General features: G+C 43.5%; 1 protein-coding gene and 1 pseudogene across 6 annotated transcripts; both read right to left on the reverse strand.

Moving 5' to 3' along the window:
* Positions 1-39,349: 39,349 nt before the first annotated feature.
* APG5 (autophagy protein Apg5 family) lies at positions 39,350-109,540 on the reverse strand. 6 transcript variants are annotated; one of them, XM_086486896.1, is made up of 10 exons: positions 109,386-109,476; positions 82,528-82,674; positions 74,087-74,225; positions 73,881-74,005; positions 72,305-72,371; positions 67,928-68,014; positions 40,283-40,370; positions 40,061-40,177; positions 39,799-39,976; positions 39,350-39,726 (listed from the first exon to the last, which is right to left on the reverse strand). In XM_086486896.1, exons 3-10 carry the CDS (start codon positions 74,189-74,191, stop codon positions 39,396-39,398), a joined length of 1,098 nt encoding a protein of 365 aa, XP_086343022.1. In that variant the 5' UTR covers positions 74,192-74,225; positions 82,528-82,674; positions 109,386-109,476; the 3' UTR covers positions 39,350-39,395. The 6 variants fall into 6 exon arrangements, with proteins under 6 accessions (XP_086343022.1, XP_086343024.1, XP_086343020.1 ...); XM_086486898.1 differs by lacking the exon at positions 82,528-82,674 and having other exon boundaries at positions 39,827-39,976; positions 109,386-109,540; XM_086486894.1 differs by lacking the exon at positions 82,528-82,674 and having other exon boundaries at positions 109,386-109,540.
* A 31,183-nt stretch (positions 109,541-140,723) lies between these two features.
* Positions 140,724-142,686, reverse strand: LOC147437352 (uncharacterized; annotated as a pseudogene).
* Between the last annotated feature and the right edge of the window lie 1,493 nt (positions 142,687-144,179).

A 144,179-nucleotide genomic window follows, 5' to 3' on the forward strand; every position in this document is an offset into this window, starting at 1 on the left:
ATAATCTTTCAACCTGAACTGGATAAGAGGCATTGTTGGCACAAGTAACTTAATTCCCGTGAGGACAGACTCAAGAGAGGTGAAAAAATCACGATGTGAGGTAATGTGCTTTGTAGCACCACTGTCAAAATACCATACATGTGAATCTGCAGCAATTGACATGCATGCATCATGGACAGCAGAATTGCAGATACACTCTGCACTAAAAGCCCATTCTGCATCAACATCAGCATCATAGTCTCCTTTCACAGAAAACTCAACAATAGCTGCATTGTAGTGGATCCAACATTTGCAATGGAACCACCCTCTTTCTTCTTAGCCTCTTTGGCCTTCAACTTAGGACACTGTTTGATCAAGTGATCATTAGCTTTACAATAATGGCAATGCATCTTCTTTTTGCCCTTATCACCATAATTTCTAGATGAATTGTTGCAAGCAGAAGCATTAGGAACATGTGATTTTCCACTCGCAGAAGAACAATAAGAAGTGGCTGCATTGCTGTTACCACCCTTTCCTTGAGCAACAATAAAAGCCTACTCAACTGCACGTAGTCTAGTCCTATTTTTTTTTGGAAAGTGACTCTTGCAACAACAATGTGCACAATGCACCAAACTTGAAAACTTCAGGATTTCCTTGGGTCATAAGCCTCCACTTCAAAATTTCCTTGGGTCATAAGTCATAAGTCTCCAAGTACTAGCAAAAGTATGGTAAGAGTCTGGCAAGGCATCAAGAACAGTCCGCACAAGGGAACTGTCTAAAATGACTTCACCTGCAAAAATAAGTTGCTCATTGATATCCTTGACACCAAAAAGGAAAGTGTCCATGTCATCTTCCTCATACATAATCTTTGATTCCAGCTCTTTATGCAGCGATGCAATTTTGGCGTCATTGCAACTTGCATAAAGACCAACCAGAATATCCCAAGCCTGTTTTGCAGAATTTTTTTGAATGAATGTGAGGAGTAATAGTGCGCTTCACAATCAATGCATGAGCCTGCACATCTTTTGTATCCCAACGAGCTTGTTCTGTCGTAGGCAAAACAACTCTAACAGTAGCAATCCTTGTAGCAAGACCTGCAACATCCTCAACATTGCCTGCATCCTCAGAACCAAGATGTACAGCAATGCCCTCCACAATATTCTAGACACCCTTTGACACAAGAACATGTTGCATCATGTAAGCCCACATAGGGTAATTATCCCCATCGAATCTGTCCTCAGTAGCAAACATCTTGAACACATCTGTGTTGTTGTCGGCCATGAAGACTGCATGCACCTGATGTGAAAACTGTGCGAAAAGAGCAAAAACTAAGTGGGAACAACATGTGCTATATAGCACAAACCGTAGAAGACTGTAATGGACCTGTTATGCAAAAAACGACTAACATAATTTCTACACAAAATGACAAAATAGCTTGTGCAGTACTGCGTGTAGTGGAAACGGAGGCCAAAAGGTGCCCGAATAAGAAATTTTTATCGACTTACAAACGCTCACCAAATCTCACAGAAATCAAAGAAACTGAGCAGGCGTGTGCTGGATCTGCTGGCGACTAAGCTCGGGAGGACATAAATTGCTCTAATACCGATTGTTGGAGTTAGGGTTGCAAGAAAACACACACATCTTGGAGAAGACAAAGGAAGCTCAAGGAACATAATAGAGAGCGTGTTACTTAGTGTGCAATGGAAAGATAGATAGCCCTAGAATGATGGGTGTATATACAATGCACGGGGAGAACCTCCTAAAGAGGGAAAAAATGCCATGGCGATCCTAATTGTGTTCACACACATCACTACCACATGTATATGGTAACACTCAACATGCTAGTGAGCATACTAGGTATGCTTACTAGCATAAAGGGTGTTAATTAGTATACATATTGTGTTAACCAGCACAATCTATAAGATTATTAGGGTGTTAATTACTTTACTATCGTGTTAACTATTATACTTTGTATGCTTGGAGGTTACTAGGCATTCAAACTAGCATACTCATTATGCTAAACAACATACCCAGACAACCGGGAATGCTAACTAGCATAAACCTTGTGTTAAACAACTTACTCAGAATGCTAGTGAGCATACTAGGTATGTTAACTAGCATAAAGGGTGTTGATTAACATACATATTGTGTTAAAAAGCATACTTTGTAATATTACTAGGCATGCTAACTAGCATACTCATTATGCTAAACAGCACACTCAGCATACTAGAAATGCTAACTAGCATAGACCTTGTGTTAAACAACATACTCAGAATGCTAGTGAGTTAACTAGCATAAAGTGTTAACCAGCATGCTTTGTATGCTAGGTAGACTACTAGGCATGCTAACAAGCATACTCATTTTGTCGAACAACATAGCCATCATACTAGGATTGCTAATTAGAATAAACATTGTGTTAAACAGCCTCGGGGGGTGCACTAAGTAATCATGTTAATGTGTAGCGTGAGTCTGATAGGAGGGGTTTTAAAATGCAAAAAATTTAGGCAATTTAACAGAGATACATTAAAATAAGGGGTTTTTATATTCAATTTTGGAAAAAATCCTAAAGTAAAGGGTCATTTTATTCATTCAGACATGTTAAAAGAGGGTTTTTCTAAATACCCTACGAATGCACGTTATATACGGGGGTACTTAACGGTGAACTCCTCGAGTAAACATCATATTCAACATGCTTAACAACATACTAGGTATGTAACATATTGTGTTAACCATCATACTATGTATGCTAGGTAGATTACTAGGCATGCTACCTATCTTACCTAGCATGCTAACAAGAATTTTGAGTAGTATGTATAGTGTGGTTACTAGTATTAGTCTACAGATGAGTACGCTATTGATAAACATATACAAGTTATTATGCACTAACATGCAATACATAGAATGCATAAGGTACGACATAAGTATTTGATCGATCACCCGAGGTTTGTCTAGGAGGTGCACAAGGTGTTTTATGTAGATTTTCCTCCCCACTCTCTTTCAACAAACATCCTTCTTGTTGGGTGAAACACAAGTCTCCTCTCTCCAAAATGTGTGGACCAATTCCATAATTTCATTTGTGATAGGGTTATGATGGTGTTTCTTGTGACATGCAGCCAATGAAAACAATCGACCATCAACACTAGGCTTCATCCACCGTGATTTCGCCCTTTAACAAGGTGCATCGACCGACTTCTAGGACCCTGGAGAATTTTGCAATAAGCATGTTTTCCTTTGAATTCAACATCATATGCAATACTGCATTCTTCAAAAACAACTCCTCGTTAGAACTTGGTTGCTTGACGATAGCCTATGTGTTGCGAACATTGGAGACAATTGCACTCTACACAACAGTCTCCTCCACTAAAGTCTGATCATGGATTGCTTGAACAAGTGGATGTTTAGCAACAAGATTCCAAATTTCCCACTTTGCTTCTGTACTAAAACCTTCAGTCCTACCCTTAAAATCTCTCACAATCCCGGAGGAGATTTTCATTTCCTCCTCATGGTTGACAGCATGATTTCCTCGCTCAACTTTCATCTATTTGCGCTCCCGCTATTTACTCTTTCTTTTTCTCTCATTTTCCCCAATAATAGAAAGAGTTGGATCTTAGGAGTTGTTATTCATTGCCTCTAATGGATCCCTTTTTCTTTCTCTTGAGGACTATAAACATGCATAATACATTACTTACTTGAAATCACTTAAATGGATAGCTGTCAACAGTTGATGCTATAATTCCAAATATGCAAGCTCCAAACATGCAATGATGTAACCAACTAAACGAGTGGGCTACCCACAATATTGTCTTACCATCATATTACAACACACCTCCATTTCCACCATTGGAGTTAGTGACAATAATATTGTATGCTAGTTCTCCATATCTGTAGGTCTTTGCCGGAGCGAGGGAGAGAGCTCAGCTTTGACAAAACTCCGAGGCAGGATGCCCGGCACAAGGAACAAATGCGTGCACGCACGAGAGAGAGAGAGAGAGAGAGAGAGAGAGAGAGAGAGAGAGAGAGAGAGAGAGAGAGAGAGAGAGAGAGAGAGAGAGAGAGAAGTGACTCAGCAAACCGCTAGCTAGTCTGAGAGAGAGAGTGTGATTCTCTAGGAGGGGAGAGAGGGAGTCTGCTAGACACACACACACACACACACAGGGAGTCTTTGATGCTTTGAGAGAGTGAGAAGGAGTTTGCACTACACACACACACACACACACACACACACACACACACACACACAGACAGAGAGAGAGAGAGAGAGAGAGAGAGAGAGAGAGAGAGAGAGAGAGAGAGAGAGAGAGAGAGAGAGAGAGAGAGAGAGAGAGAGAGAGAGAGAGAGAGAGAGAGAGAGACTCCAGTACCCCACATCGTCTTCAATAACTGAAAAACCAGGCCACATGCCAAAAGGGAGGGAATGAATAATATTTTTATGAACATTTTAAATTCAAATTTCACTTCCTCTTTGGTTTTCAAATTTCACTTCCTCTTTGGTTTGCAATATATGCTAACAAGCACATGTAACTAGCATTGTTCAAGACAACATTTTCAGTGACATGTTAACATGCTTATACCCATCCCAACTATCTTCATATTCCATCGCAAGGTCTTGGATTCTCTCAATAGGCTTTGGAATAACTAGTTGTTGGAAGAACATCATCAATCCCTTACATAGCAATCAAGATATCCTCTTGGATCATAACCTTCAAAGGTATTATACAATGCTTGTAATGTGATTTCTATCACTTCTTCCATTTGCTCAGCTTTAGTTACCTGCATATTGTATTGTGACCATGCACTTGATAAGACTTGCTTAAATTGCATCATTAGCCTTTGATTTTGCAAACTCACAAACCCTCACCCTAGCCTTTTCACTCGGGGTTCACCAAAAAATGTGTCAAGAAGTATGCAGTGTGGCTAGGAAAGCGTCGCGTCTCTGACTGTGAAGCTTCATAGAAAAATCAAGGAATCATTGAACCTCTGAAGCAAAAGAAACACTCAAGAAGGACAAAACTTCAGCCATGAAATCATCACTCTAGAAAACCACCAATATTAACTCAAAACTCTTGTGTGTGTGATGATTTGGTGTAGCCTCGATATAGTGTTCTTTCGCCCTGAAGAAAACCCTAAATTTAAATTTCAATTCTTCATTGTGATGATTTCATGGAGCTTGAAAATTCATTAGAAAAACCCAAGTGATTATTTAAAGAGGGGAAACCTTACTAATTGGTGGCCTCACAGCCTCGAACATTCAATGGAAACAGCACGGGACTACACCAACACCTTGACGTGGGATTGCAGTATCTCCTTTCTTAGATTTCCAAAAGATCTCTTTTTTGGTTCTATAAACACACCCTCAGTTTGAACAAGGATGGAACCAGTGTTGATGTGGCATTTGGAGTTATTTTATGCTAATTTTGGGCTATTTTATGGCCATTTTTAACCCAAAAATGCTTTTTAAGGTCCATAAAATGCCCAAACGAGTTGGGAGAAATCTCTGAACTTGTGGAAGAATCCCATTGGGCTAAAATTTCATGTTGAAAACCATTTTACCACTTAAAAAGCACTTTGGACACATCTTTTACGGCCATGCATGAAACTTGCTATTTTTGGTTGAGGTCATCCGCATTGAGCTTTCTAGGAAAAACGAGCGTGCCACTTCAAAACACTCAACATTTGCAAATTTCCAAAGAAAGTTAGGCACATTTGATGTGATAAAACATGCATTTTTTATGTCCAGGGCCTTGTTCCCCGGTAAGGTATGTACACGCCTGCAACCGTGGCAGCCATTTTCACAGGTATGTATGACACTATGTACATGGTAGCATTTTCTCCCATGTATAGAAAATCATAAAATGGAGTTAAATTTTTAGATTTTATGTTGCAAGTGTGCCATGACATGACCCCGCTCTGAGGCTAAGATCTTTGTAAGAACATCTACGAAGTTGTCAACCGTATGGACTTTGACAAGCTTGATGCATTTGCTAGCCAATATATCTTGTATCACATGGTACTTGACCTTTGTGTGTTTTGACTTTGAATGAAACATGGGATACTTAGCTAGGGGTATAGCACTTTTATCATCACAATGCAACACTGGAATTTGATGAATGCTAAGATCTCCCATTAGATGAGCTAACCATACAACTTCAATGATAGCACTAGAAATGCAACATACTCTGCCTCTGGGTGGTGCCAAAAGAATTGCAATCCTGGAGATATGACCTTCATGAAATGGTTGCTCTAGCAAACAAAAATACAAATCTAAATGCAGATCTTTGACTATCCACCCATTCCACATAATCTACATCTAGGTAACGTACTATGGACTCATCGATATTTCCAAAGTGTAAGCACTTTCTCATTGTACCCTTAACGTATCTTCAAATGTGCTTCACTAAATCCAATGCTTTTGGCTAGGATTTTTTATCAATTTGCTAGCCACCCCACTACAAACACAACGTCTAGTTTGGTGGCTACCATAGAATACATAAGACTACCCACTTCTACACCTTTGCCATTTCCACTTTCTCAACATCAGATTTGGGACCATCATCCTTGTTAAGATTTTCATAATGAAGCCTTCCCGACTTGCATTTTAGAATGTTGCAAGGCTTTGTTGATATACATCTCCTGAGATAACTCAAGTATTCCACTCTTTGTATTTCTCTCTTGATATGCATACCAAGAAAGTGATCTGCATGTCCTAAATCCCTCATAGAAAACTTTGTGCTAAGTGACTTCTTTTTACCTGGCGACATCTTTCCAAAATGGATGACTAGTCCATTTAGTGCTTGGGAGACTTAGGTGACGCAAGCATGTCTACTCTATAGTCCATATCAATACTCCGAAGTATATTGACAAGTTCTACTTGGCGCTTGAGAGAAGTAGGCACCACAAACATGATCATAAGCATGCATACTTTAAAATTTGTGCACAATAAAAGAGATGGAGTCAAATAAGACAAAAAATTTGTACATTACATACATTTACATGTGCTTACTCAAGTGCGTCATTGTAAGCCTTGACAAGCTACATATTATCCTTAAGTTGGATTCCTCGCATCCATCTAGCATTTTCAAAAGGATAATTTTTTAGTTTAATAAGATATCAGCGGATAATCTTACCATTCGGCAAGACCTTATCTTCAATGTGGATAGACTCTGTTTGGAGTACGTTTTCTTGACCTTACAGTTCTAGAGGAACTTCAATGACGGCTTCTTGAGGTGGCTCTCCTTTGTAAGGCTTAAGTAAGTCCACATGGAAGGTGTTGTGTATGAGCCAATTATTGAGATAATTCAATCGATAAGCCATCTCATTGATTGTCTTAAGAATTTGAAAGGGAGCATAGTATCATTTTGCTAGTTTAGCGTAATACTTTTGGTGTCCCATAGGATTCTTGCCCGAGGTATGCCTTGGACGAGGTTTGGGAAACTTGAGCAAGACCTAATCATCTTGCTTGAAGGTCAATGTCTTCTATGCTTATTAGCAACAACCTTTTTGTGCGCTCCTTGCTGCACTGTCGAAGCAAGGGACTTGCCGTTACACCGTGTGCGAGCCATAGACGGCTCCAAGCACACAACTAGCTTAACTAGTAAGCTCAAAAGAGGGCAATGGTGTGTCACTCACCGCTCTATGCTCCTGTCGTGGAGGATTCCTCGCCGCAAAGAAGAAGGAGACGCCGCTACGTAGCGCTCAATCGCTTCACCGCCATCGTGCCACCGCAATGCTCGATCGCTCTCTCTCTCTCTCTCTCACACACACACACACACATACACACACACACAAGGAGGTGAAGAAGAAGAAGATGGAGATGGAGCAAGAGCACTCTTCTATTGCACAAATGAGAGAATGAGTGAATTTTAGGTTTAGTTGGCTTTTATATGAGCTCACCCCATTCACACTTGGGTGCCCATGCTTGGCCAACTAATCCCTTGAATGTCCCAGTTAGAGTGCGCCTCTCATCGGCGATCACTCTTACCCTTTTCCTATTGGTCCGACAAGCCCGGTACCTGACTCTACCAAATACATAATACACGTCCGTCGTAGGTGATGGGGTGTCCGTGAGCCGTGAGGGTTAACATGCCCCCCTTCCTGATGTAGATTCCGTCCTCGGAAGCTATTGAGTTGAAGCTCGTTCGTCGAGGTGGAAGAGCATTTGAGATGAATGTCCTTAGCCTTCTTCAGTCACTGCAAAATCAAACAACATTGGCACAGTAATTGCATTCTCATAAGTGATTAAAAAGCATATGCAGTTTTAGGTAGACAAATTGATTGGTAAAAGAATTTCAAACAATTTGGCAGCAATGAACATTAAATTGCAATGTAATCAAATGCATAAACAGATGTAAAGGTAAAAAATTAAACAAGTATGGGGTCGCTAATTTGACGGTCGAAAGGCACTAGAGATCGAATATTAATACCATGGGTAAGCTTCTTAATTTTCTGTGGTCAATTAAGTTGTTTAATCGCGAGAGCCAAGTATTTATGTTCGAGGGCTGACTAGAGGCTATATCTAGAAGACCTTGTAGTTAAGCTACCATAAAAGGAATTTCTCATGAAATCATCGCCTGACTGATTACTTTTTCTTTGACCCCCCAAAGTCTTTTCACAATGATTCAATTTTGATGTGTGTGCTTATTTTGTATGCCTTGGGTTTTTTGCTTTTCAAGTAAAAGCGCCCATACTGGGAACCTCTAGGGCTCTAGTACCATAGGCAATACATGTGAGTGAAGTACCAAATCAAGCTGAGATTTCTCTTCCAGCTTAAGATTTTACAGTATGGCACTTTGATTTTTTGTTTATTCATTTTCAGCCTTTTAATTTTGTAACTTTGGGGGGTCATATAACACTGATACACCTCCCCAGGCTCATCACACTAGTAAACTCCCTTTATAATACTTAAGCTAAAGGTCAATAGGGTCAAGCCCACTAGAAAGCCCTAGTACATTTCACACAATGCTGCCTAAATCGGATTAAGAATCTAAGTAACCATTAATTATTAGGAAGGCATTCCCCATGGTATTAAGAGAAGATTTCTAACACCTAACTTGGTCAAACTAGTTTGTCGGACTGCTTGATTTTTAAACCTAGACAAGTGATTATGACAAAAAATTACATTGAATTAAATGTTTGATACTAAGCAAATGCGGTGAATATTAGGCTACCAATCACAATTAAAGCTGACAATCATAGATGCAAAAAAGATAAGGGGCAATGCTAATGGACAAGAAACACCTGTTTGTGTCGATGGTCGCGCTTGATTTGAAGAGTGAGTTGAGATAAAGATTCCATGAAGGTCCAAATCCTACCAATAGCAACACGCTCCTGTACACTTTAGGAAACAAAAGGAATACCTCCAGGAGGCACATTAGTGGAAAAAGGTACCAACACTTATTGATCACAACAAAAAACATAGGGAACCCTAACCTAATTATTTGCACTCCCCCTAGAGAGTCAAGGGAATAGGATATTGTAGAGGTTGGGGGGAAACCCTAAGGCTAAACCCCTATCCTCGTCGTCGAGATAAACAAAGTCATCATCCATGAGACCATATGTGCCATCCGTGTAGTCATGTAAATTTTCTTCTTCATCATAGGTGCCCATGTTTACTAAGAACGTCACTAGACGCCTATAGTCATCTTGGTCAAAAGGGTAGGCTTGTACAATGGGAGAAACGCTCTCTACTAAGTATGGATCAGACGTGGTCAAGAGACGTATCAGCCATTCTAACTCCTCAAAATTCCTCTCACATGCTAACGTACCTATCAAATCCCATTCACATGCAAGCACTGGAAAGACCATGTGAAATATTTGTGAAAAGTAACGAGGGTACCTCTCACCCAAGGCAGGAGTGGATGACTCTAGCGTACTAGCCATATCTGTACACGCAAATAGATGATGGTTAGAGTGCAAATATTACAAGGGTCGTATCTTGTGCATAATTTGGTTTTATGATTTTGTGTTATGGCTCTTGCTCTTTTACTTTTTTATCTTGTTTTTGTGAGTATAAGGCTTTATATATACATTCCCTAAGATTGGAGATTAAGGGGTCAGGGGGAAAGGTTGAGAGGGAAGCAAGTGAATAATGGATGTCCACAAACACTCCCCCCTTCCTTGGGTAGATCATACCGTTTGAAATGATGTCGTCACCCTTTGAAACCAATTGTTCCAGTTGGTACTAGGTGAGGATTTTTGCCAGTAGTTTTCTATTACCCTAGGTGCCTCGTCAAGTTGCAAGGGTGGTAAGGTACTCTCCCAGGATCGAACTTGAAGTGGTTCATCAGCTGATTCTTGAACACTGGGAGGTGTGGATTCTTTTGTAGCTTCATGGAGGTCCACTACTATAGATGGAGGCTGTGTAGAAGCTTTTACCTCTATGGATGTATTACATGAGGAGCTAGAAGCTTCATGGAACTCCCCCCTTCCTCAGCTAGGTGGAATAAATTGGTTTTGCCTTGGAGCCCAAACTAGCTCTGGACTAGGTGTGTAGCATTCTGTGATCTTTCCCTTCCCACGGTCTGCCATTGGCTTTAGCGTTACACTGTTTGACTCATATGGGTTTGTTGTCGATAGGGAAGGACACATTTTACGTTTAGGTACCCAAATTTTCTCATTTCCATCATAGTAGCCTTGGGCTTCTAATAGTTGTTTTGGAATCCATCGTGATTTGGTCTTGACTCTCCTAGGGCGCGCTCTTGGTTTTCCAGGAAATTTTTTCTTGGAATGGATGGGAGGGTTGAGGTAGTTGGAAGTAAGGCCTTGGGGACCCATTGATATGTACTCTTAGGTCGTGGATGAGTACTTGCAATATTACTGCTTGCTGCAACTACAAGTGTTGAAGTGCCAGGTTCATGGGTAGCTGGCAAAGACGAGTTAACCACCTTGGCTTGTGAATGTTGGCTATCCTTCAACTTTGCTAGAGTTTGCAACGTAGGTGACTTTGCTTGAATGATAGGGGTAAGAGTTGGTAGTCGCGTCGTGACACTAACAATATCCCAATCAATAGTGCATTTGGTTGCCAACATCCACGTGCGTCCCAGGTTTACGTTGCCTTCCATAGCTCCCGAAGGCATGACTAGAAACCTCTGCACTATGCTTCCATTGTCATAGACAACAGGGGTCTGAAGGACTCCAAGAACAGCAGTTTTCGTTTTATTAATGCCCTTGACTTGCATCGTACTCGGGGATAGGGTCGGTTTCCCTAATTGACACCAAACTCCATAGGATAACAAATTGTGTTTAGCTCCTGTATCTAATAAGGCATTGTATAGTACTTTCCCATAGGGGCTATTTAGCTCAATTGGGTATCATAAGGGTGGCTCAGATTCTAATGAGTCGTCATTTGTGTCCTCGAAAAATGCTTGCGTGATTCCCAGATTAGCCTCTCGTTGGCGTCTAAGACGTTGTTGTCGTTCTCGAGCCTCAACTCTTGCTTGGATTTTTTTAAGCTCTGCTTGTTCCTTGGCAGCCTTCTTTTGATGGATGGCTTGCAACTCTTCCTGGCTTAGAGGATCATAATATCTTTTGAATTTACTCCCATTAAGGAATCCAATGGTTTCAACTCCATCTAGAGTCTCCACACGAATGGTACTTTGCGGGGTAATTTCACACACTCGATATGGTCCCTTACCAGCGTATTTCAATTTCTTCTTTTCATTACGTACCCCGTACATAAGAACTTTATCACCAACCTTGATGTCTTTATCCTTTAAATGGCTATCAAACCACTTCTTTCTCCTATCCTTCTCCACTAGAGCATTTCGCACAGCTAATTGCCTCTCTTCATCTAGCCTTTCCAGGATATATAATCGCTCCACTAAGGGGTTACCATCCCAACCTTCTTGAGAAGCTACTCGAAGACTAGGAATGACAAACTCCCATGGCATAACTGCTTCTTGACCATACACCATCTTAAACGGTGTGCAATTAATAGCAACTTTATACGCAGTACGATAAGCCCATAAAGCTGATGTAAGCTTTAGGTCCCAATCAGTGCGATGAGCCTCGACTGTCTTTGTCAAAATGGAGATGAGAGTTTTGTTGGTACTCTCAGCTTGGCCATTTGCTTGGGGATAATAGGGTGTAGACTTGTGGTGAGATATCATGAAGTTTGATGTGAGTTCTTTTATTACTTCATTTATAAAATGAGTTCCATTGTCACTCACAAGTTCAAAGGGGCATCCAAAACGTGTGATAATGTTCTCAAAGAGGAACTTAGCTGTTGTTTTTGCATCCGCCTTTCGTGTTGCTTTTGCTTCAGCCCATTTGGTTACATAGTCGGTAGCCACAATGATATATCGTGATTGCGTGTTACGTGCAGCCGGACTAATCGGTCCTACAAAGTCTAAGCCCCACTTTTCAAATGGTTGGGTTACCTTGATGGGATGTAGAGGCATCCTATCCCTTCTTTGTGGCTTGTTGAAGCGTTGGCATTCATCACATCCCTTTGCAAAAAGTGATGCATCCTTAAACAGAGTGGGCCACCAATAGCCTGACTGTAAGATCTTTCGGGCAGTCAAGTTTCCTGAAAAGTGACCACCAGCTACACCCATGTGTGCCTCTTGTAGAATATATAAATACTCATCCTCGCAGGCACAACGTCTAAGAACATCATCTTTTCCTCTCTTATAGAGAGTTCCAGCCAGTAAGCAATAGGGTTCGCATTCCTTGATTAATTTTTGAGCTATATCTTTTCGCAGTTCTTTGGGTGGAAAACCATTAACTAAGAAGTTAACAATCTTTTCACTCCATTCAGGCATTGTCTCAACAATGAACAAAGGAGTATCAGGCAATTCATCATCAACCCCCGTAGGAGCTTCGCCATTAGGGATACGAGATAAATGATCCGCCATGACATGTTTCCTCCCAGGCCTCACAACGTGCACTCGCCACATTGGGAGCATATATGTTGAGGAATCCCACAAGGCAACCCTGAACCTGCATAGTGATCCACTGAGCCCTGCTTGGCACAATAATCCATCTGCCCACAATAGCCTGTTGCAAAGAATCTGCAATCGTCATACATACCCCATCTTGGATGCCTCCAGGTCCAAAATCAGCTGACCAAAAAGTACTCAAGAAGACTTAACAACCATCGTGTAATTCGACATGTGGAACACGGCTTGTTTACCAAATATAGCAATGCTTGATGATCAACATAAAACACAAACTTGGTAGCAAGAAGGTAATAGCGAAATTTCTTTACTGCGTAAATCATAGCTAGACCTTTGTGCTCTGTAGTAGTGTAGTTCATCTCGGCATCATCTAATTGGAGACTTGCAAAGCTAATAGGGTAGTCCAATTTATCAGGTGTTCGCAGGATTGGAGCACTTGTTAGGGCCTTCTTTAATAACTCATAAGATTGATGACATTCTTCCGTCCAATGAAACTCGATAAGAAGCTTGTACAATGGACGCGCTATCTCGACAAAGTTTAAAATAAATCTTCGATAATAACCAACATGGCCCATAAATCTTTGAACTCCTTTATAGTTCGTAGGTGGTGGCAAATCAGCAATGGCTTTAATCTTACTCTCATCTGTGGATATCCCGTTCTTGGACACTATATGCCCTAGAATGACTCCATGCTTAACCCAAAATTGGCATTTGAAAGGGTTCAATGAGATGCGATAAAATCTGCACCTTTCAAATGTTTTTCATAGATATAACAAATGCTTCTCCCAAGAAGAATAAACACAAAGGTCGTCTAGGAAAGCTTCACAAAACTCCCTTAGAAATTCTTTAAATGCAGTGTTTATTAATCGTTGGAATGTAGCAGGGGCATTCGTTAAGCCAAAAGCCATAACACGAAATGCAAACACTCCAAACTCTGTGATAAAAGCAGTTTTAGCTTGGTCCTCTAATGCAATTGTGATTTGATTGTAACCAGAGTACCCATCTAAAAAGCTGTAAGCTTCCTTGCCCGCAACTCTTTCAAGCACATGTTCTGAATATGGCAAGGGATAATGATCTCTCCTAGTGGCTGCATTAACTTTCTTGAGGTCCACGCACACTCTTAGTTTCCCATTCTTTTTTGGCACAATGAATATTGGAGAAACCCATTCTGAGTGCTCAATAGGGTATATGAATCCACATTGGATAAGTTTTTCAATCTCCTCTTGTACAATTTTGGCGTACTTAGGATTCATTGGATAGGGTCGTTGCTGGACGGGTTTAGCAGTGTTGATCATGGGAATTGTATGTTGCACCACAGAAGGTGGAACGCCCTTCATGTCATGATATGTCCAAGCAAAGATATCCTTGTATTCCTTGAGGAGCTCCTTAAGTACAGCCTCTTCAGTTTTGGTAAGGTCTTGAGCAATAAAGACTGGTTTAGACTCCTCACCTGGTTCTGCTAATTCTATCTCTTTAACTACCGCTGGACCATCATAGACTCCACTGCTTCCATTGGTAGGTATTCGTTGGGCTTTGGCATACACAACCTTTCGCTCCCCCGTGGTATAAGATTTAAAATGTTCAGGAGCCGTATGTAAGTCAGCAGGCTCTTGTCCTGACGGAGACCTTTCTTTTAGTTCTGCCTCCTTTTGTTGTTGTGCTAACTCTCGGTTTTGACGTCTTCTTATAGTTCGACTCAATTTCGGCTCTGTAACCTCCAATTGAGCGAGGTCAATGGGTCGCGGGCTGCACCACATGACACTCTGGAGATGTTCACCCCAATTGTCTACTAGCTTTCGATGAGCATCACATGCCCCTAGATAGCTAAGCCATTCTGCAGTAGATCTTTCCTTGTTTATCCTAGCTCTCACATTTGCTCGATATCGTCGTCTCTTATATGACCTTTGTTTCTTGTTAAGGTTTTGATTTTGGTAAATGTTTGAACTCGACTCGCTTGATAGGTCTTCGCTTGTATCTTCTTCACTCTCATATAAATTACCATAGATGGTCGTACTAGACCTTGAGTGTTCAGTTTCTATACTTGGCTCACTCGATGTTTCCTCAGGTTCTGAATCCATTTCTCCCTGAGATTCCGTTTCTGATGTGTATTGGCCTGAAGCCTTTGAGGAATCATCGGTTTCACTCTCAGGTAGGTGTGCCTCTTTCTTATCATCGGATGTTACATGCGCTACACCTAACATGTTTACTGGTGCAATGTGTGGTATCTCTTCCCCATCTGGTGTTACCCAGGTTGTTCCTCTAGCTCCCCATGTATCTATAGTTGCCGCTAGGTGTACCCAATCGACATTGTCTGACTCAGCCATTCCGGGTAGGATATCCATATAAGGAGAGTTCTCCCCAATATCCGTGTCTTCGTTACACGTGTAACAATACTGTAATGGAGCTGAGTGAATTGTTGTGTCTGATCGATTATCAATGATGAATTTATTTCCTAGAGGATGCGTTCGACCACTTAAAAGATCAACTCGAATGACAGAGTCTTGGAACTGTAAGTAGACGTGGTTTTTGGACCAGTCATGCACCATTTTTGCTTCCCTCATGAATGGACGCCCTAAGATCATCTCAAATGACATAGGATGCTTGGAAAAATCCATAACAATGAAAGTTTGCCTTACCTTGTGTCCCAAGACCTTGATTCTGAGATCCTTTAGCATTCCAATAGGCGTAACAATAGATCCATTAGCCATTTTTACCACTACGCTTGTGGCTTCAAGGTGAGGTCGCCCCATAGACTCCCAACAACTCTTTGTCACCATGCTGACTCCCGCACCACCGTCAAGGACCCCCTTTACAGTTAATCCTTTAGTAGTGATTGGTAGAGTAGCATTAGATTCATCACCTTCAAAGTATTGCCCCAACTTGTTAACGGGTACTTCAATTACAGATTCATGTCCCGCTAGGTCAGATGGTGGTGCTAAATGTTCCTCATCATTCATTACCGAGTCAGGTTTGTTCATATGTGCAAACTGTGGTAATCCGGCCTGTAATTCTCCATTGAGGAAGGCTCGAAGAGCTGAGACTAGCTCGGGGTCTTTATATAGTTTGGACATGATGGTGGTTCTAACTTCTGAAGACATGAAATCCATCAATTTGGCAACATTTAATGGCATCTTGTGGGACGTAGGACCCTGACAAGAGAATGGTGAAGATGGAATCTCCACTTCCTCAAGGGGGTCGGGCATTCCCTCACCAAACATTCTCTCTAGTAGGAAAGGTGTGTGTCCACTTTCAGATGTCCTACCCTCACTCTCTTCCCGAATGATACTGGGTATAGCTAACGGCCTGTAGTTCTTGTGAGGTTGAACTTGTGTGGGAAACACTGTGTCCGACATCTGGATGTTTGGGTTCAGGTTCTAATGTTCGTTGAGTTTCTTCCACCAAACCCCTCAGTTGTTGGACTCGTTCAATTTCCACTGTTGGGTTTGGATAGGTTCCAATCTTTCTCTTGCAATCCTCATTTTTTGTCTCTCGTGGCTTATCTTGGGGGTTCGCAACTGGGTAGTTTAACTTTGAATACTCTTTTGGTGTTCGTCGTAATTCCCTCTCGTGATCCTCCTCACTGGCTTTTTCCTTTGTAGTAACAGTTTTGGTCTCCGTGGTCTCTATCGAATCTGAGTCATCCTCAGGGTCATTCATATACACGGGATCCTCTCCTGTCCCTATGTTAGTCTTTGAACTAGGTTTTGAGCTAGAAGCATTAAGGGATTTCTTTCTTCGTGTTTTCTTCTTTCTCGCTCGGCCAATGGATGCAGCATCTCTCTCTTCGAGGATGTAATTTTGCTTTTGGAGCATCGACCGTGTGAGTGCATTCACTGGTGCTATGTTTATAGTTGGTGGTGTCCCATCAACAATCTCTATTATGTTCAATGGTGTGATTTTCGGTGCGTTTGGATTGTTAGGACACTGTGCGATCAAATGATCTATGCCACAACGATTACAAGTGAGTATTGGCATTGCCAATGCACTCCCTTGACTTGTTTGCATTAGTGCAGCATTCTTTTGCATTCTAATGGGGCACTCAGCTACTCGATGTGGTCCACCACATTCGTAGCACTGAAGAGGTGGTCTCCTGGCAAAACTATTAATGTTTTGGCCTCTTGCTGCTAGCGCAGTAGCTTGATATACCGGTTTGATTTGTCCCCAATGGTCTTCCATATAGTACATGGGACACTCCTCAAGCATGTCGACTCCATAGGTGATACTAGAGTCTATGTCCTCTTCGCAATCTACATAAGTACTAGATGACTCGCAACCTATTTGGTTCATAGGTGTAACTCTTGGATGAGGGGGTTGCGGTCCTAGCACTGGAGGTGGCAACGGTGTGGTTTGGACCACATTTTGGGTTCTAGGGACCATGTGCTGTAATGGCAACTGTTGCTCCATGGGTGGGGTAGGCATCAATGCAGGAACTCGAGGTGAGTCTGCCCAAGCTATAGGCGGTCTATTTTCCATGATGCGTTTAAGCATTAGGCAATCCTTCGCTTGATGGCCATACCTACCACACGCGTTACAAGTCCCGTTAAACTTTACTCTGAAAGTAGGGCATTCACTCGTAGTATGTGGGCCCAAGCAAATTGAGCACCATTGTTGCTCCCTTCTTGGATACATATGAGTGTTTTGTGGAGCACGATTACCCCTAAGGCTTTCTTGGATGGCCTTTGTGAGATCTGCCAAAGTCATCTCAGATATCGTTTGCTCTTTTCACGATTGGCTTTATCTTCATTGGCTCATGCCCTGATGCTTGCGAGCTACTAGACTTCGGCTCGGCAGACACTCTTTCTCCTGCAATCATTAAATTATCCTCCAATTGGATTGCATTCATGGTGACTGCTTCCCAAGTAGTGATACCTCTAATGACTAGGCCATTATAGATACTTTCATGTCGTAGTCCCCTAATGAATCTATCGAGCAATTGGTTGTTGTTGAATCGCTCGTTTGGATTGCATCGAGAATTCAAATTCTTTAGGCGACTAATGAAGTCTCTCACGGATTCACCTTCTTCTCGTTGGGCTTTCTGGAGCTGAGAGGCTACCCCAAAGTACTCCCTCTGTATGTATTCTTTTAAGAACAGTCTCCTAAGAGTAGAGTAGATCGTTTTCTCTTCTACTCTTAAGGTTCTATACCAATCTCCAGCCTTTCCGCTTAGGGTCAAACTCAAAGCCTTACACTTATGTAGCTCATTGTGCTCTTCCAAGGAATCGCACACATGTTCAAAGACTTCCATATGCTTTCTAGCATCTCCGTCTCCACTGAATTTCTGTGTGAGCTTAGCTACTTGAACTGCCTTGCTCCTAGGCTCTCTATCAGGTGCACTACGCATGTTTTCCGCAATAGAGCGACCGATAGTTTGAGCAAATGCTGCCAAATCTCCTATTTGAGCAGGTATAATGGGTGTATGTGCTCCTGGAACCACATGTGAGATGGGAGTTGGCCTTGGCCTTGGCATACGCGCGGCTCTTGGGTCCCATATTTCGTATGGTGGTGTACCAGACGGTGGTCCAAAGTTTACAGGCGTGGCCCTAGGCATAGGGGGTGCCTGATATGGCATGTTATTATTAAATGGCATGGCTCCACTTGTATAAGAGCTTGGATAATTCCATTGTGGATTGTAAGCTCTTGGAATAATCGGAGGTGTAGGAGCTACATGAGGCTGAGGTACGACAGGTGCATATGATTGATACATACATGTAGGTATAGTTGGGGGCACTGTGCTACTAGGCATCGGCGCAGTGTTAACAAATGAACTCCATGGTGTACTTCTTGTCATGCTCACCATTGGGATATGCATGGTAGCCGTAGTGTCATTAAGAGAAAGATGAGCTAGATCTGGGAAGGTAAAGCTGCCGATTGTGGGCTCAGATTGTACTGAGGCTCCTGGCGAAACAACATATGGAGGATCAATGGGGCTCACTGAGGGAGTCTCCATTTGTGACAGGGTTGGTTGGTTGGCCTTTCCCGTATCCAAGAATCTCATTAGGCCTATTGATCCCTGTGTTCTGTCTTTCTAACTCGACAATCCTATGGAGGACATCACAGACTTTCTGTTGTTGCTCATCTATGCTAGTAGCACCCGATGTGGATTGTAGAACATCTAACCAACCCACATGATAGGTGTGTCCTGTGTACCGATCAGTTAAAGCTTCTGCTTGTAGGTCATACTCCCAATTTTCGTTTAGGAATATCCCATCTAGGCCTGGCGTGCTGGAGGTTTCCCTTGAAGTGGAAGCATTATTGCTCCCCATAGCTTGCCCCTCCGTGACTGCTACCTTGGGAGCACTCGGTTGCTCGGCTGGCATGATTGTTGTCATAGGAGCCTTTGCTTTCAGGGCTCGACTTTGTTCTAGCCTTCGTAGGTTCTCAATTTCCCTCTCCCTTGTTGCTTGCATATAGCGTTCGATCTCTTGTACTTCGGCAAGACTCCTACCATCGGGTAGTAGTAAACCTCAGAGGGAGATAGTCCTAAAGGATCAGGAGGTGCAGTGGATGGAACATTCACATGCACACTCTCAAGAAGCATAGGGTCTATTTTAGGCATGAATGACGAATTTACTTCCCCACTCCCTTCATTTATTTCATTAACCGCATGTTCGGAGCGAGTAGCTCTACTAAGGGTCTCTTTTAAGCGGCTAAACACGCTGGACCCGGGCCGTGGGCCCATGGCATGCATGTCTTGACTTGAACTATCAGGGTTTGGTGTAGGATACCCCTCCATGACTTCGTAGTCAGAGGAAGAATCACTAGACGCGATATGAGGATCTTGGGTCGCGCTACCTTGAGTCCCGCCGAAGGTCCAGAACCTAGGGTGGAGGAATAATGGGTGCCCGCGTAAATGGAGGCACTACCAATATGCTCGTGCTCTAACACTCGTCCAGAGCGTAGGTTCATATGACTTGGATCCCCTAGAAGTGTCAGTGAGGGCCCGTGAAGGCTGCTCACCTAGTAATTTTGGGTGTTTTGCAACCCAAGTCTTTTCTTATTTTTTGATTTTTTGGTCCTTTTTTTCTGACCCAGCTATAGAATAGAACGTATGATAGCTCAAAACGAGCGTCTCGGTCAGAGGGACGTGCCGTGCTTTACAGCCCTCCGTTTGGTCACTTTATGCCCTCGGAATCCCTAAAACCGTCAATTTCTAGTAGGGAACTAGGCCCAAATTAGAAAGTCTAAGGGTGCAAGTGGGAAGAGAAGGGAGGAGAGTGGAGGACTTGCCCCACATGCTCTCATTCCCTCTTGAGGGGGTAGGGTATATATATAAGAGTGAGTCTAGTATATATCATAAGACTGAGGACTGGGCTGGGCTTGGGCTTGGGCTTGGGAAATGATCCCGATCCCGATCAAAATTTTAGTGTAGCCCCCAGTCACTCACGCTTAAATATTTTCGGTTTTTATTATTTTTTATTTTTTTTATTTTTAATATTTTATTATTTTATATATTTTTTTTTGAGGCGACGACCCCGCGCGGTTTGGTGACCCTTTCTTGGCCACACACACTGTCACCTACCTAACCTCCCAGTCAATCACAGCTCACAGACATCTCACTACCTTATCTACTTACTAACATGCTGCTAACCACTAATCTACTAACTAATCTGTTAACTGCTTACTGACAGTGAGCTAACTGTCCACCTACTTCCTCTCTCACTACCTTACTGTGCAAAGACTGTGTGCAACCAAACCTTGACAGAAAACTGTGTACAGACTGTGTGCAAACAGAAATTGCTAACTGCCTTCCTACTTATTCATTCACTGCAAACAAGCTAACGACTACTAATTGTGCAAAGACTGTGTGCAAACAGAAAACACAACATTATGCAGAAATCACAGAACTTGCAGACAATACAGAAATTAACAACTTGCAGAAAAACAACTCATTCCTCTTCTCTTCCTTTCCTCTTCTTTCCTACTACAACAACTCATAGGAGAAGCACAAAGTGCCTCTTGGGCTTAGTGCAGGGCGAATCCCCGGCAGTGGCGCCAAAAATTGTGCTCCTTGCCGCACTGTCGAAGCAAGGGACTTGCCGTTACACCGTGTGCGAGCCATAGACGGCTCCAAGCACACAAACTAGCTTAACTAGTAAGCTCAAAAGAGGGCAATGGTGTGTCACTCACCGCTCTATGCTCCTGCCGTGGAGGATTCCTCGCCGCGAAGAAGAAAGAGACGCCGCTACGTCGCGCTCAACCGCTTCACCACCGTCGTGCCGCCGCAATGCTCGATCGCACTCTCTCTCTCTCACATACACACACACACAAGGAGGTGAAGAAGAAGAAGATGGAGATGGAGATGGAGATGGAGATGGAGCAAGAGCACTCTTCTATTGCACAAATGAGAGAATGAGTGAATTTTAGGTTTAGTTGGCTTTTATATGAGCTCACCCATTCACACTTGGGCGCCCATGCTTAGCCAACTAATCCCTTGAATGTCCCAGTTAGAGTGCGCCTCTCATCGGCGATCACTCTTACCCTTTTCCTATTGGTCCGACAACCCGGTACCTGACTCTACCAAATACATAATACACGTCCGTCGTAGGTGATGGGGTGTCTGTGAGCCGTGAGGGTTAACACTTTTGTTTTTGCTGAGAGATAAATATAGCTTCTTTAATATTTTGAAAAGACTCTTTTAAATCTCGGCTACATTCATCAGTAGCAAAGATCTTCCCATGTAATTTGAGTAGCAAGAGGCTTTTGGATCTTCCCTCAATGACCCTCAAAGGGTGCTTTTCTCGTAGAAGTATATAGTGATGATGCTTTTCTCGTAGAAATATATAGTGATGAAACTTTGCAAGGGTAGGGATTAGTGTGCTTCCCCTACCCTTGCAAAGTTTCATGGCCATTCATTCCTATCTCGTCAGCCCAGGACGTCATAATCGTCAATTTTTTGGCTTTGGACTCGCCAAGGGTCCAACAGTCAAAAGTTGGCAATTGTACCACCCTTTACCATCGCGACGGATTGTGATGGCCATGAAATTTTGTAGTGACAAGGATAGTGTGCTTCCCTTTCCCTCACAAAGTTTCATGGCCACCTTCTCCCGTCTTGTCGGTCCAGGGCGGCACAATCGCCAATTTTTTGGCTTTGGGCCCGCCAAGGGCCCAACGACCAAAAGTTAGTGATTGTCCCGCCCTCGACCATTGAGATAGATTGTGATGGCCATAAAAATTTGTAGGGGCTAAGATTAGTGTAATGTTTGTGCCCATGAAAAGTTTCATGGCCAGCCGTTCCAATCTCATCGATCTAGGGTGGCACAATCTGCAATTTTCAGGCTAAGGACCCAACGATCGAAAGTTGGCGATTGTGTCGCCTTGGACCGTCGAGACAGATTGCAATGTCCATGAAACTTTGCAAGGGTAGGGATTAGTATGCTTCTGCCACCCTTGCAAAGTTTCATGGCCATCCATTCCAATCTCTTTGCTCCAGGGTGGCACAATCGCCATTATCTTGGCTTTGGGCTCGCCAAGGGCTCAACGGCCAAAAGTTGGCGATTGTGCCGCCTGGATTGTTGAGACGGATTGTGATGGCCATGAAACTTTGCATGGGCAAGGATTACCGTGCTTCTGTGTGCGTATGTCGCAAGTGTCAATGCAAGGAACTTGCCGATACACTGTGTGCGAGCCACAAATGGCTCCAAGCACACAACAAGCCTAAACTAGTAAGCTCAAAGATGGCGTTGGTGTGTCACTCACCACTCTACGCTTCTTGTCGTGGAGGATTCCTCGCCGCACACTCTCTCTCTCTCTCACGCATACACACACACAAGGAGATGAAGAAGAAGAAGATGGAGATGGAGCAAGAGCACTCTTCAATTGCACAAATGAGAGAATGAGTGAATTTTAGGTTTATTTGACTTTTATATGAGCTCGCCCCATTCACACTTGGGCACCCACACTTAGCCAATCTTACCCAAACGTTATACGTTCCAGTTTTAGAGTGTGCCTCTCATCGGTGATCACTCTTAACCATTCCTATTGGACCGACAAGCCCGGTACCTAACTCTACCAAGTAAATAGTACAACGTATGTCGTAGGTGATAGGGTGTCCGTGAGCCATGAGGTTTAACATGTAGGTGATAGGGTGTCCCTGAGCCGTGAGGGTTAACATGCCCCCCTTCCTGATGTAGATTCCGTCCTCGTAAGCTACTGAGTTGAAGCTCGTTCGTCGAGGTGGAAGAGCCTTTGAGATGAGTGTCCTTAGCCTTCTTCAGTCATTGCAAAATTAAACAACATTGGCACAGTAATTGCATTCTCATAAGCAATTAAAAAGCATATGTAGTTTTAGGCAGACAAATTGATTGGTAGCATAATTCTAAACCATTTGTCAACAATAAACATTAAATTGCAATATAATCAACGCATAAACAGTTGGGAAGGTAAAAAACTAAACAAGTTCAGGGTCGCTAATTTAACGATCGAAAGGCACTAAAGATCGACTATTAATACCATGGGTAAGCTTCTTAATTTTCTCTGGTCAATTAAGTTGTTTAATCATGAGAGCCAAGTATTTCATGTTCGAGGGCTGACTAGAGACTATACCTAGAAGACCTTGTAGTTAAGCTGCGATAAAAGGAATTTCTCATGAAATCATCGCTTGACTGATTACCTTTTCTTTGACCCCCCAAAATCTTTTCATAGTGATTCAATTTTGATGTGTGTGCTTATTTTGTATGCCTTGGGTTTTTTGCTTTTCAAGGAAAAGCGCCCACACTGGGAACCTCTAGGGCTCTAGTACCATAGGCGATACATGTGAGTGAAGTACCAAATCAAGCTGAGATTTCTCTTCTAGCTTAAGATTTTACATTGTGGCACTTTGATTTTTTTGTTTTGTTTGATCGTTTCCAGCATTTTCATTTTGTAACTTTGGGGGGTTATATAACACTGTTACCCTCCCCAGGCTCATCACACTAGTAAACTCCCTTTATAATACTTAAGCTAAAGGTCAATAGGGACTAAGCCCATTAGAAAGCCCTAGTACATTTCACACAATGCTGCCTAAATCGGATTAAGAACCTAAGTAACCATTAATTATTAGGAAGGCATTCCCCATGGTATTAAGAGAAGATCTCTAACACCTAGCTTGGTCAAACTAGCTTAGTCGGACTGCTTGATTTTTAAACCTAGACAAGTGATTATGACAAAAAATTACATTGAATTAAATGTTTGATACTAAGCAAATGTGCTGGATATTATGCTATCAATCTCAATTAAAGCAGACAAACACGGATGAAAAAAGATAAGGGGCAACGTTAATGGACAAGAAATACCTGTTTGTGTTAATGGTCGTGCTTGATTTGAAGTGTGGATGAGAGAAAGATTCTATGAACGTCCAAATCCTAACCATAGCAACACGTTCCTGTACACACTATGAAACACAAGAATACCTCTAGGAGGCACATCAGTGGGAAGAAATAACTTTGCTAATCACTAAACTCTAAAACAGAAACAGTCCTATTTATTAATCCTACCTACCCTCCATCACTCGAGTGATGAGGATCAAAGGTGTTTTATGACATAGGTTTCTATTTCAGTGTACCAGATGTAAATGTGTAGGTCTGGGTCAATGTTTTGACTTTTATTGTGCATACGCGTTTGGTAATTGCTCTTGCTCTTTATTATTTTTGTTTTTTTCTTTATATATACATTCCCTAAGATTGGAGATTGAGAGGTCAGGGAGGAAGGTTGAGAGGGGAGTGAGTGAATGATGACTGTCAGCAAACACTCCCCCCTTCCTTGGGTAGGTCATACCGTTTGAAATGTGCTCCTCACCCTTTGAAACCAATTGTTCCAGTTGGTAATAGGTGAGGATTTTTTCCAATAGTTTTCTATTACCTTAGGTGCCTGATCGAGTTGCAAGGGTGGTAAGGTACTCTCCCAGGATCGAACTTGAAGTGGTTCATCAGGTGATTCTTGAACACTGGGAGGTGTGGATCCCTTTGTAGCTTCATGGAGGTCCACTATTATAGGTGGAGGCTGTGGAGAAGCTTTTACCTCTATGGATGCATTACATGAGGAGCTAGAAGCTTCATGGGACTCCCCCCTTCATGAGCTAGGTGGAACAAATTGTTCTTTCTTTGGTACCCAAACTAGCTCTGGAGCGGGTGTGTAGCATTCTATGATTTTTTTCTTTCTGCGATCGTCAATTCGTTTTTGGAGCCACAGGATTGGGCTCACATGGGCCAGGTGACAAGTAAGAACACAATCTACGTTTTGGCACCCAGATTTGATCATTTCCTTGATAGTAGCCTTGGGCTTCCAATAATTTTTTAGGAATCCAACGCCACGTTTCCTTACATTTTTTGGAGCGAGTGGGACGTTTCTTACAAGGCTTCTATTTTTTAGCACTAGCTATGGTCGCTAAAGAAGCTTTAGGGACCCACTTGTATGTTTTCTTTGTTACATTAGGATGAGTCTTGTAAGAAGCTATATGCTGTGCTTCTAGCATATTTAAGGGTACGCGTGGTGGCATTTCATCCCCCTCAGGTGTTACCCAGGTTGTCCCTCTATTTCCCCAAGTGTCTATGGTTGCTGCTAGGTGGACCCAATCCACATTGTCCAACACAGTCATCCCAGGTAGTACATCCATATAAGGAGAATCTTCCCCAATATCAGTGTCCGCTTTACACATGTAACAATACCGCAATGGGGCCAAGTGAACTGTGGTGTCAGATCTATGATCAATTATAAACCTGTTTCCTAGAGGATGTGCCCGACCAGTCACAAGATCCACTCGAATGACAGAATCTTGGAACTGCAAGTAGACATGGTTTTTAGACCAGTCATGCACCATTTTTGCTTCCCTCATGAAAGGACGTCCTAAGATCATCTCCGATGCCATAGTGTGTTTGGAGAAATCCATAACAATGAAGGTAACTCTTATTTTATGTCCAAAGACCTTGATCTTGAGATCTTCTAGCATCCCAATAGGTTTAACGATAGACCCATTGGCCATCTTCACTACTATGGTTGTGGTCGCAAGATGAGGTTAATCCCTTAGTAGTGATTGTCTCATCTAGGTTGGGTTGTGGATCTAAGTGTTCCTCCTCTATTGGCATCTCCCCAACTCCATCCATCTGTGCAAATTGTGGTAGCCCAAACTTTAGTTCTCCATTGAGGAAGGCTTGAACAGCTGAGACTAGCTCAGGGTCTTTATATAGTTTGGACATGATGGTGGTTCTAACTTCTGAAGACATAAAATCCATCAATTTGGCAATGTTTAACGGCACCTTTTGGGCTTCAGTCCCTTGACGTGGGGAAGATGGGATCTCCATTTCTTCGATAGGATCAAGAAGTCCCTCTGTAAACATTCTTTCCATCAAGAAGTGAGTACGCCCACTTTCCCATGACTTTAAGTCACTTTCTTCTTGAATGTCACTAGGTATGGCTAAGGGTCTATGGACTTGGTGAGGTTGTTGTTGCGTAGGGAACACGGTGTCTGTAATCTGGATCTGCCTAGGTGCTGGTTCTAGATCCCGTTGGGCATCTTCTACCAAACTCCTTAATTGCTTGACTCGCTCAATCTCCTCTGTAGGGTTTGGATAAATTCCTATCTTCTTCTTCTTGGGTCCCTACCATTGTGGCTCATGAAGATCTTTCTTGTTGGTTTCTATCTTAGTGGTCGTTTTGGTCTCCATGGTTTCACCCGAATCAGAATCCTCTTTAGCGTCGTTCATATATACGGGGTTGTCACCAGTCCCTATGTTGGTCTTTGAACTGGGGTCTGACTTCGCTGCTTTTTGCGATCTCTTTCTTCGTGTTTTCTTCTTTTTCTGAGATTGGGCAATTGATGCTGTGTCTCTTTCCTCAAGAATATAGTTTTGTTTTTGGAGCATCGATCGTGTGAGTACGTTTATTGGTACCACAGGTGTACTTTGTGATGGCTCCTCAGTAACTTCAATAAAGTTTAATGGCGTGATCTTCGGTGCATTTGGATTATTTGGACATTGGGCAATCAAATGATCTATGCCACATCGATTACACATGAGTATTGGCATTGTAGATGTGCTCGCTTGATTGGTTTGCATTAGTGTGGCATTCTTTTGTAGCCTAATAGGACACTCGGCTACACGATGTGGACCTCCACACTCATAGCATTGAAGAGGTGGTATCTTAGCAGTGTAATTGATATTTTGGCCTCTTGTCGCAAGAGCAGCTACTTGATATATAGGTTTGACTTGTCCCCAATAGTCCTCCATGTAGTATTGTGGACTTTCTTCAAGCATATCCAGCCCATAGGCAATATTAGGATCTATATCTTCCTCACAGCCTTCCAAACAAGTAATAGATGACTCACAACCCACTTGATTCACAGAAGTGATTCTCGGATGTGGTGGTTGCGGTCCTAGCACTGGAGGTGGTAAGGGTGCTGTTTGAACAACATTTTGGGCCCTAGGGACCATCTGTTGTGCTGTTTGATCAAGAGGTGGGGCCGGCATCAATGTAGGCACTCGAGGTGTGTCTGTCCATGCTAAGGTTGGGGGTCTATTGGCCATTGTGCGTTTAAATACTATGCAATCCTTAGCTTGATGACCATACCTTCCACAGGCATTGCAATTCCAATTGAATTTTACTCTAAATGTAGGGCATTCACTGGTACTATGCGGTCCATAGCATACTGAGCACCATTGTTGCTCCCTTCTTGGATACATATGATTGTTTTGCGGAGCACGATTGTCTCTAAGACTCTCTTGAATAGCCTTGGTGAGATATGCTAAAGTCATCTCAGATATCTTTGGCTCCTTAGCAATAGGCTTTAGGGTCATTGGCTGATGCCCTGATGCTTGCGAGCTAATATATTTAGGCTCAACAGACACTCTTTCTCCTTGAATCATTAAATTACCCTCCAATTGGATGGCATTGGTGGTTTCTGCTTCCCAAGTGGTGATACCTCTAATGACTAGGCCATTGTAGATATCCTCATGTTGTAACCCCCTAACAAATATATCAAGCAATTGGTTATTGTTGAAGTGCTCATTTGGATTACAACAAGAATTCAAATGCTTCAAGCGACTTATAAAGTCTCTCACCGACTCTCCTTCCTCTCGTTGGGCTTTCTGGAGCTGAGAGGCTACACCCCAAAGTACTCCCTCTCGTATGTATTCTTTCAAGAACAGTCTCCTAAGAGTAGGGTAAATCGTTTTTTCTTCCACCCTTAGGGTTCTATACCAATCCCCAACCTTCCAACTTAAGGTTAGGCTTAAAGCATTACTCTTATGCAGGTCATTGTGTTCTCCTATAGAATCACATATTTTTTCAAACACTTCGATATGCTTTGTCACATCCACGTCTCCACTAAATTTTTGTGTGAGCTTGGCTATTTGTATTGCCTTACTTCTAGGCTCTTTAGCAGGTGTGTTACGCATATTCTCAGCAATAGATCAACCAATAGCTTGAGAAAATGTTGCCAAGTCACCTAAGTGAGCAGGCACCGTGGGTGAAGGTGCTCCAGAGACTACATGTGGAGTAGGTATTGGCATCAGGCTTGGCGCATAGGACTCCCTTGGGTTCCACGTTGGGTACGATGTTGTGCCATGTGGTGGCCCAAAGTTCATATGTGTGGCCCTAGGCATAGCAGACGTCGGATGTGACATGCTAATGCTAGCCGGTATAATCCCATGGAAATAAGAACTTGGGTGTTGTGGTTGTGGAGCATAGGTAGTTGAAACAATGGGAGGGGTAGGGACTACATGAGTGCGATGACCCATAGGTGCATACGAGTGGTACACACTTGTAGGTACTATTGCAGGCATTGAGCTACCATGTAGCAGTGCTTTACTAACAAATGAGGTCCATGGCGTGTTTCTTGGCATGCCCATCATTGGGGTAGGCATGGTAGCCGTGGTGTCATCAAGGGAAAGATGAGCTATACTTGGAAAGGTGAAGCTATCACTTGTGGGCTCAGATTGCACTGAGACCCCTGGAGAAACAACATATGGAGGATCCATCAGACTTACCGAGGGAGTCTCCATTTGCGATAAGGTCGGTTGTTTAGCCTTTCTTGTATCCAAGAATCTCATGAGACCCGTTGAAGGCATGTTGATCCCCTTGTTCTGTCTCTCTAACTCAATGACCTTATGGATGACCTCACAAACTCTTTGTTGTTGATCCTCCACACTAGTAGCACCCATTGTGGATTGTAGGACATCTAACCAACCCACGTGATAGGTTTGACCTGTGTATAGGTCGGTCAGAGTTTTTGTTTGTAATTCGTACTCCCAGTTCTCATTTAAGAACACTCCATCTAGGATTGAGGTGGTAGGGGTGTCCTTTGAGCTAGATGCAATGTTGCTTTCTAGGGGTTGGCCCTTAGCGGTTGCTAAGTCAAGAGCACTCAATTGCTCTCTTAGCAAGGATATTGACATAGGGGCTTTCTCTTTTAACTCTCTTCGCTGCTCCGCCTTGTGTAAGCTCTCAATTTCCTTTTCCCTCGCTGCAAGGATATATCGCTCAACCTCTTGCACTTCGGCAAGGCTTCTACCATCGGGTAATATGACCATGGAGACAAATAACTCTGAAGAGTCAAGAAGTGCAGTGAATGAAGTGTTCACGTGCACATTCTCTAAGGGTATAGGGTCTACGTTGGTCATGAATGGAGAATTTATTTCCCCACCCCCCTCATTTACATCATTAGCTCCATGTTCAGAGCAAGTGGCTCTACTAAAGGTTTCCTTCAAGCGGCTAAGCACGCTCGACCCGGACCGCGGGCCCATGGCATGCATGTCTTGGCTTGAGCTCTCGGGATTAGGCATTGGGAAACCCTCCATGACGTCGTAGTCAGAGGAAGAGTCACTAGCCGCTATGTTCGGGTCTTGGTTTGTACTACCTTGGGTCCCCGCCGAGGGCCCAGAACCTAAAGTAGGTGGATATTGAGAACTCACATAAGTCGAAATTCTCTCTAGTTGCTCCGTCTCTAGCACATGACCAAAGCACAGATGCATGTGCCTTTGGCACCCTACAAGCGTCGGCGAATAACCTCGAAGGTTAACAGCTTACTTTTTTAAGCGTCCGTTTTCACTCGTTTTTTTAATGTTTTTTAATATTTTTGAATGATAGATTTTTTTATTATTAAAGTGAGTGATAGCTCAAAATGAGCGCATCACTCAGAGTGTCGCGGTGTGCTTTACAGCACAACGTTCGGTCACCTGAAGCTCCGTTGGTCCTCAAAAAATCGATTTTTAGCTACGTGTGAAACTAAAATTCATAATTTTAAAAGGCGACTGAGGCCTAGGTCTGAGCGTGAGCTTGGACTTGGGTCTGGGAGATATTCCCGATCCCGGTCCTACCTTTTTTTAAAATAAATTTTTTATTTTAAAAAAATAAAAATAATGGATAAGGTCGCCGCGGCCTGCGCGAGAGCACACACACACTCTACCTACCTACTTCCAACTAATACACCTACTGTTACACACTAACACACTCTATTAGCTCTCACAGATCTACTTCCTACTTACTGTACATTACATTACACAGAACTAACAACCTTAATACTAACACCTTACACAGAGAAACAACACAGTACCTTTGAAAACTCTATTAACAAAAAAAAAAAAAACACAGTCGTAACACAAAATCCTTCTTCTCAACACACACACCCTCCTTCCTTACCTTTCCTACAATTGAAATTGCACCACAAAAGAAACATAGAGTGCCATTCAAGTTTAGTGTATGGCATTCTCCGGCAATGGCGCCAAAAATATGTGCGTATGTCGCATGTGTCAATGCAAGCAACTTGCCGATACACTGTATGTCGCACGTGTCAATGCAAGGAACTTGCCGATACACTGTGTGCGAGCCACAAATGGCTCCAAGCACTCAAGAAACCTAAACTAGTAAGCTCAAAGATGGTGTTGGTGTGTCACTCACCGCTCTATGCTTCCTGTCGTGGAGGATTCCTCACCACGAAGAAGAGGGAGACGTTGCTACGCCGCACTCAACCGCCTCGCCGTCGTGCCGCCGCAATGCTCGATTGCACACACTCTCTCTCTCTCTCTCATGCATACACACACACAAGGAGATGAAGAAGAAGAAGATGGAGATGGAGCAAGAGCACTCTCTCTCTCACGCACACACACACACAAGGAGATGAAGAAGAAGAAGATGGAGATGGAGCAAGAGCACTCTTCAATTGCACAAATGAGAGAATGAGTGAATTTTAGGTTTAGTTGACTTTTATATGAGCTCACCCCATTCACACTTGGGTGCCCACACTTAGCCAATCTTACCCAAACGTTATACGTTCCAGTTTTAGAGTGCGCCTCTCATCGGCGATCACTCTTAACCATTCCTATTGGACCGACAATCCCGGTACCTGACTCTACCAAGTAAATAGTACAACGTCTGTCGTAGGTGATAGGGTGTCCGTGAGCCGTGAGGGTTAACATGTAGGTGATAGGGTGTCTGTGAGCCGTGAGGGTTAACAGATTCCCTTATCCTTGCAAATTTTCATGGTGATTTGTTTCCGTCTTGTTGGTCCAGGGTGGCACAATTGCCAATTTTATGGCTTTGGGCTCGCCAAGGACCCAACGACCAAAAGTTGACGATTGTACCGCCCTTGACCATCAAGATGGATTGAGATGGCCATGAAGCTTTGCAAGGGTAGGAAATAGTGTGTTTCCCATCCCCCACAAAGTTTCATGGCCATCTGCATCCATCTCATCGGTCCAGGGTGGCACAATCACCAATTTTTTGGCTTTGGGCTCGCCATGGGCCTAATGGCCAAAAGTTGGCGATTGTGCCACCCTGGACGGTTGAGACGGCCACGAAACTTTGCATGGGTAGGGATTAGTGTGATTTTGCTACCCCTGCAAAAGTTTCATGGCCATCTGTTCCCGTCTCGTCGATCCAAGGTGGCACAATCGCCATTTTTTAAAGCTTTGGGCTCACAAAGGGCTCAACATCCAAGAGTTGGCGATTGTGCCAACCTGGACCATATAGACGGATTGCGATAACCATGAAACTTTGCAAGGGTGAGTATTAATGTGATTTCCATTCCCCTACAAAGTTTCATGGCCATCCGTCTTTGTCTTGTCAGTCCAGGGTGGCACAATCCCTAGGTTTGTGGCTTTGGGCTCACTAAGGGCCCCATCGGCCAAAAGATTGCGATTGTGCCACCATGGACCGTCGAGACAGATTACAATGGCCATTAAACTTGGTAGGGGAAAGGATTAGTGTGCTTCCCTTACCCTTGCAAATTTTCATAGCTATCTATTCTTGTCTCGTCGGTCCACGACGGCATAATCGTCAATTTTTTTACTTTGGGCCTCGGGGGATTCACTTCAAAAGTGTATGACTATCGCGTGAGCGAGATAGAATGGGTTATTGAATTTCTTTTTTTCCTCACATTTTTACATACACAAGGGTAGCATAAAATGCACTTTGGCAAAACAATTTACAGACTTAGTATGAAAACGGTGTATTTTATTTGTCAAAAATTCACAGATAAGGAGTTTTAGAAATAGTGAACGCACACGATACACAAAATTTACACATAGTGACCCCCCCAAGATTTGGACTCGCCAAGGGCTGAACAATCAAAAGTTAATGATTATGCTGCCCTTGACCGTGGAGGCAGATTTCGGTAGTCGTGTGCTTCACTGCTCTTACAAGATTTCATGGCCATCCGTTCCCATCTTATCAATCATCCAGGGCGGCATGAACACGATTTTTTTGGCTTTAGGCTCGCCAAGAGCCCAACGGCCAAAAGTTGGTGATTATGCCACCCTTGATCATTGCTATAGATTGCGATGGACATAAAACTTTGCACGAGTGGTAGTGTGCTTCCCCTACCCTCGCAAAGTTTCAGGCCATCTATTCCCATCTCGCCGGTCTAGGGAAGCACAAAAGTTGGCGATTGTGCCATCTTGACCATCGAGACAAATCGAGATGGCCATGAAACTTTGCAGGGGTGGTAATTAGGGTGCTTCCCCTACCCCAAAAAAGTTTCATGGCTATCCAATCCCATCTCGTATGTCCGGGGCAGCACAATTGCCAATGTTTTGGCTTTGGACAAACGACCAAAAGTTGGCGACCGTGTCATCCTTGACCGTCGACAACAAATTCCGATGGCCATGAAACTGCAAGGGTAGTGATTAGTGTGCTTCCCCTGTCCCTACAAAGTTTCATGGCCATCGCTTCCGTGTCGTTGATCAAGGGTGACAAAATACTGAATTCTTTGGCTTTGGGCTCGTTGTGAAGGGCCCAACGGCCAAAAGTTGGAGATTGTGCCGCCTTTGATCGTCGAAACGGATTGTGATGACCATAAAACTTTGCAAGCATGGGGATTAGTGTGATTTTCTAACCACAAAAACTTTCATGGCCATTTGTTCCCATCTCATCTGTCCAGGGCAGCAAAATTGCTAATTTTTTGGCTTTGGGCTCGCCAAGGGCTCAACAGCCAAATGTTGGCAATAATGTTGCCTTGAACTGTCAAGACAAATTTTGATGGCCATGAAACTTTGTAGGGGCAAGGATAAGTGTGCTTCCCTTGCCCCCATAAGGTTTCAAGGCCATCCATTCCTGTCTCGTATGTCCAGGATGGCATTATCCCCAATTCTTTGGCTTTCGGTTTGTTGCAAAGGACCCAACGGCCAAAACTTATACTGCCGTCCTTGACAATCGAGACGGATTTTGATGGGCATGAAACTTTGTGTGGGTGGGGATTAGTGTGCTTTTCATACCCCTGCAAAGTCTCATGGCCATCTATTCTTGTCGCGTTGGTCCAAAGCGGTACAATCGATAATTTTTTGACTTTGGGCTCACCAAGGACCTAACCGCCAAAAGCTAGTGATTGTGTTGCCTTGGACTGTCAAGACGGATTGTGATGCCCATGAAAATTTGGAAGGGCAAGAATTAGTGTGCTTCCCATGTCCTTGTAAAGTTTCATGGCCATTCATTCCCGTCTCCCCTCGGTCTAGGGCGGCATGGTCGCCAATTTTTTGGCTTTGGGCTCGCCAAGGGACCAACATCAAAATATTGGCGATTGTTCCACCTTGGATGAGTGTCCTTCCCTCGCCCCTACAAAGTTTCATGGCCATACATTCCCATCTCATCGGTCTAGTGTGACACAATTTCTAATTTGTTAGCTTTGGGCTTGCTAAGGACCCAACGGCCAAAAGTTTGCGATTGTGCCTCCCTTGACCGTTGAGACGGATTGTGATGGCCATGAAACTTTGCAGGGGTAGGGATTAGTGTGCTTCCCCTACCCTTACAAAGTTTCATTGCCATCCATTCCCGTCTCATTGGTCCAGGGTGGTACAATCTTCAATTTTTTTGGGTTGGGCTTGCTAAGGACCCAACGACCAAAAGTTGATGATTGTGCCGCCCTTGATCCTCTAGATGCATTGCGATGGCCATGAAACTCTATAGGGGTGGGGATAAGTGTGCTTCCCCTATCCCCGTAAAGTTTCATAGCCATCTGTGCCCCTCTCGCCGATGCAAGGTGGCACAATCTCCAATTTTTTTGCTTTGGGCTCGGTGCCAAGAGTCCACCGGTCAAAAGTTTGTGCTTGTGCTTCCTTGGACCATTGAGACGGATTGCGATGGCCATGAAACTTTGCATGAGCAAGGATTTTTATGCTTACCCTACTTGTGTAAAGTTTTGTGACCATCCGTTCTCGTCTTGTTGGTCGAAGGCAGCACAATAGCCAATTTATTAGCTTTGGGCTTGCCAAGGGCCCAATGACCAAAAGTTGGTGATTGTGCCGTCCTTGACTGTCAAGACGGATTGGGATGGCCATGAAACCTTGCAAGGGTGGAGATTAGTGTGCTTATCCTGTCCTTGCAAATTTTAATGACCATCTATTCCCGTCTCATTGGTCTAGGGCATCACAATCTCCAAGTTTTTGGCTTTGGGCTCGCCAAGGGCCCAACGGCCAAAAGTCGGTGATTGTGCCGCCTTCGATCGTCGAGACTGATTGTGATGGACATGAAACATTGAAAGGGTAGGGATTAGTGTGCTTCCCTTGCCCCTGCAAAGTTTTACGGCCATCCGTTCTCGTCTCGTCGGTCCAAGGCGGCACAATCATGAATTTTTTAGCTTTGAGCTCGCCATGGGCGCAACTTACAAAGGTTAGTGATCGTGCCTTCCCTGACCACCAAGACGGATTGCGATGGCCTTGAAACTTTGCAAAGACAAGCCATAGTGTGCTTTTCTTGCCCTTGCAATGTTTCGTGGTCATCTGTTCTCGTCTCGTTGGTCCAAGATGGCACAATCGTCAATTTTTTGGCTTTGGTCTGGTCAATTTTTTGCTTTGGGCTCGCCAAAGGCCAAACGGTCAAAAGTTGGCGATTGTACCGTCCTTGACCATCAATACAGATTCGGATGGCCATGAGTCTTTTCAGGGGCAGGGATTAGTGTGCGTCCCCTACCTGTGCAAAGTTTCATGGCCATCTGTTCTCGTCTCATTGGTCCAAGATGGCATAATTGCCAATTTTTTGGCTTTGGTCTCGCTAAGGGCCTTAACTCCCAAGGGCCAACGGCCAAAAGTTGGTGATTGTGCCGCCTTGGACCGTCGAGACGGATTGCAATGGCATGAAACTTTGTAGGCACAAAGATTAGTGTGCTTCCCTTGCCCTTGAAAAAGTTTCATGGCCATTGGTTCCCATCTCGTGGGTCCAGGGTGACACAATCACCAATTTTTTGGCTTTGGGCTTGCCAAGGATTCAACGGCCAAAAGTTGGTGATTGTACCGCCCTTGACCATTAAGATGGATTTTGATGGCCATGTAACATTGCAGGGGTAGGAATTATTGTGCTTCCCCTGCCCTTGTAAAGTTTCAAGGACATCTTCTCCCGTCTGGTCGGTCTAGGGCGGCACAATCACCATTTTTTTGGCTTTGGGCTCACCAACGGTCAACAGTTGGCAATTCTTAACCATCAAGACCAATTGCAATGGCTATGAAACTTTGCAAGGGTAGGGATATGTGTGCCTTCCCTACCCTTGCAAAGTTTCATGGCCATTCGTAAAAAGATGTAGAAAAAGAGAATAGACCATTCTTCATTTTTGCAAGGCTATCACTACTCACAAGGGCAAGTTTTACCCAAAACCTGCCCTTCTTGTGCCCTTCATAAATTCTCCCTTCGAATGATACCTACACTTTTTTAGTGCCCTCTTCAAAGTACCTACTTGCAATGTCCACCTCTGAGATTTTGGTCTCTATACCTATTCAAAAATCATCATTCTAGTGGTATATATAAAAAGTGCCGTTCAAGGGAAACACTATTTTTTGCCTGTGGAAGGGCAAATTTTTAAAATGGCCCTTCAAATGGAGCGTCTTGAAATCCATGGAAACTATGTAAGCAAGGTCATTTTTGGAATTTATTGTATATCCATGGAAATTATGTAAGCAAGATCATTTTTAGGATTATCATATCTCTTTGATTTCATCTCATACATATGTGTGTGTGTGTGTGTGTGTGTGTGTGTGTGCACGTGCGTGCGCACACGCTCTCATTTTGTGGAACTCTCCCAATAGCATCAATGTATTCATAACCCTCCAATTTGTTGTTTGCCCACTAATAGAGCATTCTTGTCACATGTATGTGGGTTTGGAGTTATTGCAGGTGGAAATTGGGTAGGCAACAAATTTGAATGTCGCAGGAAGAAAGTGTACAAGCCTCCATTCGCGCCCCATGAATGTGATTGTCACTTATTTTGAAGAGTAGATTGTGCAAGATGTATAATACAATCTGCTACATGAGGTGGATTTCTCCATCTTTTCCCAAGGAGTACTCGATCGCTCTTTGCCAAGAAGCTACACATTGGATGCAACAATATTGGCCCTTAAACAGATGAGAGATCAAAGAGCCGTAGAAGATCAAGAGAAAGTGATGCAAATATGTTTGTTATTGAGAGAAGATATCGCACAAAAGACACAAAGAGGTAACAAGGAACTACAAAAAGTATGCCTAGAGATGCTATAAAACCACCTTTTGACTTTTTCTTGGCCATCCATCATGAAATAGAGGTCATTACTAGTTACTATTCATTGCACCTCAATTCAAGTCAAAGCATCCCTCTTTGAAGAGAAGTTGAAGCTTAAGTGCATGATGTTGGTAATTAGTGAAGGAGAGCGATCAAGGTCTATTAGTACTTCCAAGATGGCAAGACTTATGGGATTGTGTTACAAAAGCTTTGCACCATTCAATTGGTATAGAGCATTTACATTGTAACTATGCAGGCATAAACAACCTCGAAGTCATAACATCACAAAGAAGTCAAAAGATTTTTAGTTTTCCTCTTTTCCTTTTTCTTTTAACAAGCGTCCAGAATTTTGCCAAACATAGAAAGAGTTTGCACAAAAAATGCTGCATCCTCAAAACAAAAATCGACATTGATATTGTCTCAATGAGCCTCAAGCCCACAATTGGTTTGGGGTGATCTACTTGTCAATCCAGCACCCTTCACACCCTTGATTGAATATTTGAATTCATAATTGCTATCATTGTAGTATTGTTAATGGGTGAATAGGGGGTTGTCACCTAAGGGAATAATTAGAAGGAACCTCACACAAAGGAACTATAAAGCTACTCTTTCCTTTTCTAAAAACAAATGTATATTTTTGTGCAATATCTCTTTGTTGTGTCCCCAAGCTACAAGTATGATGATTCAAAAAGACCACCACCCATCCTACAAAGACAAGTTGGGGTGAAGGATCAAATACATTGAGGGTGGGAAGATGGCTTCTCAAGGCTGTGACAAACAAATAGCAATGCACTCACGGTCATTTGTCCTCTTTGGCTAGGTCCTCGAATACCAAGTCTCCCTTGCGTAGAGTGTAGACTATCCCAGACGCGTTGTACCTACACTAGGAAGAGATTTAAAACACATCTAATCTAGTTTCCATCACTCTTCAGAGTGAGCCAAAAACCTTTTTGAGGAGGATATTTGTCCATGTTTTTATAGATAACTGGATGTTTGGATATCAATTGCATCTCAAGCTCCGGTTCCACCTACAAACTTTAATCTCTTGTACTAGGCCTATCGTTTACTTGAAGCTGCACTACGATCCTCATAATAGCATGTGAGATCTACACAAAAGTCCTACTAAGTCATCTTAGACATACTTCATCTTTTCATGAAAGAGTTGTGGAGATGCGGTAATCTATCTTTATCAAACACTCTCATGCATCATATGAATGTGTTTGTATCCTTGCAATTGGGGCGCATCAAGAACCTACTCATACGGTGGGAGTCAATAGATATCCACCTCATGCCAAGCTCTCACATTCCCCTTTGTGGTGGTGGTTTTTGTGTGTGTGTGTGTGTGTGTGTGTGTGTGTGTGTGTGTTTCTTTAGCGTCGTAGTAACATCTTCCCAAGAGACCTCAAAAATCTATTTAACAAGTCTTAAACTCAAGACCCATTGCTCCAAAGGGAAAGCCGATAACGAGTGTATCACCCTTGGGTGATAAAAAGGGTATTCCGTTTTCCTCTTCTCTCTCTCTCTCTCTCTCACACACAGACACACACACACATTTTTTTTGTAACACATACGCACACGTGCACACATCCACGAGAAGAGGAATGTTAACATCACATGAACATTCCCAAGAGACCTCATACATCTATTGAACCAATCTTGAACTCCGAGATGATAGAAAGGTTTCCTCTTCTTATTCACACACATATACACATTGATCCATCAGATGAAAAATTTTAACATCGTAGGAACATTCCCAAGAGACCAATACTGGTTATTCCAGAAGGGAACAGTATCACCAATTTATCACACTAGCATGATAGAAAGGTTATTCTGTAGCATCATCTCTCATAGGGATAGTATGTTGGCATATTTCACAATCCACTCTCTTGAGATCTTTTAACGTTCGAATGAGAATTTCTTCTTCCTCTAGAAACAAATTTGTAGCTATATACGTTGGTCTTGAGTCCTCTCCCGGCTCTGCTAGGTCAATTCGTTGGGCGTATTTAGGTCCCTTGTAGGGTTTTCTTGGTTCTTTTGGCCGTCACAACAATGATTCGTCGATCTTGCCAAGTATATTTTTGTAGTGCGAAGCAACATTGATTGCTCTTGGTTTGTCGTTGTCTTTCCTCTCTCTCTCTCTCTCTCTCACACACACACACACACACACACACACACACACACACACACACACACACACACAAACACACGCGCGCGAGGAGAAAATTTACCGTCGTAGGAACATTCCCAAGAGACCTCTGTATCCGCAAAGAAGACCAAACACACAGAGACCAGAAGGTCATGAATTTAATCACTAGATTCGGCATCGGAGAAGAGGTTTGACAAAACAGGTTACGATTTTTCGGATATTTTCTGGGGGGAACGGGGGAATTGTGTGATCTTTAAATGAAGCTATGAACGTTTTGACTACCTAATCAAAGGTAATCTCACTATAAACTAAGGAATGGTTACATAATGAGACACCAAATCTGTAATGCATTCAATATTTTCTGCAAAAAAGGTGTATTGTACACAAAAAGGCAAATTTCTGAACATGTAAACAAATGAACCAATGCATTTAAAAATTCCATCACTTCCTCTCATTAGTTGCTATGAATATGCATGTGTGTACAAAATGGTCTGCTCCGCAAAGATTCCGAGCTATCCAATCTATAGGCAAATCTGGGCTGGGCTCTATGCCTTGTATCCGAACAATTCCATTTACAAAATAAGCTTTCTGCTTCAGCAGGTAAGATGCTATTGGTTTGATGTAGGGATAACTCGAATGATCGAATTTTGAAGTATTCCTTGCAGACTCGCTTTCCCATAGTAAAGGCATAGGCAGGGTTTGATCTCTGCCAGGCAATTCCGATACACAGGCAAATAGCTGTGGTGCAATTTTTTGAAGGGCTTCCCAAAGAGTAACCATGACACCTGCAAGAACAGATCGCAAAGAATGAGTAGATATATCACTTAAGTAAATAAGATGGATTACTGCCAAATTACAAGACAGGATTGCAGAGAGCCTTTGCACCATCTTCTCTCCACACATCTACAGGTCTTGATATATATGTGATGTCGTCCCAGTTTTTGAGTGGGAATCCCTTCGCAAACGCCCCATCATTTACCTCTACTGTTCTAACATAAAGGCGGAACGGCACCTTGAGACCTATAGTCTCCTCCACTGTTGAATTTAGTTGGTCAAAATTAGTATAGAAAGCTGTAACAAGATCCTCCAACTCTCTTCAATATTTGCAAGACCCATCACCTGTTTGTTGTTTATTTGTCGAAGCTTCTGGATCACCTGGACCTCTTGAAGCCGTGGGGTTTGGTCCTGAAGGAGGTGCTAACCTTAAACACACGCGACTGTAGCTCTCCAAATCAGCTACACAACGTTCATGCAATAAGGGAGAAGCAATTGCCAGCATGTCAGATTCTGTGTCTTTTGAGTGAATGAAAAGTTCCTTAGTAAGACACGGTTTTGTCAAACCTTGAACCACCGACCGCCATAGGTCAGTTTGGTCCGTTTGTGAGAGATTCATAACATGCTTCGTGCTTCCATATCTGACATACGATGCCTGAACAATCACCACAAACTATCAGTCAATAATCAACAGGTAAACAGTCGAATAGGCGGCTTCATTCTATTGCCAACAAAAGAGCATCTCAAATGCCTACATGCTCTCCTGCAGTTGACCTCACTATCTAAGCAATTTTATATTGATAAAAAAAATATTCAAAGCAGCGATTCACTATTCAAAACAATTACTTTTTGGGAAAGGAGGTTCAGGAAGATGTTCTTCAACAATGAGTCTAGATATGGAATTCCGGTACACAAACTTCGTGGGTTTCAAGTTAAAGCATGGACGTTGAAGTTTGTTATCTATGTCCACACAAATGTATACCATTTTCGAGCTATAGTAGGTGCCAGTGGACACCAAATATGCTTCCAAAAGACTATACCTCAGCACTATCTCACACGGGCATGGGCAGGAGGGGATCAATGGTGGAGGACAAAAACGGATGGCACGTCGATCGTGGACCGTAGGATTTGACGGCACGGGGTGATCTGAACGGCGAATTTACAAATCTGCCCCAAATTTACAAATGCCCCCGCATTTACTATATGATGTACTCAAACCCCCTATATTTCAATGAACGCAAGTGGGCGTAGTGGTTAGTGCACATGGCTCGTAGTGGGGGGGTCGTGGGTTCGAGACATGGGGGCGGCCCGCCCTCGTCACTATATGGCACGGCTCTGGGTCATAGGGGATCTAGGGCCCAAATTTGGGGGCACGAGGCGGCTTTAATCTCCGCCGTCGGATCACGAAGTGAACTAGGGGTGGGTGAACTAACGGTGAACTAGGGGCGGGTAAGCTAGTTGGGTGAACTAAGGGTGAACTAGGGGCGCCTAAACTAGGGTATGATCATGTGCCATGCCAACATGGACAGCGACGCGCGCTACCGTGGTGGTAGGGCATTCGTGTGGCAATCGAGACGTCCCAGGTTCGACCCACACCCTGCGAGGTGGGTGAACTAGGGGTGAACTAGGAGTGAACTCGAGGCGCCATTTTTGCCCCGAGTTCACCCCTAGTTCATCCCTAGTTCACCCCGAGTTCACTGCGTGATCCGATGGCCGAGATCAAAGCCGCCTCGTGCCCCCAAATTTGGGCCCTAGATCCTCCTTGGCCAGAGCTGTGCCATATAGTGACGAGGGCGGCCCGCCCCGAATTTACAAGCCCATCCAAATTTACTTTTCTCCCCTAATTTACCAAATGCACCGAATTTACAATTGTGCATCGGATGGCCTGAATCACTTCAGCCGTCGATCCCCTCCTGCCCATGCCCGTTTGAAATAGTGTGGAGGTACCACACCCATCACAGATACACACACACGTGTGTGTGTGTGTGTGTGTTAGAGAGAGAGAGAGAGAGAGAGAGAGAGAGAGAGAGAGAGAGAGAGAGAGAGAGAGAGAGAGAGAGAGAGAATCCTGCACGCACGAGTGTCTAAGAAAAGCCTACGCATCAGTTTCCTGCCTCTGCACAGGTGTGCCCTGCGGATCCTGTTCCCTGCGAGCCCTGCCTCTATTGCAAGCCTTCTCTGGTTTCCGTGCGCCTGCTGTTGTGCCCATTGCAGCCCTGTGTGTGTGTGTGTCTGAGAGAGAGAGAGAGAGAGAGAGAGAGAGAGATGAGGAGCAACAAAAAGAAATGACGACCTCGTGGGTAGAGGTCATTACAAAGACCCAACAAAAAGCAGAAAAGGCCGAAAAATGGTTCGAGATTGTCAAGAAAGGAAAGGGCAAGGAAATAACCCCCACCCCCACACCAACCATCATTAACTTAACACTGGAAGAGGAACAAAGGAGACGCGTGCGGGCCTTACACGTAAGAATATGTGGCCTCAGAGACCAAGATAATGTGGATGAAGAGATGAAAGAACTCATGACTCTAGTGGGGGTTAACGAGCAGACGTATACGAGGGCTTGGAGAGTGGGCAATAAGAAAGTGGGAGCAACAGAGAAACCTCGAAAGAAAGGGCACTCATCCTCCGTTTCCCCTCCACGGAAGCAAAGGATTTCTTGAAGAAGAGACCGACTCTTAAGAAGACTGGCATCTTTCTTGGAGATGACCTCATCCTCTCGCAGATTGCCCATATGCAAGAAGTAATGCCAGAAATCAAAGCAGCAAGAGAAAAAAGGAAGATTGCTTTTTACAGGGATGGAAGGGTGGTGATATTGGAGCGACGCTCCACATGAAGGTGCGAGACCTATGGGACCACACTAAAGATGGCAACCTGGAATTGTAATGGGTCACTTCATCTTGATGTAGGTGCCTTTGAGGATAGCTTCACAGGGAGAGACATCATTTTCTACTCTGAGACGTATCAAGCCCCTGGGCAATCCATGCCACAAGTGTAACTAAGTCAGACTTTGTAAATAATTAATTTATTTACGAGAAAAGAATTATCTAATTAGTTGTGTGCACACCGGAATAGACCTAGCAGTTCTAAGGCCTCAGGTGAGCCTAAATGCGGGCCACAACACCTCAGAGGGACCTTAGCAGAAATTACCCTCAAGCCCTAGTGATTAGGAAATCGGGTCTTCAGAAAGGGGTAAGCAGTAGCCTCAGATTTTAGGCTCAGAAAAAAATACGCGCGTCAGTACAAGCACATGAATGAGATGGGGTCCTTAGAACAATGACCCTAAGGCTAATAAAGCTAATAAAGCCTTAGGGTAAGTTTCGATAAATTAAATTTAACGGTCCGTGCCCGGGCGGGCGGCCGGACAAGTGTGAACAGGTAAAGGTGGTGCAGTGCCAGTGCGGCATTGCGCCGGCAAACCTTTGGTGTTCTCATAAAAGAATCATTGGTAGCATTTGTTAGTTAGTTGCACATTTTTAATTAATGAGCTAGAAGTTTTTAAAGTCAAAAGTTGAATGGTTTTTAAGTTTTTAAAGTAAGTGTGCCAAGTGGCACACTTACCAATGCAAGCTTTCACTCTCACTCTCACTCTCACCCTCTCTCTCTTCTTAGCGCCCCCTCTCCCTGATGGCTATTTAGGAGCCCCCCCTCCCCTATTTTCAGGGCTGGCAGTGCACCTACCCCCCCTAATGTGAGCGTGCTCTACGCGGTGGAGCCCTCCATTGAAGCTTGAGAGCAGCCCCTTGTGACATATGTGGTAGCCTTGTGCTCCCATTGTCAAGAACAAGGGATCTCACAGTCATAGACACCTTCTGGTGAAGTTTCATAGCGAGAAGCTGCCGTAGACGCTCTCTTAGCAGAGTGCGGCGGCTGTAATTCTCTGTTTTCAGCCCCTAATCACCTCGATTAGGGCTGTTTTCAGCAGATCAACCATAGAAATTCTCTTCTCTCTCCTTATCCTAAGCCTACATCAAGTTTGGTGCAATTCCATCGCGAAGAAGACCTCTGTTTCAACGTAGGGGTGTGCATAGGTAAGAATTTCAGGTTATGTGCAGAAAATTACAGCAAGCATGTGCGTGTGCATTTTGCTTGTTTCTCTTTTGTGTTCGATGCATGAATGAATGAGCATGAAGGCAACACATAACGGAAGATGGACTCTCCTCTGTGAGAGCTTCAGATGAGCTGTTTTGGAAGATAGACTCTCTTTTCGAGAGCTTCCAACCAGTCTCGCAGAAAAGGGGAAATCCCCTAAGCAGAAAGAAAGTGGAAACACTTTCTCAGTCAGTAGTCAAAACAGAACAGAAGAAAGAATAGAGGACGGGCGTATGCCCCGTTCCTGTGCTTGTAAAGATTCTCCCTTAGTAATAAAGATATTCTCTTTATGGGGGGGACCAGCCCATCTTCTAGTCCCCAATGAAGTGTCAAGTTTTCTCTCTCCTTGAGTATTTGAAGTGCAATTAAACGTCAGTTTACGCTTCCGTACTTTTCTGTGACAACAGGTGAGCGAATATAGATGGGAGACAGCCTACGGACAGGAGACCAGATCGGAGCATCGAGGACGGGGCTCAGTGGGAGTGGCAATTCTATTCAGGGAGGAGCTGCAGCCATTGATATATATAGCGTGCAAGGATGAACCTGCTAGGTACATGTGGGAGAGGCTCAGGACAGAGAGGAGCAAATACCTCTACATTGCTATCTGTTACTTTCCTCCTAGTACGTCAGTATATGTATCACTAGAGGACAGTCCCCCTTTGCTATTTTGGATAATGACATATGGGAGTTTTCCAAGGATGGTGACATTATCATATGAGGGGACTTCAATGCTAGGACTGCCCATCACCAGACAATATTTTATGATACTTCCGAGGAGATTCTTAGGGAGCTGGACGTGATAGAGATGGGCCTATCCAAACTATCACAAGATGAGGAATACACTGAGTATGGCAGATACTTGATAGATATGGGAACTGCACATAGATTGGCCATTTTGAATGTCCTACAAAGATTTTCGACATCTAGAGGTTTTACTTGCTTTTCCACACCGACATGGTGCTAGCACAGTGGATTATGTTATGGCCCAGCTAGGTCTCATTCCATTCTTTCAGGATTTCATGGTGGGCACTAGGCCAGTTGGAGTAGCAGTTGATCATGCTATCTTGTCTTTCACCCTGACGTTTCAGTTCAGCACAGCTCCATTAGGAGAGGTCCCCACACACACTCAGTATACCTTCATGAGGGAGACGGATCTTGTGTATATGGATGAGATATACAGGCAACTATGCACTCAGGAGTCGGGACGGCCACTAGCTGAACTCACTCAGATACCGACAGAGACGCTCCATGCTGCAGCATCAGAGGCATACCCCCACAACCAACCTACACGGAGACGATGTAGGAGCATGCCCCAGGACAATTGGTATGATGAGGAGTGTAGAGAGACGAGGATCAAATTACAGAGGGAAGTGCTCATGGGTATTACCACATAGATAGTCACGGATTATCTTTCGTTGGCTAGTGCGACGAAAGAAAAGGGCTTATCTATCTCAGCTAGAGCGGGATCTGTATCGGCTTTCATGAGTCAAGACTCAGGCGAAGCATGGAGGCTATTCCACGAGCATTCACCACCACCAATGGTCACATCCACAGAATATGGGGGGAATATTCCACATCTCTCTATACAGCATCAGGGAAACCACCTTTGCCGGACCCACTATAGACATGCACGGAGACATGTTCTTTCTTTACCATCGAGAGGGTAAAGAAAGCCATTGACAGGATGAAGACAAGGAGAGCACATGATCATGATGGTCTGGTAGCAGAGCACTTCATCCATGCCAGAGATATGCTTGCAAAGCTCCTTGCTATGATGTTTAATTGAGCCATGTATGAGGGCTTCCCTGAGACTTGGAGTATGTCTACGACTGTGCCTATTTTCAAGTTAGGAGATCCCATGATTCCCGGGAATTATCGCACCATCATGGTTGGTCACACATTAGCTAGCTGTATGCATCCGTTCTTGAGCAGGAGCTGAGTAGATGGGCAAAGCGGGAGGGCATACGAGCACCAGGACAGGCAGGATTCAAGAGAGGTTTCTCCACTCTTGACCAGATTCTGACACTCAGAGCTATTATTGAGGAGGGTAGACACCATGGCAAGAGGATCTATTGTAGCTTTGTGGATTTCCGCAGCTTTCGACACAGTGCCGAGAGCCAGACTTATACGCAGACTACAGGACATGGGTGTGCCTACAAAGCTGATCTAGGGTATTCTGGCTTTTTACAGGACAATGATGGGGCGGGTACGCACTACTGAGGGAATGTCTGACATGATCCACTCCACTATTGGAGTAAAGCATGGATGCCCCCTATCTCCGACTCTTTTTGGGATGTATGTGGATGAGTTTTCGGACTATGTAGAGCGTGAAAGAGACAGAGGGGCTCAGCTAGCAGGGACAAGGATTCCGTTGTTACTATATGCTGATGATATTGTGTTGATTTCTGACTCTCCGGAGGGGATGCAGCGTCATTTGGATGCTTTGCATACATTTGCTCGTGACAGTGGATTGTCTGTCAACCTGGGGAACACCAAGGTTATGGTGTTCAACACCACACCACAGTGGGTCAGGAGGTCAGCACCCACATTTACGTATGGCCAGGAGATTGTGGAGTACACACATGCATACACTTATCTTGGGGTAGACTTCGGTGGACCGATGTTTTCACTGAGGAGGGCATCAAAGACTAGACTGACGAGAACATATGCAGCCTTGGGAGGACTGGAGAGGATGAGTTCGTAGGTTCAGTTTCAGAAACCGCGAACAAAGCTCTAGCTTTTTGACACTAGTGTGACTTCAGCTATGCTCTATGGAGTTCAGGTTTGGGGACCCTCAGTAGACCACCATGGGAGATTTGGCAACACAGACGGATGGAGATGAGCCGAGCTAGCTGCCCCCCCCCCCCCAATGGTGGAGGCATTGACTAGATCAGTATCCTTTATACATGGTTTATGGGATCTCCCCAAGGACAGATACGCTCGGCTTGCCCTAAAGTCATCTCGACAACTAGCGCTACAAGGCGATACAACATGCTGGTATGGACAGATAACAACGTGGTTTCAATCGCATGGTTTCAACATGGATGGATTGCCTCCGTTTCAATACTCCCTGGATGCACCCTCGTCCCTCACACTGACAAAGATCACCAGACTCATACGCCAAGATCTGATTCAGCTAGATACCAGGAGCACATGGATACAGCCGACACAGGAGTTGGGCACGAAGATGGCCTTCTACAGAGAGCATCTTCTCCAACTCACGGAGGACGGTTTTGTGGCACTTATCTAATGGGATACGATGCGCTATTGGGCAGATACGCACATCCTCACATCAGCTCCAGATCAAGACTGGCCGATTCCGAGGGGTGTCAACAGGGGCTAGGATATGTCACCTATGTAACTTAGAGCTAGAGACAGAGCTGCACTACACGTCATTGCCCGACGTACTATGAGATACGCGGCCGCTTCCACTGCCTGTACAGAGAAGGTTTCGGACCATTTTCTAGAGTCACGAGATACAAGGATCAGAGATGTCTCGAATTGTTCCTGCTAGAGCTACGCAGACCTTAAGGAGAGCTTGCTGAGGACATCAGGGGAAAGACAGTCTCAGAGACGAATCACAGATTTCTCTACACCAGCCAGGGGAGAGCTAGAGGAGCAGGTATCACAGCAGATCTCAAAGCCCACCCAAACTAGAGGTACGTTGCTTGACCTGCGTGAGAGAGAGAGAGAGAGAGAGAGAGAGAGAATCCTGAGCGCAAGAGTGTCTAAGAAAAGCCTACGCAAGTGTGCCCTGCGGACCCTGTTCCCCCCGCGAGCCCCTATTCAGTGCGCCCTGTCTCTATTGCAAGCCTTCTCTGGTTTCTGTGCGCCTGCTGTTGTGCCCATTACAGTCCTGTGTGACTTTGCAGGTCTGTTGTAAGCTCTGCGTCCTACAGTCCTCGGCCTGCCGTGAAGCTACTCGATGTTCTTGCGAGCTATTTTCAGCCAGTTTTCGCTTCTCGTCTTTAAGCTGTGTGTCTGTGTATAGGTTTTTTAGTTGGGGACGGCCTTTGCTTTCAGTTTGCTAGCATACAGAAAGGGGATTTTTACTGCAGAACTGTGGCAGGTGTACAGAGCTTGATTTGTTTGAGTTTTTCAGGTAAATTGGTATATAGTAGTGAGTGAATATATAATCGCAAGGTTCTCAGTGCATGTCAGACTCCAATACGCCTTTTATCAACTCCTACAAACGCTAGGAAACAGATGGCACCTGAGTCTTCAGAAATGGGTGAAATTCGAGCCTGTTTATTAGAGGATTTTGAAGGTGAGCGGAGGGGCATGAACCCACTACCGAAGTGCTCATGCCTGTTCAAGCTCTCATGGACCCGGTGGCGCAATATGCTTTAAATGCAGTTATTTTGTTCTTTCCGGGAAAGATGCCTACTGCGCAAGATGTGGGTCAATGGGTAGACTTCCTTCTCAAGTGCCACGCAGTTCGAGGCGTTTACTTTGGTGCCAAGGATTCTATGAAGTTTTGTTGGCAGACACTGATGCCCATAATATGTTGCTTGAGTTATCTCCTTTGTTTTTTGATACTCAGATGACACATGTATTGCCATGGGCTCTTACCAAGGACTATCAAAGCCTCATCAGTCATAAGTGCCCTGTATGGGTGGAAATCGTTGACTTTCCATGCACCTAGCGACACTTTCTTCCTATGCTCGCCTCTCACTTGGGGAAAGTGATTTGTCCTCCCAAGCTTGATGCAAATACAAATCGCTTTTGTGTGCTTTTGGATACAAATGTTCCCACCCCCGAAGGTATCACTATCAACTCCGAGGACCCGCTCATTGGAAAACGCCCTTTTAAGCTCAAATGGGGGAAATTTGCAAATTCATGTTTTCGCTGTGGAAAATTTGGACATATGCAATCTGAACGTCCTGAGCCTATTTTGCAACCTCCTTCGGTTGTCCCTTAGCTTGAGGTTTCTAATGAGAAAGAAGCCCCTAATGCGGCTTCTACGTTGCCTGATGCTCCACCTTTGGATAAAGGCAAAGGTCAAACTTGTTGCCTCCCCAAATCTTCCGGGTAAAGGAAAGTCTGTATCTGCTCATGACACCAAGAATAAGGGGGAAAATGTGGATTTGGGGGAAGCATCTCCTTGGGGGACCCCCAAGAAGACTGTTAAAATACGCTCGCAACTCTCTTCTCGCAATTATGTGCCTCCTGAAGTGAAATTTGTAGGGCAAAAACCTCTCCCTTGTAATGTTAATCACACTCTTGCAGATGCATGGAATAAGGTGGTGCACTCTTACAGAGATGCAGTGGTTCATGGGACCCTCTCCAACACTCGCAAGCTTTGCGTCCTCTGAGACAGGCATGCAGAATGTTGTAGTTGAGTCGTGGGCTGTTGATGTTGACGTGCTTATGAGCACATCGACTTAGTCCCTTCCTTCCTTTGTCTCTATGCATCAAGTGAATGCATAGTTGTGTTAAATGCATTTCATATAATGTGTGCGTGTTATGTAACCCTAATAAGCTTGTCACTATGTACATACATGTAAGGACAGACATTGTGGTTTTGCAAGAGCATAATCAACATGAATATGCTGGGCAATGCTCATATTTTACGGGGTATTGAATAGCATATGCTGGTTTATCAAGCTTTTCAGGTGTTTTGATTATGGTTAGGCATGAATTGCAGCCAGTTCTGGCCGATAATGATCCAGCGGGTCATCGGATGGTGGTTCAATGTACGATCAATGGACAAATTTATGAATTTGGTGGGGTCTATGTGCCTACGGCTTCGGGACAGTGAGTTGTTTTGTGGCATGAGATGTCTTCTTATCCATGGCTTTCAAATGCATTGCTTTGTGGTGATTTTAACAATGCACCTATGTATCACATAATACCACAGGACATTTGCACACGCTGAGTATGGAATTACTAGCATGGACAGATCTTGTTGCACGCAGACAGATGTTGGACTTGTGGACCCTTTTGCATCCCAATGTTTCGGGGTACACGTTTCAGCGTAATGCTCATTCTGCTTACTCGTGCAAGACTAGATCGGTGGTATGTTCTCAACTTGCAACAATTTGATGAATTTATATGCAAAATGAGAATTGCCCATTCTTTGCTTTTATCTGATCATGTTCCTGTTGTGTTGTTGTTGTGCTTTGGGCAACTACACTATGATCCGCCTCTTGCTAAGAAACGTCTACTTCATATCAACAATGCATATCTTTCGCACGAAGCATTTCGTGAGATGATTTACGATGTTTGATTCCCCCCTTTGGTCGCCTAAATGTTGGAATTAGGGTTGCAGAGAAACACACAGCTTGGAGAAGACGAAGGAAGCTCAAGGCACACAATAGAGAGTGTATTACTTACTGTGCAATGGAAAGATAGATAGCCCTAGAGTGATGGGCGTATATACAATGCACGGGGGAAAAAACCTCCTAAAGAGGGAAAAAATGCCCCGGCGGTCCTAGTGTGTTCACACACATCACTACCACATGTATATGGTAACAAATCCCCCCTGGAGTGATGCGGTGAACGAGAGCTGGCACATGAGTAAAGGGAAGTGCCATGCCCTAAGGACAGGATAAGTCCACAAAGGGGAGTAAGCCCAAAGCTTTGCGGAAAGCTTCAAGCTTCTCACGAGACAATGCCTTTGTGAAAAGATCTGCAAGGTTGTCCTGTGTTGGCACATAAGCCAAGTTGATCTCTCCTGCTGAGAGCCTCTCCCTGACATAGTGGTAATGCACCACAATGTGCTTTGTGCGAGCATAAAAAACTGGGTTCCTCGCAACTGCCAATGCGCTCTGACTGTCAGTGTAGATAGTGTTGGCAGTGTCCTGTCCAACACCCAAATCAGCCACCCATAAGGCGTCTGAGCCATATACACTCAACTGTAGCTGTGAAGACTGCCCTATACTCAACCTCACAACTCGAAGTGGCCACAGTAGGTTGCTTCTTGCTCAACCATGATATACATGAACTACCAAGCATGAAACAAAAACCACTTGTGGACACTCGCGTGTCAAAACAACCAGCCCAATCTGAGTCCGAAAAAGCATGTAAGTCTGGCGGCAATGATCCCCCCTTGGGATAAAACAAGCCAAGATGTAAAGTGCCACTAAGGTAGCGGAAAATCCTCTTGACAACCTGCCGATGCTTAGACCCTGGGCTATGCATAAATCTGCTGACCTGTGAGATTGCAAACATAATATCCGGCCTCGTGTTGCATACATAAATGAGGCAGCCAACAGCAGTTTGGTAAAGAGTGACATCAGCAAGATCGCCAGCATCATGTAGACTAAACTTCAAACCTGTTTCCATGGGAGTGGCAATAGGTTTGCAATCCTCAAGTCCAAACTTACATAGCAATGTCTCTATGTAACTTTTCTGACACAAGGCAATACCACCATCACACTGCTTAAACTGTATACCCAAGTAATGATGCAACAGCCCCAAATCTTTCATCTTGAAAGTAGCATTCAAATCAGCCTTAAATTCAGCAATATGTCTCTCATTTGGTCCAATGATCAGCAAATCATCGACATAAAGAACCACAATGAGAAGTACATCACCCTCACGCTTTACATACAATGTGCTTTCTGTTGGACTGTTACGAAAGCCTCGTTTAACCAAATGAGTGTCAGCTTTCTCATACCACGCACGAGGAGATTGCTTCAACCCATACAAAGCCTTCTTACATCTGCACACTTTGTCCTCTTGTCCTTTTATGACAAAACCGCGAGGCTGCGTTACATAAACTTCCTCAAATATGTCACCATTCAAGAAAGCAGTAACAATGTCTGATTGATGTACATCCCAACCAAAATGAGCTCCCAATGCATATAGAAAACGCACAGTAGTCATACGACAAGTGGGAGCAAAAGTCTCTTCATAATCAATGCCTTTTTGCTTTGTATAACCCTTTGCAACAAGTCGAGCCTTATGGCGATCGATCTCGCCATCCGGCTTGCGTTTCAACTTGTAAACCCACTTCGTACCAATGGCCTTTTTGCCAGGAGGCAAATCACATAAAGTCCATGTGTCATTTTCTATAAGCGCATCATAGTCTGATTGCATGGCAACCATCCAATTTTCTGAATTCTGTGCTTCATCAAAAGATAGAGGCTCCTCAACATCATGTAAGCTAGACACAGCCAAAGCATAACAATCTGATGCATAAGATGCATGGCGAGAGCCTGAACGAGTACGACTAGACAAAGGTGCATCCAATTTACTCTCACGCAAAGTGCGCACCAGCCATTTTGGCATACCTCTAGCCTGCTCATTTTCAGCCCTTTCCTCATCAATTATATCATGTACATCTGCATCAGTAATAGGCTGATCTAAAACATTTTCAAAAACCCCCATAGGCTGTACATTTGCCTCATTGGAACTTACATTCGTATTTCCACCACTGAAAAGAGGCAACAAAGTGTCATAAATGTCCTGTGAGCTTACATTATTGTCTCTAGTACATGACAACAAGGGCTGAACAGAATCTTCCACAAACACTACATCCCGTGAAACCAGAATACGTTTTGTTTGCGGATGATACAACCTGTAACCTTTGCTTTCAGCACTATAACCAACAAAAATACATTTGACAGCCTTATCATCCAATTTTCTGTGCTGCACTTGTGGCACCAAAGCATATGCCAAACAGCCGGAAACACGCATGTGCTCAATAGAAGGCTTTCTATCATGCCATGCTTCATATGGAGTAATAGACTGCAAAGCTTTCGTAGGACACCTGTTAAGTACATAAGTGGCACACATGATGGCCTCAAGCCAAAAAGAATGCGGCAAAGCTTGACTTTTGACCATACATCGTGCCATTTCCGTAAGTGACCTGTTTTTCCTCTCAGCAACACCATTTTGCTGAGGTGTATAAGGCACTGTACATTGGTGTTTTATCCCACGACTAGCCAGAAATGCATTAAATTCATGAGACATATACTCCCCTCCTCGATCGAAACGGAGGGTGCCCATAGTACATTTTGAGACATTTTCAGCCATAGCCAGAAATTGTTTGAAGCAGATAAAAACTTCGGACTTCGCGTTAAGCGGAAATACCCATGCATGCCTGGAGTAATCATCAATGAAAGTCACGAAGTACAGGTAATTGCCCAGGAAGGAGTTTGCATGGGCCCACAAACGTCACTATGCACAAGCTGCAACCTGCACGTGGCCCGAACTAAACCATCCTTTGGAAACTTAGAACGCTACATCTTACCTAAAATATAGCCTTCACAGACATGTTTGACAGGTGCTTCAAGAGGCAGCAAAGAAGCAACCATATCAGATTTCTGCAAACGTAGCAAACTGGCAAAATTCAGATGACCAAAACGTACATGCCAAAGTTTTGCATTTGAAATAGCCCTTGAATCTGCAACAACATTTGCAAAGTTTTGTCCACACTTGTTATACAAAGTGAGCTTATACAACCCACGGCACAAAAGGCCAGATGCAACAATTTCATCACCAAAACTGAGATCATGAACTGTACATCTGTCATCCACAAATTTGACTACAAGTCCAAGTCTAGCAAGTGCGGATACAGACAAGAGATTCTTCTTGATCCCAGGTACATAAAGTGCATCAACAAGTGTGAAAGAACTGCCATTAGCAGTAGTAAGCACAATCTTTCCAACTCCCTGAACTGGATAAGAGGCATTGTTGGCACAAGTGACTGAATTCCCATGAGGGACAGACTCGAGAGAGGTAAACAATTCACGATGTGAGGTAATGTGCTTTGTAGCACCACTGTTGAAATACCACACATGTGAATCTGCAACAACTGACAAGCATGCATCATGGACAACAGGATTGTAAGTGCACTCTGCACTAGAAGCCCATTCTGCATCAACGTCAGCATTACAGTCTTCTTTTACAGAAGACTCAACAATGGCTGCATTTGTAGTGGAACCAGCATTTGCAGTGGAACCACCCTCTTTCTTCTTAGCCTCTTTTGCCTTCAACTTAGGACACGACTTGATCAAGTGATCATTAGCTTTACAATAATGGCAACGCATCTTCTTTTTGCCCTTATCACCAGAATTGGTAGACGAAGTGCTGCCAGCAGAAGCAATAGGAACAAAATTTTTGCCACTCGCAGCAGAACCATAAGAAGTGGCTGCATTACTGTTACCACCCTTTCTTTGAGATTACTCTTACCACCCTTTCTTTGAGAAGCAATAAAAGCTTGTTCAACTGCACGCTGCCTAGTCCGGTTTTTTCTAGAAAGTGACTCTTGCAACAGCAATGTGCATAATGCATCAAACTTGACAACTTCAGGATTTCCTGGGGTCATCAGTCTCCAAGTACTAGCAAAAGTCTGGTAGGAATCTGGTAAGGCATCAAGAACAGTCTGCACAAGGGAACTGTCTGAAATGACTTCACTTGCAGAAATAAGTTGCTCATTGATATCCTTGACACTAGCAAGGAAAGTGTCCATATCATCTTCCTCATGCATAATCTTCGACTCCAGCTCTTTACGCAGCAAAGCAATTTTAGCCTCATTGCGGCTTGCATAAAGACCTACTAGAATATCCCAAGCCTGTTTTGCAAATTTCCCTGAACGGATGTGAGGAACAATGGTGCGCTTCACAAACAACGCAATCAATGCATGAGCCCACGCATCCTTTACATCCCAAAGAGCTTGTTCTGCTGTAGGCAAAACAACTCTAACAGTAGCAATCCTTTCAGCAAGACCTGCAACATCCTCAACATCGCCTACATCCTCAGAACCAAGACGTACATCAATGCCCTGCACAATGTTCCAGACGCCCTTTGACACAAGAACATGTTGCATCATATAAGCCCACATAGGGTAGTTGTCCCCATCCAACCTGTCCTCAGCAGCAAACATCTTGAACACATCTGTGTTGTTGTTGTCAGCCATGGTAAATCGTGCACATGATGTGAAAACTGCCCGAAAATAGGAGAAACGGAGCGAGAAGAACACGTGCTATATAGCACAAACCCTAGAAGACTATAAGGCACCTGTTATGTAGAAAACGATTGACAGAAATTCTGCACAAAATGACGAGATAGCCTGTGCAGTATTGCCTGTAGTGGAAACGGAGGCCGAAATAAGCCCAATTCCCGAAATATTTGTCGACCTGCGACAAACGCTCACCAAAGCTCACTGAAATCGGAGAAAGTGAGTAGGCGTGTACTGGAGCAGTTGGCGACTAAGCCCGGGAGGATGCAACCTGCTCTGATACCAATTGTTGGAATTAGGGTTGCAGAGAAACACACACAGCTTGGAGAAGACGAAGGAAGCTCAAGGCACACAATAGAGAGTGTATTACTTAGTGTGCAATGGAAAGATAGATAGCCCTAGAGTGATGGACGTATATACAATGCACGGGGGAAAAAACCTCATAAAGAGGGAAAAAATGCCCCGGTGGTCCTAGTGTGTTCACACACATCACTACCACATGTATATGGTATCTCTAAATGCATCATGATCCTAATATTGCCTGGGTTCGTTTTGTTGCGTGTGTGCAGAGCGTAATTCAGGATTATGGCAAGCATCACATGTTTCAATTACGTGGTAATGTTGAAGATGCCAAGCATGTGTATCAACAGCTCCAACTTTTAGCTGACACACGTTTGTTGCCTGAAAGTGAATCGACAACTCTTTGTAACGCCTGGGTGTGTCTGCAGCATAATGATAAACGGAAATTGGACAAATGGCAGACTCGTGCTTGCCATCGAGCGTTTGTCGATAAGGGATGTGCCTCAAAACAGTTTTTCAAGCACTTGCATCATTCAAGGGCTTCTCAAACTATTAAGCGAGTTATGCTCCAACCAGGCGATTGGACAACCTCAAAACGTGAGCTTGCGAATGTCATGGTTTCCCATTTCAAGAATGTTTTTGCCACTCCCCCCGCGGCATCTACTAAGGTTCTTCATGCACGCCAACTTTTGATATCTACAGTGCATTCCATTATCTTGCCTCAAGATGCTTTAGCCATGGAGGTGGATTTTACAGAAAATGAATTGCACACAGCATTGCTTGCTCTTGGACAATGGCGCTCGCCTAGTTGGGATGGTCTCATTGTGGAATTTTTTATCTCCTTTTGGGAGCCTCTGAAAGAACCTTTACTCTGCATGATGAATGTTGCATGGGCAAAACAAAATTTGCCAAACCTTGGAAAGAGGGTTTGTTGATGTTGTTGCCTAAAAAAGTGCTTTGTGAGCTGTTCTCGCATTGGCGGCCGATTACTCTTATGCCTAAACTCTTGGCTAAAATGATTGTGAACCGTATCAAGGAACCTCTGATGACAGGTATCCATTCAGCGCAGTATGGCTTCATTCCTCGTCGCCAAATTTTGGATAATCTGGCTAATGTACTCATTGGAATGGAATATGCCATGTATACACAACATGATGTTCTTGTAATGCATGTAGACATTGAAAAGGCGTTTGATACCGTACAATGGGATTTCATTGCTGCTACAGTGTGGGCCCTTGGATTTGGTCCAAAGTTGGCTAATGTTGTATACTTCTTATATGCTCACAGTACGTCTTCAGGCCTTCTTGATGGTGAGTTGACTAAACCTTGGCCTCTTGGATGCTCTGTCAGACAGGGTTGCCCACTTAGCGCTTTGTTGTATGCCATTTCCACTCACCCCTCGTTACTCTATCTGGATCACTGCTTACCTTGGTCGTTTTCATGGGCTGAAATTACCCAATGGAAATGGCTTTATAGGGCAGGCCTATGCTGATAATCTCTCGATGTGCGAGAGATTATGCAAGCTTTGGATATTTCTGGTATGGCAGCAGGGCTTAGGGTTAACTTTCGGAAATCCAAACTCTTGTCTCTTGGTGTTTGTGACTGGCATCATCTTTTGTGGCTTGGCAAAATTCTTGATCCACATGTGGTGGTCAAACACTTGGGATATCCTATTGGCTGGCAGGTAACTATTACCCAACAAGTCAATTGGGTCATGCAACGATTGAACGCCAAATTGCACTATTGGAAATTGTCTACGTGGCCGTTACATGTTCGACTTCGTATTGTCCAAAGTATCATGATGGCATATGTTCAGTTTTACTTGCCGTTGTTGCATTGGCCTCGGTCTCGCCTCTCGTTGCTTATGTCAGACATTGTATCTCACTTGTGGCGCACTAGTTCTCATAAAAAAGGCCTCCGTCTGTTAGCAATGGAGAAACTTTGCACTCCCAAGCGTCTTGGGGGGCTGAATATTTTGGACCTCCGCCGCCACGCATTGGCAAGGAAGGCTATGTTATTGCCTACTTTGGCACAACAGTCTCAACCATGGATAGTTATGGTTGCATATCTATGTCAGCATGTTATCACTACCTCCTTTGGTCATTGGTAGACTTCCCTTTGGGAGATTGTGTTTGGCAAGATGGTCGGTCATATCCTGGTTGCTCGATCAGATGTTACGGATAATCTGGTCTTGGTATGGCAAGCAGCAAACAGATGGGAATTCATTGCGTTTGGAAAGTGTTCACTGGAGTAGGGTGTTCTCTCTTGCTCTGGTTGATCGGTCGCCTCGCCAAGCTTACTTCCTCTCTAGCCGAGGCATAAGTACGGTGGATGATGGGGTGGATTCAACTGGGAATTTGCTCACTTTCTCTCAGGCAACAACATGCTTTGGGTTGGGCCTACATTATCATCACATTTGGAGTGTACCGGAGCATATGCTGGCTCTTTTCCCCAGTGGATATCGTATGCAGGATTGGAATTTATGGGACGTTCATTTTGATGCAATTTCCGCCCGCATTATCTATACTTCCCTTATGCAGGACTCTTGGCTGGCTGATCACTGTAATGCGCTTTGGTCTTTACACAAATCTGATCAATGGTGGAGAAAGGCTGTTATTGCAATTTGGAAGTCCCACTTGCCTCTTAAGGAGCGTCTCTTTCTTTGGCGCTGTTTGTTGGGAGTTCTTCCAGTTGGCACCCTCCTTGCGGCGCGTCACATCAGCTCCTCTCGTTGTGTCATTTGCTCGGCTGGTGATGAGACTGTCAAGCATCTGCTTTGGGATTGTCGCTTCACCAGGGCTTTCCTGGGCCGCGTCTTTGCATGTATGCACCTTCGTTTTCCCTCAGCGGTTTTCCACAAACGATTCTGGGTTTTTGGCATCCTTCGCCTTCCCTTCAACAATTTGCGATCTTCTTCACATGGGTCAGATTCTGGTTGCTATGGTCTTTGTGGTGCCAACACAATTTGCACATGTTTCATTGGCATGAGGCGGATCCTTTTCCCTCGTTCAAGATTTCGTTGAGGCAATCGTTACATTTTGCCTTTGACATTGGGGACATATCTCTGGAAATCTTGCAACTCTTCTATGTTTGCTTTTAGCACTTTCATATCACAGAACACTTCTATGTTCCTCCCTTTGTATTTGATCTTTTTTGTGTATTTCCTCGCTTTGAGGTTTCCCACTTGTAAATTAATCAAAGCAGATTTACAAAAAAAAAAAAAAGTGTGTGTGTGTGTGTGTGTGTGTGTGTGTGTGTGTGAGAGAGAGAGAGAGAGAGAGAGAGAGAGAGAGAGAGAGAGAGAGAGGGAGAGGAGAGTGGTGAGAGAAAGAACCCCCTGCGTGCGTGCCGTTTCTGCACCTGAGCATGAGGCTGCCCCTGTGCGCGAGCCAACAGTCCTGCTAAGGTTTGTCCTGCAGGCTCTCCTTTGTGCGTGCCTTCTGCTCCTCCGCGACCTGCGCAAGGTGACTTGTGTGCCTTGCTGTACTCTGCCAGTAGTGACGCTTTTAGCACCTGTGCAGGTCACCTTGGGGGTTTTGTCCAGCTCGTCTGAGGCTGCTAGTTAGATTTGATGTGTGTGGTTGGGTGATAGTGTGTCTCTGTGTGTGTGCATCAAGTCCTGTTTCATAAAAGTGTGTGCAACACATCAAAAAAGTTTGTGTGCAGTAGGAGATTTTTATTAAAAGTGTGTGTAGTAAGAGGATTCTCAAAGAAGGTGTGTACAGCAAAGCTTTTCCAGAAAGAAAGAATCTGTAGGAGCAGTGTCCTTTGTACAGCAATGTGGGAAGCGTGGTGATAGTTTCACATGGATTCCACTAAACAGTGTATATACAAGCGTCGGAAAGCCATAAAAAGCTCAGCTATGGATGCTTTAACCCTAATCAAGGAATGTTTGCATGAGGACTTTGAAGATGCATGGCGAGCCTAGGAAGGCCCACCTCCTGTCATGGAAGTGCGCATTCCTGTACACGAGCTTATGGATCATGTTGTTCAATATGCCCTTAACGCAGTGATTCTCTTCTTCCCTAGGAAAATGCCTACAGCTCAGGATGTAGGCCAACGGGTTGATTTTTTGCTCAAAACGGTAGGCAATCCGGGCCCCGGGGAGTTTACTATGGCGCACGAGGCTTTTATGAAGTATTGCTAGCCAACATGGATGCTCGGAATGCTATGCTCGAAATGTCTCCTCTTTTCTTCAATACACAAATGACTCATGTATAGCCCTGTGCTCTCACCAAGGATTACCAAAGTCTTATTCGTCATAAGTGTCTTGTCTGGGTCGAGGTGGTGTCTCTTTTTCTTGTTTCCTCGCCCACTGTATATACTGTATAGAATGCATAGTTCTTTGAATTGCACCTCATATAATGTACGGGTGTTATGCAACCACAACCAGTGGCGACTCACCTGGCACTACATACATACATGTAAGGCGGACATAGTTGTTCTTCAAGAGCATAACCAGCAACATTTTGCCGGACAAACTCACTATTTTGCGGGTTATTGGATAGCTTATGCAGGACCGGCTGGTTTTTCTGAAGTGCGTCGTTTGGAGGTGCTGAGAGTACCCACTTCTCAGACTTCTAAATATCCTTTGTAAATAACCATCCAAGTTCGGGCCATTAGTTTTTTTTTTTTTTTTTTTAACAACACTTTTCAAACATTTCAATACTGCCCCCGCAAATAACCATAGGGCCATGAGTATGAACAAGCATTCTCAAACTTCATTTCTAAGTACTCCACTCGGGAGTAAAATCACCAATCATTGAAACCAGTATTAAAACCAGAGTTAGACAATTCAAATCGGCACCAAGACAAGTTTAAAACAAATACCATCCATTTCAAACAAATTTTCAAACGATACTTTTTCAAACAAAGTTCAAAAGTATCCAACTATAAAACAACTAGAGAGTTCATTTAGGGTTTTGTTCGGACAACCAAACTTTGAGGACGACTGGCTTGCCCTTCTACATCATCGTGATGGTTCAGTTCCGAACCTAGAGAGTTGCATCATTGTTGTCGTGCCAAGGCATGCCCAAGAGACATCGCAATTGCCCAACTTCATAATGTGGAAATCGGCTTTTCCATGATAATCTTGGATAGTCACTGGAAGAGCACCAATGAGGGTACCACTTTCTGAGTTTGCCCCGTGGTTAGCTCAGCTTCAATTTCTTCACCCTCTGCATCATAATCAAAGTGCATCTGCTTCAAGAATTCTCGATGGATGAAGTTTTCGGTAGCTTCTAGGTCAAAGAAAATTAGGGCTTTCAAGCCGTTGAATTTCCCATATGCTCGACACAATTCATTTGTACTTTCAAGGCGTATGCCATAGGTGTCAGGTACATCCAATGGCCACTTTAGCTCGTTTGGCTGGAGATGGTCCTAGGTTTCGGTCAACCGTCGACGAGGGTGTCGGCTCCGCTGGTCTGTCAGTGTTTTTGGACAACCAAAATAGTTATGTCCTGTTTGAAAGCATCCAAAACATCGGCCTTCTTGTAATAAGGTGTCTCGTTGTTGAGGTGTCAAACGAGGCCTTTAGGTTGGGTTTCACGAGATTCTGGGCATTAGAGGGGGTAACATGTAATTCAAAAATTGTTGAAAACTTTGCAGCATCGAAAGATTCTGCTGAGGATGCCGCGAAAGAATGTCGTGAAGCTTGTTGAGAAGAAACTGCAAATAATTTGTTGAATCCATGAACGCCATGTCTTGGGTTCTTTATGGCTTATGTCCTATAAGATAGAGCGGTGAGGACGGAAGCACGCCCGATGCGTTAAAGTACGGGTGGAAGTGGCTAATAAGTCCAGGGTCAGGATACGAAGATTCTTCGAATAAAAGTTCCAGTAGACTTTGGAAGCACCAATTTGATATGTCTACTCTTTTGTAGGACCGGTATGCTTTCAGAAAAGCACACGCCTGATGCTCTAATACCACTATCACACGACGGGCACCATGTGCCAATAGAAAAGAACAGATTGAACAAACTTTTAGCAGTTCAATTTCAACTGAACTGAAAGAGAGAGAGCACACGTGACATAGTGGCGGAATTCCACCCCAAAGAGTACTGCCCCCAAAACCTCGGCGCCCCTTTCGGTGTTTCTTTATATTACTTGAACTCAGTACAATACCGATACTCGCGCTCTACACCTTCACCCTGAAGAGTGCCAGAGATAGAGCCCTTTGCACATATTTTTTATTTTTTATTTCGAGAAAAAGATCCTTCTATTAGTTACTGAAACTGCCCATAGGGCTACAACCACCTCCTCAAGAGAGGGCTACAACAACCATGATGGGAGACTCTCCCAATGAAAAAACCAGCATATGTACAATGGGGCTAAATCAAGAAATGGGGGGAGGGAAAAGCCACACAAGTGGTCGGTAGTGCCATCGGAGTACACCCTGGACCATGATGTAAAATGGCCCATAACGCCCGAGTCGAAGGAAAGCCTCTCTACGCTCCCGCATGCGGTCGGAGTTGCAATGTAGTCCCTCAATCTGTCCTCTGAGAGTATGGATCAGCTCTAGCCAAAAATTGCGAACAGTCTCTGCTGGTGGCACAGGGTGAGCCTCAAAGATGCGGAAGCAACGGGCCCGCCAGATGAACCAGAGTGTCAGGCCACTGATGAGCTCCCAACACTCCTCTCTCTCACTGCACTACTCCTGTGGAGTAAGCTCTGTAGCAGGCTGGAGTGTAGGTCGCCCCTCCTGCATCACTATCATCCTGCTGGTGGAAGATAGCTCAAACTGAAGTGCCGGGCCCGTGAGGGTGGACCAAGCCGCTGCTCCCCAAGTTTACTGTAGAGCCGTGGAGAGAGCATGCATCAGCCAAAGAACTCGTAGCCAACTCGTAGCCACACCTGCTGGGCCGAGGGACAATCCCAAAGACAGTGACGCTGACTCTCCACAAGATAGTCACAAGTTGCACATGCAGCCGAGAGACCACTATGCACTAGCCAGCTCCCAACTGTAGCTCTGTGTGCGACCAACCACTGAAACAAGGTGACTCGCCTCAGCTGTCTGGAGTCCCACAACCTCTCCCAGGAGGCTGTCAAGAACTCAGCTGTGAGACCCTCCTCCTGCCAATGAGGTGCTGCAACGGGACGGGCCTCTCTCTGTGCTGCTAGTATATGACGTCCTAGTCGAACAATGTACTGAAAGAACGGGACACCTGGGTGGTCTGCAGAAGAGAAGGGGTCCCTCCAAAGCCACTCACCAGGATCCCACTGTACTCATGCTAGTGGACAACACTCCCAAGCCCACAGGCTCCAGTGTCTAGTCTCAAGAGCAGCTGGGTCAGGATCTATGACACAAGTCCTCCCACAGATGCCCACTACTCGAATCCTCTGAAAACAACACTCTGCCACCTGCGGGGCCTCTACTGCAACTCGATGTAGGCGTCCCCCACCATGAAGCTCGAAGAAAAGGGATGGAACAGTCTCTGAGCAAGCCCTGACTAAGATGAGAACCTCCTGTCGTGTGAAGGCTCCCATCCACCTGGGTGCTACTGGCTCGAGAGGCGTAAGCCACTCAGCTGGAACTGCCTCAGAGATGTCCTGGCACATGCTCTGCACCCCTCTCATGCCATGTAGCTGGAAACCCTGCACCTCCTCTGACAAGCCTGTGAACTCTAACCAGTCACCTAAAGAGCGCGCTGGACACGCTGCCATGGGACCCCAGGAAACATGAGGCCGACTACCAACCAAGTGGCCTCTCTGAGTGCTAACCATGGGGTTCCAGACAAGGGGCTGCCGGAGGTGCTCCTCCGTGCAAGTAGGCTGTCTCTGCTCCAAGCCTTGTCACAAGAGCTCCCAAGATCGAAGCAAACTCACAGCGAAGTGGTCCTCCAGTCTCCTGCTCAAACTAACTTTCCCCTTTGCACATATTTGAAGGCCCTTGGCCTCAAAAGTGGTTACATAAAAAGCAGTAAACTCAAAAGTATCTGGTTCAAAAAGCACTGCACCCAAAAAGCTGCCAGCGCGCTTTACGGAAATTCGTACATGCTGCCACGTCAACAGTTAGTGAGAAACGCGGAATTCTATACACACTGCCACGTCAGCATGTGAGTGCGGATTGTAGAAATCCGTACAAGCTACTGCCACGTCATCAGCTATTAGTGCGTTTGTGTGTGTGTGGGCTTGCTTAGTTTTTAATGCCTTTATGTCACTTGGGCCCCATTAGACGCGGTCCCATAAATTGGTAGGAGTCAGGACTTCTTCTTCTTCTTCTACTGCTTCTTCTTAGGACTTAGGCCCCTCGACCGGGATCTGTAGGTTGGCTCCGTTCTTCAGTGGCTTGACACGTCAGCAGTTTGTGACACTTCACTTGTTTGGATTGGCAGCACGCCTCAAAACAAATTTCCGTAAATCTAAGCTGCTTCCTTTGAATGAGTATGATTAGCATAAGTTGTTGTGGCCAGGGGAGATTGTTCCTCCACATGAGATAGTTCGTCATTTGGGTTATCCCCTCGCTTGGAATGCGTCAGCTTCACAGAGAACGGATTGGGTGCTCCAACGTTTGTACTCCAAGTTAAACTATTGGAAATTGTCCACGTGGCCTCTGCATGTGCGACTCAGGATTGTCCAATGCATTCTTATGGCTTATGTGCAGTTTTACTTACCTCTATTATCATGGTCTCGGTCATGCTTGCATTCCCTTATGTCTACTATTTTGGATCATTTCTAGTGCACCTTAGCTTGCAAAAAGGGTCTCTGGCTCTTATCTGTGGACAAGTTATGTTCTCCCAAGCGCCTTGGCGGGCTGAATATTTTGGATTTGCGTAGTCATGTTCTGGCTCGGAAAGCTACCCTATTGCCGGTCTTGGTGGCACAACGACAACCTTGGTCACTTATGGTATCACATTTGTGTGCGCATATTGTCACTCCATCCTTTGGTCATTGGCAGCCAACCTATTGGGAGGTTATTTTTGCTAAGCTTGAAGGGCACATTCCTGGTTGTCCCTTTACTTCTTCTCTCATTGTTGATTGGAAGGCTGTCACGTTGCATTTGGAATGGAATGGCCGGCAATCCTCTCTTAGCAATTCCCTCCGATTGGAGAGCCTGCATTGGAGCAAGGCTCTCTCTTTTACTTTGGTCCCGCGCTCTCCTCATCAAGCATACTTTCTTTCTCAAAAAGAGATATGCCAATCTCTCACCTATTCCTCCTTTGAATGAAGACTCTCGCTGTTTGGATTGGAATCTTGTCAATGTAAGCTTGGAATGCATTTCAGTCGGTAGTGTCTATGCTCTCTTGCAATCTGATGCGTGGATCGTGCGTCATGGTAATCAGTTGTGGTCACTCTCCAAGTCGTCCCTATGATGGAGGTGCACATTGTCTGCCACTTGGCAAAGTATCTCCCTTTGAAGGAACGTATTTTCTTGTGGCGTTGTTTGGTGGGAGCTTTACCTGTGGGTAGCACATTGCATACACGGCATATTGCACCTTCTTGTTGTTCCAGATGTCGTGTGGCAGAGGAGACTGTGCCACACTTATTGTGGGATTGTCATTGCTCCAGATCCTTCATTCAACAGGTGTCGGCTACTCTTCGGCTCCGTTTCCCGTGCGCCACTTTTCACAGACGGTTTTGGCATTTTGGGATGCTTAAGTCTCCGCAGTCTCAGTTTGCAGTCTTTTTTGCTTGGGTCAGATTTTGGGTTCTATGGGCCATCTGGCACCATCGCGACTTCTTGATGTTTCAAGGCATTGGCGTTGCCCTGTTTCCCTATTTTAAACTGTCGCTTGGCCAAGCGCTGCATCTCGCTTATGAAGCTGAGGATATTACTCTTGATGCATATAGGATTTACTTTGACTGTTTCTATCCCTCGGAGCCTCATACAGCTCCGCTCTTTGTATCTCTTCTTTTCCGTGGGTTTTCCTCGGTTTGAGGTTTCCCACTTGTAAATTAATCAAATCCGATTTACAAAAAAACAAGTGTGTGTGTGTGTGTGTTATGTTGGTCTCGGTTGCGCTTGCAATCCCTTATGTCTAGTATTTTGGAGCATTTTTGGCACACATTGTCTCACAGGAAGGGTTCCCGGCTGTTATCTGTGGACAAGTTGTGTTCTCCCAAACGCCTTGGAGGGCTGAATATTCTGAATTCGCGAAGTCATATTTTGGCTCGGAAAGCTATGCTATTGCCAGTCTTGGTGGAAGAAGAACAACCCTAGACACTCATGGTATCACATTTGTGTGTGCATATTGTCACCCCATCCTTTGGTCATTGGCAGCCAACATATTGGGAAGTCAATTTTGGGAAGCTTGGAATGGCACATTCCAAGATGTCCCTTTACTTCTTCTCTCATTGTTGATTGGAAGGTTATCACCTTGCAGTTGGAATGGCATGGTCGTCAATCCTCTCTTAGCAATTCTCTTCGATTGGAGAGCCTACATTGGCTACATTGGAGCAAGGCTTGCACTTTGACATTGGTCCAGCGGTCTCCTCGCCATGCGTATTTTCTCTCGCAAAAAGGAATATGCTAGGTACATCAAATGGTGGACGACACGGGTCATGTTCTTTCGTTCTCTTGTGCGGCGTCTTGGTTTCGATTGGGACTGCATTATTCTCATCGTTGGCGGGAGATTCGAAGGATACTTGCTGATCTCTCACCTATTCCTCCTTTGAATGTGGACTCATGTTGCTCTAATTGGAATCTTGCTGATACCAGCCTGGGATGCATTTCAGCCTGCAATGTTTATGCCCTCTTGCAATCTAATGCGTGGATTGTGCATCATGGTAATCAGTTGTGGCCTCTCTCCAAGTCATCCTTATGGTGGAAGCAAACGTTGTCTAGCATTTGGTAGAGTAATCTCCCTCTAAAGGAACGTATTTTCTTGTGGCGTTGCCAGGTGGGAGCTCTACCTATTGGCAGCATATTGCACCTTCTGGTTGTGTCAAAAGTCATGAAGCTGAGGAGACTATGCCACACTTATTGTGGGGTTGTCGCTATTCCACATCCTTCATTCGACATGTGTCGGCTGCTCTTCGGCTCCATTTTCTTTCCGGCACTTTTCACAGAAGATTTTGGCTTTTTGGGAAGCTTTGGTCTCCGCAACCTCAGTTTACTGTCTTTTTTGTTTGGGTCAAATTTTGGGTTCTGTGGGCCTTTGGCACCATCACAACCTTTTGATGTTTCAAGGCACTAATGTAAACCCGTTTCCCTATTTCAAATTGTCGCTTGGTCAAGCGCTACATTTTGCCTATGATGTTGGGGACATTATTCTTGATGCCTATAGGATTTACTTTGATTGTTTCTAGCCCTCGGAACCTCATGGTGGTGCACTTTTTGTATCTCTTCTTTTTCGTGGGTTTTCCTTGCTTTGAGGTTTCCCACTTGTAATTTGTATCAACAAGATTTGCAAGAAATATGTGTGTGTGTGAGAGCGACCTAGATCAAGTTAGGGTGAGCCATATATAATAGCTCCAATACTCCTACTCAACTAGCTTTGAATATAAAAAAAAACCCTTGGGAAGCACAAGCAAAAAAACCGAGTCCCTTCATACATCATGTATAATGTCGATCGGAATGATAGAGAGTTTGGTTGTGCATGTGCTTTTTTTTTTTGGGGGGGGGGGGGGGGGGGGGGGGGGGGGGGGTAATTTTTATCACAATATTGTAGATATGGGATTAAAGTATAAAAGCTTCATAGATTTCAAATAGATACTTAAGGTTGGTATCCGTGTCCATGCAAATTTATACTATTTCCAATTATTGCAAGTGCTAGTATAGACACCACATTTGTTCCTAAAGACTAGACCATATTCATTGCAAACTACATATATTAGGTGAGACCTAGGTCCAATTAGGGTGAGTCAATATAGCTCCAACCTCCCACTCAAGCGAAGCTCTCTAGCTTCAAGTGAAACACACCCTTAGGAAGGACAAGGGAAAAACGAGTCCCTTGTATAAATATGTAAAATGATCACAAGAGTTAAAAGAGTTAGTTTATGCACGCGCTTAATATGGGGAGATGTTCATAAAACAATAGTTTAGATACGGGATTAAAGTTACATACTTTTGTGGGTTTAAAGGTAAGGAATTTGTATTTATATTATCTTTTTAGCTACCAATCAATTTTATATAGGTGAGGCCTAGGTGAAGTTAGATAGAGCCCTATACAACTCCAACACTCCCTCCCAAACAAGGTCTCTAGGTTCGAATAAAAAGAATATTTGGGGAGCACAAGGGGAAAACCCAAGCCCCTATATACAAATGTACATTGTTCATCAAAAAGTTAAAGATTAACGTTGTACATGTGCTTAGAGCGTTGATACTTGAATGTACAAAGATGATCACGATGCTTCACATGCTATGAGTAATGCTAAGTGAATGAAGAGAGTTTTCAAGGTATACTAATCTATGTTGAAAAGAATGTTTTTTATATATATATATATATATATATATATATATACATACATATATATATATATATATATATATATATATATATATATATATATATATATATATATATATATATATATATATATATATATATATATACATATATATATATATACATATATACATACATATATATATATATATACATATACATATATATATATATATATATATACATATACATATATATATATATATACATATATATATATATATATATATATGTATATATGTATGAATCCAGGAAGGTTGCAACAACTCAAGATCTAATCATAATAGTCGTCATTCAGTCCTTTGGTATGAAAATCTGCAATCATCTGAGTTGGAAAATGCTCAATTATGATTGTTCCTTTGTTTATTTTATGAACACACAATGCACATAATGAAAGTGAAGAGCAATATGCTATGATTTGTTGTGTTGGCGATTGAAAATATTGTGAGGTTTTCAAGTTTTGAAGCAAGAGTACATAAGAATGACTATTTCTGGGTTGTGCGGTAATTATAAACTTGTCAAGGCATACCTCTTTTAAAGAATTGATAAAGCTCCATTTCATAGCATCTTCTCCTTCATAAGGTAGTAATTCAGAAGGAAAACTTCTAAAGTGTACCTGTACATGAATAATCAAATTATCAAGAGCTCTAAAACTTCCACAATTTCATGAAGACACTTAAATACCTCATGGAAATTCATAGCCATTAGCAGACGCTAATATAACATTTCATTTCATTTCATTCATCTCTCTCTCTCTCTCTCTCTCTCTCTCTCTCTCTCTCTCTCTCTCTCTCTCTCTCTCTCTCTCTCTCTCTCATCCTATTTGAAAGGAAATGCACGGACATGGTGGTCCACTCTTCTGTTAAGAAAAGAAGCATCGACAAAGTGGCTAAAGTTCAAGAGACTTTTCATTTCCTCGTGGCTAGCTCACGAGTATGAACGGCAAGTGATTACCGCCTAGAACCATCTTCAGATGGTGAAGGCAGATACTCTGAATACTTATTGCGAGAGATTTTGGGATGTTTTTCCACCTGCTCCATCCTTTAAAAAGATCAGTTTAAGCAACAAATCGAGTGATTCTACTGTGGACTGCCCAAAGAGATACGAGATTACTGCTTGTTACAGAAATCTGAATCCATACATCACTTGATGGGGCATGCTAAGCAAGGCTTTGCTATGCATTCGAGTAACTTGACTTATCCATGAAATCAACCTTCAACAAGTGATGACGGAAGCAAAAAACAGAAAGATACACGGCCCCAACTGACAGAGGAATAGAAAGACGAATATCTCAAACCTAGCGATTCCCTGCCGTTTAGGTGCGAAACCCTAAACCTGCAGAAAAACACAGCAGGCTGTAATTCTCTGTTTTTGACTGTTTCGAGCGGAGCGAGCATGCCTACGCGTGTCTCAGGTGCTCCCGCACGCATTGGGATAGTTTCTTGTCAAATTGGATGAGTTTTCACTCGAGAAAACTCTCCGTTTTCTCATTCTTTCGCGATGGAACTGTGCGTGCCTGAAGGGGATTAGCAAATAGCTAATCCGGTTCCTGTACAGAAGGCTCTTGCCTTGGCAAACGCGCATAAAACCCCCAGAACTGTACATGGTCATCTGAGAAGCCCAACTAGTGGGGCATTACCATATGTGCAAAAGGGGAGAGAGAGATGCGCGAGAGCAAATCATCGCGCTACATAGAGCAAGGGAGAAGGCAAGCTTTCCATTAAAGCTGTGACCACCTACACCCTCTACTCACACACACTGTAGCAACCCCCAATGAACAAAGCCCAGCCTCCACTCTCAAATTGGGTGCCCCCTCTTCATGTAGATCTAGCAGATCAGCCTGGAGCCGCCATTAGCCTCTTTTGAGTTAATTCCCTAGTACCCACCAACTTATAAGTGTCGCAAGGGGCCTAAATGACTTTAAATTGAGCCTAGACACCCTTTTATTGCTTGGATTCCAGTGCCGATTAGCCCAACCAACTCATGGTGACCTGCCCTTCCCGATTGTGGGTGAAATTCTTAGCCGTCGGCTGTTTTCACACTGGCCACGCAATGTCCGGTCATTTGCAACTTCAAAAAGAGGGTCCCAAAAATTAAACAAAATTCATCGTAAAGAAACCAACAACTCAAGTTAGCAATTGCCACGTCCTCGTGACATACAGCCCTCTTAAAATCGCAAACGTCCTCGATTGCGCGCCATATATACATGCCATAAATGATCTTGTGTGGTAAGCACCCTTTTATCATCGCATGTATCTGCAAGAAAGACTATCAAAACATGTGTACAAATGACTTAATGAGACCTTCATACTTGGGTCAAACTGTACATTGCTATTGCACTGAATCCATGAGTACATTGATTCGCTAGCTCTATCATTACCCCTCCTATGCAGACGTTGGGTTGGGGCATACATACGCTGTAACCCAAAGGCCTCAAGGTAAAGTTGCAATACAATTGGTGGCTCTGACATCTCATGCTCTTCCATCCACTTTGCATCCATAGGTGGATAGTTCTTGAACTTCACCAAGTAGCATCTTTGCAACCTGTCCCTTAACTTTTACGTGTGCAAAAGGGTCGTGCCTTCGCAAACAAGCATAATTCCACAACACTATGACGTACCACCCACGACCAAGTAAGCTCAAATTTCAAGATGATTTACCGATGCGTCAAAGAATCCAAGCAATCGCCTAAGAGAATTGGCGAGCAGCGTGTCACCTGGCAGACCCACATCACTCCCACGGAAAACTAGTGGCCAATCTACCGCCGTGAGACCTCTCCCTATCCCATCTTGGTTCATACTTACAAACCCTAAAAATGCAGCAAAAAATCAGCCCTAATTTGATCACTTTTTGGAAGGACGAACATGCGGAATTTCCTGTCTGTCCTGCGAAGAGGAACCCTCTTCCTTGGTGTCATTCATCCTGTCAGTCATAGTGTAATTCCAAGTTCTTGTACCTTGTGTCTGTACCCAAAACAATTGAGGCTCACTTCTTGAGGAAAAAGTGATTCTATCCCGGCAATGGAACCTTGAAACCGGCCCATGGGGCACTAGGCTTTGGCTTTCACCCGAAATTCTTTACTTGACTTTAGACACACGAAGAAACTTCACGAATAAGCCTGTGACTGGAATTCAACACTTCAAGACAAACCACGGGCTAGCAGCTAGGGTGCTACCAATCAAACAACGACACCCTGTTGGCCCCAAAGACTGGAGCCCCTTTCGGTATTTCTTTATTCTTATTATACTTGAGAAAAGCCTGTAAACTTCCACAAGATGTCCCACTTTTATCGAGCTGAAATTCCTCTACTCCAACCCGATTTCGGCAACATAACCACAGTAGAAGTCTCCAAGGACAAAATCCCAAGCAAACATTGACTTTCCACACACTTTAGAGCGCTTTGCAAAACCTGGCGAGAAATTGCAACTCGCTGAAGTCTCTGTTTTGCGCTCCAATCCGCATGCTGATCACCTTTCTGGGTAGCCCTCGAGCTCTCGCACCTGTATGGTCACTTGCCCCTTGAATTAGATGAGATTCCTCGCGGGAAATCTCTCCAAAATTGGCTTTCCCGAGGCTATCCTGACAAATATTCAACGATCCGAACCCTTGCACCTAGCCCTCACCAAGTTGCACCCAATGCTTTCCCGAGGCTATCCTGACAAATATTAAATGATCCGAACCCTTGCACCTAGCCCTCACCAAGTTGTCAAAACCTGTCCATGGCTGTAATTGCAGGTTTTTGACCCAATTTCGCCAACATAACGGCGTAAATATCCCTGTAGGTCAAAAGTACACGTCAAGGACACTTTCCCTTGCAGTATGGAAGCTTTCCACTGAGCTGTAGGTCAATTTCAGCATGCTGTAATTTTCTGTTTTGCCACTTTTAGGTGCCTACTGCCTTGTACAGGCGATTCCCTGCAGTTTAGGTGCGAAACCCTAAACCTGTAGAAAAACACAGCAGGCTGTTATTCTCTGTTTTTGACCGCTTCGAGCGGAGCGAGCACGCTTATGCATGTCTTAGGTGCTCCCACACGCAATGGGACAATTCCTTTTCAAATCGGACGAGTTTCCACGTGAGAAAACTCTCCGTTTTCACATTCCTTCGCGATAGAACTGTGCGTACCTGAAGGGGATTAGCAATTAGCTAATCCGGTTCCTGTACAACAGGCTCTTGCCTTGGCAAATGCGCATAAAACCCCCATAACTGTACATGGTCATCTGAGAAGCCCAACTAGTGGAGCATTACCATATGTGCAAAAGGGGAGAGAGAGATGCGCGAGAGAAAATCATCACGCTACATAGAGCAAGGGAGAAGGCAAGCTTTCCATTAAAGCTGTGATCACCTGCACCCACTACTCACACATTGTAGCAAACCCCAATGAACAAAAACCAGCCTCCACTCTCAAATTGGGCGCCCCCTCTTCATGCACATCTGGCAGATCAGCCTGGAGCCGTCATGTGTCCAGTTTGCCTCTTTTGAGTTAATTCCCTAATACCCACCAACTTATAAGTGTCGCGAGGGGCCTAAATGACTTTAAACTGAGCCTAGACACCCTTTTACTGCTCGGATTCCAGTGCCGATTAGCCCAACCAACTCGTGGTGACTTGCCCTTCCCGACTGCGGGTGAAACTCTCCGCCATCGGCCATTTCACACTAGCCATGCAATGTCCGGTCATTTGCAACTTCAAAAAGAGGGTCCCAAAAATTAAACAAAAATCATCGGAAAGAAACCAACAACTCAAGTTAGCAATTGCCACGTCCTCGTGACACCATCAAAGAGAAATACTGAAGGAACATTGTGTCTTATTATTTGCAAATACAAAACAAACAAGTACATACTTATTAAACAAAAATTCAAAAATTAACTATTCTATGCACGTGTAAGGAAAATTATCAAGGCCATACCATAAGATTCCATGGCCTTTTTGGTTCAAAGCACAACAGGTCGAACAACACTCCAATGGGAACATGCCTGTTCATACCACAACCATTTAAGCAAGGTCCCCATACTCTTTGAAAGTGTATTAAATGACAAAAATCTCAATAGCCATAAACAAAAATTTTGCAGAAATAACTTGATGGCCGGCGCTATAAAGATAAGGGTCCCCATATTCTTTTGAAGTGTATTTTAATGCAAAATAGCTCATTAGCCATTCAAATTTTGCAAAAAATTCCAGATGACTTCCAGCCCTGTAAAGATCAGGCAAGCTAGGTACAAGCACATCTTAACTCTCCCTTCTAGTCCTTTACACAAGTAGACCTTAACAAAAGGTGTAACTGTGCACGATGAAAATGTGAACAAAATGCCAGTTACATCACAGGGTAAGGACAAATTTCAGATTCCTCCAAGCTTTGAAAGAGCTTGTCACATACTTTCACAGGCAGACCCCCTCTCATTTTTTATTTTCTTTTCCTACAAAGTCATGACTCCGTCAGCTATTTATGATGCATATAAAGTTTACATACATGGATGTGGCTGTGGCAGCTATTTTTTCTAGATTGCATGCACACAGGATTACCGCAAGAGGCTTTGCCTTCCATTTCCAATGTTCGTCCAAGTTTTTTCAGCAATAGCTACACGTGGATGATCTAATGCACAGGAACCCTGCACTATTGGTTTGCAGAAATTTGATCCTTCAATATCCATCCTGCCCCTTTCAGCGTGTTTTCTTGAGCGAGGAACAAAATCATTAACCGTCAAGGAAATACTGAAGAAAACAATTGTGAAAAGACAAATAATCATCCTATCCTACGAATCAAGTACCTTGGAAGTGTCATCTTTACGGGGTGATCCACCAAGGAAAATGGATGATCAAGAAGGAATTATACTCAAAATGGATGGAAAAAGGACGGATGGGTAGAGGGAGTCGAGAAGATTATATTCCTCTAAAGAAAATGGCAAGACACAAGTTACGAACTAGTCCCTGGAATGTTTATAGTGCTAGAGCAATCTTCTAGATGCCACAGTAATATGTACATTAACTTCAACCACGTATGCATACATTATTACATGTATAAATGTGTCAGGTTTGCATTTTCATTAGATACATCGCCATGGCATCCATCGAAACCGACACCTCTGAGAGCCAGTTTCAAGTAGGACATAGTTCAGGGCTGAAATGTTTCAAGGTCACGCTGTGTATCAGCGTGATTAAAAGGAAGATATTTGTCTTTTCCTTGTCACTTTAAACCACTTAATAAATGCTAGTTCTTTGCATGGGACAGTAACATTTTTGTGTGAACCCCTCCAAAGAAGAGATATTCATGACAAATGGGACACACTCTGATAGGTGTTAAGACCAACTCTTGTTTAAGTCAAGAAACAAATCATTGCATTGAACAACAAGAATGTTACCAATTCCTTTTTCTTTTTAAAGGAGAGTCGAACGCTTTCCTTCGTGCAAATGTACACTATCTTTATTATTTAACCCTGCTTGGCATTGAAAATGAAGTATGGCATTGTCCAAGGAGACCTACATACCATTTTAAAGGTAGCCCTTCATACTCAAACCAGCCTGTATCTTGCCCAATAGGCAAAGCACTTTGAAAGTGCGGTTTTACTTGTGGAACAAGGAGAGGTAAATATCCATTTCGAGAAGCAAGAAACTGAAACAGTGAGGTTAGAATATATGAGGTATTTCAAAAGGCCGAAAACTGTCCTTAAAAATCTTGCTGAAAAAAAATTACCAAAGAAGGAGGTGGTGGTGGCACGGTTGTAACCTCTGAGTTATGAAGCTGCAGCCTTACAGGTATCTCACCGTTCCACACAAGCTTGCGATCTTCACAAACCATACTGTCCTTCCCTTATATTGACACATGGGACTGCCTAAATACATTTGTACATGAGCATAAACATAAACTTCAAAAATCTTGGGTTGGATAAGTCAACAGTTAAATTTAACAAGTAATCTCGCAATCATGGGACTGCAAACATGAGCTAGATAGAGGCCAACCTGGTACAATACTCATGCCCCCATCGCTGCAAGAGATCCCTACATGAAGTTAGGTGCTCTCCATGCTGAAGTGGACAAACTAATGCAAGAAGCCATATGGTCAGCAGGATCACGGACAAGCTTCCAAGGAGCTCTCCATAGCAACAGTAGATGCTCTTTCAGCAAAGGGTCAGAGAGAACACTGTCAGATATCCATGAGCCACGGTGAGCAGCCACGTAGGTCTGGGTAGTAACGCGCAAATGAAAAGGGGGATAATCAGAGAACACTGTAGCAGGAAAAGCACTAGGTGCTCCTCAGTAAAACCGCAATATGCATCTTCCAAAGATGCCTACCTAGTGCTCTTCTTGTCAGTTGTGCTCTCTACTGTGGGTGCTCCTCACTGCAATATGCAAGAAATCTGACTCCAAACATAGAAATGAACGTTGTAGAACAAGCTAGTCTAACTCAACTGATACAAGAGTAGACTCCGAACCCAATGGAACTCGACTAACTCATGGAACCAATACAAACTCTGGCTGGCAACACACTCAGCTCCAAGCCCAGGAATCACGGTAAAATGGGGGTGTCGAGGCTCCAACTCTGCGGGGAGAGAGCAGATGTGCAAGTGCTAGATTGAACACAAGACTCTAAAATCAATGACTCACAAGATTTCTAGGATGCATACGACGACTACAACCAACTGAGCATGTATACAACCATAAAGGGCAGCCAACAGCTAATGCAAATGTCTCTGGCAATCCAGACACATGCTCAAAAGAGGGGTGATGCTGCAGCTAGCACTTCATATGTACATATAGATTCAGTGCAATAGAAGTGTACATTGCTTGACAAATGTTAAAGGTACAATGCTCACTTATATGATAGATAGAAATGACAAAAGAATGAAGGTTTCATTAAGTCATGTGTACTCATGTTTGACAGTGTTTCTTGCCGATACATGCAATGATAAAAGGGTGCTAATCACACTAAATCATTTGTGGCATGTATAGGATGCATGCAATAGAGGATGTTTGCGATTTCAAGAAGGGGGTCTGTCACGAGACTGTGACAAACATTAACCTTATTTGTTGGTTTCCTTCCCTTGATTTTTATTTAATTTTTGGGGCCCTCTTTTTGAAATCACAAATGCCCGGACATTGCATGGCCAATGTGAAGCAGCTGTTGGCCGAGAGTTTCACCCATAGGAGTCAAGGTCAGGCAGCCACAAGATGGTTGGGCCGATCGACACTAGAATCTGACAAGTAAAAAAGTTGTTAGGCTTAGTTAGTCATTTAGGCCCCTCCGCAGGACTTTATAAGTTGGTGGATACTAGGAATTAAACCAATAGGAGCAAAGAGGACACATGGCCATAGGAGAGCAACGTGCAAGCCACTAAACCACTCCATAAGGTCTCACCTCAAGAGGGGGTGCCCAAAATTTGAGAGGGGCTGATTTTTACTCATTGTGCTCTACAGTATGTGTGTGAGTAGTGGGTGGATACTAGGAATTAAACCAATAGGAGCAAAGAGGACACATGGCAGTAGGAGAGCAAAGTGCAAGCCACTAAACCACTCCATAAGGTCTCACCTCAAGAGGGGGTGCCCAAAATTTGAGAGGGGCTGATTTTTACTCATTGTGCTCTACTGTATGTGTGTGAGTAGTGGGTGCAGGTGATCACAGCTTTAATGGAAAGCTTGCCTTCTCCCTTGTCTCATGTAGCACGATGATTTTCTCTCGTGCATCTCTCTCCCCTTTGCACATATGGTAATGCCCCACTAGTTAGGCTTCTCAAATGACCATGTATAGTTCTGTGGGTTTCATGCACGTTTGCTAAGGCAAAAGCCTTTTGAAGGATTAGCTCATTGCTAATCCCCCACAGGTACACACAGATCCAACACGACAAATTACAAAAAATGGAGAGTTTTCTCACGTTAAAACTCATCCAAATTACAGGGGAACTATCCCATTGCATGCGAGAGCTCCTGAGACACGTGTAAATGTGTTTGCTCCGCTCAAATCGATCCAAAACAAAAAATTACACCTAAACTGCAAGATAACACCAAGGGAGCCTCAAGAAGGCCTTGGGGTGTTTATACAAGGCTTTGGGCACCTGACACTGACCAAAATAGGAGATTACAGCATGCTGAAATTGACCTGCAACTCATCGGAAAGCTTCTAAAGTGCAAGGGAAACCGTCCTAGATGTGTACTTTTGACCCACATGGGTTTTGGTGTCGTTATGCAACCGAAATTGGGTCAAAGACGTGCAATTACAGCCCTTGACAAGTTTGGACAGCTTGGTGAGAGTTAGGTGAAAGTGTTCAAGTCGTTTATTTGCAATTGAATAAAAAAATACCAAAAGGGGCGCTAGTCTTTGGGGCCTACGCGGTGTCGTTCTCTACTTGGAAGCGCTCTACCTACCAAGTCATGAATTGTTTTGAAATGGTGAATTCTGGTTACAGGTTTATTTGTGAAGTTACTTTGTGTCGTAAAGTAAAGGGAAAGTTAGACGATAATTCAAGTGAAAGCCAAAGTTTTACCGCCCTTTAGTAAGGCTACAGGCCGGTTTCAGGGAATGAAACCCGATGGGGTCCCAACAAACACTCTCAAGGGCCCCCCACACCGTTGTCGATGTAGTATTTGCTTTTAATTGCGTAAATGGAATCTACACACATGCTATACCTGAAGTGTAGAATCCACTGACTCGAATGCGGAATGTCGCCGCGGTAACTCTTTAAAATGAAGCACCTTTGGGGCTGATTTGATGCACCTTTGGATCCATCTCGATGTGGGATTGTTGATGGTCACCAAGGGCTGGATCTAGAAATGATTTGCATTACCGATGTGAGAGGAATGAAGGGCTAAAAACGCGGATCTCGATGCTGCCAATGATAGGCAACAATGGGAGCACTCGTTGCGGGGAGGGGATGGCCGAGAAGAGGCTCAATGTAACAAACTTGGACACTCCAAGTCAAGATTCTACCCCGACACAACAGAGATTTACTTCAAAACAGTTCACAATTCACAATTAATTCGACACGGCCCCGGCGGAGTTCCGTGCCTAGAGATATTGGCCCCAAAGACTGGCCCCCCTTGCGGTATTTCTTTTTGTATTTCAGAGTACAAGAGAGCGGGAGGGTTCTCACTCTCAGACTCTGCGTCCAGATGCTCTGAGTTGTGAGGGCCCTGTCCACTTATTTATAAGTGTAAGGCGCAGCGGAATGAATGTTTGCGCTTTGCTCAAGATGAGTGCTCCGAACTGTGCTCAAGGTTCCTTTTGTTCTTATGGAAGGTAGAGCCTTCCGTTCTCAATGAGAGAATGCTATGATCACAAACAAAGTGAATGGACACTGTGCGTGCAAGTGTACGAGACTGAGAGATAGAGAGAGAAGAGAGATACCACACCACAGACGTAAAACCCTCCTCCGAAGGCTCCACTCTCGTCGGCGAGAGTGGTCTACTTATGATTGCGCAACTGGTACAACTGAATGCAAATGATTGATGCAAGTCTAGGCTATGTCGACGATGACGACGGTGATGACGAAGTCGACGTAAGGGCTGAAATTTGCAATCTTTCTACTGCTGTCCAAAAAACGCTATGGGCTGAAATCTGCGACTAGTCCAAAAACGCCGATTTGGGGGCTGTTTTTTGTGGTTCTTTGACGCTGAAAATTTATAGGTCTAGGGCTGAAAACATAGGTTCTTCATGGCTGAAAACTGAGGTTCATCATGGCTGAAAACTGTTACCATATACATGTGGTAGTGATGTGTGTGAACACACTAGGACCGCCGGGGCATTTTTTCCCTCTTTAGGAGGTTTTTTCCCCCGTGCATACGCCCATCACTCTAGGGCTATCTATCTTTCCATTGCACACTAAGTAACACACTCTCTATTGTGTGCCTTGAGCTTCCTTCGTCTTCTCCAAGCTATGTGTGTTTCTCTCCAACCCTAATTCCAACAAAAACTCAGGTCTCTACTGGGCTGAATCTGCTACACTTGAGGGGTATCTGGCTGGTCTTGATCTGCTGCTGAATCGCTGTGGCTGAGGCTGAAAATGCTGAGATCTGCAAACGCTGGTGAATCCAAAAACGCTAGGCTGCTGGTTTCACTAACGCTAGGGCGGGGATCATCTGCTGGCGATGAGGGAGATGAAAACGCTAATGCAAGTGACCTGCTGGCGATGATCCAATGCTGAAACACAAACTGAAGATGTTTCCCAAAAACGCTAGGTGAGGGAAGGGGCCATGGCGATGGTTCTTGCTTGGAGGAAATCCACCAAGGGTCTTGTGAGAAGTTGCCTGCTGAGCTTTGCTCCTGTTGCCTCTTCTGCCAAATAGTGCTAGCTCTAGTTTGCTTATACACAAACTTAGCAAAATTGCCCTACCTACTTTTGTTGGGAAGTCACTTAAAGATAATAAGTGAAAAATGTCAGAAATAGGTAAAATAGGCTAAATGCACTGGAAAATTCCCCTGATGGAATCTGATGGATTTTGATGGGAATACTAATGATCAAGCTATGTGCAACCAAAGGATATGCATCTACACTAAGTGACTGGGCATGCACGGTCTACGAATAGACTCACAAAAGTGCCAGATCACTTGTAATCTAAACTGACTTGACTGAACTGAACCCTGATCATGCTGTAGCTTGTCCACAGACGCATAGGGTTGGATGTGTCACATGACACCCCCTCCTTTTCAAAGTGAGGTACTGGTACTGAATTGTATGGCGTCGAGGGAGATCGCCAATAGCATCCGGAATCCTGGAAGGGACTCTTCGCCGGCCCACTCTGATGTGTGGTCGTGCGATACTTGAACTTCATAAAGGTGTGCAGTGTCTTCTTCTCTGGGCTGCGCCAAAAGCGACACAAAGTCTTCTGAGTCTCCTTCAATGCTTCAACTTCTTCTAGAGTCAAGCTTCTTTCTCCTTCAAGAATGTCCATGGCTGAAAATTCCTGAAACCATTTCCAACACAAAACCATGAACATACCTATTCCATGTAAAGTGACTGGAAAAAATCTTGTCTTCCTAAAAGATTGTGCATGCAATGTAGATGAACAAATAGACGGAGTGCTAAACCGTTCCCCACACACACGCAAACAATGGGATCGAATCTTGTCGTGCTGATCTAGATCAATCAACTGTGGCAATTCACAACGGAAATGCCCATGCTTGGTGCTTATACTTTCATGTGCTCTTTTGGGTACTGTGTCATGCCAAGGAAGAGACATGGAATGTGACTTTCTTACATACATAATTATTAGCTTTTCATGAACAATCCGCATACATTCGTGCTCATTCATGAGTGAAACGTGCTCAACGTACAATATGTCATGCCTAGAAAAAGGGATTACATAAAGACGCTAACTAAAATACAGGAAACGATCACGAATGAAACACTCGAACAATACGTGCATATCAATCATGCGAACACATAATACTTCCTGTGAGGGTTCTTTGGACCTAGTCTCGAGAGCCAAGATCTGTTCTTCCTGAATGATCGAATCGTCATGTGGGGATTCTTTGGACCTCGACTCGAAAGCCAAGATCGGTTCTTCGTGATTGATCGAATCTACAACGAGGTTAGCTTCCCTAGAAAAAGCATCCACTAACACATCTTCCTTGTGAACAAGCGCGCCATCTTCATGCAAATCATCATGCTTGTGAGAAATCACATCTTGATCATGCAAATCATCATGCTTGTGAGAAATCACATCTTGATCATGTAAATCATCATGCTTGTCCTTATCATCCAAATCATCATGCAAATCATTGTCATTCAATTCATCATGCTTGTCATTCAAATCATCATCCTTCTCAGAATCATGCACATCCTGTGTGTCATGCTTGGGAGAAGAAGAGACTGAGAGTCTCCTTTCCCCAAATCTCTTGCATCTGTGGCTGAACTTGAGAAAAGAGTCGCCAGAGCGACTCTTTCTTGTGTCGGTTGCTCTGTTCTTGGAATGCTTTGGCTTCCTTTCTTTCTGCTTCTCTTTCTGCATGTCTGCGTTCCATTTCTGTCATTCTTTCTGCATGTCTGCGATCCATTTCTGCTTTTCTTTCTGCATTTATTGCTTCGCGTTCTAACTTCCTTTCCATAAACATCTGATCCAAAGCCTCCATAGGAATTAGTGCAATCCTTGACGTAGATGGGGAAGGGGGAGGGTCGGAAAAACCTCCTGGTGGGGAAAATTCTTCTTCGCCTCTCTCATGCTCATCACCTCTAAGCGAAGTATCCATTCCGCTTCGAGTGACGAGCATCCACTGAAGTCTTGGGTTCTTGTGGGTTCTTGTGGTCTTGGGTTCTTAAGTTCACGAGGAACTTGGGTTCTTGGGTTCTTGGGTTCTTGAGGGTCTTGGGTTCTTAAGTTCACGAGGAACTTGGGTTCTTGAGATTCTGGAGGTTCTTGAGGGTCTTCTTTTGCTGTGTTAGAGAAGGATCTTCTCTTCACCCGAGTTCTGCTCTTTTCCACGGGCGCACCCCTTGGCGGCCTTGCGCTCACACCAAGGTTGCTTTTTCCCACCTCACGTCGATTGGCCGGCCGCTAAGTGCACGGTCCGCTCTCAATGAGTGAAAAGAGACACAAGGGGAGGCTAGCAACCCCTTCTTTCTTGGGATTCCTGTCACTCTTCAAAAACACGATTAGGAATCGACACGCCCAAGCGAACTTGGGTTCGTGCGACCGCAACAAGCAAAAAAAAATTCTTGTGGTTCTTTCCTTGAGTGATACAGAACACTGCCAAAGCTCTGATACCAATGTTAGGTGCAGCGGAATGGATGTTTGCGCTTTGCTCAAGATGAGTGCTCCGAATTGTGCTCAAGGTTCCTTTTGTTCTTATGGCAGATAGAGCCTTCCGTTCTCAATGAGAGAATGCTATGATCACAAACAAAGTGAATGGACACTGTGCGTGCAAGTGTATGAGACTGAAGATAGAGAGAGAAGAGAGATACGACACCAGAGACGTTGTAAAACCCTCCTCCGAAGGCCCCACTCTCGTCGGCGAGAGTGGTCTACTTATGATTGCACAACTGGTACAACTGAATGCAAGTGATTGATGCAAGTCTAGGCTATGTCGGCGATGACGACGGTGATGACGAAGTCGACCTAAGGGCTGAAATCTGCAATCTTTCTACTGCTGTCCAAAAAACGCTATGGGCTGAAATCTCCGACTAGTCCAAAAACGCTGATTTGGGGGCTGTTTTTTGTGGTTCTTTGACGCTGAAAATCTGCAGGTTTAGGGCCGTAAACAGAGGTTCTTCATGGCTGAAAACTGAGGTCTCTACTGGGCTGAATCTGCTACACTTGAGGGGTATCTGGCTAGTCTTGATATGCTGCTGAATCGCTGTGGCTGAGGCAGAAAATGCTGAAATCTGCAAACGTTGGTGAATCCAAAAACGCTAGGCTGCTGGTTTCACTAACGCTAGGGCGGGGATCATCTGCTGGCGATGAGGGAGATGAAAACGCTAATGCAAGTGACCTGCTGGCGATGATCCAATGCTGAAACACAAACTGAAGATGTTTCCCAAAAACGGTAGGTGAGGGAAGGGGCTATGGCGATGGTTCTTGCTTGGAGGAAATCCACCAAGGGTCTTGTGAGAAGTTGCCTGCTGAGCTTTGCTCCTGTTGCCTCTTCTGCCAAATAGTGCTAGCTCTAGTTTGCTTATATAGAAACCTAGCAAAATTGCCCTACCTACTTTTGTTGGAAAGTCGCTTAAAAATAATAAGTGAAAAATGTCAAAAATAGACTAAATGCACTGGAAAATTCCCCTGATGGAATCTAATGGATTCCGATGGGAATACTGATGATCACGCTGTGTGCAACCAGAGGATATGCATCTACACTAAGTGACTGGGCATGCACGGTCTACGAATAGACTCACAAGAGTTCCATATCACTTCTAATCTAGACTGACTTGACTGAACTTAACCCTGATCATGTTGTAGCTTGTCCACGGACACAAAGGGTTGGATGTGTCACGTGACAATAAGTTTACAAGGGATGCCTAAAAGCAGAGCAAAAGCTGTCAATTTAAAATCCACTTAAAATAAAGCAACGAATCCCAAAAGCTTCTCAATCTTCTTGCGCAGAATTCAGCAACCTAAAAGCAGAATTTCCGTATGCAAATGCCACGTTAGCAGCTTCCTCATTTTACGCCACAAAATCCGCCGCAATTTTTGGAAATCCATACCAACCTATCGACGCATTTGGCGGGGATTCCGTATTGCATGCCACGTGTCACTGTCCGAGGACCAGCCACTGTGGGTGTATCCGGGCACGCCACGTCACTCGGTTGTGACATACCCCCCTCTTGAAAGCATTGTAATCGCCCTCGATTACGCCTGCAAAACAGACAGAAGCCATAAACTATCTTAGCAGACACCGACTGTTAGTAAAGACGCACTAGGAACACACATCTAGCACATATACCAATCGACAGTCACATCATAGGACATCTCTTGACATCAGGACAAATCACATTCAAAAATTCATTCGAATCTAAGACCGTGGTTAATCGGCAACGTATTTAGTAATCGCATCTAGATCCAATCGGGACCTCTCAGATGCCCGATTGACTAATCCTTATTGTTATCATGTCTATAGAGATTTATCAAACCGAAATGCTGCAGTCATTTCGTCTATCAGTTCCAACACTCAAACAAGTCAAGTACAAATCAATCAATATCATTTTCATTATCGGGAATTCCAGTTCATTAAGTCATACAACAGAATACTGTCAGCTCAACAACATCCCTGAAACCCAAAGGGACATCTGTGACTCTATATCAAATCAAGGTATCGAGGCAATCTGTCGACAAAGGAGTGGAGTGACTCCCCTCTTGTGTATACCCACTGCACTAGATTCGCCCATGCTAAAATTGGGGTTCTATCGGAGTAGACTATGCTAAACCGAATGCTTCAAGGTAAAGGTTCACAAATCTGAGGAGTATCTGCCAGGTCCTCCTCCTCCATCCATTTCGCATCCAATGCGGGATAGTTCTTGAATTTACCCAAGAACCGCCTTATCACTTTATCTTTTATCTTTCTATCTTTATGTGCTAGTATCTGTTATGGAACGAGTATCTCCTCGCTCTCCTCCACTTCGGGTTTCTCATCTGGCTCCCCATCATCGAGCACATCGCCTTTAAAAGGCTTCAGGAGGCTCACATGTGAATCCTCCAAGTATCGGGCAGCTTTAGTCTAAAGGAGATATCATTTATCTTTTCTTTTATCTGGAAAGGTCCATAGTATCTCATGCTAAGCTTTGGAAAAAGCAGCTCCGTTTTCTTTTTCTTTCTCAGGCGTGCCTTCTCAAAACGTAAGAGCACCCAATCGTTCTCCTTTACTTTCAAATCGCAACGATGTCGATCCGCTGTCTTTTTGTGTCTTTTCTAAGATTTCTCTAAAGCCTCCCAGAGCTTGGCAAAAGTTGTGTCCAAGTCCCTCGTGTACTGGTCGGCTTCAAAACTCTTATCTTTCGTGCTTAAGAAGGGTGGAACCTTCGGAGCACCTTCAATAATCTCAAATGGCGCCTTTCCCGTCGAAGAGTGTATCGTGTTACTGTAGGCGAATTCCACCCAAGGCAAATACTTTTCCCATTGAGTCTTCTGATCTGAGATGTAAGACTTCAATAAATCGAGTACGGCTGAATTTGCAATCTCAGATTGCCTGTCTGTCTACGGATGGCTGTCTACGGATGGAAAGATGATGAGAATTGCAACCGTGTGCCGATGTTCTCCCCAATAGCCTTCCAATAAGGCGTCTGAGCCATACACACTCAACCGTAGCTGTGAAGACTACCCTATACTCAGCCTCACAACTAGAAGTGGCCACCATAGGTTGCTTCTTGCTCAACCATGATATACATGAACTGCCAAGCATGAAACAAAAACCACTTGTGGATACTCGCGTGTCAAAGCAACCAGCCGAATCTGAGTCCGAAAAAGCATGTAAGTCTGGCGGCAATGATCCCCCCTTGGGATAAAACAAGACAAGATGTAAAGTGCCACTCAAGTAGCGGAAAATTCTCTTCACAGCCTACCAATGCTTCGACCCTGGGCTATGCATAAATCTGTTGGCCTGTGAGACTGCAAACTGAATATCCCACCTCGTGTTGCATAATAAATGAGGCATCAACACCGCACGCGCTCGCTACTGCTGCTAGCACCCCCCACCCCCTGTCACCATCGCTGTCCCCCCCCCCCCCCTCCCCTCTCCCCTTCGCTGCCCTCCCTCTCCGCTTCCCTCGCGCTGTCCCCCTGCCTGCCCTTTCGCGCGCGGAATCCCTGTTGCCCCTTGCGTGCAGCAGCCTTGCCTGCCTAGGTCGCTGCCTGCCCGCTGCCTTCTCACGCTGTCATACCCCGCCCGTTGCCCTCACCCGCTTCCATTTCCACCCCCCCCCGCCTCTCTTCGCTTTCCGCCTTTTTTTCCGAAGGTTCTCTGCAACTCGCTATGGCAGTGCTAAGTTTTTGGTAGTGCTCTACGCGTTTTGTTGCAGGAAATTCCTCCATCCGCTTCTCCGCCACAACAGTAGCCACAGATGGGGGCTCGAGCTCCGCCACAGAGGGACTCGTCCGAAGCCCCCTCGCCCGACCCCGCTAAGCCCACCATTCGACTTGCTCTTTCACCGACAGAGCAAGCGAGCCTAGCCCCAGAGGTAGAGCGTTTGCAGGCGACTTCTGTCATCTGCAAGATTCTCGGCACCCGACCCAGCAGAGGAGAGCTGTGTGACCTTCTCCAGGCCCGCCTTCTCGCAGAGGTGGGCAAGATCTTGGACGTACACATACTCAAACGAGGTTACTATCAAATCGAGTTTGAGACCTCCAAGATGGCGTCCAAGGTCATCGCCATGAGTCCTTTGACCATCCGAGCAGCTTGAGCCCACTTTCGACAGTGGAGACATGGTTTTGACCCTGCTTCGGTTGTTCTGATAGAGGAGGAACACATCCCCATCTCTGTCTGCTTTTCTGGTTTGCGGAGGGAGTACTTACCACTTTTGTCCAGGATAGGCTCAGCCATTGGGACTGTCCTGGAGACACCTCGCACGACAGCCTCAGTAGCTGCCAAGGCGGCTGGCATTCCCTCAGTTCGCGTTTGATCAGGGACACTCACACGCTCCCGAAGGTCATTCTTCTGCCTCGGGTGAGTGGGGGTTGGTTTAGACAGAGCGTGGAGTATTCGGGCCTCCCGAACCAGTGCTTCATTTGTCGACAGATAGGCCATCTTGCGAAGGCCTGTCCACGGAGGAGGCTTCGACCTACGCCACAGACTCAGACCCAGCCTGCAAGGGCTGGCCAGCAACCACAGACAGAGACACAACGCACACATGCAGAGCCTGGGGCTCCAGCGGAGGAGGGATGGCAGCAAGTCCGTGGTCGACGACGATAGGGGCCACAGAGACAGCCTAGGACTCAGAGTGGTCCTCAGGCGCCTACCCAGTAGCAGTGGGCTTCCACGGGGAACCGATTCGGTCCTCTTGAGCAGGATGAGGTCCCTGCTCCAACCCCCACCCCAGCTTCACCCTCGACAGCCCCTTCCCCCCCCCCCCCCCCCCCCCCCCCCCCCCCCCCCCCAAGAGTTCCCTCCCTCCTCATCATCCTCCCCCCCGCCTCTTGCTCCCGCCGCCTCTTCCCCCCGCCGCTCTACCTCTGCCACTCCCCCCCGCCCCTCTTCTCCACCTCTTCCCCCTGCTCCTACTCCCCCCCCCCCACCCTGCTCCAATTCCTCAGCCGACCCAGGGGGCAGGGCCATCTCCGGCTGCTAGGAGATCTCTTGGTAGGGCCTTTGCCACGAGTCGCTTGGCGAGAGAGGGACAGCCTTTCTTGCGACCCCCTCTACAGGTACACACGTCTCCCCTTGCAGCTATCCCTCGTGGTCTGACGAGCATCGACATCCGGCGCCGATGGGACTTCTTCGACTACGACTTTACTCGTTTTCTCGGTGACCCCTCAGCAGACCACGAGGCGGCTTGCTTCAGGGTCCATGTTCTGTTCCTTGCAACTAGGGGGACAGCGGCCTTGGACTCGGCGGTTGGCTTCTCTTTCCCCCTTTGCGGCAGGGACCAGTCTGAGTGGACTCTCGACTCAGTGTTGGGGTGGTTGCAAACACAGGTCCTAGAGTTCTCTCATCACATAGAAGAACTAGGAGTTACAGACATGCTTCAGACTTTGTGGACATTGGCCAAGTTTGCAGTGACACCTCCAGATACAGCAGGATGTAGACACATTGTGGTTTACTTCTTTGCCGATACACAGTGTTTGCCATGCTATGTACACGTTCATGAGGACTCCTGGACAGAGGAGGTTGCACCACGTACGGCTCGCTCTGCTTGGGCTTGGGCCAGGCACTCGTTGCAGTCACGCCTATCTAGAGGACGCTCGCATGCGGATTGCTCCTCATCCAAGCCAGCCTCAAAGATAGCCCGTTTAGCTGTTGCGGCAACATTTGTTCTCTCTCGCTTCCCATGAGGATCGTCTCGTGGAACGTGCAAGGACTTGGTGGGCCCCAGTTTCAGCGTCAACGGGGCCGACTGCGTCAGGAGCTTCAACGCTGCCTTGTGGGAGGAGAGATTGATCTTCTTATGCTACAGAAGCACCATTTGTGTGAGAGCCGCATTAGACGTTGTGGTCAGCTCTTGCGTGGACGTTATGATACCTTTTGGTCATCTGCTTTTGGACCTATAGGCATCCAGGGTGGGGTATGTATGACTATTACGGATTCTTTACAGCAGGCCATTGTGGGCAGAGGGGTTATTGTGCCAGTCAGGGCTCAGTGGATCACTATGCAAGTTCAGGGTTGCCTTGTGGGCTTCTTGAACATCTATGCGCCCAATGTGGCGAGTGCACGAGCAGAGTTTTGGTCACAGATAGTTGAGTCTCTGCCACAGGCAAAACATTGGTGCATAGGGGGGGCTTCAACATGTTGGAGGACCCTTCTGACAGGATTGGTGGTAGCCATGCTACTGTGCATGGAGTTGAGCTGGCAGCTTGGGAGAGGTTTGCATGACCCTGAGGGTCTCGGATGCGTGGCAGCACTCTAGTTTTGTGAGGCCCCCAGACAGCCTAGCCTTCTCTCGTTCGGACCGCAGAGTGGGAGAAGTGAATCTATCGCAAATAGATCGCTTCTACACTAGTGACCATTTCAGTGACTTGGGTGGGACAGTTGGCATTTTGGCAGGGACTTCCTTCTCGGACCATGCACCAGTGATCCTCACAGTGGCAGACAGGCAGAGGAGGGGGAGCACGATGCTTCGCATCCCAGAGAGGGTCTTGCTGGACTCTGCACTCAGAGAGAGAGTTGAGGCTCTCTAGACAGAGAGCTTGGACATGCAGGATTCTCCTGCTGACATAGTGGCCTCAGGACTAGCTCAGATTAGTCGGTTCTTTCCCCAAGAGCAGCGTCTCAAACGAGGCATTGCTTCGTTGCAGCATCCAGACAGTCCTTGGTTGGAGGAGGAGCTACAGCAGGCTCGCCAGGAGCTTGTTAGCACAGAGGAGCGGTGACATGAGTTTGCCTTCCATCGACAGGCATCTCAGTGGACTCAGGTGGGTGACAGAGTGACTGGTGCTTTCTTCGAGGCAGTGGGACCTCGGCACGCGCATGCCAAGGTCAGTCAATTGAGGAGGCCCGATGGGTCAGTTGCTTCTGAGCCAGAGGACATGCGTGCAGTTGCTACAGACTTTTACCGTGAGTTACTGTCAGCACGGCCTCAATCAGAGTGTCAGGATGCATGCAGGGAGCAGGTGCGGGCACAGATGCCTTGCCTTGTGCCAACGCAATTTTCGAAAATCCATACGAGCCTATCGGCGCATTTGGCTGGAATTCCATATTGCATGCCACGTGTCACTGTCTGGGGACCAGCCACTGTGGGTGTATCTGGGCATGCCACGTCACTCGATTGTGACATACCCCCCTCTTGAAAGCATTGTAATCGCCCTCGATTACGCTGCAAAACAGACAGAAGCCATAAACTGTCTTAGCAGACACTAACTGTTAGTACCGATGCACTAGGAACACACATCTAGCACATATACCAATCGACAGTCACATCATAGGACATCTCTTGACATCAGGACAAATCACATTCAAAAATTCATTCGAATCTAAGACCATGATTAATCGGCAACGTATTTAGCAATCGCATCTAGATCCAATCGGGACCTCTCAGATGCCCGATTGACTAATCCTTATTGTAATCATGTCTATAGAGATTTATCGAACCGAAATGCTGTAGTCATTTCGTCTATTAGTTCAAGCACTCAAACAAGTCAAGTACAAATCAATCAATATCATTTTCATTATCGTGAATTCCAGTTCATTAAGTCATACAACAGAATACTATCAGCTCAACAACATCCCTGAAACCCAAAGGGGCATCTTTGACTCTATATCAAATCAAGGTATCGAGGCAATCTATCAACAAAGGAGTGGAGTGACTCCCCTCTTATGCATACCCACTGCACTAGATTCGCCCATGCTGAAATCGGGGTTCTATCGGAGTAGACTATGCTAAACCGAATGCTTAAAGGTAAAGGTTCACAAATTTGAGGAGTATCTGCCAGGTCCTCCTCCTCCATCCATTTCGCATCCAATGCGGGATAGTTCTTGAATTTAACCAAGAACCGCCTTATCACTTTACCTTTTATCTTTCTATCTTTATGTGCGAGTATCTGTTCTGGAACGAGTATCTCCTCTCTCTCCTCCACTTCGGGTTGCTCATCTGGCTCCCCATCCTCGGGTACATCGCCTTTAAAAGGCTTCAGGTGGCTCACATGTGAATCCTCCAAGTATCGGGCAGCTTTAGTCTAAAGGAGATATCATTTATCTTTTCTTTTATCTAGAAAGGTCCATAGTATCTCATGCTAAGCTTTGGAAAAAGCCGCTCCTTTTTCTTTTTCTTTCTCAGGCGTGCCTTCTCAAAACGTAAGAGCACCCAGTCGTTCTCCTTTACTTTCAAATCGCGACGATGTCGATCCGCTGTCTTTTTGTGTCTTTTCTAAGATTTCTCTAAAGCCTCCCGGACCTTGGCAAAAGTTGTGTCCAAGTCCCTCGTGAACTGGTCGGCTTCAAAAATCTTATCTTTCGTGCTTAAGAAGGGTGGAACCTTCGGAGCACCTTCAATAATCTCAAATGGCGCCTTCCCCGTCGAAGAGTGTATCGTGTTACTGTAGGCAAATTCCACCAAGGGCAAATACTTTTCCCATTGAGTCTTCTGATCTGAAATGTAAGACTTCAATAAATCCAGTACGACTAAATTTGCAATCCATATTGCCCGTCTGTCTACGCATGGAAAGATGACAAGAATTGCAACCGTGTGCCAATGTTCTCCAAAATAGCCTTCCCATAAGGCATCTGAGCCATACACACTCAACCGTAGCTCTGAAGACTGCGCTGTACTCAGCCTCACAACTGGAAGTGGCCACGATAGGTTGCTTCTTGCTCAACCATGATATACATGAACTGCCAATCATGAAACAAAAACCACTTGTGGATACTCGCGTGTCAAAACAACCAGCCGAATCTGAGTCCGAAAAAGCATGTAAGTCTGGCGGCAATGATCCCCCTTTGGGAGAAAACAAAGCAAGATGTAAAGTGTCACTCAAGTAGCGGAAAATTCTTCTTCACAACCTACCAATGCTTAGATCCTGGGCTATGCATAAATCTGTTGGCCTATGAGACTGCAAACTGAATATCCGGTCTCGTGTTGCATAATAAATGAGGCATCCAACAGCAGTTTGATAACAAGTGACATCTACAAGATCACCAGCATCATGAAAACTCAATTTCAAACCTGTTTCCATGGGAGTGGCAATAGGTTTGCAATCTTCAAGTCCAAAATTACATAGCAATGTCTCTATGTAGCTTTTCTGACACAAGACAATACCACCATCACTGTGCTTAAACTTTATGCCCAAGTAATGATGCAACAGCCCCAAATCTTTCATCTTGAAAGTAGCATTCAAATCAGCCTTAAATTCAACAATATGTCTCTCATTTGGTCCAGTGATCAGCAAATCATCTACATAAGAACCACAATGAGAAGTACATCACCCTCACGCTTTACAAACAATGTGCTTTCTGTTGGACTGTTACGAAAGCCTCGTTTGACCAAATCAGTGTCAACCTTCTCATACCAAGCACGAGGAGATTGCTTCAACCCATACAAAGCTTTGTTACATTTGCACACCTTATCCTCTTGTCCTTTCTTGACAAAACCGCAAGGCTGCGTTACATAAACTTCCTCAAATATGTCACCATTCAAGAAAGCAGGAACAATGTCTGATTGATGTACATCCCAACCAAAATGAGTTGCCAATGCATATAGAAAACGCACAGTAGTCATACGACAAGTCAGAGCAAAAGTCTCTTAATAATCTATGCCTTGCATAACCCTTTGCAACAAGTCGAGCCTTATAGCGATCAATCTCTCCATCCGGCTTGAGTTTCAACTTGTAAACCCACTTCGTACCAATGGTGTCACGAGGACGTGGCAACTGCTAACCTTAGTTGTTGGTTTCTTTTCAATGATTTTTAATTAATTTTTGAAACCCTCTTTTTGAAGTTGCAAATGCTCGGACATTGTATTGCCAATGTGAACGGTAGTTTCACACGCAGAGACGGGAAGTTGGTCGGCACTGGAACTCGTAAAGTAAAAGGATGTCTAGGCTCAGTTCAAGATCATGTAGGTCCCTCCGTCGCACTTAGCAAGTTGGTGGATACTAGGAAGTGAACTCAATAAAGGCATGAAGTCAAGGTGGGATCACCAATAGAGAGTATCCGACAGTTGGGTCACATTGCACTTTTGGATGCGGTCCCAATGAGGATAGATGGTCAGATGACCAGTGGGAGCCCAACGGAAGCATCTCCTAAAATTTAAGGAACTGCTATTTTGGGCCATGAAATATGTTCGCGTCATTACCTTCGGAATGACAAGAGGAACATTTTATTACGCTGTTGCAAAGTCAACTGATGCACCAGGTGAGAGATTTTTAAGCAGGAAGCCCAATGCGGGAAAATTGCATGTATGAGTGCCAAGTGGCACTTTTTGGTCAATTTACCAAGTTTGGGAGAAGAGAATCCGTAACTGACTTTCTGGAGCAGTTTTGGAGGCTGATAACTGTGATTTTCAGCCATTTCTCTCCATTTTTGAGCTTCCCATGACTTTACCTAAGACTAAGGAGCTCATTTTCAGCATTGGAAGGCATCAAATGCGTGTTTGCAGGGCTGTTTTGCTGCGTTTTCAGCGATACGCAGGTTTTGGCAGTCGTGGAAATCTTCCCCTTTTTGCATCTATTTGTTCACAGATGCATTACAGGTCAAGGGCAGAAGAGGGGGCGCTCGATTTATGTTGGGGGGATGCTTCATTGAGAACCCGTCACACAGGTTAAGAGCTATGGAGTGCTTCCTTTCCCTCTTATGTACAGTGCGGTGCCAGGAGTGATGCCCTGCACGCTATGCACTGCTCTCTCTCTCCCCTACGTACAGTTATGTGATGCCCCACAAGAGGGCTCTTCATTTGGCTGATGTACAGCTATGTGGTTTCATGCTTTTGTGCTGAGGCAAGAGCCTCCTTGAGCAGGAACAGGGGTAGCTAACTGCTACTCCAAAGCAGGCACCGGTGAGGGTCATAACTTCACCGTACAGGTGCAATTCAGCGCTGTGTATGCGCTGTAAATTGACTGTTTTTCAACCATACGGACGCCAGAACCATTGGGAATAGTGCCCCACTGGCAGAGGACAGTTAGGGGACTGTTTGGGGCTGAAAAGAAGGCAAAAACCAGTAAATACAGCATGCTGAATTTACTGTTTTTGGGCAGGAATCAGAGGGTTTATGCCAATGGAAGAGAGTTCAAGCAGGGGAATTGGTTTCGCGCAAGTTTTGGGACTGTTATGCTGCGGAAATTTGACCAAACATGTGGTATCTAGCTGGATACAGGTAAAGGATTCCCAGGACTCTACTTTGTAATTTCCTTTCACTCTTATGTACAATACGGTGCCAGGAGTGATGCCATGCACGTTACGCACTGCTCTCTCTCTCCCCTACGAGCAGTATGTTATGCCCCACTAGTGGGCTTTTCATTTGACCAATGTACAATTATGTGGGTTCATGCGCGATTGCCAAGGCAAGAGCCTCTTGCACAGGTACTGGATTAGCTAGCGGCTAATCCCCTCGCAAGTACAGGTGAATGCGGAGAGGTTTCATGCCAAAAATCTCATTCGGTTCAAAGGGCAAGTAGCCCTACAGGTGCTAGAGCTCGAGGTCCGCGAAACGGAGCCCAAAACAGGGAATTACAGCCTACTGTGTATTTTTGCAGGTTTAGGGTTTCGGCCCTAAACGGACCCTAATACCCCCAGAGGTTCGGGGACGCGAGGGGACCGCTGTATAGGTGAACTTGCGCATTTTCGGGGCAGAAAACAGAGAATTCAGCGTGCTACAGATTCTCGCCAGGTTTTGCAAAGTGTCCGTCTGCGTCGGGAAAGTCACCTATTGCGTGGGGATACTGACTGTGAAGCGTCCTAGTACAGTTATACTACCGAAATCGGGCCAGAACAGGTGTTTCTTAGCCTAGATTGTGCGGGGCAGCTTGTAGGAGATCACAGGTTTTATTCCCTTTGTTAAAGAATAAAGAAATACCGAAAGGGGCGCCAATTTTGGGGCCTACAGGTTGTTGGCGTCTGCTCGGGGCATTCTAGCTTCCGAGCCGTGTGTGTATTCAAGGGTTAATTCCCGTTACAGGTTACCTTTGCAAAGTGCTCTGTGTGTGTGTCTAAAGTAAAGAATTTCGGGTGAAAGCCAACGCCTACCGCCCCACCACGGGCCGGTTTAAAGGTTCCATTGCCGGGATATCAATCACTTTTTCCTCAAAGAGTGAGCCTTGATTGTTTTGGGTAAAGACACAGAGTACAGGAACGCGGGATTACATTATGGCCGACAAAGTGAAGGGTATTATGGAAGAGGGTTCCTCTTCACAGGACAGACAGGAAATTCCACATGTTCGGCCTGCCAAAAAGTGGTCAAATTAGGGCTGATTTTCTGCTGCGTTTTTAGGGTTTACAAGTATGAACCAAGATGAGATAGGGAGAGGTCTCACGGTGGTAGATTGGCCACTAGATCTCCTGCAGGAGTGATGTGGGTCTGCCAGGTGGCACGCTGCTCGCCGATTCTTTGAGACGATTGCTTGGATTCTTTGACGCATTGGTAAATCATCTTGAAATTTGAGCTTACTTGGTCATGGGTAGTACGCTACAGTGTTGTGGAATTATGCTCGTTTGCAGAGGCAAGAGCCTCTTGCACAGGTAAAAAGTTAAGGGACAGGTTGCAAGATGCTATGTGGTGAAGTTCAAGAACTATCCACCTATGGATGCAAAGTGGATGGAAGAGCATGAACTGTCAGAGTCACCAAATGTATTGCAGCTTTACCTTGAGGCCTTTGGGTTATAGCCTACGTATGCCCCAATCCAATGTCTGCAAAGGAGGGGTAATGATAAAGCTAGCACATCAAATGTACTCATGGATTCAGTGCAACAGCAGTGTACAGTTTGACAAAAGTATGAAGGTCTCATTAAGTCATTTGTACACATGTTTTGATAGTCTTTCTTGCGGATACATGCGATGATAAAAGAGTGCTAACAACACAAGATCATCTATGGCATGTATTAATGGTATGCAATCGAGGACCTTTGCGATTTCAAGAGGGGGGTATGTCACGAGGACGTGGCAACAACTGCTAACCTTAGTTGTTGGTTTCTTTCCAATGATTTTTGATTAATTTTTGAGACTCTTCTTTTGAAGTTACAAATGCACGGACATTGTATTGCCAATGTGAACGGTAGTTTCACACGCAGAGACGGGAAGTTGGTCGGCACTGGAACTCGTAAAGTAAAAGGATTTCTAGGCTCAGTTCAAGATCATGTAGGTCCCTCCGTCGCACTTAGCAAGTTGGTCGATACTAGGAAGTGAACTCAATAAAGGCATAAAGTCAAGGTGGGATCACCAACAAAAAGTATCCGACAGTTGGGCCACATTGCACTTTTGGATGCGGTCCCAATGAGGATAGATGGTCAGATGACCAGTGGGAGCCCAACGTAAGCATCTCCTAAAATTTAGGGAGCTGCTATTTTGGGCCATGAAATGTGTTCGCGTCATTACCTTCGGAATGACAAGAGTAACATTTATTACGCTGCTGCAAAGTCAACTGATGCACCAGTTGAGAGATTTTTAAGCAGGAAGCCCAATGCGGGGAAATTGCATGTATGAGTGCCAAGTGGCACTTTTTGGTCAATTTACCAAGTTTGGGAGAAGAGAATCCATAACTGACTTTTCGGAGCAGTTTTGGAGGCTGATAACTGTGATTTTCAGCCATTTCTCTCCATTTTTGAGCTTCCCATGACTTTACATAAGACTAAGGAGCTCATTTTCAGCATTGGAAGGCATCAAATGCGTGTTTGCAGGGCTGTTTTGCTGCGTTTTCAGCGATACGCAGGTTTTGGCAGTCGTGGAAATCTTCCCCTTTTTGCATCTATTTGTTCACAGATGCATTACAGGTCAAGGACAGAAGAGGGGGCGCTCGATTTATGTTGGGGGGATGCTTCATTGAGAACCTGTCACACATGTTAAGAGCTATGGAGTGCTTCCTTTCCCTCTTATGTATAGTGCGGTGCCAGGAGTGATGCCCTGCACGCTACGCACTGCTCTCTCTCCCCTACGAGCAGTATGTTATGCCCCACTAGTGGGCTTTTCATTTGACCAATGTACAGTTATGTGGATTCATGTGCGATCCGAGGCAAGAGCCTCTTGCACACGTACTGGATTAGCTAGCGGCTAATCCCCTCGCACGTACAGGTGAATGCGGAGAGGTTTCACGCCAGAAATCTCATCCAATTCAAAGGGCAAGTAGCTCTACAGGTGCGGGAGCTCGAGGTCTTGCTACAGATGCGACCGGCACGCGAAACGGAGCCCAAAACAGGGAATTACAGCCTGCTGTGTATTTTTGCAGGTTTAGGGTTTCGGCCCTAAATGGACCCTAATACCCCCAGGAGGTTCGGAGACGCGAGGGGACCGTTGTACAGGTGAACTGGCGCATTTTCGGGGCAGAAAACAGAGAATTCAGCGTGCTGCAGATTCTCGCCAGGTTTTGCAAAGTGTCCGTATGCGTCGGGAAAGTCACCTATTGCGTGGGGATACTGACTGTGAAGCGTCCTAGTACAATTATGCTGCCGAAATCGGGCCAGAACAGGTGTTTCTTAGCCTAGATTGTGCGGGGCAGCTTGTAGGAGATCACAGGTTTTATTCCCTCTATTAAAGAATAAAGAAATACCGAAAGGGGCGCCAATTTTGGGGCCTACAGGTTGTCGGCGTCTGCTCGGGGCATTCTAGCTTCCGAGCCGTGTGTGTATTCAAGTGTTAATTCCCGTTACAGGTTACCTTTGCAAAGTGCTCTGTGTGTGTGTCTAAAGTAAAGAATTTCGGGTGAAAGCCAACGCCTACCGCCGCACCACGGGCCGGTTTTAAATGGCCTTTTTGCCAGGAGGCAAATCACATAAAGTCCATGTGTCATTTTCTATAAGTGCATCATATTTTGATTGCATGGCAGCCATCCAATTTTCTGAATTTTGTGCTTCATCAAAAGACAGAGGTTCCTCAACATCATGTAAGCTAGACACAGCCAAAGCATAACAATCTGATGCATAAGATGCATGGCAAGAACTTGAACAAGTACGACTAGACAAAGGTGCATCCAATTTACTGTCACGCAAAGTATGCACCAGCCATTTAGGCATACCTCTACCTTGCTCATTCTCAGCCCTTACCTAATCAAGTACATCATGTACATCTGCATCAGTGATAGGTTGATTTAATAACATTTTCAGAAACTTCCATAGGCTGTACATTTGTCTCATTGGAATTTACATTTGTACTTCCACCACTGAAAAGAGGCAACAAAGTGTCATAAATGTCCTGTGAGCTTACATTATTGTCTCTAGTACATGACAGCAAGGGCTAAACAGAATCTTCTACAAACACAACATCCCATGAAACCAAAATACGCTTTGTTTGTGGATGATACAACCTGTAACCTTTGCTTTCAGCACTATAACCAACAAAAATACATTTGATAGCCTTATCATCCAATTTTCTGCATTGTGTTTGTGGCACCAAAGCATATGTCAAACAGCCAAAAACACGCATGTGCTCAAGAGAAGGCCTTCTATCATGCCATGCTTCATATGAATAATAGACTACAAAGCTTTCGTAGGACACCTGTTTAGTACATAAGTGGCACACATGATGGCCTCAAGCCAAAAAGAATGCGGCAAAGCTTGACTTTTGACCATACATCGTGCCATTTCCGTGAGTGACCTGTTTTTCCTCTTAGCAACACCATTTTGTTGAGGCGTATAAGGCACTGTACGTTGGTGCTTTATCCCATGACTAGCCAAAAATGCATTAAATTCATGAGACATATATCCCCCCCCTTGATCGGAACGGAGGGTGCCCATAGTACATTTCGAGACATTTTCAACCATAGCCAAAAATTGTTTGAAGCACATAAATACTTCGGACTTTGCTTTAAGCGGAAATACCCATGCATGCCTGGAGTAATCATCAATGAAAGTCACGAAGTAAAGATATTTGCTAGAGTTTGCATGGACCCACAAACATCACTATGCACAAGCTGCAACCTGCATGTGACCCTAACTGAACCATCTTTGGAAACTTAGAACGCTACATCTTACCCAAAATACAGCCTTCATAAACATGTTTGACAGGTGCTTCAAGAGGCGGCAAAGAAGCAACCATATCAGATTTCTGCAAACGCAGCAAACTGGCAAAATTCAAATCATCTTCCTCATGCATAATCTTCGACTCCAACTCTTAGAATATATGTGATATCAGGAGATATCAACATGTATTATTTGCGTGTAAGCGAGGTCGCTTGCAGTATTTCAAGGATGGGATATGTCACCAGGAGGTGTACTTTTCCTATTGCCTTCTTTAAATATATACCACATATTTTTATTTATTTAATTTTTACTTGTTTTCCCCGGAACCCTTGAAAAGGTGCAAGCTAGGACTAAATTATGATGAATATGGAAGCTTGTGTGCGCTAAATGGTATTCAGGCCACTCAGCAAGTCACTTACAACTTTATAAGTTGGTGGAAACTAGGGAAATTAAACCAAAAGGGCAAAGTGGACACTTGGCGGCTCCACAGTATTTTGCCAGATCCATCCCAAGAGGGGGCGCCCATTTTTGAGAGGGGTTGATTTTCAACAGAAGTGCATTTACAGAGTGTGTGAGTAGTGGGTACAGGTTCACAGCTTTAATGGAAAGCTTGCCTTCTCCTTTGTCTCATGTAGCGTGATGATTTACTCTCATGCATCTCTCTCCTCTCTTTGCACATATGGTAATGCCCCACTAGTTGGGCTTCTCAGTTGACTGTACAATTCTGGGGACTTATGCCCGTTTGTAAAGGCAAGAGCCTTCCGAACAGGAACCGGATTAGCTAATTGTTAATGCCCCACGAGTACGACAATTCCATCGCAAAAGATTGCCAATTTGGAGAGTTTTCTCGTGTGAAAATTCGTCCAAATCACAGGGGGACTGTCCCATTGCGTTTTTGCACGTTTAGGGTATCGCACCTAAACTGCAAGAGAACGCCAGGGCAACCTCGGGAAGGCCTTGGGATGCTTAGAAGAGGTATCATATTGAATCGCCAAAGTTGTGATGAGATCACGCATAACTTCCCTCAAAGGAGAGGAGCCGGGAGCACAGTGGAAGAGGAAGATGAATACGCGCGCGCACACACACACCACCATAGCCACACACACAGGTTGGAGGGGGAGAGCCGACACACACTGTGCGCCCCCTTTGTTTCTTCTGTATCTTATGCACTTAAACACAATACACACTCTACTTTGTGTTAGTGGCTCAGACAAGTATATAGTTGTACACTTAGGGTTAGTAGCAGTTAGTGATGGGCGGTTGGCCACATGGCCATTAAACCTAACATTCTCCCACTTGATGGACAATGTGGGAGACCATAAGAATGGAAGAGAACCGCGCTTCACCCAATGCCCATCAACTCACGACGGTGCTGAAACTGATGGCTAAAGAGACTTTTAGTGAGTGCATCCGCTGTGTTCTCTTACGTAGAAATCTTCACTAAATCAAGGCTCTTGTTTGCCAAGAATTCAGAACTGAAGTGAAAACGCACATCAATGTGTTTCGTTCTAGAATGAAACACTGGCCAAGGCAATAGCACTATGACTGTCACAATGAAGAACAGGTGTACACTACTCCAATCCAAGATCTCTCACTAAGCGAGCAAGCCAAATAACTTCTTTGCATGCCTCACTCAATGCAACATACTCTGCCTCGGTGGTAGAAATGGATATACAGTCTTGAAGAACGGATCTCCAAGAAATAGCAGAACCAGCAAATGTGTAAATCCAACCTGTTGTTGATTTACGACTGTCAACACAGCCTGCATAATCAATGTCTACAAATCCCTGAATGGATGACTCTCCACGACCATAGCATAACTATCTATCTGCAGTGCCACTCAAGTATCTGAGAATCGACTTGACAACATCCCAATGCTTTTTACCAGGGTTAGACATAAATCTGCTGACAACTCCCACTGCATGTGCAATGTCAGGTCTTATGTAACCACCATGGCATACATGAGACTACCACAAGCTGAAGCATAAGGAACCTTAGCCATCGTAGCTTTTTCCTCAGCAGATTCGGGACAATCGTTCTTGCTAAGTTTCAAATACGCAGGCAATGGAGTACTCAAAGCCTTCCCCTTCTGCATGTTGAAACATCAAGAACCTTGTGCACATACTCTTTTTGAGAAAGGTACAACAATCTCTTCTTACGGTCACGAGTAATGCGCATACCCAAAATGTGATTGGCTTCACCCAAATCTTTCATGTCAAATTGACTTTTCAGCTTGGTTTTCAAGTCAGCAATGTCCTTCTTGGAATGACCAGCAATAAGCATGTCATCTACATAAAGGATAAGCATAATAAGCTCTCCATTGGGTTGTCTTTTCACGTAAAGACATGGATCCTCATTACTGCGCTTATAGCATAGGGAACGCATAAATGCATCAAACTTTTGATACCATTGTCTAAATGATTTCTTCAAGCCATAGAGACTTTTCAGAAGCTTACAGACCAAATGTTCCTTGCCCTTTAGCACAAACCCTTCAAGTTGCTGAATATAAATCTCTTCCTCGAGATCACCAGGTAAGAAAGCTGTACTGACATCCATTTATCAAGCTCCATATCTTCAATGGCAACCAAAGTAAGCAACATTCTCAGTGTGGTCACCTTGACCACTGGAGAAAAGATTTCCTGAAAATCGACACCAGTTCTTGCTTGAAACCTTTGGCCACTAAACGAGCTTTGTAATTGTCAATCTTCTTCTTGTAAACCCATTTACAAGGCAATGCTTTCCTACCTTTTGGCAATGGAACAAGTTTCCATGTTTTGTTCTTTGCAATACTGGATAGCACCCTCTTCATAGCATGTTCCCATAGAACCTTATCATTGGCTAGCATAGCCTCTTTGTAACAAGAAGGCTCACCACTATCTGTCAGCAAAACAAAATCCACGCCTGGAACAAAACGTTCTGGCGGATGTGAGACTCTTTGAGGTCTCCGCGGCTAATCAGAACTCGTACTAGCCTGTGTAGTAATGGCTCGGGAGCTGTCTGGACAGGAGGTGATACATCAGAAAACGTCAATTTCCCTTTTTCACTGGCTGTCTATGCATCTAAGTCTCATTAAAGACAACATCACTGCTACGGATCACTGATCGACAAACATCACTGCTACGGATCACTGATCGACAATCCGGATCCCATAAACGATAGCCAAATTGACCATCTACACGATAGCCAATGAAGATGCATTTCCTGGACTTAGGATTTAGCTTAGCACGCAACTACTTGGGTACATGTGCATAAGCTTCACAGCCAAATGTGCAAAGTTTTTCATAAGACAATCTATGTCATGACAATAACTCCAAAGGTACACAAAATTGTGATGAAGCATGTGGTGATCTATTGATCAAGTACACAGCTGTGTATAATGCGTCAACCTAGAACGCTTTCGGTAAATTAGCCTATGATAGCATAGACATAATCCGCTCTTGGATGGTCCTATTCATTCGTTCTGCAACACCATTTTGTGCAGGGGTATAAGGAGCTGTAAACTCACGCTTAATTCCTCTACATGAACAAAAGTCTGTAAACTCTTTGGAGACATATTCTCCACCATTGTCTAAGCGCAAAGCTTTCAACTTATGTTCAGACTGAGTTTCAACACTAAATAAGAACTTCTTGAAGTAAGAAAAGGTCTCATCTTTAGACTTCATGGCGTAGACCCAAACATGCCGTGTTGCATCGTCAATGAATGTAACATAATAGGACGCACCACCATGGGATTTACAAGGCATAGGCCCACATAAATCAATGTGCACAAGCTCTAAGGGTTTTGTTTCTTTGTTAAAAGAATGTGTACGATATGTCCGTGTTTGCTTTCCATATTGACAGTGCTCACAAAAGGGAAAATCAGAAAATGACAAAGACGGTAAGTAGCCCAAACGAGAGTGTCTCCGTTCCTTCTTTGACATATGTCCTAAACTGCTATGCCACAAAGCAACGGTTGGCAGCTCGGTTACAGAAAGAACACTGTTTTTATCAGATACATAAAGAGGATAAAGTGAACCGTGTTAGATTCTTCATCTCCAGATGCTTCGCACCCTGCCTACAGGCTTCACACACATCACGTGACTAGCCCTTGGTTGTGGGTTGGCCACCTGTACACCTACTAGACAGGGATCTTCAGGCACATTTAGGGTTTTGCTCAGCACTTTGCCCGGCCGGCGGACCTATGTTGGTCCTTTTCCATTTTTTCCTCATTTATGGGTTTTTTGTGCATGGTCGTTGGGGCTTCTGGTCTGCCCTACCTACTCCCTATTCTCCTATAGATAGGAGGGGGGACATGCACTCTCCCATTCATCTTGTACACTGCAGTTTTTTGCCATCTGGAATTATTGGGGCTTGCCAACCTTTTCCATCCATCTCTTGTGTGTCCATCGCCATTGTCTCTCTCCACCTTCCGCTGCTCACTCTGACATGGTATCAGAGCTCTAGGCTTGGATCAGCCATCGCCATCCCCTAGGAGGACTCTGCGGAGGATTTTATCGCGAAGAATCACCTCTTTCCCATCAGCGTTTTCTTTGGATCCATCGTTTTTGCTCTCAAACCTTGCGTTTTTGGTGGACGGTACCCTCTTTTGCATCCCTCTGCTCTCGCCCTCCCTCCCTCTGCCTCATCGCCACAACCTGCCCTCTCCTTGCTCCAACGTTTTTCCCCATCCTTGGCCTAGTGTTTTTTGCAGGAGGGACTCCCTTGCATCTGCGTTTTTCAGCCAGCGTGTGAATCTAGCGTTTTTCAGCCCTAATCCCTAGCGTTTTTGGGCAAGACAACAGCCACCATTCCTAGCGATTTTTTTGGCAGTCAGGACACCATTTGTTAGGTGCAACGGAATGATTGTTTGCGCTTTGCTCAAGATGAGTACTCCGAACTGTGCTCAAGGTTCCTTTTAGTTCTTATGGAAGGGAGAGCCTTCCGTTCTTATTGGAAAGTGCTATGATCACAAACAAAGTGAATGGACACTGCGCGTGCAAGTGAATGAGACTGAGAAATAGAGAGAGAAGAGAGATACGACACCAGAGACGACGTAAAACCCTCCTCCGAAGGCCCCACTCTCGTCGGCGAGAGTGGTCTACTTATGATTGCACAATCTGGTACAAATGGTATGCATGAGACTGATGCAAGTCTAGGCTATGTCGACAATGACGACGGGGATGACGAAGTCGACCTAAGGGCTGAAATCTGCAATCTTTTACCTGTTGAATTCTGACTCTATGTCGATGACGACGATGCGACGACGACGCGCTGAAAACGCAGATGCTGAAATCTGTGTTTTCCGGGCTGAAATTGTAAACCTTGCGGAAACTGACTATGCGGCGAGGAACTGTTGCGGGAAGGTGAGGTCTGCAAGGTTCGGGACTTGATCTGTGATGTCTGACTGCTGAAAACTGAAAACGCTGATCCTAGGGCTGATTCTGTCGCGATAGATCTGCAAAACGCTGAGGTTGCTGGCAGATGCAAAAATGCTAGGGCTGAAAATGGAGTTTCTGTCGCCGGGATTCTGCAGATGCAAAAACGTTAGGCTGATCTGCTGTGGTCTTGTCGCCGTGGCTCTGCAAATGCAAAACGCTGGCTGATCTACGGTGTCTTATCCAAAAACGCTAGCCAAGATACTGTGGAGCAAAAACGCTAGAAGCCTTTGGGGTCCTGCTGAGAAGGTGCCTGTTGAGTGGTGCTCCTGCTGCCTCTTCTACCATTTAGTGCTAACTTGGGTTTGCTTGTATATTAACTTAGCAAAATTACCCTACCTACTTTTGTTGGGAAGTCACTTAAAAATAATAAGTGAAAAATACCAAAAATAGGAAAAATAGGCTAAATGCACTGGAAAATTCCCCTAATTGATTCTAATGGATTCTGATGAGAATACTGATGATCATGATGTGTGCAACCAGAGGATATGCATCTACAATAAGAGACTGGGCATGCACGGTCTACGAATACACTCACAAAAGTGCCAAATCACTTCTAAATCTAGACTGACTGGACTGACTGAACCCTTGTCGTGTTGTAGCTTGTCCACGAACACATAGGGTTGGATGTGTCACGTGACACCATTGGACCAGCGTTTTTTAACCTTCACTTCAGCATTTTCTTCTTGCAGATCTTGGACTGTCGGAGCCCCGCTCCTTACCCCTTGTCTTCCCGGTTGGAAGCTGAACATTTGTGACTATTGCCGGCGATTTCCTGATCACTTACCTACAGATTTTCAGCTTGTTTTGGTGCATTTACAGTCCTCACCTACCAACATCGCCATCCGGTGTTCATCACCTGGTGTTTTTGCTCAAACTCCTGCGTTCTTGCAGTGTTTCGAGCTCCCTTATTCTGCGATTTCAGGTTTGGACACCACCTCGACTTTGCTTCATCGGCATCCCTTCGGGTTTCCCTTGCCTCTCCTGTCACGTACCCCCTACTTCGCGGTCTTCTTGTCACGTGACACATCCAACCCTATGTGTCCGTGGACAAGCTACAGCATGAGCAAGGTTCAGTCAATCCAGTCAGTCTAGATTTAGAAGTGATCTTGCACTTTTGTGAGTCTATTCGTAGACCGTGCATGCCCAGTCACTTAGCATAGATGCATATCCTCTGGTTGCACAAAGCATGATCATCAGAATTCCCATCAGAATCAGTTAGGGGAATTTTCCAGTGCATTTAGCCTATTTTCCCTATTTTTGGTATTTTCACTTATTATTTTTAAGTGACTTTCCAACAAAAGTAGGTAGGGCAATTTTGCTAAGTTAATATATAAGCAAACCCAGGTTAGCACTTTTTGGCACAAGAGGCAGCAGGACCACATGCTCAATAGGCACCTTCTCAGCAGAACCCAGCAAGAACCTTAGCGTTTTCCATTGCCGTCACCGCCAACACCATTCAAGACCTAGCGCCATACTCTCCATCCCTTGGTGTTTCCTCCCCCAGCAAGACCATCGCCATCAATTCCCCTGCTTGGCGTTTTCCCCTACCCAAAGGCAACCCTTCCCCTAGCGTTTACTAACGCTAGCAACCTCTGCAAGTTCTCAACGTTTTTAGCCCAAAAACGCTAGCAATGACCTGCAACTCTCAGCGTTTTCAGCCAACGACATCAGCCCTAAAAACGCAGATCTGCAACAGTCGAAAACAATTTTCAACAGATGAAATAGCAGCAGATCATCCCTAATTGGTAGCAGGAGAACCCCCAATCTCAGCCCATGAAGACACAACCAAAACAGTCATTTTCAGCCACCCAAACAGTCCCGAAAATCAGCAGATAGAAGACCACAGATTTCAGCCATCAAGTCGTCGTCGTCGTCACCGTCGTCGTCATCGGCATAGTCCCAGGTTGCATCAGTCCATTGCATCGCCATTGTACCACTTTGTGCAATCAATAAGTAGACTACTCTCGCCGACAAGAGTGGGGCCTTCGGAGGAGGGTTTAACGTCTCTGGTGTCGTATCTCTTTTCTCTCTCTATCTCTCAGTCTCATACACTTGCACACACATTGTCCATTCACTTTGATCATGATCATAGCACTTTCCATTAAGAACGGAAGGCTTTCCCTTCCATAAGAACTAAAAGGAACCTTGAGCACAGTTCGGAGCACTCATCTTGAGCAAAGAGCAAACAATCATTCCGCTGCACCTAACATTGGTATCAGAGCTTTGGCAGTGTTCTGTATCACTCAAGGAAAGAACCACAAGAACCACAATAAATTTTTTTGCTTGTTGAGGTCGCACGAACCCAAGTTCGCTTGGGCGTGTCGATTCCTAATTGTGTTTTGTTGAAGAGTGACAGGAATCCCAAGAAAGAAGGGCTTCTCCAGCCTCCCCTTGTGTCTCTTTTCACTCATTGAGAGCGGACCGTGCACTTAGCGGCCGGCCAATCGACGTAAGGTGGGAAAAAGCAACCTTGGTGTGAGCGCAAGGCCGCCAAGGGATGCGCCTGCGGAAAGGAGTAGAACTCGGGTGAAGAGAAGATCCTTCTCAAACACGGTTTGCAAGCGAAAGAAAACCTCAAGAACCTCAAGAACCCAAGTTCCTCGTGAACTTAAGAACCCAAGACCCCCATGAACCCAAGTTCCTCGTAAACTTAAGAACCCAAGACCCCAAGAACCCACACGAACCCACGATTACAGAATGGTCATCACTCGAAGCGGAATGGATACTTCGCTTGGAGGTTATGAGCATGAGAGAGGCGAAGAAGAATTTTCCCCACCAGGAGGTTTTTCCGATCCTCCCCTTTCCACGTCTACGTCAAGGATTGCACTAACTCCTATGGAGGCTTTGGAGCAATTGTTTCTGAAACAGAATTTAGAACGCGAAGTACGAAACGCAGAAAGAAAAGCAGAAATGGAACGCAGACATGCAGAAAGAGAAGCAGAAAGAAAGGCCTACGAAGAACAAAGGACAGCCATAGATCGTGACTACAAAGAAGGAATGGCAGCCATACAGCATCAGTACGACTTGAAAGCAACACAAGAACAAAGCGACCGACAAAACAAAGAGTTCTGGCGACTCTATTCTCAAGTTCAGGCACAGATGCAAGAGATTTGGGGAAAGGAGACTCTCTCAGTCTCTTCTTCTCCAAAGCATGATACACAGGATTTGCATGATTGTGTGAAGCATGATGATGACTTGAATGACAATGATAAGCATGATGATTTGGATGCCAATGATTTGCATAATGATTTGGATGACAATGACAAGCATGATGATTTGCATGATCAAGATGTGATTTCTCACAAGCATGATGAGTTGCATGAAGAAGATGTGATTGTTCACCAGGATGAGGTGTTAGTGGATGCTTTTTCTAGCGAAGCTAACCTCGTTGCAGGTTCGATCAATAACGAAGGATCGATCTTGGCTCTCGAGCCTAGGTCCAAAGAACCCTCACAGGAAGTATTATGTGTTCGCATGATTGATATGCACGCATTGTTCGAGTGTTTCATTCATGATCGTTTCTTGTATTTTAGTCAACATCTTTATGTGATCCCTTTTACTAGGCATGACATATTGTATGTTGAGCACGTTTCTCTCATGGATGAGCACGAATGTATGCGGATTTTTCGTGAAAAGCTGAAAAGTATGCATTCAAGGAAGTCACATTCCATGTCTCTTCCTTGGCATGACACAGTTGCAGAAAGACCACATGAAAGTATGAGCACCAAGCATGCGCATTTCCGTTGTGAATTGCCACAGTTGATTGCTCTAGATCATAAGAGAAAGATTTGATCGCATTGTTTGCATGTGTTTGATGAACGGGTTGTCACTCCATCTGTTTGTTCATCTACATTACATACACAGTCTTTAGAGAAGACAAGATTTTTTTCCTTCACTTTACATGGAATGGGTATGTTCATGGTTTTGTGTTGGAAATGGTTTCAGGAATTTTCAGCCATGGAGATTCTTGAAGACGAAAGAAGCAGGTCTATAGACGAACTTGAAGCAAGGAAGGAGCGACAGAAAACTGTCGCTTTCGGCGCGGCCCAAAGAAGCAAGCATTGCAGACCTTTATGAAGTTCAAGTACCGCACGACCCACACATCAGAGTGGGCCGGCGAAGAGTCCCTTCCAGGATTCCGGAGGCTATTGGCGATCTCCCTCGACGCCATACAGTTCGGTACCAGTACCTCACTTTGAAAAGGAGGGGATGTCACGTGACACATCCAACCCTATGTGTCCGTGGACAAGCTACAGCATGAGCAGGGTTGAGTCAGTCCAGTCAGTCTAAATTTAGAAGTGATCTTGCACTTTTGTGAGTCTATTCGTAGACCGTGCATGCCCAGTCACTTAGCATAGATGCATATCCTCTGGTTGCACACAGCATGATCATCAGAATTCCCATCAGAATCCATTAGAATCAATTCGGGGAATTTTCCAGTGCATTTAGCCTATTTTCCCTATTTTTGGTATTTTCACTTATTATTTTTAAGTGACTTTTCAACAAAAGTAGGTAGGGCAATTTTGTTAAGTTAATATATAAACAAACCCAAGTTAGCACTTTCTGGAAGAAGAGGCAGTAGGAGCACATGCTCAACAGGCACCTTCTCAGCAAAACCCAACAAGAACCTTGGCGTTTTCCATTGTCGTCACCGCCAACACCATTCAAGACCTAGTGAAATACTCTCCATCCCTTGGCGTTTCCTCCCCCAGCAAGACCATCGCCATCAATTCCCCTGCTTGGCGTTTTCCCCTACCCAAAGGCAGCCCTTCCCCTAGAGTTTACTAACACTAGCAACCTCTGCAAGTTCTTAGCGTTTTTAGCCCAAAAACGCCAGCAATGACCTGCAACTCTCAACATTTTCAGCCAGCGACATCAGCCCTAAAAACGCAGATTTGCAGCAGCCGAAAACGCAGATTTTCAGCAGATGAAATAGCAGCAGATCAGCCCTAATTGGTAACAAAAGAACCCCCAATCTCAACCCATGAAAACGCAGCCAAAACAGTCATTTTCAGCCACCGAAACAGTCCCGAAAATCAGCAGATAGAAGACCACAGATTGCAGCCATCAAGTCGTCGTCGTCGTCACCATCGTCATCATCGGCATAGTCCCAGGATGCATTAGTCCATTGCATCGCCATTGTACCACTTTGTGCAATCAATAAGTAGACCACTCTCACCGACGAGAGTGGGGCCTTCGGAGGAGGGTTTTACAACGTCTCTGGTGTCGTATCTCTCTTCTCTCTCTATCTCTCAGTCTCATACACTTGCACGCACATTGTCCATTCACTTTGTTCGTGATCATAGCACTTTCCATTAAGAACGGAAGGCTCTCCCTTCCATAAGAACTAAAAGGAACCTTGAGCACACACATACATCCAAAAACGTCGAGAGAGCAAGGCACACATGAGATGCAAGACAGTAAACGAGGACTCGCGATATGCTCTCCCTCCCACATGTAGTCGCCATAGCCAAATTTTGAATTATATAATTAGAGGTGCGTTAGCATGGCGCCCTTTCATCACCTGCGTCCCCGCTCTCTGCTAATCAACAAGAACGATCCTCTCTCTCTCTCTCTCTCTCTCTCTCTCTCTCTCTCTCTCTCGCAAAGAGTGGCCACCTCTCTCTCTCTCTCTCTCTCTCTCTCTCTCTCTCTCTCTCTCGCAAAGAGTGGCCACCTCTCTCTCTCTCTCTCTCTCTCTCTCTCTTTCTCTCTCTCTCTCTCGCACGCGCAAAGAATGGCCAGAGACTTATATGAAGTATATTGAACTGCTGATTGCAATTGTCCTCTCTTTGCATCTGGTGAAAACAATGCAGAGCTTCTTGGCCCTGCCAATGGTGGGCCCTTTGTTAAGCAAATATTTTTGTCTTCAACTTCTCAATCTACATTAGACTTAGAACAAGAGGTAAATTTGCCAAGACGAGCACATCTTTACAGATTATCACCTCACACAAAACATCTTGGACTAAAGCATTGCCACCATGCAATTTGCACGAGTGATAACTACAATCATGCCACCACCCAGGTTCAAACAAACAATAATCATCTGCGGCCTAAGGTGGCATCTAGACACAACAAAGTGTGGGCAACCCGAACATCTTAGATGGTGCAACGCAGGGCATTCCAAGAGACCACATGCAAGAAGCTCGTCAAGCACTTTTTGTGCTTTGGTGGCTAGCTCTGTGGTGCAGACCTTCAGAATGAGGGAGAAGGATCCACGTAAGCACAAGTAAAAAGCAACGTCGTTTTTCTTGCGAGGCTTCCGGCCATGTGATTCGAGTTGTGGGCAATGGCTTGGATCATGGGCTCAAAGATCGAGAAAATGACCTTTGGCTCACCAAGTAAATAGCCTCGCCGTTGTCTACACCTATGTTTGTCGAGGTCATACGTCTCCACTCGCAATTGACGTTGTCAATTGACTTTCAACTGATGATGCGGTGCAAAGAGGGATAATGGTTGCTATCGATGGTGTACTCTGCAAGTGATTCCAGGGTGCGAGATTAGAGCAGATGGATTTGCAACATGATGCTTTTCTCTTTGATGTCTCTACGTACATCAAGTGTGGAGCCCTGGAAGGTGAGGATAGAGGTCAAGGAGCTAAGGCCAGAGGGTAGTATAGTTGGGGGAAGAGGGATAGGGAGGAAGGCTAGCGGTGGGTGTGACTTGGAGATTGTCAGTTGAGGTCAGCAAAGGTATGTTGTTTCATTATCTTCGCATGAAAAGCTTACTACATGCAATATAGTCATGTGGAATGCCTTGATCTCAGGCTATGCCGAGAGCAGCCAAGGTGAAAAATCATGCACAGTATAGATCAGATGACGTGAAGGCAGTAGGGTCCGCATTTTAGCTCTCTCTCTCTCTCTCTCTCTCTCTCTCTCTCTCTCTCTCTCAAAGAGTAGATAGAGACAAACCTGCAGAAAAAGATCCGAGCTGCTTCTGGGGAAGCTGCGGACTGCCTGTGGAGAAGATCGAACTGGTTCTGAGCGCAATTGAGCAATGCAGCGTGCTTTTTACTTGTTTTATTTTATTCACTTGGTAGCTTTTCATTTTTATTTAGAGCTTTGTTAAGCAGTAATGTTTTTTTTTTTAATTTAAACCTAATGCCACCACGAGTAATGTTTTTTTTTTAAAAATTAAACCTAATGCCACCCGGTGGCTTCTGCGTTCAGATACTAGAAAAAGAGCCTTTGGCTCACCAAGTAATCACACCTATAATCATAAGGATCTTTAGCCCTTGATCATGAACCATATTCATCATGAAACCAACTTCCATACTTGGAATTTTGATTGTACTTGTTGTAGTCAATCAAGTCAATATACATGGCCCTTATAAACCAAGTTTTTATGCATAAAAACCCATGGTCTAGCAGGTTTGGCTTCGGATTCTTCGATTGATGCCTACATTTTTTATAGCCAGCTAGCACACTCGGGGTGTTGTAGTTCGGTTAGTCCACAATCATGGGTCTAGTACTGCATTTTGAGATTTCGGTTGTTCTCGACGACGGAAGGTCTTGACCTCTTTCCTCTTTTTGAGAAGTTCCCAATATCAATAATGTCAGTCTAGTCAAACAAAGGAACATATTGAATGAGCAATATGGAATTGAAATTTTATTGCACACTTATAAGGATGTACATGACAATGTTCTTTTGAAGGTTCAACTTGCCTTTAGGTTTTAATCATCTTCAAAAAGCTTCTCTTTGCAAATGGCAATGAAAAAGGTTTGTATTTGTTCTCTGTGTTTTTTTTTTTACGCCCTCTCTGGATGAATTTGTTTACTTTTTTAAGCCTTTTCTATAATGATGCATGTCACACACTTTGAGAGAAGCCCTTACTATACATCTCTTGAAAAGAGGCTGAGTTTTCTTATCCTTCCTTTGTTGGACATATACTTGCACTTAGTACATTCTAAGAGACTTTAGCAACTAGTGAGGTCCAAGGAGCAACATTCCAAACTGACTTCTTGTGCTCAAGTGCAAGGCACTTGACATAGATATTGACAAGCATATTCCACATGCATCCTTCTCATGTATCTCACTAGATTTGAATATTAGAAAGAGCATTGTCCTTCTTTGGACATACCTTGCAGTAAGTGAAATTCAAGAGATGACATTTCACATGACATTGTGTAGCAATCATCTTTGTTTTGTAAGTGCGTGTTTTTCCCAGGTACTCACCTAGAGTGGGTAATAGCATGCGGTTTTCCCAACCTTATTAAGGGTTTGTTTGTTTATGTGAAAGTCAATCTTGAGATACTTGGTCAACCGTTTTATGTTCGGCATATCCTACAATCAATGTATTTCAAGAGACCTTATTACGTACAATAATCTTATTGAGATTGAAGATTGAGATCCAAGAAGTGTATCGTACTTGATGTACATACCTTTTTTTGCATGTAACCCACCAATGGGGATAGTTGTTGCAAATACTATAAGTTAGCATTTTGTCAGTAGCCCTTGAGTACAAACTGATTATAAATTTTTCAACTTTTCGTACGACGCCGCACTTCTCCAAAGTACAAGTATATGCGGTCATATTTGGAGAGAATGCCTTGCTCTTGTGTACGTCAAAATCTATTAGATGTAGACACATATTTAAAGAATAAGAAAACTCTCTCCCCCCCCCCCGTGTGTGTGTGTGTGTGTGTGTGTGTGTGTGTGTGTGTGTGTGTTTCTGTACTCTAAAATTACTTTGAACCTTGTTGAGAGGCATGTATGCGAATGTAGGTTCGAAAGAATCAGATGAAATTCGACGACTCTGTGCTCCATATCAATTGTCGTCATGTAAGAGTAATGACGAGAGGTCGATCAAGCTATGTACACTAGAACATAAGCAAGGTGAGCTAGCTAAAAGAAGTACAAGAACATTATGATACCATTATGTACATAATTTGTATACTTTCTTCAATTGGAGAAGGTAGTTAGAAATAGCAATATTTCATCCAAAACATGTAGTATTGAGATTTCTCATGAGAGAAAAATGTAAGAGAAGTATAAGTCAAAGGTACTCAATATAAATTAGGTTTGAGTAAATTCGCTATGAGTGTAAGAAAACTTATTTTATCATGACTTTTTCTTGAGTATTGCGTTCGATTTAGTCATAACCGTTTTGAAAAAATAACGTTAGTTTTCTTTGTTCAAAGTTGTTGATGCTCTTTTTTAAAGACTTCATAGAAAGATTTATAATCCTTGGTACTAGAAAAATGGTATTCTACAATGGACTATGTCCTGTTATGCTCAAACGTAGTTTATTTGGAGCATCAGTTATACTATTATGAGCCACCATATTAAATAGAATTCAATGTATATGACATCATTGTAAAACTAGAAAATATGTGATTGGTACTCCATGCAATAAGACATCAATTTGAAACATAGTATTGCAAGCAATTTTTTGTAGTATAAGTATGTGATAAAGTGTGATAATAGATAAATACATGTATGTAAACATATGAAGGACTTCTAGAATGCAAGGAACATACCTAGTAGAGGTTGTCGAGAAGTGGCCGTTCAAAAAGAGGTTTGAAAGAGTTAAAGTAGAAGTTTATTCAAGTTGTATTTGTTAGATCTTTTTGGAAAGAAAGATGTATTGCATCGTGATCCGGCCAATAAATTGGAACATTGTTTATTTTGGCATTAGTCAACATTTGGTTGGTCCAAATATGACAAGTAAAGTTGCACGTGTTGTTGTTGATAGTGTATTTAGAAGATAGAAATTATGTGATGTCATTAGTTGCTTGAACAATAGCCGTTGTTAGATTGTTTGAGCATGTCAATATTGAAGTCTTCAGTAATCAACATGGTGCTTTCTTTGTTGGAACTATTTAGAAGCATATTCAATATATCTAGAAAAAGCTGAATGTTGGGGATCTACAACACATGAATCTCTCTCTCACACATGCTCTTAACCAAGAATAAACACACACTCCATATTGAGACTCAGCAGAAAGACAAACAGACAGTTTCAAAAACAACAACACAATTCACTAAGAGGAAATCAGATAAGTAGAAAACAGCATGGCTCACTTCTCTCTTCTCCTCTTAGAACTCGCACAAAATACAAGTACTAACTGATGGTTATAACTGCCCAACCCAATGTTCTTGGCATAACATATCAGAGTCAGCAATATCCGATCTAGCAATATTCGAATAAGCAATATTCTAACCTAACAGAACTCCAACTAAGCAATATTTTGACTGAGCAAGACTAAGCAATACCCTTTTCAACACATGGCACGTCCCGGTGGTGGATTTCGTAGAAGTCAGACTCAGGTCCACACATCCCTTGATCAAAATACAAACCAACACCTAAAATGTTTCAAAAGGATACATATTATGCTCAGTTTGACTATACCTAGAACTAGACCATGTTTCCACAGCTTCAGGAACAACAATGCCACCTTCAACATCAGGCATTGGAACTTCAGCTTGATCAAAACTAGCCATCATTGGCATTGAATGCCCAGCTAGAACTGCCTCAACTACATACACTTCTGGCTCAACATTGAACTTCTCCACTTCCTTCATGTATAGTGGTTTGTCTAAATTCTCTGCTTGCTTTAGGAACTGTTGAACCTGCTTTCCACCTTGCTTCTCCTCTTCTATAACCAGTTTCCCCTTTTTCTTTGCTTTAAGCTCTTGCAACTAATCAATCCATTACTCCCTTTCTTTTTTAAGTTGGTCAACTTCCATCAATAGACTAGCTTCATGACTAGTGACAAAACTAGTTTTAACCAATTCATATGGATGCTTTAACACACTAGTCAACCTCTCTCTCATGGATCTCCATGCCTCTTGCATACTATCCATCATTTACTGTCTAAGTACCTACACATCCCCTTCAAACATCAGCACCCCATTGGCATCAAGTTCTTCTTGCCCTAAAGCCTGCTTTTCCATATCTAACAAAGGCTTTATCTTTGCTTAAACATAAGGTTCTGAACCTGCAGCCCTGCGTTCTTGCTAGCCATTTGTCCCAATTCATACTTGACCTTTTCCTGCAAAGTTGAACGTCCCCAAGGACATCTTAACTCTTGCCAATTCACTTTGATGCTGCACCAACAAATCCTGCACATCATCCTTGTGCTTAATCTTCAACTCCTCCATCTTGAGCTTCAAATTTTGCACCATGTCAGTTTGCTCCTACAACAATACTTTTGCTACCCCTGTTTTTGCCACTGACTGCATCTGAGTTTCCATTTGTACATGTTGCTTGCTCAAATTTCTAAATCTCTTCTATTAACATCTTTAGATCCATGTCTAAATATTCAATAAATACTAGACCCTGAATTCCCTTAGCACTTGGAGCCTCAAAATCTAGTTGATTCTCCACTCAGGGTTAGGAACAAAAATGTCCAACTTCATCATGGAATCCATCATCTCTGGAGTTTGAACACACCTAAAAGCTTCCTCCTCTGTATATCATTCCTACACCAAAAAATTGAAGGACTCTAGCTTTTCCTGATTATCTCCCAACCCTGCTGCCAAATCCAATTTATGAGCTGAAGATTGATCCTTCTTCAACAACACTACCTTGCTAGAAGTGCCAGCTAATGCTTGATCCTCTGTATCACTTTGTTCAGTTGGTAGCTTATGAGCAAAGCTAAACAAAGCTGCCAAGTATGCAGACAACCTGCTACCATTCTGAGCTTTCCTTTTATCTGACAAATACACCTCAGCAAAACAACTTCTCATATAACCAATTTCCCCAATTTAATGTACCCCCTTGCTTTGAAAAACATAAAGATGCATAGTTCTGCTTTGACATTCTCTCCAAGTACTAGTTCAATTGATCTCTCCTGCCATAGTTAACATTTTTCAACATGTAATACTTTCTGCCACCTTCTATACCACCAAACTCCTTCCTCAGCAACAGGTCAGAACATTTAGGAATCATGGTAACACCGGTGGCAACTTAAAAACCTCTGCTACCAGTTCACGAGTAAAGAATATAGTGCTAGAAATAATGCCTTTAGTTTTCCTTAGAATCTCTAGCTGAGACTTTCCATAGAAGTTATGCTTCCACTCACCCCATGGTAATGATGCAAAAGCATGAAGGCCAATTCTTTGTAACCACTTAGCATTAAACTCTGTTTTGCAATCAATATCTACCTTGAAGTCCATGAAGGGGTCCATTAGAGATTTGTAAAGCTTGACTGCACTAAGGGGAGTCTCTACTACAACGTCCTCTTCTATCAAACCTTTCTCTTCTTTCAGGATGCTAATGTCAACACTAATGACTGCCCCCTTTTTGCGATGCAGTCTCTTTGGAGGTTCACCATCCTCAGGTCACGGTTGCATGGTGCTAGAATGCTTTCCCTTTACCATGGCTAAGGACAATTGACAACGAGAGTGTACCTGAGGAATTCAAGTGACCACATGTGGAAAAGACTTGCGCTATGGAGTTGATGTGTTACCCCTTCGATTAGCACACCCCACATTACACACCTCTCTAATTGTACCTACACTGCTGTTATTTTGCTTAGTGGAGAATCAATTTTCAAATCTATAAAATTTTCAAATTTTCCCCTTTTAAAAATTTTGACCAACCAAGCTTTGACTTAAGAACTTGCAGCACAGCAGGATCCGACTGACCATACCTGGAACTCAGCAACCTAGTGGCTTTGTTTTTTTGTATGACACAACCAAAAACTTGATTCAACATAATTAAAATTACCAATGTTTTTCCTATGTATTGGGTCATAGAGTGCAACACTCTTGTTGTTCATGTCCTATACAACACATTGATGAGCACCACTACTTTTAGCCTTATTATTCTCTATCAACTTCTCAAGCTGGATCAACCCATCTAAAGGCCAATCCAAATGAGATGGTTTCCCCTTAGCTTTCTTTCAATCTGAAACCATTTACAAATTTATCAACCCTAGTGCCAAAAACATCAGCTATAATGAATGCACCTTGTCCCAAGTCTTGAACAATCTGATATGGACCTTTATATCTCAAAGTAAGCTTGCCTGGATGTGGCCCCAATCTGGAGTTGTAAAGCATCACCCAATCTCCAATTTGGAAAACTTTTAAATCTGACATTCATGCTCACCCAAGCTTTTCTCCTTCTCTGTATCACCTCAGTAATATAAGAGCTCACCAAACTATCCTCCTCTAGCTGTATCAGATATTTTCTTCTATGTTGCATTGACAACTTAGGACTCATTTCTCAACACTGACTCTAAGACTTGGAACTACAAATTCCATAGGCACCAGAATTTCAAGACCATATACTAACTTAAATGGAGTCATACCTATTGTGACCTTGAAAGTTGTCCTAAAAGACCACAATGTTGAATCTAGCTTCTGATCCCTATCTTTTTTTATTATCTAGAACAATCTTCATGATTCTGACCAAGGTCTTATTTGTGCTCTCAGCTTGTCCATTGGCCTGAGGATGATAAAATGTAGATTTCTAATGCATAATCATATGAGGTTTTGTCAGTTCAGAAATCACTTTATAATGAAAATGGCTTCCTCTATCACTTGCTAGTTCCACATGAAACTAAACATGGTCATGATATTATGATAGAGAAACCTAGCCACACTCTAAGCTTTATTGTCCTTAAGAGCTACTGCTTCCACCCATCTAGTACAATAATCTATAGCAACCAAAATTATTTGCATCGCTTGCTTGTTGTAGGCTTCAGTGGTCCCACAAAATCCATCCCCCACTTTGGAAAAGGTTCCAAAGGTAATATTGGATGATTAGACATCCTATCCCTAGAATCAGGTTGACCAACTTTATGACAAAGAACACAACTCTTTAAATACTCATGTGCATCCTTCAATACTGTAGGCCGCCATAATCCAGCTTGCAACACCTTTTTGCATGTTATATCACCTGAAAAGTGTCCACCTGTTACTCCTAAATGGGCTTCTTGCAACAGAGCTTTTTGTTGAAATCAGGCACACATCTCTTGATCACCTGATCAATCCCTTTTCTATATAAAGCTCCTACTATAACAAAAAAAGTCTGCTTTTAAACGAAAACTTTCTTCTTTGATCACCTATGAAACCTAATGGCAAAGTACCATCTGTCAAAAATATTAACATATGCTCATACCATGAATCAGATATTGTACTATGAACCTCAAACAATTTAGCATTAGGGAGACCATCATTTAAACCTGTTGGATCTTCTCCAACTTCCAGTTTCCTTAGATAATATGCTATAGCATGCTCCTTACCAGGTGTGTGAACGATCACAAAATCAAACTCCTGCAATAACAACATCCATCTAACTAATCTCCCTGTTAGCAATGGCTTCTTGATCAAATATAACAATGCTTGGTGGTCAACATGAAAAACCACTCTATTGCTCAGCAAGTAATGCTTGAACTAAAGCATACACCATGCCAAGAGCTTCTCTTTCAATCACAACATAATTCCTTTCAGCTGATGTCAACACTCTACTAGCATAATACATAGGTCTGAACCATCCTCTGACTCTTTCTTGCATTAAAACAACTCCTATAGCTACATCTGATGCATCAACAAAAACATGGAAAGGTAATGCCCAATTTGGAGGTTGCAATATTGGTGCCACTGACAACCTTTTCTTCAACATCTGGAATGACCTGTCTTGAGGTTCATCCCAAACAAAGGACACATTTTTATTTGTCAAATGAGTAAGAGGCATACACACATTTGCTAAATATCTGACATACGTGCCATTTGACCTGACCAACAAACCTGCATACTTCCTTTACATTCTCTGGAGGTATTTCTGCTTTAATAACTTCAATCTTCTTCGCATCAATGGACATTCCTTCTTGAGAAACCAGATGACCAAGAAGAACTCCACTTCTAATAGAAATCACACTCTTGAAAGGATTAAAACACATTCTAAGCTGTCTACACCTTTCAAAACACAACTTCAGATGATGTAGGTGCAAATCTGTTAGGACAAGGATCCTAAGGAGCAAGGTTCGACCTAGGGGGTCAGGGACCTGAGCCAAGGGCTCGGACTGGACGAGTTTGGACTGGGGATCCGTATTATGACTAGGGCTAGGAGCGGCCTATATATAGGGTGGTAGGGTGGTGGATCCGGCATCTCAGTCTCCTAGGTCTCATATTGGTATCAGAGCTTAGAGGAGAGGGGTATGGTCTACGGCAAACATTATTAGGCAAGTCAATGCGAGTACTTTAGAAGGTATGTATGCTCCCTGAAATTTTCTTTTCCATGCTTGTGCAATTCCAACCCTTAAGGTACAAGCAAGGCTTATGAGCATTACCAAAAGCATGCTATTTTTGTTTTTCTGAACACTCTGTGAGCAACAACCACTCACACTCAAGCACGGCTTGAGTGGGCAATGTTTTCATTTAAAAGCAATGCTTCTTCTCATGCGTGGCAAAGGTCAGAGCATGATAGTGCTTGAGCATCTCATGGAGATCGGCACGACCTATTGCTAGCCTTGAGGAAGGCGGATGAGGTCCCTCGGCACGACCGACCATTCTCTACCATTCAACAAGGTCGATTACTTGTGAATGCTCGACACGGTGGACTTTCTTTTGCTATGCCATTGTAAATCAGCAAGAGTATCTGGTAGCTATGCGCACCAAAAGTACATGAGTACTTATGTGAAGCAAGGCTTCCCTTTTGGTATTTGGCATCGTGTTTTTCACAGTTTGGAATATGCTCTTAGCATATGAACTTGGGAAACCTCGCCAAGATGTTTGCACGTTTTTACATACTATGCATGTGTATATGCTACATACACTCACTCACTCAAGATTGGATTAAAACAAGCCAAGAAGGCATGTGCGGGACATCCAATGGCTCTCAAGTTATTTGCATATATGGCTATGAGTTGAATTCGAGCGAACTACCAGAAACCTAGCCACAAGTGGGCGACAAGGTTAGTCAATTTCAAGTTCTATGTGTTTTTGTCTATGTTTTACTTATCTTTTTGGGAAAGGATCTCTCTGCTATGCAAAGCAAAGTGCTTGGACAGACTCCATCAAAAGCCAATGTATACAGCAAAAGTTATTTGCGTGTCTTCATGTGAAGTACTGCTTCTGTTATGTGCCAAAGTATTATCGATTGAATTTATATCAATGATAATGGCACACATCTTTGGCACTATGTGGATATAAGCTCATAATATGCAACGACACACTGTGATGTATCCATGCCAGTATAATCGTGCACGGCACGTATACCAGCGATTCCCATGGTTGAGACTGTCATTGATGCCATGCGCTTCTGTCTTGCAACCTGCCGATCATTGCATACGCTTCCGCTATAACACTAACTACTCTGTCAAGGACAAGGTAAGTGATTGATTTCTTCAAAAAAAAATTATGTTTAATCATAGGCAAAGTGCCATACACATGCACCCTGATACAGTCACGTTCACATACATGGTAAGTCGGTCAAGATGTGACTTACGATACCTCTCTCTACGAGGGCGTGGGACAAGAACACTGTTGTACGCTTATAGTATAAGCTAAGACACATACATGGTCTGCACTAGGTTATATGCATGAGGCATACAACACATTCAAATACGGGTTTTTTCTCAGTCCAACATTCTCTCTCTCTCTCTCTCTCTCTCTCTCTCTCTCTCTCTCTCTCTCTTCCCAACTTCTATGCGGGAAAGGTGAAACTAAGCATGATTTTATTGAAATCTTTTTATGTCAATACAGTAACAAGAAGGGCTACACGCCAACAGGAAGGGCTAAGAGCCATCCATTACCACCTATTTTGGCATGGCTAAGAGCCATCTGTTTGTAGTCCATCAGTGATTGCTTTCAAGATTGAACATTTCTATTCGGTGAAGTACCCATCAATTATAATGGACAAGCAAGAGTTTTTTCATAGTGATTTTTTGGGCATTGTTTTAGCACTACACATTTTGAGTGTGCCAATTCAAGTTGTTTTTAAACGTCTTAAACTCGTAAGGGCTTATTTCTACCAAGGTGTACAGATGACACCGGCATTTCAGACAGCACGGCTGTTCACAAAAACCCAAGATTATGGATTTTTGGGTGCGAAAAAGATCTAGTTGTGAATATGATTCCAACTTTAGTGGATCTTCTATTTTATCTCTAGCACTATGAGTGTCTATATGAGTCCAGTTTCAGGGTAAGACCCACATCGTGATTCTTAAATCACTTATTAAGTGTGATGGTCAATTCTTCAAATCTTCACACTTGCATTTTCAAGAAAAGAAGTCCACAAAATGCCAAGGGGTTGTGGAAAAGTTTCCACTTCCAATGGAATGTACTGCCACGGGCCAACCCAAGGGGGGTAATAGACATAGGCCAAGGGACGGCTGCTAGTTGAGCAGTTTTTTTGCAAAATTTAACCAAGGAGTTTGACAATGTTGATTTTAACCAAGGGGTCTGGATTGCAAAGGCAACACCCAAGGTTACATGTGCAATACTACTTGCATTTCACTAATTTTCAATTAATGTTCCTAGGCCTTTGCAGGCGGGAAATTCAAGCAGGATTCACAAACTATGTTATCCTCCATTTTTGCTCTTCAAAGAAATGACAAGTTCATGTACGAGAAGCCAAGAAATTTGGTTGTAGTGTCCAGATTAAGTTTTTGCATTATGCAATTATAGACCCACTTCTAGGGTTTATTTGACACGTGTTGTCACATGGGATGCAACATGGTCTAGAAACTCAAGGAGTTCAGTTTAGCCAATGTGGAGCAAGGCTAATGAGGGTCCCTCTCACTCCCGTCGTAGAGTGTTTGCAATTACCTCCACGCACAAGTACATCTTGTACTTAAAGGATGTTCTTTTTTCAGACAGCCTTACATGAGACATATTCCACATGTGGAGAATATGAGTTTTTGGGACAGACATTGGTGCCACTATTTCAAGTATGTGTCACGACAAAGTCCCTAGGTGCTGCTCAAATCTGTTTTCTAAACCATTTTCAGCACGTCTATCAGGAGAAATTTCGATAGCCAAAAATTATTGGATACCTATAATGACTTGTTACGGTACAGGTGCAGCTAAACAACATTACAGTTGGTTGTTTATGCATATAGCAAGGCTATGAGTTTCTAATGAAAAGGTTTCATTGTTTGTACCTAGAAGTAAGTTTACTGTTTCACCTTCTATTATGGTTCAAACGTTTCAGCAAGGCTTGAAAATGATTGCAACTACAAGTATTTAGTTTCTTTTCAGAACTATTTACATTCCTCTTTAATGTGTGCTAGTCGCATCACATTCTCCATAAGTATTGGCAACAAGGATGATCATGGATATACAGGTTTAAATCTTTTTTTTTTGCTAAATGCATGCACACTAGGTGTTATGGGCCCTAATGTTTATCAAAGACCGATTTGGAACAGCATGCATATTCATCAAGTTGTCGCTTATGAAGCATTTTGCACTCTAAGTACAACATCTCTATGAGATTCCTTTTGGGGTCTACCAATCACCAATAGAGGTCATGGCTCGGTTTGGGTGCTTGTGGATCTTTCAAGTTAACCACGATGGTTATTCAGGACATTGTTGATTCCTCATCAATATTGTATGATATTGTGACCCCCGTTTAACAGTCATCTGAGACGAATGTCTGTAAACCGTGGGGGGAAACACACCTCAGTACTGTCAGTTATCCAAGGGGATAAGCATATTACAAAGTGTAATCTTGTGCTAAAGGATAAGCATTTATTGCTCTACTACTTGGAGTTTGCTTACCATCAGTTAAAGCATGTTTGCGACTAGGTTTAGTCTCTTCATGTATAAGTCACGTTCTCAACCTTGAACACTAGTTATGGTGGGGTTGTTTACTGATGAAATTTGAGAACAAGTCAAGGACTTAAACTTGGATGATGAGTTATGTCAGCAAGTTACTTTCATAAAAAGTGAATGCGGTACATCTTTGTTGTGATAACTCGTTTAGCATGCTCATGTGAGTTCTAAATGGTGTCTACACACTCTGATTGAATAGGAACTAGCAACACAAGATGGTTACAAATGGACAACAATGTGGAAACTCAAGATGTTACTCTTGGTTTCATTGAACCTCCTATTGAACCGTATTTCGGTCAAGCAAACAGCTGGATCCATGAAGGATGCCACTGTGGAAAACATTAGTGTATCATCACTCTTGTTTTTGAGGACGAAAAAGCTTCTCCAAGGGGGGAGTAATGTCATGCCAAGGGCATATCCAGGGGAGGTCACAGACCTGGGCGAGTAAGTGGCCGACTGCCAGTGTGGAACAGGGGATTCAGTAGCCAAAGGCTATATAAGGGAGGTTGGGTGGTGAATCCAGCCTAGGGCAGTTCCTTGGGCTTTACATTGGTATCAAAGCAATCTCAGGACGGGGATCCTAAGGAGCAAGGCTCAACCTAGGGGGTCAAGGCTCAGACTGGACCAATGTAGACTAGGGATCCGTACTATGGCTAGGGCTAGGGCTAGGAGCGGCCAATATATAGGGTGGTAGGGTGGTGGATCCGGCATCTCAGTCTCCTAGGTCTCATATTGGTATCAGAGCTTAGGGGAGAGGGATATGGTCTTGTAGCCATGGAGAAAGGAGAAGAATAGTGATTGCATGGTGTTGCATGGTCTTACTCTCTCTCTCTCTCTCTCTCTCTCTCTCTCTCTCTCTCTCTCTCTCTCTCTCAGGAGGTCAAGGTCAAGGTCCACATGAAAGTGACAAGACATGGCGTGTGCATGAAGGGTTAGCACGAGGATGGGGATGACAACATTGGCAAGCATCATGTGCAAAGCCGCTTGCTGCAAAGGAGGAGGGGAAGTTGACCCTCACAGATCGGGTCTTCTTTCTCTTGTTGGGTTCGCATGGCCATGCTGACGACAGTTTGTCTCACTGCATCAAGAACTGGCAAGCAGTAGAAATGTCTCCCTCTCACAAATTGCAATCGGCGACCAGTCTCCGACGCCATAGCCATTTCTTGGGCTTCAATTTCACATATGGATGCCCAACATGCCTTAGCCATCATAAGTATATAAGGGTGCATATACACCTTGAGGATGTCGACGATTGGGACTTCGGAACCAATGCATTCCCTCGAGATATTTTTTGAGCCAAATTTTTTATTTCAACCTGCAATAAATTCTTGCATAATTTGTTGCATGATGGTTAGTTGGTGAATCTTTTCCTTATCGAATATGTGTTGGAGCTTTTTGAAAGGGATTGCTTCTCGATTGAGAAAGATTATATAGCATGCATGTGCTTCAAGGAAATCTTCAATAACCACTAAGGGTGGCTCCAAGCTATGGCAACAACTCCGCCTTGGATGGAAAACTTCAAGGCAAACAAGACCTTGTATTCAACTCAAGCTTCACATTCAAGTAGTAGAAGGTAGTATAACTTTTTTTTTTTCCGGAGCGGTTCGACATTATCCAAGAGCACAGGCCATGTGTCTGAGGTGGCAAAATGATTTGATTAGTTCATGAGGTATGCCATAGCGTTTGATTTTGTTTGACCAATTTTTCATGAAATTGTTGCAATATGGTTATGGCATGCAAAGGATTTGTGGATTGCCATGTAAATTTTCCATGCTTGTGAAATGTCAACATTCAAGGCACAAGCAAGGCTTGTGAGCATTACCAAACGCATGATATTTTTGTTTTTGCACACTGTGTGCAACAACACATCCCAGTCAAACAAGGCTTGCGTGAGACATGATCCCATTTACAAGCAAGATTTCTTCCCATGTTGACAAAGGCGAGGACACGGTAGTGCTTCATATGAAAGACCATAGGGAGACTGAATATTGGATCCTCCTCCCAGCCAACCTATTATAGGAGGGCCCATGGCCCTTTGCCCTAACTGGATCCCCATTTCACACCCTCAGCCGGCCCTTGGCCTACGGCCCTTGGCCTAAGTCCCTGACTCCCCTAGGTCGGGCCCTACCCTCTAGCCCTTGGCCTGACATTACTCCCCCCTTGGAGAAGCGTTTTTGTACTCAAAAACAAAAGTGGTAGGATCTTCATAAGAACACTAATGGTTTCTTTAGTGGTATCCCTCATGGATCCAGCTGTTTGTTTGATCAAAACATGGTGCAGTAGGAGGTCCAATATAATCAAGAATAACATCTTGATTTTGCACATTGTTGTCCATTTGCAATCATCTTGTGTTACTGGTTCCAATCCAATTATAGTGTGTAGACTCCATTTAAAACGCACATGAGCATGCGAAACGAGTTATCACAACAAAGATTTACCTGAAAGAGTACCGCTTTACACTTTCCATGAAGGTAACTTGCTGAAATTACTCATCAGCCAAGTGTAAGTCCTTGACTTGTTCTCAAATTTCATCAGTAAATAGCCCCACCATACCTAGTGTTCAAGGTTGAGAACCTGGCTCATACATGAAGAGACTAAACCTAATCGTAAACATGCCTCATTTGGTGGTAAGCAAACTCCAAGTAGAGCAATAAATGCTTATTAATTGGATTGCTTGGTGCTAATGTACGCACTTTACATATCCTTTAGCACAAGATTACACTTTGTAATCTGCCTATCCCCTTGGATAACTGACAGTACTAAGGTGTGTTTCTGCCACGGTTTACAGACAGTCTTCCCAGATGACTGGTAAACGGGGATCACAATATCGTACTTACAACATTGCTAAGGAATCAACAATGTCCGGAATAACCATTGTGGTTAACTTGAAAAATCCACAAGCACCGAAACCAGGCCATGACCTCTATTGGTGATTGGTATACCCAAAAGTAATCTCATAGAGATACTGCACATAGAGTGCAAAATGCTCCATAAGCAACAACTTGATGAATACGCATGCCGTTCCAAATTAGCATTTGCTAAACTCAAGGGTCCATAACACCCAGTGTGCATGCATTTAGCAAAAAATAGATCCGAACCTGTATATCCATGATCATCTTTGCCAAAACTTATGGCTAATGTGATGCTCCTAGCACACATTAAAAAGGAATGTAAATAGTTCTGAAAAGAAACTAAATACTTGCAGATGCAATTATTTGCAAGCCTTGCTGAAACGTTTGAACCATAATAGAAGGTGAAACAGAATCACTTCTAGGTATAAACAATGAAACCTTTTCATTAACAACCCATAGCCTTGATATATGCATAAAAAACCATCTGTAATGTTGTTTAGCTGCACGTGTACTTTAACAAGTCATTCTAAGTATCTGACAATTTTTGGCCACCAAAATTGCTCTTGATACGTCGTGCTAAAAATGGTCTAGAAAACAGATTTGACCAACACCAAGGGACATCGTCGCGACACATAATTGAAGTAGCGGCGCCAGTGTTAGTCCCAGAGACTCATATTCTCCACATGTGGAATATGTCTCATGTAAGGATGTCTGGAAAAAGAACATCTTGCAAGTACATACTTGGGTGTGGAGGTAATTATAAACACGCATGTGACGTGCGTGAGAGAGACCCTCATTATCCATGCTCCACACTAGCTAAACCGAACTCCTTGAGTTCCTAGACCATGTTGTATCCCATGCGACAACATGTGCCAAACAAAACCCTACCATGTAGGTCTGTAACTGTTTCAACAAGAATCAAACCTAGTATGGTATCCTTATGAACAATGAAAGGAGAAAGTGACAACACTTGCTTAGAATGCTAGGCTCTTACATGACCTTGTCACGTGGCTAAAGAGCAAGGTAGATGAAATCTTTCTAGCTGAAACATCCCTTTGGAATCAACTGGAAAAGTTGAATTTTTCCACTACCCCGTGGTAGATTGCGGAATTCTTTTCTTGAAAGTACAAATGTGATAGATCAAGTTGTGATCCTCAATGCCTATGGAGTGATTTACTAATCACCCGGTGGGTCTTACCCCAAAATTGTGTTTCCATAGACACTCATAGTGCTATAGAGAGAGCAATATATCCACCCAGAGTGAGACTCCTAAATCTTATGGAAAACTATGCTGTTTGAACTGTTTTCTGCATCTATACTTCGTGGTATAGATCAGCTGATGTGAGTTTAAGAGGATCGGACACTCAACTTGAGCGTTGCACCCAAAACAGTATTAATGGCAAGACTCTGGCTTGTCCATTATCATCAATGGGTACTCCCCTGGGTAAATCTGTTCAAGTTGGAGAACAATCACCCAAGAAATGAAAACAATTGGGTCTTATCTCGCTGAAAAAAAACAGATCGCTCTTAGCCGTTGTGGCTCATAGCCCTTATGCCACTTAGTGTTCAACGTACGAACCTTTAGTGACGTCTTTACTAATTTTTGGTAGAGAATTAGAGCATCTTGGCTCAGAATGACTCACAGCCAAAACATATATCAGAATATTATTTAGTAGGTTTGCATTATTCCTTAAAGAATTTATGAAAGACAGAAATAAAGAGAGAGCATGCGGGGCTGAGGAAGTTTTCTTAAAATACTATGACGTGTATAGTCTGTTCCCATGCTCTTCTGCATCTTATGCCTAGAGTGCAACTTATCCTATAAGCATGTAATGCTCTCAAGTCTTGACCCATTTACTATGTATGGGATCGTGACTGTACAAAAATGACTTAAATATGGCACTTTGCCAGTGAATGAAGTCTAGATTTAGGTTCCGTTTAGTGGGGTTGTGCATTAACAACAACCGAAGAAACATAAATGAAAATCATGTGAAACAATCCATAATGTATCTTGTCCCTGACAGAGTTGCGAGTGTGATAGCGGAAGCGTAATTCATGAGTCGATAGAATTGAATCCACTAGCTAGCATGCCTTGCATGTAGAATTGTAAGCCCTTGCCGAGAGTGATGGCTGCAAACGTGAGAGCCAAAACAAAAGTGCACTGCACAGTAGCCTGTACTGCTAGGGAGACATCCTAACTTGATGTTGCCACACATAAAATGAGAGCAAATATCTGTATTTTACCAGTTCCACAAACGTGTATACCAATGTCCTTGATTTGAATTCAATGTGTTGTATCGATGTACACGTCAGAAGCCTTGCTTCATGTGAAACTGGCAAAGCACTTTGCTTTGCACAACATACAATATTTTCCAAAATAAACGTGAAAACATGGAAAAACAAGCAAAACGTAAAATTGTCTAACCTGGTCATCGTGCTGTAACCATTTGTCTGGAAATTTTGGAGGTCAAACTTGCTGGAAGATGGCTCATAGCCATAGCTGCTACGTGAGAGAGAGTTGTCGCGTATATCATATACACCCTCTTTGCATGTAATGAAATAACACGCAGACAAACTGACAAATTTCTCCAAGTTTTTATGCTCATAGCACAAGCCAGCCGGGAAAATCTCAATGGAAGATGCCGAACTGGAAGCCTTGCTTCCCTTTAACAACTTATGGAGTTCTTGAGAGCTTTCTGCTAGCAAACACATGTCATAGCAAAAGAAAGTCGACCGTGTCGATCATTCACAAAAAATAGACCTTGTCTACTTGTAAACCAAATGGCAAAGCATAATAAGACGTGTAAAATCTTATCTCGTACCTGCAGGGGTCCATAAATGATATCCTTGATCATTCATAGACGTCCATTGCATACCATAGTTATCAAGCACATGCTCAATAAACAAAAATCAAATGCATACCTCATTAAGTACACTCGTCGACGAATCTTGCCGTCGTAAGAATCGAATGAGTTGCCAACAAGAATCAAACTGAGAAATGATTTTCCAGACATTGTTGCTTGGTGCAATAGATGATCTACTTGTTGATGTCACAAGCAAATTGGAAGCTTGGAAGCAACTTCAATGCTCTAGTGATATTACACAAACCATGCCGCATGAGCATCTTCGACTGAGCTTTGCTCCCATAAAATCCCATTGGATGAATACTGCCGACAATGGATTGACCTTCACCATGCTGGCTTCGTAGAATTGAAATAAGGATTGACAATTACCGTTGCCGTATGAGAGACAGGCCATGCTTGAATTACGTATATGGCTAGGCAACGTTGCCTCGTTTGAGTGGCAATTGAAAGGGTTATCCTTGTTGGAGCCTTGCTCCGTACTCTCGTAGAGTAAAAAGATCAATATTTACAGAAGCATATGCTCCTGCATTACAAGCGTAGAATACAGCTATGAAAATTAGCAAGAACGAAAAGTTGCAAACCTGATAATCCATCATGGTTGAAATACGCGGCAAAAGGCCGTGATTGTGGTCGTAGGGCAATGTTCTTGCTGCTAACTGGTGACATGGATTCCGAAGTAGTATATCCGAATTCGTAAAAGTCGACTGGACGGGAAATATTTTTTCGTGCTTGAATCCCAAGCCGTTCTCTAGGAGAATCAACCGTGTCGATGGATACTGGCAGAGAATGGTGCACATGGGACATGCCATGCAACCATGCCCGAATGACAGGGTCCCCTCGGGAGCACCCTAGGTGGTGCCCCTTGGGCACCCCATGGGCGCCCACTTGGCAGCCAGGCCACTTTGGTGTTAAAAAAAATAAAAATAAATAAATAAACTCCGACCTGCGATGGCAGATTCTGCGCCAGGCAAAAATTGCTTGCCATGTGAGCTGTGGACCAAATCAAGGGGCGCTACAGTGTCGAAAAGCTCTTGGCTTCGTGCTACGAACCCAACCAGCCCGATCTTGTTCAGTGTTGCTCTTGTCAAAACTTGCCCCTTTCCCCGACTTAGGGTGGCTACCCGTAGCCTGTGGGCTTCGTCCTTCCTCCTCGACTTGGGACAACAGCACACGATTTTTTCTTCTTTGTCTTCCATGCAAGAATCCATGCAAGCCATGCATGCTTGCATGCAACCGTCCTTGCCCACTTTCTTGCGCCCTCTCGAGTTGTGTTGCCAAAAAAAAACGCCGTCCTCCTTGGGGGAGAGATTCCGAGAGAGAGAGAGGGAGAGAGAGAGACATCCATGCTTAGAGGGAGAGAAATCCATGCCTTCTCCTCCGCCATGGCTCCACCTTCCCCCTTCCTCTCCACCTTGCTCTGATACCAGTGAAAGACCATAGGGAGACTAAATACCGGATCATCCTCCCAACCAACCTATTATAGGAGGGCCCATGGCCCTTAGCCTTAACTGGATCCCCTGTCCACACCTTCAGTCTGGCCCTTGGCCTAAGTCCTTGACTCCCCTAGGTCGGGCCCTGCCCTCTAGCCCTTGTCCTAAGATCAGACTCTCACAGGGATCGGCACATCCTATTGCTAGCCTTACTGAAGGAGGCACATGTACTCGGCAAGGCCGACCATTAACTATAGTTCTAAGCATCTGTCAAGAAGACATGGTTCCTCGAAAAGTTACGTCAATCGAGACAAATCTAAATGGTCAAGGACAACCGTAATCAAGCGAAGTAGGTACACGGTGCATACTTTGCAAGAATTTTTTATGTTTTTTGCTTTTCAATACATTGTACATTTTGACAAGGTCTAATATTTGTGATGTTCAACAAGGTCGACTTTCTTTTGCTATGACATTTGTCTATGAGAGCAAGAGTATGTGTAGCTATGAGGAATGGTAGCATCCAAAGTGGGTCTACTGAGAATTATCATGTAAAGACAAGACTTCCATGTTTGGAATATGCTAGGAGCATATGAACTTGGGGAAACTTGCCGAGATGTATGCAGTTTTTTACGTCACAAGAGCGTCTATATGATAGATCCGCTAACTCACTCAGGCGGTACATATGGCTATGAGCCGGCTTCAATCGAATTACCAAAAACATGGCCACAAGTGGGCGACAAGGTTAGTCAATTTTCAAGTTATGTTTGTTTTTGTCTATGTTTTACTTTTCTTTTTGGGAAAGGATCTCTCTGATGTGCAAAGAAAAGTGCTTGGACAGACTCCATAAGAATCCACTGTTTAAAGAAAAAGTTCTTTGTGTGTCTTCACGTGAAGTACGGCTTCTCTTATGTGCCAAAGTATTATCGATTGAATTTATATCAATGATAATGGCACACATCTTTGGCACTATGTGGATATAAGCTCATAGTATGCAATGACGCACTGTGATGTATCCATGCTAGTATAATCATGCACGGCACGTATACCATCGACTCCCATGGTTGAGATTTTCATTGATGCCATGGGCTTCTCTCTTGCAACCTGCCGATCATTGCATACGCTTCTGCTATAACACTAACTACTCTGTCAAGGACAAGGTAAGTGTCTGATTTCTTCAAACATTTTTTAGTTTAATCATAGGCAAAGTGCCATACACATGCACCCTGATACAATCACGGTTCACATACACGGTAAGTCGATCAAGATGTGACTTACGATACCTCTCTCTATGAGGGCGTGATACAAGTACACTGTTGTACGCTTATAGAATAAGCTAAGACACAAACATAGTATGCACTGGGATATATGCACGAGGCAAACAACACATTCAAATATGGGTTTTTCCTCAGTCCATCATTCTCTCTCTCTCTCTCTCTCTCTCTCTCTCTCTCTCTCTCTCTCTCTCTCTCTCTTCCCAGCTTCTATGCGGGAAAGTGAAACTAAGCATGATTTTATTGAAATCTTTTTATGTCAGTATGATAACAACAAGGTCTACGCACCAACAAGAAGGGCTAAGAGCCATCTATTACCACCAATTTTGGCAATGTGTTTGTAGTCCATCAGTGATTGATTTCAAGATCGAACATTTCTATCCGGTGAAGTACCCATCAATTATAATGGACAAGCAAGAGTTTTTCCATTAGTGATTTATGGGCATTATTTTAGCACTAGACATTTTGAGTGTGCCAATCAAGTTGAGTTTTTGAACGTCTTAAACTCGTAAGGGCTTATTTCTACCAAGGTGTAGAGATGACACTAGCATTTCAGACAACATGACTGCTCACAAAAACCCAAGATTATGGAAATCTGGGTCCAGAAAAGATCTAGTTTTGACTACAATTCCAACTTCAGTGGATCTTCTATTTTATCTCTAGCACTATGAGTGTCTATATGAGTCCAGTTTCACGGTAAGACCCAGCTCGTGATTCTTAAATCACTTGTTAAGTGTGATGGTTAATTCTTCAAATCTTCACACTTGCATTTTCAAGGAAAGTCCACAAACTGCCAAGGGGTAGTGGAAAAGTTTCCACTTCCAACGGAATGTACTGCCACGGGCCAACCCAAGGGGCATAGGCCAAGGGCTGGCTGTTAGTTGAGCAATTTTGTTGCAAATTTAACCAAGGGGTTTGACAATGTTGATTTTAACCAAGGGGTCTGAATTGAAAATGCAACAGCCAAGGCTACGAGTTTATTCTTATAGCAAGGCTACAGATGGTTGTTTATGCTTATAGCAAGGCTATGAGTTGCTAATGAAAAGGTTTCATTGTTTATGCCTATAAGTGATTACTGTTTCACCTTCTATTATGGTTCAAACGTTTCAGCAAGGCTTGAAAATGATTGCAACTACAAGTATTTAGTTTCTTTTCAAAAAATTTACATTTCTCTTTAATGTGTGCTAGACACATCACATTTCCCATAAGTGTTGGCAAGGATGATCATGGATATACAGGTTTGGATCATTTTTTTTTTGCTAAATGCATGCACACTAGGTGTTATGGGCCCTAGTGTTTTAGCAAAGGCTGATTTGGAGCAGCATGCATATTCATCACATTAGTTGCTTATGAAGCTTTTTGCACTCTATGTGCAGTATCTCTATGAGATTTCTTTTGGGGCTTACCAATCACCCATAGAGGTCATGGCTTGGTTTGGGTGCTTGTGGATCTTTCAAGATGACCACCATGGTTATTTAGAACATTGTTGATTCCTCAACACTATTGTACGCTATTGTGATCCCCATTTACCAGTCATCTGGGAAGACTATTTGTAAACCATGGGGGAAACCCACCTCAGTACTGTGAGTTATCCCAGGGGATAGGCAGATTAAAAAGTGTAATCTTGTGCTAAAGTATATGCAAAGTGCATACATTAGCACCAAGCAATCCAATTAATGAGCATTTATTGCTCTACTTGGAGTTTGCTTACCAATGGTTAAAGCATGTTTGCAACTAGGTTTAGCCTCTTCACGTATAAGTCAGGTTCTCAACCTGGAACACTAGCTATGGTGGGGTTGTTTACTGATGAAAATGGAGAACAAGTCACAGACTTAAACTTGCTTGATGAGTTATGTCAGCAAGTTACTTTCATGGAAAAAGAGGTACTCTTTTAGGTACATCTTTGTTGTTATAACTCGTTTAGCATACTGATATGTGTTCTAAATGGAGTTTACACACTATGTTGGATATGATCAAGTAACACATGACGGTTTGAAATGGACAACAATGTGGAAAATCAAGATGTTACTCTTGGTTTCATTGAACCTCCTACTGAACCATGTTCTGGTCAAGCGAACAGCTGGATCCATGAAGGATGCCACAGTGGAAAACCTTAGTGTATAGACACTCTTGTTTTCGAGGACAAAAATGCTTCTCCAAGGGGGGAGTAATGTCAGGACAAGGATCCTAAGGAAGAAGACTCGACCTAGGGGGTCAGGGACCTGAGCCAAGGGCTCGGACTGGACCAGTGTGACTGGGGATCTGTATTATGTCTAGGGCTAGGAGCGGCCTATATATAGGGTGGTGGATCTGGCATCTTAGTTTCCTAGGTCTCTTAAAATCCTTCTTTCCAAATACTAAAAAATCATCCGCAAAGGCTCTCATGAAATCTTGCAGGTAGGTTCAAACGTTTTGTATGTTGTGAAATTGAATGATGCAAAATTCATCATTGTAGATGCAAAAACTCCCCATTCTGTGATAAAAACTGTTTTATGTTGATCCTTTAGCAACCTTAATCTTATTATATCATGAAAAACCATCAAGAAATCTATACATTTCTTTCCCAGCTATTGCATCCAATACTGCATCACAAAATGGCATTTGAAATGGATCAGTGATAATGGTTGCATTCAATTTTCTGTAATCAACACATATTCTAATCTTTCCATTTTTCTTGGGAACCACAATAATGGGTGACAACCATGTAAACTCATGAATTGGTTTAATAAAGCCCACAACCAACAACTTATCAATCTCTTTCTTAACCTGTTGTGCAAAGTTTGGATTCATTCTATACCTTTGTTGCACAACTGGAACTGCATCCTCCTTGAGGTTAATATGGTGCTGATGGATATCAGGATCTATCCCTTTAACCTCAGAATAGTCCCATGCAAAAACATCTTTATACTCCACCAACAACTAAAACAGATCATGTAAAAATTGTCCATCCACATGAATACTGACCTTGACTATCTTTGGATCTTCCTCAGTGTAACTCATCCCGCTTGAATCTGTTTGATCCTCCAAATCTTTTGTTATAAATCTTTTGAGAAAAATCCCTTGCTTCCTTTTCCTCTTGCTGTAAAGCATTTTTTGAGCTAGAGGCCACATTTTGATCCAACATCTGTAGTACCTCTGATCCTTGTATTTCCTCTCCAAGAGCTAGATTTGAATCTAACTCATCTACTGCATCTTCCTTCTGCAAAATTCCTTCTATATCCACTTCAAATATAGATACAATGGTTGGGTTAGCCTTCAAAAAAGCTTCTTCCTCATCATCCTCAACTTCCTCTGCCAGGTTAATGGTATGATCATACAATGGTCTCTCCTTGACATGAATGTTCTTCCTACCCAGCATAGGGATTGTAATCACCCGCTCTTCTTTACTCACAAGACAACCTTGTTCTCACCCCAATCCTGTTTGCCTTTGGCCAATCTAAACCAAGGCCTCCCCAATAACATCTCATAAGAAGCATCGGTTTGCTGCATCTTCAAAATCACAAAGTTCACGTGAAATTTTATACTTGCAATCTGAATGGTCTGCTACCTCAGAATGCCCAGAGGTTGGACTCTCCTCTCATCTACCATCTTGACCTGAAAAGGTGCTGGATCTAACTTGGCCGACTTCATTTTAGGATACACAGACTCAGCTAGTATGTTCACACTAGATCCTCCATCCAATAATACTTCATCAAATAAGATTCCTTGAAAAATCAATTTTATGACGAGAACCACAAAATCTACATCTAATGGATCAATGTTAGCACAATTGATTTAACTGTGTGGTTTGCCTAAACTGGACTTTCTTTTGTTAACAATCTATTTAGCAACCTGTCCTTGAAGGTTGGAACCATATATAACAACTGATATAATGATAATTGTAATGTAGAGTTAATTAATACCTCAAACCAATCATTTTCATCTTTTTTTATTGGAGGTCTTTCATTCTGCTTCTTCAACTGCTCAACCCGAATGTCTGAAGTTGTATCATCCAGACTCTAATTCTTCTGCTCCTTATTAACATGTTTTTGAACTTGATCTTTGATCTCTTTTTGTTATGTCCAATTAATAGGTCCTTTAGCTTTGGACGTGGTGACAACCATTACATTCACATCCTCACTTTGCACACATTGATTATAATCACATGCCCACTCATCCCAATGCTCCCTCATAAGCTGCTCCTGATTTTGTTCATTCACCTCCTTTGTTGCTTGTTGTTCCTAAATATCAACTATTATGACATTTGCTTGAGTTTGTGGTTGGTTCTATTACTGTTGTTGAGGATTAGCTTGCTGGTTTTTCTGATTATATGGCATCAATGGCATTCCTCTTTTCTCTCTATGCTTTATCCACAAAGCACAATTCAGACCTACCCAATGATCTGGTGCACCAGAGTAAACACATGGCATCACTCCTGGTGGTCTTCTTTGATTATCACCTTGCATTCTCCAAGGTGTTCTTGGGGGTCTAGGAGGTCTCTGAAATGGTGGTCTCCCTCTGAATGGAGCCACTTGATTTGTTTCTACATCATTCCTTCCTCTTCCTGCATTAGGAGTTGGTATACTACTGTTGTTGGGATTATACCAACATTGTGATGTATCATGACCTTCTCTTTTAGAGATGTTGAAATACTACTTCTCCTTTGGATCTACCATATACTATCCAATCTTCTTCAATTGATCGATCAAATCCTCCTCTTTTTCCTTTTTATCCTCTTCTTTCCTTTGCTACTTTTAGTTTCACTTTCAGATGACTCTTGCAAATCACCATCTCAGTCAGATTTCGACTCAAATTCAGACACTTTCTCTAAATCTGAGCTATCCCTGTTTTTACTTCTGGTCTTGATCATGCCAAGCCTTTTTTCAACTCTAGGTGCAACTATAACCAAGTTGTTGAATCCACCTGCAATATCAATACTGGCCACAACATTCTTCAAACCGTTTCTCAAACCTTGCAAAAAATATCATGCTAACATCTCATTTGTGGATCTCTCATTTCCCTGTAATCTCTCGACCAAAATTTTGAATTTTTAAGCATAATCTTCCATCAACATAGTCCCTTGTTTGCTATCCCTGATTCTCTTCAAAATATCTGTTGGAGTTCTCGTTTTTAAAACTCTGTAAGAATGCTAATCTTAATGCATATTTTGCAAAGTGTGCCATGCCATACTAACGGGACTAGCTCATAGCTCTCCCCTCAAAGGTTACTGCAAATTGTTGCATCTTAATATCATCAGGGTACAAAGCCAGATATCCACTTGCTTGCCACTTGTCTCAAATTGAGCCACATGAAAATCAGCATTTTCACTTGACTTGCCTCTGAATTTAGCTGGTTTCAACTTAAGATTAGGAGGTTGTTGAGCCATTGGGATAGGCTTAGGTACGCTCCTAGGTCTTTGCCTGGTAAATACTTGCAGTGGGTCGAAGAGGAATCTTCTTCTTGCAGGTTTTGTTGTCAAGACTAAAGCTCCTACCAATTGCCTCACATGCCTTCTCTCTGCTGCTCTTGAACGCTCCCCTTGTTGCAATTAAGGGACAATTGTTTTCCCTGCTTCATCTACAACTTGGTCATAATAAAAAGGGTCAATGTTTCTTGCTTGAGCCTGAGCTCTAGTGTAATAAACTTTGGAAACTCGTTGTGGTCTGTCTAACGTACATTTATCTCTCATTGGCACACTAGAACCAACTCACCAAATGCAGACACAAAAATGCATCAGACACAACAATGAATACATCAGATACAACAATGAAACATCAGATACAACAATGAAACAAGCGCAATAGAATCACCAAATGTGTTGGGGTTCTACAACACATGAATCTCTCTCTTACACATGCTCTTACCAAGGATAAACACACACTCCATATTCAATCTCTGCAAAAAGACAAACAGACAGTTTCAAAAACAACAACACAATTCACTAAGAGGACATCAGACAAGTAGAAAACACCATGGCTCACTTCTCTCTCCTCCTCTTAGAACTTGTGTAAAATACAAGTACTAACTGATGGTTATTACTTCCCAACCCAATGTTCTTGGCATAACATATCAAAGTCAGCAATATCCAATTTAGCAATATCCGACTAAGCAATATTTAGACCTAATAGAACTCCGACTAAGCAATATTTTGACTGAGCAAGACTAAGCAAAACCCCTTCAACACTGAATATTATCATCTTTTGAAAACCGATGAAGTGCAATTAGTTGTAATGGCCGATTATTGTCAATGTAGCATATTACTTCAAATAATGTCATATTGTATAGTTGCATGTTGTAATGGAAATGGCCTATGAACATTAAGAATAACGGAATTAAGAGAACTATAGTGAGAATTTTTATGAGACTACTTGGAGAAAATAGAGGGTGAACTTGATTAATGGTAGCAACATAACCATTATACTTAATTAACTTTGCATGGACAATACTTTGTAAGAGAGAGAATTAGAGAACCTGACAATAGTTGAGGACCAAATTTATGTGGAGTCAGTCCCCCTTCCAAAAGGCTTTTGTATTATAATTTCTCCCATAAAGAGAGACTTGGTACAATACAAGCTTTGTGTTCCTTGAGACGTTGCTGGTGCAATCAAGATAGAGAGCTTCATGCACAACAATTATGCCCCTAACTTAGCTAAACGAAAGCATTAACTTGTCTCCGAAAGAGAGAGAGCAGGGAATGAGGGTAGGGGAAGAGGAAGAAATAATATTCTTACAAGAAAGAAATAGTTCCTCACTTATCTCACACTTGTTGCTTACCATAGCACAATAGCATAATAATGATGATGAAGAAGATGGCAAGCTTAAGCATTGAAACCTGACTCTTGGTTGGATTTGCATTCCATAGCCAAGAGTGTTGGTGTTGGCTCTCAACCTCTCACAAGATTGGAGAAGGAGATGAAGTTCTTGCACTAGCACTTCACACAATGAGAGTGTATGTGGGTGTGTGGGAGAGAGTATACCCCTCAAGCTAGCCCTCTACTTGCATGGTCGACTCCCTCTTCTAGCTCATGCCTATGGCTCATTGGCTCTCTCTCAAGCCTAGCCAATCACAAGCCTGGGTCACAACTAGCAATAGAGGTAGCCTTTGGACAAGTGTACTCCTTTCCCCTTCGAGAGAGAGAGGGCTTGATAAATGCTTAAACAATTAATTTAATTAGCTAAAAGCTTATTGGAACCCTTTAGAGGCCAACCAATAGGCTTTAGGCACCTTATGAGGGCAACATAAAGAGGAACTTGACATGTGTCCTTGTTGCCTCTTTAGACTTGGCTTGGATTGAGTAAGTGTGTGTGTGTGTTCTCTCTCATGCCCCTACTTGTAGGATTCACCCCCCCTTGTGAGGGATATGCTTGACTTTTTGGAACACCTCAAGCCCCTCAAGCACCTTAGTCATGAAGCACCTTAAGCACCTTAGTCATGAAACACCTCAAGCACCTTAGTCATGAAGCACCTCAAGAACCTTAGTCATCAAGCATGACAAACACCTCAAGCACCTTAGTCATCAAGCACAACAAGCACCTCAAGCTTGGGCCGGGTTCCCACCTCAAGCACAACCCTAGCTTGCCTAAGGTCCTCGGTCTAAGGACTTTTAACACTAACCTTTGGAGGTCCTTAATGAAGCTAACCCTAAGGTCTTTCAAGATCCATTAGCTAGCATTTCTCTTTGACATACCATCTCTCATTGGACCCATTGACTTTCGTCCCATGCTGAGATAGATCCGTAAGCACATGTCTATATTCTAACTCTTGTTCCCGTTTATTCTCCCACATTAAGTGATCAGTTTAATATGAGAAAATAATTTGGGTTAGTTAGATATTAGATTTTATGACACATGTATTCAAAATGCAGGGATATACGATGAAGAATCATATAAGATTGATGTATTATGTTTACTATGTGTAGATATTGCTCTAAATCTTTTATGTGAGTCTCTTAATTGAATGTGATCTATGTTTACTTCTTGAAGACAAACTATCTCAACAAAATTTGTGAGTGGATATATCTCTATGTCTTCAAGATATTTAGACCTTGGTCTAATGTTCAATGTGAAGATATCAATAGCATGTTTTTTTTATATTGAGGTTTGGGATTGAAAATCTCCATTGTGCTATTGTATCGAGTCGAGAGCTTTCATTTTTGACAGAGTCTTCAAGAGAAAAGCTTGAAAAATCTAGAGCATGTAGCAGAGTTAGTGTTTCTTTTTAGCAAACTCAAGATAATGTAGTGTGAGTTAGGCCATGCTTGCTACATTAACTAGGTGAGAATGCCATTGTGCGAAATGAGAGTCCTTGTGATCGATCTACAATACATGCGAAAGCTTGTTGAATTGGGAATTGAGTTTTGTAAATTTTTTGGGATGTAGTTTTGCTCAACTGAAATTCTTTTGTAGCTGGAAATATGTATGTCCACATTGGTGTAATGTTTGGTCTATACAAAAAGATGTATTTTGAACGAGCTTCTTGTCCTATTTGTGTGTTGGTGAACTCAATCCACATTATTGTTTTAGAATTGAAAGTTGCATAGTACGTGCATAAGCTTATTGAATTGGGAATTGAGTTTTGTAATTTATTTGTGATGTATTTTTGCTCAACTGAAATTCTTTTGTAGCTCAGAATATGCATGCCCACATTGGTTTAATGTCTAGTCTATACAAAAAGTTTTTTTTTAACGAGTTTCTTGTCCTATTTGTGTGTTGGTAAACTCAATCCACATTATTGTTTAAGTATTGAAAGTAGTCAAAGTTTGAAAGTAGCCATCAACTCCGTTCTCAAGTCCATCGTTTAGATCATAGTTCCCTACACATAGTTTGATCAACGTAAGTGAAGAAAAGTCTTTGTTGTGCATTCAATTGTCTAATCTGCATATAATGTTGGGTTGTTTCTAGTAATATGTTGGATTCAATAATATACTCATGTTGTTGAATCTTACGATGTTTATCTTGAATAGCATCAAACTCCATTGCGTAAAGCTCAATATGATCCATGGAGGTCAAAAATATTACCCATGGGACCAAAAACAAACATTACAATGATTCGACTAAGCAGTAGATGATGATACATATCAGCTAAGGACTGAGGGTCCATTGGGAGGGTAAAAAGAAAGGAATGGGGAAAACAAAAACCTAGGGAGCGTCAGCTGTGGAAAGAGCTGGTTTGGGGTTTCGAACTCTTGGACGATGGCTTTACCACCTCGATAAACTGCCCATTTACCTTGTTTGTGGGCTTCATGTACCTTCTTGAGCTCACTTGCTTTGGCTTTGAGCTAGTTTGTGGTTAGTTCTTTAGTGATCCAAAATGTTGTTCCCTTGAGGAGATGGAATTGGCGTAGTAGCTTTTTTCGTTCTTCTTTGTCCTTGAAGGTGAGAATACAATGCTTGGGTGGCACATGCTTGTGTGTGTCATTGATCCAAGAAATGGTTTTAGGCTCAATGTTGATAGGTTGAAGAGTGTCATTGAGTTTGGCAATTGCCTCTTCGAGAGTGTCCTCGCTTGTGCACCAAGGTGCGTGAAGTCCTCCAATCCTGACCTTAAGGCCAAGGGATTCTTGCACTTTGCATTCTTGTAAAACTGCTTGAATCTTGGTGTCGATCTTCTTGTGTGTCGCTTCATGGGCTTCCTTCACTGCTTTGACGGTTTTGCTAAGGGACGTTCCAACACCTTGGGCTTTTGTGAATAGGGCTTGGCTCTCTATCTTTGTCTCCTCCAGCTTAAGCAAGCGTTGTTTGAGTTGCTCATTCTCTCCAATAAGTTCCTGAATCTGGGCTTCAAGAGCAGTAATCCTTGCTTCTTGACGAGTGGCGGGATCCTTTTTAGGCGCAACTGCCACCGCAAGGAAACTCTTGTGTGTGCTGGCACATTGGTGTGTGGAAGGAGGCCATTGGATCTTCGAATCTTCTTCTCTATTGTGTGATCAGGCCCGACTATGGGAACTAGGCTATGGAATCAGGCCCGACTATGGGAACCATGCTCAAATTTTTTTAGTGGTGCTTAAAGAAAATCAGAAGAAGGAAAAGTATAATTAGATGATGCCGAAATGAGGCTCTGCAAACTCGCTGAAACAGTGCTCTGCAACTCGCCAATCGAGGGCTCTGTAATTTGGCTATCAGGTTATTGAAGTTGGCGCTTCTGCTGGCGATGGCGAAACAGTGAGGGCCCGCTCCATTGTTCCTGTTTGGTGGTGACGGGACATTGTTGAGGGATGTAGACGCCCCCCCTAGAGGGCTGCCCCTCGCCCTAGGGGAAGACTAAGTTTACAGTGACGGCTAGGGTTACTGTGGCGGGGAGTTACAGTTTACGCGCGTGTTTACGCGCGTGCGCGCACGCGAGAGAGAGAGAGAGAGAGAGAGAGAGAGAGAGGAATACTCCAATTTTTTTTAGATGTCAACAAATTGAAGTCAAATATGTACAACATATGCTTAACAAAGAGAAAGCTTTACAATCTGCCGATATCCAGAGTTTAAATGACAAGGACGTTTTCAATGACTCAAAGAAGAGAAGCATATACATTACTCATTCCAAGGCCTCAGTCCCGCATCCTTGGCTAGATCTATTCCAAAGTTTTGACTTCTTGCTATTGCATTCATTAGATCATATGTGGGATGACTTTTGCTTGGATCATGAGCCATGCCTCTCTGAATCCACAACAACTAATGTGTGTCTCTAAGTGCCTAGCTGGATGATTTTCTTTTTACTGTGTAAGTTTTAGGAGTTTACTGATAATGTAGCTAATAGAGTAAATATCTTGGCTTGCAAATAATCTTACTGCCTCTTTGCTGAAGCACACAGGCACCAACCAAGGTTGTTTTTCCTTGCATGTATCTATGAACTCGTGCTAATGCTTTGCAGCATATGATGTGTGCAACAAGGTTTTGACCCTTGTTGAGTTTCTCCAACCCCCAATGCCTGCATACACAGCATCTGTGCTTTTTGAGAAATGAAGTAGTACATTTTCGATCTCAAGATTGTTGTGAAGGATGTCCCTTGAGTGAATGAAGTGCATCGTTTGAAGCAAAACTGAAACAATGTGAAATACATTTCTTCGGATGCGATCCAAACTCCTACCATCTTCCACAACATGTGGTAAGTCTTGAGGAGGAGGAATTTTCTTGTTTGACTTAGCTGTCCCACATCCATCCTTTCAAGCTTCCTCCATTCCACAGGGGGAAAACTATAATTGGTTGAACTTCATCTCGACATAGGCCCATCGCGCTTACAATTCCATGATGAGTAATTGGAAGGAAAGTGGTCTCTAGTGTTGCATGCGCATCCAACGTTTGGTTGCTTTAGGCTGTATAGATGATCTTATCTATGTTTTCTCTTTTGGATAAGTTCCTATCTAAGACTTGGCACTTTTCCACAGTTTCGAAAGAGCATGCTCCAAGGCACGTTGTGCTTCTGGTAGGAAAAATATTTGTGTGTGCTCAAGCTGGAAAATGAGAGGTGCCCTAGCTCGGAAGTGGCTGCTTGAAAGCAATTATTGGAGTTGTAAACCTACTCTATGTCTGCACTCTTGCTCTGCCTATGCTTTTTACTCCGCCCGTGTTGTTGAGCATCGTATAATTGTTCTACTAGTGATATTTTTGAGGAAATGTAATCTCTTTCTATAAAAGGTTTTTCTAGCAGCTTGATTGAGCACCTGATTTTTCCTAAGGCCTCTACACACTCATTTTGTATAAATTTGTTGCTCACCAAAGGAGGCTCGAGCTGTAAGAGTGGGTATGAATTAATATCCCAAACTAAAGGTACAACATGGTCGATGACTATCTTGCCTTGGGTTGAAAAGCTGATATGTAGTTCCTCTTTTGATAGTTGTAGCAAAAACCGGAGCATTGTCATGATAAGAAAATGTCGTTCGAGTTTTTCAATATAAAATCATCGGTTTGTATCTATTTTATGAAATCAAGTATGCACTTTATTGAACAAGGTACAAAAATGAAAAATTTTGATGTATATATTGTTGCATTTACCATGGGCCCAACTGAAGATTGAGCATTGTCACATAATTTTTCATGTTTTCCCCACCTGAAGCTGTTTGCTTATATTTTCATTTGGATAAGTTCCTATCTAAGACATGAAAACATGATTTTTCATGTTTTCCCCACCTGAAGCTGTTTGCTTATATTCATTCACTGAAGTTTAGTCCAAATCTTAGCACTAAGTAAGAGTATCTTCTTCTAGTAACTCTCTTTGGACTATGCATTGATATATTGAAGGACACAAATCTTAGATAAATGTATGAAGAAAGTATTGAAGAAGTTGTTATTAGAAATGTTGTGATTGTACTTTTGCTATATGCAGACAACAAAGCACATATCCAAAGATCTATGAAATTTAAATGACAGTAGTGGTTAACGCACCACTCAAGAGTCATAATCTTCATAGCCACAACAAGATTATTTTCCTTGAACTTGGTGAATGAATAGAAGTAGACACAGATAGTGATTTTATTTTAGGGAAGCCTATACCCTAAATTATTAAGTCTAAAGTTGGACTTTGATGTATGAAGCTTTGAAAAAAAGAGGCATAGTAGTAGCACACTAAGATATAGCTTGGATCTCTCTTTGGGGCTATATTCGATGTGCTAAAGCACGTATTTTTTAGCCAAATGTATGTACAAAATAGTAAATATTTTTTTATTAAAAATGTTATTATTGTGGTTTTGTTGTCTGTATTTGATTCATGCTTAAATAAATACACAAAATCTCATGACTAGTTTGGGAGACCTTTGTTTACATAGTGAGTTGATGATGAGCGTCTCAAAGACAAAGGCTACATTAGACGTAAACATAATGTGTGTGTGTGTGTGTGTGTGTGTGTGTTTTTTTTAGCAAATGTGAAAATATCAAAGATTGGATTCTTAAGAAATATCTCTTTTGACAATAAAGTGATAGCTTTGGTATCTCCATTTGGAAAGATCTTGAAAATGCTCAAAATTATTTATCTTTCTTTTAACACCAATGCACTGCAAGTATGACTACGCTTAATGAGGCCTCAAAAAAACTGATTTGGTTAGAAAAATGTGCACTTAGTACCTTTCTCTCCCTTTTGTAGCCGGCAATGATTGGTTTCTTCTTGCATGTCTTACAACGTGGCTGTGTTGTAGATCTGTATCTTTTTTTCCCCCAAAGAGCACCACATCAAGGAACGCTAAAGTAGATGTATTATGACTTTGGGGACGCAATGTAGTGATCTCATAGTCGCTTAGCTTCTGGAAACTGCTACAAGAGGTTTGTACAATAGGTGCTTTATATGATCAAGTGTGTGGCATTGAGCATGGTGGTTCTTGCTACATCAAGGGCTCTGAGCGGAGTCTTGGTAGATATATGCAAGCTTACTACAACTTAACTAGCTACATTCCACTTCTTGATTAGAGTATCCTTGTTCATGGATGCATTGTGTAGCTTGGTTTGGGATTTTTCTCTATGGTCTCACTATAATTTTTGTAACACTAGAATGGTAACCTAACAGGACATAAAAGTGTCCTTTCAAGGTTTTGGGAAAAAATTCTAAAACCATAGTAGATCCACTCATTTTGAAAAATCCTTTCATGAGCTTATAGTTCAATAACTACTATATATGGAAAAAATGAGAAACTTGTAATTTTTCTCATCCCTTGGTCACTACAAGCCTCCAAAGTTGATGGACCAATGCATTTTGCCCAAAACAGCAATTTCTTACGGTTGATTGCATATAAATAAGAGTGGAGATTTTTGTAGGACATGAGATAAAATGCCCCGTTAACTTCAATGGGTTAGTGACCAGAACATATGGTTGCTTTTACCTCACTAATTTTTTTTTGGGCAAAAAAAATAGGTACAAAAAAGTTACATTTTTGCCATTCTGCAGACCTATCATCAAAGTTTCTATAGTCACGCTCAATACAGATACTATATACATGTTTTCTTAGTTCCCTTTGGGCCTCTGGATTCAAAAGGAGCCATGGAGCATGTCAAAAGGATAATGGATCTCTTACAATTGGAACCTTGGGGGCAATGATAAAGTGCTAAATACAGCAAACATGAAAAAACTGGGTTTAGCATTATGACCTCTAGAAACCCATAGAAACTACTCAATATCTAGCCAAGTTTGTAGTCTATGATTAGATATGGCCACTACCTACAAAATACACACAATTGGCCTAAGAAACTAGCAATATTGAGAAAGTTATACTTGCTACTCTAAAATGTATCGTATTCTTCAGCAATCAGAAAACTCAACCATCATCATATACTATGCTATATAGCATATTAGGTCCCCCAAAACTCAAGGAAGATTAGCTTTATGTTATACATTACACTTACACAATCAAAATTGAATTTGGATATCAAGAAAGCCACCAAAAAAATCATAAACAGGATTATGCAATTCTTGTAAATTGGTCATAACTTTCAATTTTAACACTTAGCTCTCCCTACAAGCATCAAAACATGCTGAGAACTATGAAGGCCTAACCTCTAGCCATCTAAACCTCACAAACATGAAGTTTAGAGTGGTATAGTTGCCAAAAATTGAAAAAAAACAAAAAACAGGACTCGTTTTTTCACACAATTTAGGTTCAAAAATGTTGTGCA

The sequence above is a fragment of the Adiantum capillus-veneris genome, chromosome 17 (assembly GCF_014529385.1).
Source record: "Adiantum capillus-veneris isolate H3 chromosome 17, ASM1452938v2, whole genome shotgun sequence".
Classification (NCBI taxonomy): Eukaryota; Viridiplantae; Streptophyta; class Polypodiopsida; order Polypodiales; family Pteridaceae; genus Adiantum; species Adiantum capillus-veneris.

Excerpts from the sequence above, each read along its gene's own strand:
- APG5 (XM_086486894.1), bottom strand. The coding sequence starts at position 74,191 with ATGGTTTGTGAAGATCGCAAGCTTGTGTGGAACGGTGAGATACCTGTA. Across the intron at positions 74,006-74,086 it reads CACCACCACCTCCTTCTTTG|TTTCTTGCTTCTCGAAATGG; the intron begins GTAATTTTTTTT and ends TCACTGTTTCAG. Across the intron at positions 68,015-72,304 it reads AAAGGCCATGGAATCTTATG|GTACACTTTAGAAGTTTTCC; the intron begins GTATGGCCTTGA and ends ATTCATGTACAG.